General features: G+C 40.4%; 2 protein-coding genes across 7 annotated transcripts; one reads left to right on the top strand and one right to left on the bottom strand.

Annotated features, from left to right (window-relative positions):
* Window positions 1–26,083: 26,083 nt before the first annotated feature.
* LOC126068582 (zinc finger protein 182) lies at window positions 26,084–84,662 on the bottom strand. Of its 6 annotated transcripts, none has more exons than XM_049871284.1 (5): window positions 84,009–84,127; window positions 83,053–83,111; window positions 34,012–34,138; window positions 33,627–33,719; window positions 26,084–30,404 (listed from the first exon to the last, which is right to left on the bottom strand). In XM_049871284.1, exons 2-5 carry the CDS (start codon window positions 83,065–83,067, stop codon window positions 28,777–28,779), a joined length of 1,863 nt encoding a protein of 620 aa, XP_049727241.1. In that variant the 5' UTR covers window positions 83,068–83,111; window positions 84,009–84,127; the 3' UTR covers window positions 26,084–28,776. The 6 variants fall into 6 exon arrangements, with proteins under 6 accessions (XP_049727241.1, XP_049727240.1, XP_049727238.1 ...); XM_049871283.1 differs by lacking the exon at window positions 84,009–84,127 and adding an exon at window positions 84,339–84,662 and having other exon boundaries at window positions 26,085–30,407; XM_049871281.1 differs by having other exon boundaries at window positions 26,085–30,407.
* Window positions 84,663–90,840: 6,178 nt separating this feature from the next.
* On the top strand, window positions 90,841–93,329 carry LOC126068604 (sperm acrosome-associated protein 5-like). Its single transcript, XM_049871326.1, has 4 exons — window positions 90,841–90,985; window positions 91,399–91,557; window positions 93,040–93,118; window positions 93,230–93,329. Exons 1-4 carry the CDS (start codon window positions 90,841–90,843, stop codon window positions 93,327–93,329), a joined length of 483 nt encoding a protein of 160 aa, XP_049727283.1.
* Window positions 93,330–144,179: the final 50,850 nt, after the last annotated feature.

The following is a 144,179-nucleotide window of genomic DNA, read 5'->3' as shown; positions in this document are numbered from 1 at the left end:
TTGGTCCAAGAAAAGTGTAGTCTGTGCTGTAACAAATACCTCTTGTTGCATTTGGATAAATAACACAAGAGAAGTAGAACACAGAATTAGACAAGCTACTTGGTTACACATTGTGACACCCTTACAAACACAAGATTTATTGGGTTGGTTACCATCAAGAATAAGTATGTGAGCTAGATCACTACTGCAAGGCATAGTCCTGATAGTATTAGACATAATAAAATTTATCCTCTATTGTCTTACACACTTAAAAGGCAAAAGAAAAGCCTCAGGTTAAAATGTTGATGTACACTGAGCCTGCAATATATGAGAACTTTGCTCATACTTAAGATCCTGGTGAAGAACCAGATGGTAGCTGTTGGAAAGCCAGCACCATGAGTTTAAAGGGCCTGCAATGGCTGCCATCTAGGAACTCGACTAAGTCCAAGTATTAATCATCAATGTGTTATCTTCAATCTCTGATCAAAAAGAGAGAATGATTAAAAAATTCCCTGCCCTTGAGCATAGAGAATGTGACCCAGCTGGAGCTGGGCTCACAAGGACTCACAAAGACACATCAACTAAGCCCTGAGATACAATAGATGAGACAATCTTGAAAATTATCTTTTAGGGAACTTTCCACATAAAGCCAATCAAACAGAACACAAAAGACTTTCCACTCTTATCTTTTTTCTATTAGCATTTAGTCAGTAGAAAATTCATTGGACCAATGAAGACCCCAAAATCCTGACAAATTGCCAGCCAATAGTAACGCAGTCCCAGGAGTTGATCCAGAGTGGGACTACTATTCAAAGAAGGGCATGAGTAGGCTGAGGCATTATAGAAAGTGCTTACTAGAAGGCCTTAAAATGGGGGTACTAAAACAGAAAAACCTCTCAAAAATTTATGAAGTAATTCAGGGACCTAAGGAAAACCCCTCTGAGTTTCTTGAAAGAATTTTTCAGGCCTTCCAGAGACACACTGACATAGATCCTGAAACTACTGAAAATCAGCGAATGGTTAATATCGTCTTCATAGGACAAAACTCTACAGATATCCACAAAAACTCCAGAAATTGGATGGAAGACTGCAGCTGGTAAGATAGTCACATACCTCCAGTGGTGGGGATGGGGGGTGAATGAGGAAAAACACAGGGACCTAGCTTGTCGGTCAAGTACTTGAGTGTTATCTGGTCAGGTAAGACACAAGTGATGTCTGAAGCAGTGATAAGGTCCAAGCCTACCCCCGTCCAGAAACTTAAGCAACCACAGGCATTTGTCATCTCCTAAAAAAAAAAAAAATTTTTTTTAAGATATTGGTGGCCCCTCATACCCTATGTAGCCCACACCCTATGGCCCCTATGTGGGTTAGTGAAGAAAAAGTGAGACTAAAGGAAAGAGAAACAAAAAGATTGGGTGAGAAAGTGATACGGGGGATAGAGGAGAAGAGAATGAGAAAGACAGACAAAAAGAGATTGGAGAGAGAGAGAAGGTGAGACTGGAGAGAGTTCTAGAAAGTGAGGGTGTGAGAAAGAGAGCCCATAAGAGACAGAGGCACAGAGAATGTAAAAAAAGAACAGTGTGAGACTGAGAAACAAAAGAGGGGGAGGCCAAGATATTTGGTGGACAGTGTGGGAGGCACTCCCCTCTATTACTTGGTTTCTACCCTTTTGGGGCCCTCTAGTTGCTATACTTCTGATTTTTGGACCTCGTCTCCTCAAGCTTCTGATACTCTAGGTTACAACAATTCCAAGACAATGCAGGGTTTCCAGCCTATTCCTGAAAGTGAGACTGCCAGTACTTAAAAAAACTTTAGACAGGGAGAGATTTCTATTAGGCAGGACAGCACACATTTGCCAGCATGAAGAATTTACAGAAGAAGAGACCTTCACCCATGTTCCCTTTAAAAATAAAGAATACGAAATCTCTCAGGGGTGGTTGTGATACATAGGGTTAACTGTGCTGGTGAAACAAAAGAGCTGTTAAAAGATTACCATCTAGAAGTTGGGTAAACAGGAACCACACCCTGTCAACATGAGATAAGGCTGAAACAACCCTTGAATTACTATCTCCTTCTTAATGTTTTTCTAGTCCCTTCCCCCTTCACAGGCTCCGCATGCACAGAAGAACAAAGTGTGACTGCTGTTTAGCCTTCCTTAGCCCTCTGGAGATGGCCATGTAGTGCCAAAGATCAGTGCAAGATCAGTGCGCTTGTGTTATATCCCATAATAACTGATGCCAGGGGCTGCCGAGAGGACTCCATCTTGAACATCAGCGGGTTCCATCTTGGATTCCAGATGCACATGCAACCTAATTAGCATGCACCACCATTCTGAGAAGTACTCGCCCCTTGAAAGAAGCCCACTAAATATTCATTACTCTATTGTCTCCACCAAACCCATAAAAACTCTGGCCCTGCTTCCCTTTTTGAGTCAGTTTTTTGGAGAGGCTTAATCCCCTGCTGGCTCCTTTTACTTGACTCAAGCAAAATAAAGCTTGCTGAAGATAAAGTTTGTCTTTCACATGTATCCTTACTTGGGAAAAGACAAGGACCCTTTGTGTCAGATTGGCGATTGGTAACAATACCACAAGTGAATGGCTTTAACAAAGAGAAATTTATTCTCTCACTGTCTAGTAGGCTACAAGTCCAAATTCAGGGCTTCAGCTCCAGGAGAAGGCTTTCTCTCTCTGTGGGCTCTGGAAGAAGTTCCTTGTCATCAATCTTCCCTTGGTCTGGGAGCATCTCAGTGCTCCACTCCTGGCAATGCTTTCTTGGTGGTATGAGGTCCCCCCTGTCTCTCTGCTCACTTCTTTCTTTTATATCCCAAGAGATTGCCTCAAGATACAATCCAATCTTATAGATTGAGTGCTGCCTCACTAACACAACTGCTGCCCATCCTCCCTCATTAACATCATAGAGGCAGGATTTACAACATATAGGAAAACCACACAATACCAGGAATCATGGCCCAGCCAAACTGATACACACATTTTTGGGGGGACATAATTGAATCCATGACACACATCATTTGGGACTACCTGAGAATCCCAGAGACCCTCCACCCTTGTCTTAAGGCTCTCCAAATCAGCTCCATGACCCTCCCTGGCCAGTTAGGAGATCCCCCCCATATGTATGCCAATTATTTTGTTATCTTGCCTTAATATCTTAGCTATGGATCCCTCTGTGGCACAAAGGGTTTGCACTTGACTACTAACCTAAAAGTTGGCAATTCGAACCCGCCCAGCAGCTCTGCAGAAGAAAGGCCTGGTGATCTGCTTCCATAAAGATTATAGCCAAGAACCCTATGGAGCAGTTCTACTCTGTAATACATGGAGTCTCCATGAGTTGGAATTGACTTGATGGCAACAGGTTTGGTCTGGTTTTGATACCTTAACTAAAACCAGCAAAACAACATTAATAAGATCCCTCTTCACGCCATTCCCTAGGGCCTCAAGATTGCCTTGGGACCCCCAGATTTGCCTTATAATTTCCTAGAGCAGTGATGGACTTCCAACATCTTTACCAATTTTTTCACATTCTTATCTTCTAAAACATCTCCTGGCAAGCCCACTTTGTAACAGGGAGAAGAGCATGCATAAAATTCGATAATTGAAGGGGGGGGTGGGAGGAGGTGAGTCTGCCAGTTGAAGCAGGGGGTGGGGAGGTTAGGGGGTGGGAGAACTACACCAGAGCAAATACACGAGTTGGAAGTGGGGAAGCCTGGTGGAGGAAAGCCCCGTCAAAACATAGCAGTGCCCCCTTCAGGACTGAGTCCCAGCCTGGGTACCCTGATGGCAGAGAATGCTAGCCAGCCCCTGTAGGTGAGAAAGGGGACTATAACCATCAAGTAAGAAGAGGAGGGGCTGAAGAGAGTGATCACAGAAGTCCTGTGGGAAGAAGGGGATGGGAGGTGTCTTAGTTATCTAAACCCACAAAACACCAAACCCACTGCCATCAAGTCAATTCTGACTCATAGTGAACCCATAGGGTTTCCAAGGCTGTAAATCTTTACGGAAGCAGACTGCCACATCTTTCTCCCTCGGTGCTGCTGGTGGTTTCAAACTGCTGACCTTTTGGTTAGCAGTCAAAGGTTTTAACCACTGCACCACCATAGTTCCTCCTTGGTTATCTAGTGCTGCTACAACAGAAATACCACAAGTGGATGACTTACACAAATTTATTTTCTCAGTTTAGGAAGCTAGAAGTCTGAATTCAGAGCACCAGCTCTAGGGGAAGTCTTTCTCTGTCACAAGGTCCTTGTTGCTTCAGCTTCTGCTTCCTGGTTCCCTGGAGAGCTACATGTCTCTTGGCATCTATCTTACCCCATCTCTGCTTCTAGCTTGCATTTAATCTCTTTTATATCTCAAAAGAGATTGACTCAAGATACACCCCACACTAATCCTGCCTCATTAACATAAAGACAACCTATTCCCAAATGGGATTATAACCACGTATGTGTTAGGATTTACAACACATATTTCTTGGGGGGACACAATTTAATCCATAACATTCCACTCTTTGGCCCCGAAAATTCATTTCCTTGCCACACGTAAAACACATTCACCCCATCACATTATCTCGAAAGTCTTAAATCAACTCCACGTCCAAAATCTCATCTTCTGAATCATCTAGATCAAATATGGGTGAGACTTTAGACATATTTCATCATGTGGCAAAATTCGCCTTTGTGAACTTGTGCAATCTAGAATACAAGTTATTTGTTTTCAAAGTACAGTGGCTGAACAGGCACAAGGTACACATTTCCATTACAAATGGGAGAATTTGGAGGAAAAAAACAGATAACCAGCACCAAGTAAGTCCAAAACCCAGCAGAACAAATTACATTAGCTCTCAAGGCCTGAAAATAATCCTTTCTTCTCTGAGACCATCTGGGCTCTGGCCCTGCGCTCCAGACTCTTGGTGTTGGCTGTGCCCTCTGGATTCTGGGTGGAGGCCCCTGGGTCCTGGGCTTCAGCTTCACCTTCCAGGCCCTCTGGGACAGTAACTCTGCTCCCTTGGCTTTAGACAGCCCCATTCTATTCCATCTGAGAGGCGACCCCATCCCTTTGGCCCCTCGGGACCCCCCCCATTCTTCTGCCCCTTGGGCATGGCAGCCCAATTCCCCTCTGTTTTGGGCTGTGGCCCCATCCCCCTGGCACACCTTAACAGCAGTGGCAGCCCCACACTCTGGAACCAAGTTGACAAACATAGAAGATTGACTTTTTGAAACCTAGGAGGCTGTGGCCTCACTCTTTGAAACCAAAAAGACCTGGCTTCTCGTGCTCCTTCCACGGATGGTCCTTTTCTGGGAGGACAACAGATGTCCGGTTTCCTGCCTGTAGAATTCCAAGAAGCAGACAGCGTTCCTTCCTTTTGTTCCTTTTCTGTTCCCTTCAGTCTAAGCTGGTGGGTTTTCAGCTGTAGTAGTTGGTTAAATTCATCAGTCACAGGCTTAATCTCTTTAACAAAAGATTATGTAGCCACATCCTTGGTGAACATTCTAGAACTCATGTCCTTAATTTGTACAACAGAATTTTCCAAATCTTTAACTTCTGTTTTCATTTTGCACAGCTCACTTTTAAGTCCATTTCTTTCACATTTTACTATAGGCAGCAAGGAGAAACCACGTGGTCCCTTTAAGATTATGCTTAGAAATCTCATCAGCCAGATTTCCAAGTTCAACACTTAGAAGTTCTACCTTCCACCAAACGTTTGAGCATAATTCAGACAAGTTCTTTGCCACTGCATAAAAAAATCACCTCTATTGTCCAAAACATCACCTTCATTGTCCAACCACAAGTTTATCGTTTTCTTTTAAAGCGTCACCAGAAGCACATTTAACATACACATTTCTACCAACATTATGTTGCTGGCGCACCATATGTATTCTCTACGACGATAGAGACTTTCTCTATACCTCTCCTCACTTCCTTCTGAGCCCTCACCAGAATTGTCTTTGATGTCCATAATCCTACCAACAGTCTCTTCAAAGCAACCTAGGCTTTTACTATTAGACACCTTAAAACTCTGCCAGCCTCTACCTATTACCCAATTCCAAAACCACTTCCACATTTTAGGTATCTGTTAGAGCAGCATCCCCACTCTTCCGGTACCAAATTCTGTCTTAGTTATCTAGTGCTGCTATAATAGAAATACCACAAGTGGATGGTTTTAACAAACAGAAATTAATTTTCTCACAGTTTAGGAGGCTGTAAGTCCAAATTCAGGGTGCCAGCTCTATGGGAAGGCTTTCTTTCTCTGTCAGCTCTGGAGGAAGGTCCTTGTCTCTTCTGAGCTTCTGCTCCTGGGCAGTCTTCATGTGGTTTCACATTTCTCTTCCTCCATCTCTTCTTCTAGCTTTCATTCAATTTCTTTTGTATCTCAAAAGAGATTGACTCAAGATACACCCTATACTAATCCTGCCTCATTAACATAAGACAACCCATTCCCAAATGGGATTATAACCAGGAGCATAGAGTTTAGGATTTACAACACATACTTTGAGGGAACACAATCCAATCCATAATAGGAGGAACAGGAGGGAAAGGAGGGCGTGTGGGTGAATACAGAGGACAGTCTGGTCTGTCTCCCTCCTGTGAAAGGAAGAGGAGGAAATCGGACATAGAAGTCCTGTGAGAGGAGCAGGTGGGAAAGGAGGATGGGTGAATGGGAGTAAGGATATAGTCCTAGGTAAAGTGGTGATAAAAGGAATGTTATGAAGGAGGGACACAGAAGTCCTGTACGAGGGGGTGGTGGAAGGAGAGACATGTAAGTCTTACAGAAATCCTATATGGGAGAAGGGGGAAGAGGAACAGAATCAAGTATGAGAAGGGGGGGGTGGGAGGAGTGTGCCTTAGTTTCTTAGTGTTGCTGAAAAAGAAATACACAAGTGTGTGGCTTTAATGAACAGAAATTAATTTTCTCACTGTTTAGGAGGCTAGAAATTTGAATTTAAGGCACCAACTCTAGGGAAAGGCTTTCTCTCTTTACTCTGGGGGAAGGTCCTTGTCTCTTTTCAGCTTCTCTTCCTCGGTTCCTTGACGATCTTCATGTGGCTTGGCATCTATCTTCCCCCATCTGTGCTTGCTTGCTTCTGTGTCTAATCTACTCTTTTTATATTTCAGAAGTGACTGGCTTAAGACACACCCTACACCGATATGTCCTCATTAACAGACAAAACCCTATTCCCAAATGGGATTACATCCATAGTATATGGGTTAGGATTTACAACACATATCAGGGGAAGGGGAGGGACTTACAAATTCTGCATGAGAAAGAGGTAAGATGAAGGAAATAAAAATCCTAAAGAAGAAGGGGCAGAGGAGGGAGATAAAGTGTGCAACCCATAGCAGGTACCCAAGTCATTCATTGTAGGTGCTCAACACATTGCTTTCCATTTTAGTTTCTTATTGAAGTATAACTTACATGCAATAAAGTGCACAGTCATAAGCTTGCAGCTCAATATACACTTACATGACTACCACTTTGGGCACGTCATTAAGAAAGAGCAATTGCTAGAAAAGGACATCATGTTTGGTAAAGTCGAGGGTCAGCGAAAACAAGGGAAACCCTCAATGAGATAGATTGACACACCAGCCACTGTTATACATAAGGTCGCCATGAGTCCGAGCCAACTCGATGACGAGTAACAAATATTTATTATTCATTATTTATTTATCTTGGGATATAGAACATTTCCAGCAACCTTGTGCTCCCTGCCCGTCAGCACCACCCACAGAAACCACTATTATGTCCTCTGCCACTGTAGTTTTGTCTTGCTTGATTTTGAACTTCCTCCACACTTGCCTGCACTCTTAGGGAAGGATCTGGGTTTAAGTCTTTAAATCTTTAAATCAGTCCTCCACTGCTCCCTGTTTTGCCTCAGCCTCAGTCTGTGGCCAATTTTCTTACTTACACACTCCACATGCCAGTAGGACTTCAAAAACAGGTTTATTATATGAATAATAAGTGGTATGGTATTTTTTTCAATGATTTTTTTCATTAGGGAAGCTTTTATTTAATGCAGTGGTAATTTGCCATGAGCATACCTGTTGTATTGTTGATCTTGTTATTTCTGTTAAATAAAGTTTTTGTGTAAGTATAGCATTTATCCACCACTTGTCTGTCAGTTTGTTGCACTGTGATGGCTTATGTGTTGCTGTGATGCTGGAAGCTATGCCACTGCTATTTCAAATATCAGCAGGGTCACCCATGGAGGTTTCAGTGGAGCTTCCAGACTAAGACAGACTAGGAAGAAGGACCTGGTGATCTAATTTTGGAAAAAAAAATTGGCCAGTAAAAACCTTACAGGATAGCAATGAGACACTGATATACTGCTGGAAGATGAGCCCCTCAGGTTGGAAGGCACTGAAAATATGATTGGGGAAGACCTACCTCCAGAAAGCAGAGTCAACCTTAATGACATGAATAAAGCTTTCAGGACCTTCATTTGCTGATATGGCATGACTCAAAATGAGGAGAAAGAGCTGCAAACATCCATCAGTAATCAGAATATGGAATGTACAAAGTACAAATCAAGGAAAATTGGAAGTTGCCAAAAATGAAATGGAATGCTTTAAGATCAATATGCTAGGCATTAGTGAGCTGAAATAGACTCGCATATGCCATTTTGATTTGGACAACCATATGGTCTACTTTGTCTGGAATGACAAATTGAAGAATGGTGTTGCATTCTGTCTTGGTCATCTAGTGCTGCTGTAACAGAAATATTACATGGATGGCTTTAACAAAGAGAAACTTATTTCCTCACAGTAAAGAAGGCTAAAAGTCTAAATTCAGGGCGTCAGCTCCAGGGGAAGGCTTTCTCTGTCAGCTCTGGAGGAAGGTCCTTGTCCTCAATCTTCCCCTGGTTGAGGGGCTTCTCAGGCGTAGGGACCACCGGGCCAAAGGACATGCTCTGCTCCAGGTACTTTCTTGGTGGTATGAGGTCCTCCTGTCTCTCTGCTCGCTTCTTTCTTTTATATCTCAAGAGATTGCCTGAAGACACAATCCAATTTTATAGATTGAATCCTGCCTCACCAACACAACTGCTACCCATCCTCCCTCATTAACATTACAGAGGCAGGATTTACAACATATAGGAAAATTACACAATACTGGGAATCATGGCCCAGCCATATTGATACACACGTTTTTGGGGGGACATAATTCAATCCATGAGACATTATCAAAAAGAACATTTCAAAATCTATCCTGAAGTACTGCACTGTCAGTGATAGGATAATATCTTCCTATAAGGAAGACCAGTTACTATAACTATTATTCAAATTTACACACCAACCGCTAATGCCAAAGGTGGAGATACTGAAGTTTTACCAATATCTGCAGTCTGAAATTAATTAAACATGCAATCAAGATGCATTGATAATTACTGGTGATTAGAATGTGAAAGTTGGGAACGAAGACTGAGCAGTAGCTTGAAAATGTGGCCTTGGTGATAGAAACAACACTGGAGATCGTATGACAGAATTTTACAAGATCAACAACTTATTCATTGGAAACACCTTTTTCAACAACATAAATGATGACTATATACATGAACTTCACCAGATGGAATACATAGGAATCAAATCGACTACATGTGTGGAAAGAGATGATGGAGAAACTCAGTATCATCAGTTAAAAAGGCCGGGGGCCAACTGCAGGACAGACCATCATTTGCTCATATGACCATCAAGTTGAAGCTGAAGAAAATTAAAACAAGTCCACAAAAGCTAAAGTATAACCTTGAGTATATTACACCTAAATTTAGAGACCATCTCAAGACTAGATCTGACGCACTAAACACTAATGACTGAAGACCAGAAGAGTTGTGGGATGACATGAAGGACATCACACATGAGAAAAGCAAAAGGTCATTAAAAAAACAGGAAAGAAAGAAAAGATCAAAATGGATGTCGTAAGAAACTCTGAAACTTGCTCATGAATATAGGGCAAACAAAAAAACCAAACCCAGTGCCATCGAGTTGATTCTGACTCATAGCGACCCTATAGGACAGAGTAGAACTGCCCCATAGAGTTTCCAAGGAGCACCTGGCAGATTCAAACTACTGACCCTTTGGTTAGCAGCCGTAGCACTTAACCACTACGCCACCAGGGTTTCCATAGGGTAGCTAAAGCAAATTGAAGACGTGATGAAGTAAAAGACCTGAACATATTTCAAAGTGGGACCCGAGAAGACAAACCAAAACCAAACTCATTGCTGTCAAGTCAATTCCGACTCATAGTGACCCTACAGGACAGAGCAGAACTGCCCCGTACGGTTCCCAAGGAGCAGCTGGTGGATTCGAACTGCCGATATTTTGGTTAGCAGCCAAGATCTTAACCATTGTGCCACCAGGACTCCAAGAAGACAAAGTATTATAATGAAATGTGCAAAGACCTAGAGTTAGAATACCAAAGGGGAAATATATACTCAGCATTTCCCAAGTTGAAAGAACTGAAGAAAAAATTCAACCCGCGATTTGCAATATTGAAGGATTCTATGGGGAAAATATTGAACAACGCGAGAAGCATGAAAAGGAGATGGAAGGAATACACAGAGTCACTGTACCAAAAAGAATTGGTCGACATTCAACCATTTCAGGAGGCAGCATATGATCAAGAACTGAAGGAAGAAGTCCAAGCTGCACTGAAGACACGGGCATAAAACAAGTCTCCAGGAATCAACATAATACCAATTGTTTCAACAAACGGATGCAACGCTAGAAGCACTCACTTGTTGATGCCAAGAAATCCAGAAGAAAGCTACCTGGCCAACCGACTGGAAGAGATCCATATATGTGCCCATTCCAAAGAAAGGTGATCCAACAGAACGCGGAAACTATCAAACAATATCACATGCAAGTAAAATTTTGCTGAAGATAATTCAAAAACAGTTGCAGCAGTATATTGACAGGGAACTGCCCAATAATGAAGCTGGATTCAGAAGAGGATGTGGAATGAGAGATATGATTGCTGATGTCAGATGGATCTTGGTTGAAAGCAGAAAATACCAGAAAGATGTTTACTTGTGTTTTATTGACTATGCAAAGGCATTCGACTGTGTGGATTATAACAAATTATAGATAACACTGTGAAGAAATGGAATTCCAGAGCACTTGTGTTCACGGAGAACCTGCTCATACACCAAGAGGCAGTCCTTCAAACAGAAGGGGATACTGTGTTCTTAAAAATTGGGAAAGGCGTGCACCAGTGTTCTATCCTTTCAGCATACTTACTCAATCTGTATGCTGAGCAAGTAATCGGAGAAGCTGGGCTATATGAAGAAGAACGCAGCATTGGGATTGGAGGAAGACTCATTAACAACCTGTGATATGCAGGTTGCTGAAACTGAAGAGGACTTGAAGCACCTACTGATGAAAGTCAAAGACTACAACCTTCAGTATGGATTACACCTCAACATAAAGAAAACCAAAATCCTCACAACTGGACCAATAAGCAACATCATGATAAATGGAGAAAAGATCGAAGTTGTCAAGGATTTCATTTTACTTGGATTCACAATCAACAGCCATGGAAGCAGCAGTCAAAAAGTCAAATGACATATTGCATCTGGCAAATCTGCTGCAAAAGACCTTTTTCAAGTGTTGGAAAGCAAAAATGTCACTTTGAGGACTAAGATGCACCTGAGCCAAGCCATGGTATTTTCAATCACCTCACATGCAAAAGCTGGACAAAGAATAAGGAAGACCGAAGGATTGATACATTTGAATTATGGTGTTGGTAAAGAATATTGAATATACCATGGATTGCCAGAAGGACTGTCTTAGAAGTACAGCCAGACTGCTCCTTAGAAGCAAGGATGGCAAGACTTCATCTCATGTACTTTGGACATGTTATCAGGAGCGATCAGTCCCTGGAGAAAGACATCATGCTTGGTAAGGTGGAGGGTCAGCAAAGGAGAGGAAGACCCTCAATGAGATGGACTGACACAGTGGCTGCAACAACGAGCTCAAACACAGCAATAATTTTAAGGATGGCGCAGGACTGGGCAGTGTTTCATTGTTGTACCTAGGGTCGCTATGAGTCAGAACTTGACAACACCTAACAAGAACAATAGCATTCAAGTATAAAAGGGCACAAGTCATAAGTGCATAGGTGAAAACATCCATTCATTTCAAGAACAGAACACTACCATTGACGATGGCCTCCAGCCAAACACCACCAGGAACAACCTGTGGTTAAAGAATCTGGATTTATTACCCATTGCAGTGAGGGAGAATGGGCACTGCGGGGTGTCTTAGTAAGAGGGTGTTAGAAAAGACTTTTAGGATTTGCACCTGTGCTAGGTGATTTGAGGGAGGGTTTAAGGAAGCAGGGCTTTTCTCTGGATTGGATGCTGTCAAGAAGCAGGTCATTTTATAGTTGGGTATCTTATCTATAAAGTGGGAGGAATGAAGCAAGATTAAAACCATAATTGGTAAAGCAGCAGCACTCACTCATTTTAACCAGGAAAAGGAGGTGTTTGGCCATTTTTGTGGTTTGAACAATGTTCCTGTTTTTGGTGTGTTCAGACATGATTACAGGCTGGTCTTTTGTCTTCATCCATCATGGTCACAGCCTTGTCTGATACCGCTGTTCTGTGGAATTGTTTATGTTCAAAAGGAGAACATCAAGGCTTCACTGTGAGTACCAGACCAGCTCCGAGATGTCGGGGGCTGCTTTTCTTCTCATCAACATCTCCGATTTCCCTTCATACCCTTTCCCAGTCACTCTCCCCACAAAGGTAGCCACCATCCTGACTTCCATCAACCTACATTAGTTTTGTCTGTGTTTGAACTGTATATAAATGGGATCCTACAGTATGTGCTCTTTGGAGTTTGCCTTCTTTCAGTTATTATCTTTTTGAAATTCATCCACATTGTTGCATATACTTATACTTCAATCCTTTTCATTGCTTTCTAGTATTCTATTCTATGGAGATACCAAAAATCCTTTATCCATTCTAGAGCTGATGGACCTTCCCCCATACCCCCTTGAGTTTGGCTATTATTAGTAAAGGTGCTATGAACATTCTAGTACATAACATTTAGTGCATATATGTGCACATTTGTTTCATATATACATAGCAGTAAAATGACTGGGTCATACCATAGGTGTATGCTTACCTTTTGAAGAAACTGCCAAACCATTTCCCAAAGTGGCTGTACCATTTTATATTCTCTCTAGCAGTACTGGAGAGTTTGTCTTCCCCCATTCTCACCGACACTTGACAACTAACTTTTGTATTTTTTTGACTCCAGTTAACCATATGTTAGACCTTTGCATCATGTCCCTTACGATTTTCCCAGTCCCTTATTGTCTCTTCTTTTTGTTCTCTATAATTCATTCATAAGTTCTATTGTCTGATCTTCCCGCTCACTAATCTGCTCTTCACTGGTTTCCAGTCTGCTACAAAACCATTTATTGATTTCTTAATTTCAGTTACTGTATTTTCTAGTCACAGACTTTTTATGTGGCTCTTTTTTATACATTCCAACTGTCTGGTAATATTTTCTATTTTATCACCTCTTAGACATATTTACTACTTAAAAAAAATTTTATTGTGCTTTAAGTGAAAGTTCACCAGTCTCTCATACAAAAATTTAAACACACCTTCCTATACACTAATTGCTCTCTCCAATGAGACAGCACACTCCCTCCCTTGACTCTCTATTTTCATGTCCATTTGGCCAGCTTCAGACCCACTCTCCAGACAGGACATGGAAAAATAGTCTCATGTGTCTACTTGATCCAAGAAGCTCACTCCTCACCAGTATCATTTTCCATCCCATAGTCCAGTCCAATCCCTGTCTGAAGGGCTAGCTCTTGGGAATGGCTCCTGTCTTGGGCTAACAGAAGGTCTGGGGACCATAACCTCTGGAGTCCCTCATAGTCTCAGTCAGACCATTAAGTCCGGTCTCTTTACGAGAATTTGGGGTCTGCATCCCACTGCTCCCCCGCTCCCTCAGGGGTTCTCAGTTGCATACCCTGTCAGGGCAGTCCTTGGTTGTAGCCGGGTACCATCTAGTTCTTCTGGTCTCATGCTGATGTAGTCTCTGGTTTACGTGGTCCTTTCTGTCTCTTGGGCTTGTGTCCTTGGTGTTCTTCATTCTCCTTTGATCCAGGTGGGTTGAGACCAATTGATGCATTTTAGATGGCCGCGTGCTAGCATTTAAGACCCCAGACGCCACTCTCCAAAATGGGATGCAGAATGTTTTCTTAATAGCTTTTATCATGCCAATTGACTTAGATATCCCCTGAAATGATGGTCCCCAAACCCCTGCCCCTGCTAAGCTGGCCTTTGAAGCACTCTTTATTCAGGGAACTTCTCTTTTAGTTGAGTACTATTGTGCTGACCTCGCCTGTATTGTGTGTTGTCCTTCCCTTCATCCAAAATAATTCCTATCCACTACCTAACCAGTGAAAACCCCTCTCCCTCCCTCCCCCTCTCGTAACCATCAAAGAATATTTTCTTCTCTGTTTAAATGATTTTTCCAGTTATTATAATAGTGGTCTTATACAATATTTGTCCTTTTAGAACCAACTAATTTCACTCAGCATAATGCCTTCCAGATTCCTCCATACTATGAAATGTTTCATGGATTCATCATTGTTCTTTATGGATGCGTAGTATTCCATTTTTGAATATACCATGATTTATTTATCCATTCATCCATTAAGAAGCACCTTGGTTGCTTCCATCTTTTTGCTATTGTAAACACTACTGCAACGAACATGGGTGTGCATATACTGGTTAGTGAAAAGGCTGTTAATTGTCTAGGATATATTCCAAGGACTGGGATTGCTAAATTGTATGGTAGTTTAATTTCTAGTTTAAGGAAACACCAAATTGATTTCCAAAGTGGTTGTACCAGTTTACATTCCCACCAGAAGTGCATAAGTGTCCCAGTCTCTCAACAACCTCTCCCGCATTATTTTGTTTTTTGGATTAATGTCAGCCTTGATGGAGATGGAATCTCATTGTAGTTTTGATTTGCATTTTTCTAATGGCTAATGATTGTGAGGATTTCCTCATGTATCTATTAGCTACCTGAATATCTTCTTTAGTGAAGTGCCTGTTCATATCCTTTGCCCATTCTTTAATTGGGTTGTCTTTTCGTAGTTGAGTTTTTGAAGCATAATGTAGATTTTGGAGATCAGACGCTGATTGCAAATGTCATAGCTAAAAACTTTTTCCCAGTCTGTAGGTAATCTTTTTACTCTTTTGGTGAAGTCTTTGGATGAGCATAGGTGTTTGATTTTTAGGAGTTCCCAGTTACCTAGTTTCTCTTCTGCACTGTTATGAACATTTTGTATACCATTTATGTCATGTATTAGGGCACATAGCATTCTCCTTATTTTTTCTTCTGTGATCTTGTTTTAGATCTTATATTTAGGTCTTTGATCCATTTTGAGTTAGTTTTTATACATGGTGTGAGGTACGGGTCCTGTTTCATTTTCTTGCAGATGGATGTCCAGTTATGTCAGCACCATTTGTTAAACAGAACATATTTTCCCCATTTAACTGACTTTGGGCCTTTGTCAACTATCAGCTGCTCATATGTGGATGGATTTATGTCTGGATTCTCAATTCTGTTCTATTGGTCTATGCATCTGTTGTTATACCAGTAACACGCTGTTTTGACTACTGTGGTAGTATAATAGCTTCTAAAATCAGGTAGTGTGAGACCTCCCACTTTGTTCTTCTTTTTCAGTAATGCTTTACTTAACCGGGGCCTCTTTCCCTTCCATATGAAGTTGGTGATTTGTTTCTCCATCTAATTAAAAAATGCCATTTGAATTTTAATTGGAATTGCATTGTATCTACAGATCACTTTTGGTAGAATAGACATTTTTACAATGTTACATCTTCCTACCCATTAGAGCAAGGTATGTTTTTCCACTTATGTAGGTCTCTTCTGGTTTATTGCAGTAGTGTCCTGTAGTTTTCTTTGTCTAAGTCTTTTACATCTCTGGTAAGATTTTTTTCTATGTATTTTATGTTCTTGGGGGCTACTGTAAATGGTATTGATTTAGTGATTTCCTCCTTGATGTTCCTGTTGGTGTAGAGGAATACAACTGATTTTTGTATGTTTATCTTGTATCCTGATGCTCTGCTGAACTCTTCTATTAGTTTCAGTAGTTTCTAGAGGATTCCTTAGGGTATTCTATGTATAAGATCATGTCATCTGCAAATAGAGATAGATACTTTTACTCCTTCTTTACCAATCTGGATGTCCTTTATTTCTTTATCTAGCCTAATTGCTCTGGCTAGGACCTCCAGCACAATGTTGAATAAGAGTGGTGATAAAGGACATCCTTGTCTGGTTCCTGATCTCAAGAGGAATGCTTTCAGACTCTCTCCATCTGGGAAGATGTTGGCTGTTCGCTTTGTACAAGTGCCGTTTAGTATGTTGAGTTTTCCTTCTATTCCAATTTTGCTGAGTTTTTTTTTTTATCATGAATGGGTGTTGAACTTTGTCAAATGCCTTTTCTGCATCAATTGATAAAATCATATGATTCTTGTCTTTTGTTTTATTTATATTAATTGTGTTTCTAATGTTGAATTGTCCCTGCATATCTGGTATGAATCCCACTTGGTTAGGGTAAATTATTGTTTTGATATTTTGTTGAATTCTATCGGCTGGAGTATCATTGAGGATTTTTGCATTTAAGTTCATGAGGGGTATAAGTCTGTAATTTTCTTTCTTTTGTGGTGTCAGTACATGGTTTTGGTATCAGGGAAACGCTGGCTTCATAGAATGAGTTTGGGAGTATGCCGTCGTTTTGTATGCTGTGAAATAGTGGTGTTAACCGTTCTCTGACAGTTTGGTAGAACTCTGCAATGATGCCTTCCAGACCAGGGCTTTTTTTTTGTTGTTGTTAGGAGTTTTTTGATTACCTTTTCAATCACTTCTTTTGTTATGGGTCTATTTAGTTGTTCTACCTCTGTTTGGGTTAGTTCAGGCAGGTAGTGTTTCTCTAGGAATTCATCCATTTCTTCTAGGTTTTCAAATTTGTTGGAGTACAGTTTCTCATACTAATCTGTTTCTTTTAATTTCAGTTGGTGTGTCGTAATAAAGCCTATCTCATTTCTTATTCAGGTTATTTGCTTTCTCTCCTGTTTTTCTTTTGTCAGTTTGGCCAGTGGTTTATCAATTTTGTTAATTTTTTAAAAGAACCAGCTTTTTGGAAGCAACCAAGGTGTCCATCAACGGATGAATGGGTAAATAAATTGTGGTATATTCACACAATGGAATACTACGCATCGATAAAGAACAGTGACGAATCTCTGAAACATTTCATAACATGGAGGAACCTGGAAGGCATTATGCTGAGCGAAACCAGTCAGAGGCAAAAGGACAAATATTGTATAAGACCACTATTATAAGATCTTGAGAAACAGTATAAACTGAGAACACATACTTCTGTGGTTACGAGGGGGGGAGGGAGGGAGAGGGTTTTTTAGTGATTAATTAGTAGATAAGAACTGCTTTAGGTGAAGGGAAGGACAACACTCAATACATGGAAGGTCAGCTCAATTGGACTGGACCAAAAGCAAAGAAGTTTCCGGGATAAGATGAATGCTTCAAAGGTCAGTGGACCAAGGGCGGGGGTTTGGGAACCATGGTTTAAGGAGACTTCTAAGTCAATTGGCAAAATAATTCTATTATGAAAACATTCTGCATTCCACTTTGAAATGTGGCGTCTGGGGTCTTAAATGCTAACAAGCGGCCATCTAAGATGCATCAATTGGTCTCAACCCACCTGGAGCAAAGCAGAATGAAGAACACCAAGGTCACATGATAACTAAGAGCCCAAGAGACAGAAAGGGCCACATGAACCAGAGCCCTACATCATCCTGAGACCAGAAGAACTAGTTGGTGCCCGGCCACAATCGATGACTGCCCTGACAGGGAGCACAATAGAGAACCCCTGAGGGAGCAGGAGATCAGTGGGATGCAGACCCCAAATTCTCATAAAAAGACCATACTTAATGGTCTGACTGTGACTAGAGGGATCCTGGCGGTCATGGTCCCCAAACCTTCTGTTGGCACAGGACAGGAACCATCCCCGAAGACAACTCATCAGACATGAAAGGGACTGGACAGTGGGTAGGAGAGAGATGCTGATGAAGAGTGAGCTAATTATATCAGGTGGACACTTGAGACTGTGTTGGCATCTCCTGTCTGGAGGGGGGATGGGAGGATAGAGAGAGTTGGAAGCTGGTAAAATTGTCATGAGAGACTGGAAGGGCTGACTCATTAGGGGGAGAGCAAGTGGGAGTAAGGAGTAAGATGTATATAAAATTATATGTGACAGACTGACTTGATTTGTAAACGTTCACTTGAAGCTCAACAAAAGTTAATAAAAAAAAAAAGGAAAAAAAGAACCAGCTTTTACTCTTGTTAATTCTTTCAATTGTTTTTCCGTTTTCTATTTCATTCAGTTCTGCTCTACTTTTTATTATTTGCTTTCTTCTGGTGCCGGAGGGTTTATTTTGTTGCTTTCTATTTGTTCATGTTGCAGGGGTAATTCTTTGATTTTGGCCCTTTCTTCTTTTTGTATGTGTGCATTTATTGAAATACATTGAACTCTGAACACTGCTTTTGCTGTGTCCCAAAGGTTCTGATAAGAAGTGTTTTCACTCTCATTGGATTCTATGAATTTCTTTATTCCATCCTTAATGTCTTCTATAACCCAGTCGTTTTTGAGCAGGGTATTCTTCAGTTTCCAAGTGTTTGATTTCTTTTCCCTACTTTTCCTGTTGCTGATTTCTACTTTTATGGCCTTATGGTCAGAGAGGACGTTTTGTAATATTTCAGTGTATTGGATTCTGTTAAGGCTCGCTTTATAACCTAATATGTGGTCTCTTCTACAGAATGTTCCTTGTCCACTAGAAAAGAAAGTATACTTGGCTGCTGTTGGGTGAAGTGTTCTGTATATGAGGTCAAGTTGGTTGATTGTTGCATTTAGATCTCCGGTGTCTTCATTGAGCTTCTTTCTGGATGTCCTGTTTTTCACCAAAAGTGGTGTGAAGTCTCCTAGTATTCTGTGGAGCTATCTCACTTTTCAGTGGTGGTAAGAGTTTGTTTTGTGTATCTTGAAGCTCTGCCATTGGGTGCATAAATACTTAATATGGTTATATCCTCCTGGTATACTGTCCCTTTAATCATTTTATAGTGTCCCTCCTTGTCCTTTTTGGTGGATTTAACTTTGAAATCTATTTTGTTGGAAATTAATCCTGCTACTTCTGCTCTTTTTTGGGTGTTGTTTGCTTGGTATTTTTCCATCCTTTTAGTTTGTTTGTGTCTCTAAGGTGTGTCTCTTGTAGGCAGCATATAGACAGATTGTGCTTTTTTATCCATTCTGCCACTCTCTGTCTCTTTATTGGTGCATTTAGTCCATTTACATTCAGTGTAATTATAGATGAGTTTATTGCTGTCATTTTGATATCTGTTTTTGTGTTGTTGACAGTTTTTTCCCACTTAATTTTTTTGTGCTGAATGATTTATCTTTATATATTGTCTTTTATTCATTGTTGATTTCCTATCTGCTGAGTCTCTACTTTTTTTCTTGTATTTTATTTTGATGAGTAGGACAGTTAGTCTCTTTTGTGGTTACCTTAGTATTACCCCTCTTTTTCTTAGATTAAACCTGACTTTTTCATTATATTGCTTTGTCTTCTCCATATGAAAGATCTATGACTCATTTCTTAGTCCCTCTGTATTGTTTTAATATTGTCTTCTTTCACATAATAATATTGCTGTTTCCCTGTTTTGAGTGGTTTTTTAAATCTTGATTTATTTTTGTGATTTCCCTGTCTGGGTTAACCTCTGATTGCTCTGCCCAGTGTTCTAGTCTTGGGTTGATACCTGATATTTATTTTCTAACCAAAAAACTCCCTGTAGTATTTCTTGTAGTTATGGTTTGGTTTTTACAAATTCCCTAACCTTCTGTTTATCTGGAAATGTCCTAATTTCACCTTCATATTTGAGAGACAGTGTTGCTGGAAACATGATTCCTGGTTGGCAATTTTTTTCCTTCAATGCTTCGTATAAGTCTTTCCATTGCCTTCTTGCCTGCATGGTTTCTGCCGAGTAGTCCGAGCTTATTCCTATTGACTCTCCTTTGTTAGTGACTTTTGTTTTATTCCTAGCTGCTCTTTAAATCCTCTATCTTTGGTTTCGTCAAGTTTGGTTATGTCTTGGTGAATTTCTTTTAAAATCTACCTCATGTGGAGTTCAATGAGCATCTTGGATAGATAGCTTCTCATCTTTCACAGTATCAGGGAAGTTTTCTGCCAACAAATCTTCAACAATTCCCTCTGTATTTTGTTATCCCTTCCTGTTCTGGTACTCCAATCACTCGCAGGTTATTTCTCTTGATAGAGTCCCACATGATTCTTAAGGTTGCTTCACTTTTTAAAATTCTTTTATCTGATTTTTCTTCAAATATATTGGTGCCAAGTACTTTATCTTCAAGCTCACCAATTTTGCCTTCCACTTGCTCAATTGTACTCCTCTTTCTATTGAGTTGTCTAAATCTGTAATTTTATTGTTCATCTTCTGAATTTCTGATTGCTGTCTATGGATCCTTGCAGCTTATTAAATTTTTCATTATGTTCTTGAATAACCTTTTTAATTTCTTCAACCACTTTATCTGTGTGTTCCTTGGTTTGTTCTGCGTATTGCTTGATCTTTTTAATCTCATTCCAGATGTCTTGAAGAGTTCTGTATATTAATCTTTTGAATTCTGCATCCAGTAATTCCAGGAAGTCACCTTCATCCAGAAGATCCATTGGTTCTTTGTTATCAGAGCTTGTTGAGGCAGTCATTGTTTCTTTACGCGACTTGATATTGACTGGTGTCTCTGAGCCATCCATAAGTTATTAATTTTTTGTTTGGTTACTGTATCCTAGCTTATTGCTTTGTTTTGTTTTGATATGCCCAAACAGGGTTGCTTGAGTGAGCTAGCTTATTTTCGCCTTTGGAGTTCTGACGTCCTGTCCCCAGATGGCTAAAGCTGTCATCAGGCATATCAGTCTGAGTCTATATTCACTTTTCTTGTATGAATTCAGCTCAGGTGTCCAGGTAGCTGATCATCAAGTGTGTGGTAAAGGCTCTGTCCTACAGTCTTAGAGGGACAGGGGTTATTGGTGTAGGTACCGGTATCTGGTTGCAGCAGGTGGTCATGCTCTGAACAAGGCAGAGGGCTGACAACCGTCCCCCAAGTCTGTGAGGGAAGTGTGTCCCTGTTCTCTAGAGTGCACAGGTGGGTGGGTTCTGCAGACAGACCATGGGCACCCTAAGCTTTTTGCTTTAAGGACTGGGAGGTACCAGTTGTCCTTTGACCACTGTCACGGGTAGCTGGGTGACCTGAGTGGAGCCACCAGTCCTTAGGCCCCTGATGTGGGTAGGTGAGGGCCCTGTTTAATAGGCAAAGTGACGTCAAATATCAAACACCCACCTCTTCACCACGCAGCTATAACAGTTGCAGTCTGCCAATAATGGCCTATGCTCTTGAAATAGGCCCACACAGGTCCATGCAGGGGGGAAAAGTATTCGAAGTTTATGCCTGGACAGGAGCTGCTTCTGTCCTTAGCTCCCCCAGTTACTGGAGGTGGCAAGTTATCTCTTCCCCTAGTTGTGAATTTATTCCTACTCCAAGGCCAGGAGGATGGCTCCGGGTGCTCAACAGGCCGTATCTCAGGCCAGGGAAATCAACAGCCTCTGAAGCCAGTCTGGGGGGAGGGGGTGCAGTAAAATGTAAGCAAATACTTAGCATTTGCTGAGCGTGCTATTATTCTCTGGTTCCAGAGGTTTGAGTAGGCTGTGCAGCTGGCTGCTTCTTCCTGAGGAAACTGTGGCCGAATGCTACTAACAGCCTGCTGCAGCTGCTCCCAGGAGCAGTGCCTGAGGGATCCCGGCAATTCAGGTCCGGCAACTCCTCTCTGCTTCTGAACCATCTCTACCTCCCCCTGCCACTCAGTCCGTTTTCTAATTTTGCCTTTGATGTTCAGGACTCCTAGTTTGTCATAAATATAATCATTTCGCTTTTTTTTTTTTTGGTCTTTGATGTAAGAGGGATCACAGGAAGCATCTCGCTATTCCACCATCTTGGCCTCGCCTCCTAATTTACTATTACTTTAAAGTCAGTGTCTAGTAAGTAAAAAATTATGGTCAATTGAGGGCTGACATCTATTGCACTTCTTTTGTTTGACCTAGGTTCTTGATGTGCATAGTCATTTTTAATTGAGTGTTGGGAATTACATATGGAAGTTGATGTCTCTCTATGGAGAGGGTCACTCTATCCTCTGGCAAGCAAGCAAAAATAAAGGCAGATTATCTCATCCAATTAGTGGTTGAGCTGATCCAAGGCTGAGTTGCAGTGTTTGTGAGGCATGGTCAACCTCTGGATTGGCTTCAGTTTTCAGGATTAAGCCCCCTAGGTGTCCCATCTATAAATCTGGGGTGTTTAATTTCATGGGTCTGTTTTTCTTGGTGCATACTTCTTTTAATTACTGTATTTAGCTCAGTGCCCTTATGTCACAGTGTCAGTACACAACATGTAGGCTAGTACCCAACAGCATCAGAAAGTGCGATTTTCCAGTTAGTGGGATATTCTAGTTAATAGGGTGTGGTTGTGGCATAGAGTATTGTAAAATGCACCTCACACTGGTGACTGTCTCACATATGTAGCTGTGTAATGAAATTATAGAACCGTAGATGACTGTGAAGATCAAGTACGTTCTTCCAAACCAGGTGCACTTTGGAATCTGTCACTGCCTGATGGTCTTTGTTTTGAACAATGCTAATTGTGATCATGTAGATATACAGAAATGTTAGTTGATAGCCTTGTTTTATAGGAGCTTTTACTATAACAGCTTCCTCTTTGCGTTCCCCTTTTCCATCTACAGACACAAAAATGCTAAAGTTTATGTTGAAATAAACCTCATAGCTACCTAGTTCATTGCTGGGAACATAGTGAGGGCTCAGGAGATACCGGTTCCCTCTCCTTTTGATTACTACTGCAAGTGTTAATCCAGACCAACGTCATAAACGTCAACAGAGCACTCTGAGGGAGTGGGACTGTCTCTCGATTACTAGGCTGAATTTGGATTGAGTTCTGTTCAGCAGGCTTTGTGGAACTATTAAAGGTTTCTGAGAAGTTGAGGGATGGGACCAAAGTTTACCTTTAAAGGCCTGAAATAGTTTGTGGGAAATAAGAGAGACTGGAGCCTGAAGCAGCACTGTAAAGTAGGGTATATAAGGTGAGAGAGGCAGAAGTAGTAAGTGTAAGGATGGAGTGGAGGGCAGATATGCAGGACAAAGTTAATAGGACCCAGCAACTGACTGATGGCTGGGGTGGAGAAAGGTAAGGTGCAGTTCAAGGTTGGGCATGGGGGCTTGAGAAAGTGATGGTACTATGGACAGGAACAGGAAACTAAAACTATAAACTCAAGCTTCAGTCATACTGTTTTTCAAGTTCACTTTAGACATCTGAGCTGGGGAACTTGATTCAAAGTCATACGCAGAGAAGAGATATGAACACAGAGAACAAAGACAAACCAACACCTAGGTAAACCAAAACCAAACCAAACTCAGTGCGTCGAGTTGATTCCGACTTATAGCGACCCTATAGGACAGAGTAGAACTGCCCCAAAGAGTTTCCAAGGAGTGCCTGGCAGATTTGAACTGCCGACCCTTTGGTTAGCAGCCATAGCACTTAACCACTATGCCACCAGGGTTTCTCAGAGAAAAGAGAGGCAATCTCACCATTTCTCCCCTCACTTCTCTGCCTTTCAGGAAATAGCCAAAAGCTTAACCACTACGCCACCAGGGCTCCTTAAAAGGCTCCTTAGACACAGTATATTAAAAAAAAAAGTTGCTGTCAAGTTGATTCCAACTTAGAGACTTTATAAGACAGGGTAGAACTGCCTCACAGAGTTTCCAAGGAGCAGCTGGTGGATTCAAACTGCCCACCTTTTGTTTAGCAGCCGTAGCTCACCATAGCTCTTAACCACTGTGCCACTAGGACTCCAAATAGTATATTAAAACACATTGCTGTCAAACTGACTCATAGCTACCCTATAGGACAGAGTGGCTATTTTACAAATTTAAAAGACAAACTTTCTAAAATTCTTCCTTGCAGACTTCAACTCTTTTGCCCTAAATAATAAAGCAGGTAGAAAAGAAATGAACAACATATTGGTACACTAAAGGCCCACTTTATAGGTGAGAAAACTAGTATTCTCCTGAGTTCTTGGCCCCAAATCGGCCATCTTGCAGTCAGAAATACTACCCACCTTTAAAACTTAAATCTGATGCTTTCATTCATTTTTAAGCACTTATGTAACACAAATTCATTTCCCCCTTTTCCAAATTGTACCATAATTTTTTAATTTTTATAATTTTTATTGTGCTTTAAGTTTCCAAATCAAGTCAGTCTCTCACACACAAACCCATATACACCTTGCTACACACTCCCAATTATTCTCCCCCTAATGAGAGCCCACTCTCTCTTTTCGTGTCCATTTCGCCAGCTTCTAACCCCCTCAACCCTCTCATGTCCCCTCCAGGCAGGAGATACCAACATAGTCTCAAGTGTCCACCTGATCCAAGAAGCTCACTCCTCACCAGCTTCCCTCTCCAACCCCTTGTCCAGTCCAATCCATGTCTGAAGAGTTGGCTTCGGGAATGGTTCCTGTCCTGGGCCAACAGAAGGTCTGGGGGCCATGGCCACCGGGGTCCTTCCAGTCTGAGTCAGACCATTAAGTCTGGTCTTATGAGAATTTGAGGTCTGCATCCCACTGCTCTCCTGCTCCCTCAGGGGTTCTCTGTTGTGTTCCGTCAGGGCAGTCATCGGTTGTAGCTGGGCACCATCTAGTTCTTCTGGTCTCAGGATGATGTACTCTCTGGTTCATGTGGCCCTTTCTGTCTCTTGGGCTCATAATCGCCTTGTGTCCTTGGTGTTCTTCATTCTCCTTTGATCCAGGTGGGTTGGGACCAATTGATGCATCTTAGATGGCTGCTTGCTAGCGTTTAAGACCCCAGACACCACTCTTCAAAGTGGGATGCAGAATGTTTTAATAGATTATGCCAATTGACTTAGATGTCCCCTGAAACCATGGTCCCCAGGCCCCTGCCACTGCTACGCTGGCCTTCAAAGCATTCAGTTTATTCAGGAAACTTCTTTGTTTTTGGTTTAGTCCAATTGTGCTGACCTCCCCTGTATTGTGTGCTGTCTTTCCCTTCACCTAAAGTAGTTCCTATCTACTAATTAGTGAATGCCCCTCTCCCACCATCCCTCCCTCCCTCCTCTCGTAACCACAAAAGAATGTTTTCTTCTCAGTTTAAACTATTTCTCAAGTTCTTATAATAGTTGTCTTATACAATATTTGTCCTTTCGCAACTAATTTCATTCAGCAATAATGCCTTCCAGGTTCCTCCATGTTATGAAATGTTTCACAGATTCCTCACTGTTCTTTATTGATGGGTAGTATTCCATTGTGTGACTATACCATAATTTATTTATCCATTCATCCGTTGATGGGCACCTTGGTTGCTTCCAATTCTTAACGGACTGCACTGTTTTGTGGGAAACATGACTCATGTAATAAATTCAAATACTGGAAACTGAGAATAGGTAAAATTAACAATTCCTGCTGCCCTCAAATTCTCGAGTGTACATAAATAATGACAATGAGAACGTAGAGAATTGGTTTGCTGAGCACTGCGTCCCAAAAGCAGGCTGTCTCTATCCCATATACCTGTGGTCACCATGGGGTCCTCAGCACAGCTTCTCTTTCCACAGAAGCCCCAGTGACCACTTCCCATTTCCTCCATTCAGTCCCCAAATACCCACTGCCAAGACCACAAGATCCCGCATCACTGAAGCCTCCAGACCCTATGGCCTCTGACACCCCAGACCCCATCACTCACCCCACAGACCTCCTATCATTCCCGGATTATAGCAGTCGGCTCCACATTGACTGTCCATAACTCTTCATGTTTTCACTAACACTGTGCCACATTTTACCACTCACCTGCACTGCTCTTCACTCACCCCCATTTACTCCCACTCTGCCCCCATTCACCACTACGACCTCCAATTTACTTACACCCTGTCCTCATTTCCAACTCTCACTCTCTGTCCCTCATTATCCCCACTCACTCCCACTCTCCCCATTACTCATATTTAAGTACACTGTTTCTTCTCCAGTAATTCACTCCACCTGGTATTCTCTCCATTTATCTCAACTTTTCCCCTTATCCACCCCTACTCTGCCCCTCATTACTCCATTCACCCACACTTGACCCTTCACTACCTTCCTCTCTCTCCCTAATTCCAGTCCATTTATTCATATCCTACTGTTCATGCCCATTCCTTCCCCTCCAGGTCTGTTCCTCACTCACCGTCATTCATCTACACGCTGCCCATCAGGTTGCCATCTCTTTCGCAGGAAGAAGGAGTCCAAGATACACCTGAAATGGAAAGACTTAACCTCCCAACCCCACCCCACTGCAGGATGACCTTTGATGAGTCAGTTAGATTCCTTCTCAACAGGAAGACAAAACAGCTTCATTTCCAATCTTTTTAGGCATCCTCCCAGCAGACTGCACCAGGAGCTGGCCAGTCGCACCCAATTTCTTCTCCAAGCATCCTTCTCCCTGGAAAGGGACTGAATGTGACATGTCTGAATTACATAGCCTATTAAAAAGTGAGCCAATGCTTCATTTTCTTGCAGGATAATTCAGAAAAAAAGGCCCAGAGGACCCAGACAGGATCTCAGATCTAGCTTACCCATTTTGTTTTATCTAAACACTGACCATCCCCAGGTTTTGCATAGCTTGGCCTGTCCAGCTCCACCAGATAGCCTCAGTGAAAAACTGCAGAGGCATGAGTGCCACAAATATGGTAATTCACACAGGAGTACCTCTCATTCTGGAGCAAATGTGCTGAGGCTACATGGTCCTCAGCAGTGTCCATTCAGACCATCGCTCTCAATCTGTCGCTCACCATGGAAAATGTTATGTGTTACCATCAGTAATGTGACCTTGAGCAAGTAGATTCATGCTTTACATTTCTTGTAAAAAAAATGTATATATATAATTTAAATCACTGTGTTAAGATATGGAAAGACATTGTGGGCTTTAGTACAGATATTTTCACAGATGGCACTGTGCATAGTAAGTTAGAAGTGTATTCCACTCTTAATTATTCTAGGTTTACAGAATGTGCTCCCAGCTGACCTGGCAATCACTTCATTTGGCACCCTCAGGAAAGTAATGCCTATGTCCCTTTGGAACTGACTGGATATCTGTTGTTCTGACTGCACAGCTATTCCATTCATTCTTTTTAAAAAATTAAATTCCAAATTGAGCATATCTATATTAAGTTATTAAATCCTGTATCTAAAATCTGACTTCATTATAACATTAATAGTATAAAACACGCTTTTTAAAAAGTTTTATTTGTTTTTTTGAAAAGATAGTACATCCTCATAGAATAATTTTCAAGCTATGAATGGATATACAGTTATCTCCATCCCTGTCCCATCCCCCCAGCCACCCACTTCCCTTCTTCCCAGAGGTAATCAAAGTTACCAGCTTCTTGCGTATCTTTTGAAAGAGTTTATGCATATACAATCAATTTCGTACTTATCAATTTTTTTCCTTTTTATATACAAACAGTAGCATATTATACTCATTATCCTGCATCTTGATTTTCTGACTCGGTAACATATCTTTTTTTTTTTTTTTTTAACATATCTTGGAGATTATCCCGTATCAATACATAAAGAGTGTCCGTCCAAGTTCTCTTTGGTTGGTTGGTTACATATGTATGTATGTCTCTGCTAGTAGTCTGCTGTATGAATATACCATGATTTTTGGAAAATAGACCCCTGAAGTTATCATTTGGACAGCTTCCAATCTTTTGTTTTTGCAAACAGTGTATCAATGAATACCTCTGTGTGTTCATCATTTTGTACATGTTTGAGTATATACATTCCTAGAAGTAGAAATGCTGGCTCAAAAGCCATGTGCATTTCTGGTTTCACTTTTTAATCCTTCATCTTTGAATGAGAAGAATTTTTCCTGAACTTACTATTTGCTAGAGGTTACAGATCAGAGTTTTTCTTACAACTGGGAGTTTTATTTGTTTTTTGCATATGTGTGTTCTTTCAGACTTTACTTCTCCCAAGCTAGCAACTTTAGGGTTCTTCACAAGAAAAAGTACCCACTCCTCTTCCAGCCCCCACCCCCTCAACTGCTCCTGCTGCCAGTACAGACAACTTTCTGCAAATATGGCTTGTCTGAGTGATTCCTTGTCAAGGCCCCCACGTGTTTCTCCTCAGATCCGAAATGGGTTTAGGAAACACCATACCTTCTATCTGCCCATGCAATCTGTTACTGTTGTTGAAAAAGATACACGGTTTTGTACCTCAGGATGTATGAAACTCAGATAAGAGTCCTTACCAGTGCTGTTTTACATCTGGAGCCTTGAGCATTCTCTCTCTGAAATCTCCTGTACTGGCACTTGATTCCTGCTGACTCTAGCAGCCCTCTTATTAGAGTTTCAGCTTTCTCTCAATTTTGTCAGATACTGAGATTACACTTCTGCTTCTTTTTCTCCCTGTAGATTTTGGGTGAAGATTGAGATGAAAAGAGGAAAGACTGGCTTTACTCCCTCATATTTAAATCAGAAGTCAGAACATAGTTTCAAAATATTAATTAAATTGACAAAACTTTCCTTCAGTGTACATAACAGACACTGTTGATTTACTCTCTAACGTGTGATGTGCTTTGACTTCCAGGTGTGGCCTTTCCCATGGGCTTTCTTTCCTGTATGGGTTCTCTGATGTACAATAAGGTTTGATTTTTGGGTAAAGGCTTTTCCACATTCTGTACACTTATAGGGTTTCTCTCCAGTATGAGTCCTCTGATGCACAGTGAATGTTGATTTTTCTCTGAAGGCTTTGCCACACTCATTGCATGCATAGGGTTTCTCTCCTGTGTGTGTTCTCTGATGTATTATGAGCTGTGACTTTTGGCTGAAAGCTTTCCAACATACAGGACATTCATAGGGTTTCTCTCCTGTATGAATTCTCTGGTGTATAATGAGCTTTGACTTTTCTCTGAAGGCTTTGCCGCATTCATTACATTTATAGGGTTTTTCTTCTGTATGAGTTCTTTGATGTATAATGAGGTACGATTTTTGGGAGAATGCTTTTTCACACTCATTACACTCATAGGGCTTCTCTCCTGTATGACCTCTCTGATGTAGCATGAGATAGGATTTCTGAGAGAATGCTTTCTCACATTCATTACATTCAAAGGGTTTCTCTCCTGAGTGAGTTCTCTGATGTACACCAAGGTTTGACTTTTGGGTGAAGGTTTTTCCACACACATCACATTCATAGGGTTTCTCTCCTGTATGAGTTCTCTGATGCACAATGAGAGTTGACTTCTCATTGAAGGACTTCCCACATTCAATACATTTATGTGGTTTCTCTCCTGTGTGAGTTCTCTGATGTATAATGAGGGTTGACTTATCGCTGAAAGTTTTTTTACACTCATTACATTCATGGGGTTTCTTTCCTGTATGAGTACTATGATGTATAATTAGATCGAGCTTCTGTATGAAAGATTTCCCACATTTAGTACATTCATAGGTTTTCTCTCCTGTGTGAGTTTTCTGATGGACAATGAGGTTTGACTTCTGAGTGAAGGCTTTTCCACACTCATTACATTCATAAGGTTTCTCTCCTGTATGAGTCCTGTAGTGTATGATGACAGTTGACTTCTCTCTGAAGGCTTTCCCACATTCAGGGCACTCAAAGGGTCTCTCTCCTGTATGTGTCCTCAGGTGTATTATGAGCTGAGATTTCTGGCTAAATGCTTTTCCACATTCAGTACATCCAAAGGGTTTCTCTCCTGTATGAGTTCTCCAGTGCACAATGAGGTGTGACTTCTTGCTGAAGGTTTTCCTACATGCAGTACATTCAAAAGGCTTCTCTCCATTTTTAATTCTCTGATGTAGACTAAGACCTTTCTTTCGCCTGAGGGCTTTCCCACATTCTTTATATCCATATGGTTTCACCCCAGGATTTGTTTTTTCATATTCAGTATGGAAAAATAATTTTGTACACCCATTATCATGCTTCTTTCCTGAAAAACTACTAAATGAGTCTATATTATCTGCCATATTACTTCCAAATGGGTCATGTTTATGGGGTCTCTGTAATGAAGAAATAAGGTTTGTACTCAGATGAAGCGTGTTTCCAAATTCACTACATTCATGGCCATTCTTGGTGGTAATTATTTTCTGGTTAGGAACTCCATCTTGCATCAACAAACATTTATCTTGGTTATCCTGGTGCTGCCTCTCAATCTGTTCATCAACTTGGCAGTCTTCTTCTAGAAAGAAGTACAATAAACCATCTTTACACTTTGACATTGTAGAATCAACCTCCTTTAGAAATGTCCTGCCATGTGAAAGCTGGTACTATCATCTTATTTTATCAGAGCTCCTGAAGAAAGAATCATGATCAACAAATACTGTTCTTTCACTAACCTCCCAACTGCTAATCTTTTTGTTACCAAGAACAATCACCCTGACACCTCAGTCTTTCTTACTTCTACTTTGATGCCGTCTCTGATTTCCATCAATTCTGGGGGCTTGAAGTATCAGATTCTTTATCACCCTTTACCTTCACTTATCATATGAACTCTGAACTACATCAGAGTTATACTGTTTCTATCTAGGGAGAAATGCAACAATGTAATTCATGGACTCAAATCTTAAAACAACCCTGAGTCTACATTCCCAATGAACAGGAGAAATATCTATAATAATCAGCCTTAAGGAAAAAAAAAAACGAAAACTAAAATTCTTTGCCCCATCTGAAGTCACCTGTGTATTCAGCTATATATTAGCAATGAGAAATACAAAAATTAAGAAAATAATTCCACTTACAACAGCATCAACAAGAGTAAAACACGTAGGAATAAATTTAACAGAAGTGAAAAATTTGTACACCCAAAACCACAAAACATTGTGAAAGAAATTAAAGATGATCTTAATAAATGGAAAGAATCCCATGTTCATGGATCAGAAGACTTAATATTGTTACAATAATATTCTTAATATTCTCCAAGTTGATCTACAGATTCAATGCAATTCCTACCAAAATCCCAGCTGACTTGTTTGCAGAAATTGACAAGCTGATGCTAAAATTCAAAAGGAAATACAAGAGACCCTGAATAGCCAAAAAATCTTGAAAGAGGAGAACAAAGTTGGAGGAGTCACACTTACCAATTTCAAAACTTACTACAAAGCAACAGAACTCAAGACAGTGTGGTACTGGCACAAGGACAGACATATAGGTTAATGAAATAGAATTTAGAGTCCACAAATAAACCCTCACATCTACAGTCAACTGATTTTCAAAAAGGGTGTCAACACAATTCAATGGAGAATAAAACAGTCTTTTCAACACACAGTGCTGGGAAATTCACATACAAAAAAATGAAGTTGGATCCCTACCTCACACCTTACACAAAATTTAACTAAAAGTGGATCACAGACCTAAATGTAAGAGGTAAAACTATAGCACTCTTAGAAGAAAACATAGGAGTAAATCATGACCTTGAGTTACGCAATGGTTTCTTAGATATGACACCAAAAGCTCAGGCAACCAAAGAAAAAAAGATAAATTGGACCATCTCAAAATTTAAAATGTTTGTGCTTCAAAGGACACAACAAGAAAGTGAAACACAACAGAGGGTCCCAGACAGAGCTGAGAAATGTAGAACAAAACTGCAATTCAAAAAAAAAAAAGAGCAGACTTACTGGCCTGACAGAGACTGGAGAAACCCCAAAAGTACAGACCCTGGATACCCTTTTAGTTCAGTAATGAAGTCACTCCTGAGGTTCACCCTTCAGCCAAAGATTAGACAGGCCCATAAAACAAAATTAGACTAAAGGGGCACAGCAGCCCAGGGGCAAGACTAGAAGGCAGGAGGGGACAGGTAAGCTGTGATAGGGAACCCAAGGTCAAGAAGGGAGAGTGCTGACATGTTGTGGGGTTGTTAACCAATGTTATAAAACAATATGTGTACTAACTGTTTAATGAGAAGCTAGTTTGTTTTGTAAACCTTCATCTAAAATACAATAAAAAAAGAGAGTTAAACAAAAACCCACAAAACGGAAGAAGATATTTTCAAATCATATATCTGACAAGGGAACTTTTAATCAAGAATATATAAAGAACTCCTACAACTCAACAATAAAAAGACAACCAAATTAATTGTCAAAGGATTTAAACAGATATTTCTTCAAAGAAGATACACAAATAGCCAATAAGCACATGAAAAGATACTCAACATCACTAGTCATTAAGGAAATGTAAATCAAAAACACAATGAGATACCACTTCACATCCACTAGGATGGCTATAATAAAAAAAAACAGAAAATAACAAGTGTTGGCAAGGATATAGAGAAATTAAAACCTGCATATATTTCTGATGGGACAGTAAAATGATGCAGCCCCTGTGAAAAACAGCTTGGCAGTTCCTCAAAATGTTAAACATAGAGTTACCATAAGACCAAGCAATTCCTCTCCTAGGTATATACCTAAGAGAACTGAAAACATATATTCATATAAAAATTTGTATATAGAATGCTCACAGCAACATTATTCATAATAGCCAAACAGTAGAAACAACCTGAATGTCCATCAACAGATGAATGAATAAACAAAACGTGGTATATCTGTACAATGGAATATTAAAAAAAAAAACACATGAATGAATAAACAAAACGTGGTATATCTGTACAATGGAATATTACTCTCCCATAAAAAGGAATAAAGTACTGATACATGCTACAATATGGATGAACCTTGAAAACACTATGTTAAGTGCAAGAAGCCAGACTATAGAAAGCCACATAGTGTACAATTCGATTTATATGAAATGTCCAGAAAATGGATTAGTGTTGCCAGGGATGGGGGAGAGGGGAATAAGGAGTAACTGCTAGGGCATGTTTTAAATTAGGTAGTGATGATGGCTGCACAACTCTGATTATGTTAAAAATCACTGAAATGTATACTTTAAAAGGATGAATTTTATGGTATACAAATTATATCTCAATAAAACTATTTTAAAGAAGAGATAATCAAGGTGTTTTAGGAGAGCAAATTTGACAGGAATATTTAAGCTAAACAAGAACAGAGTCTGATAATCCAATCTGTAATTACAACATACAAGTCTAAGCCTGTGACTCATGTGGGCCTAGCTTTAGATATGACAGTGAGAAATGAGAATGATGGAAATGGTGAGGGTGGGGAAGTGTGGCATTTAAAAGATACTCATCTATGGGATAAAAGGAACAGCACAGAAGCTTCTGAATGAGCACCAATTTAAGGAGAATAGCCCAGTGTGTGTGTGGCATGGGACGGGGGGTGGGGGGAATGTTAGTCTTATGTTTAAGGTGTTCACGTTCCTGTATTCAAACAGCAACAAAAGCCAAAAACCTTTCCCAAGATATACTGAAAACCCTTTCAGAGGTCCTCACCCATGACTGACAAGCTGGGACCTCATGTACTCCATATCCTGGGGCAATCCTACTTACCTGGAAAACTCCAAATTGGGATTTTTCCTTCTGCTGCTGGTTGCTCTTCTAACTCTAATTTGAGAATGAGGTCTGGTTTGGTAATCTGATGCTCTGTTAATGAGAAATGACAGAGATACCTCCTTGGTCTTCAGAGCCTCTGAGAAAAAGGAAGTTGCAGTTTTGGGCAGCACAAGGGACCTATCCCTTGTCACAATGATTTTGAGTTCACAAATACCTTGTCAGGGGAACAACAGGGAAAAAGGACCTTTTGCCCTTGGAATTCAATGTCAAATACTTCAAGCAATTCAGAGACCTTGCAAATTTCAGAAATTGGCAAAGGGAAGGCCCTATATTGGACACGATAATCACAAAGAGCAAAATTACCTGGGGAAGCCATTCTTACCCACAGAGACCAGGTTGCTGTAGGTCTCCAGCATCACATCTCTGTACAGAGTCTTCTGTGGAGGGTTCAGGTACTGCCATTCCTCCTGGGTGAAATCCACAGCCACATCTTCAAATGTCACTTGTCCCTGTAATTGCACATTCTTTTTATTCTAAAATGCTGACCAATGAGTGACGCAGATGGAATGTAGAGGAACTTCTGACTGTGTTCACTGTTCATTCTGATAAGTTAATATAGGATGTCTACCTTATATGAAGCACATTGACCTACTTTGTGGGAAAAACACAAATCAATAATTAAGACACTACGGTACTAGCATAAGAATAGACAAATAGTCCAGTGGAACAAAATAGAAAATCCAAACATGTATGGACACATTATTTATAATAAAGTTGACACTGCAAAGCAGTAGAAAAAAGGATGATCTTTTCAATAAATGTGTATGGGTTACTGGATATATGGGAAAAAAATTAAATTTAATCCCTAACTCTCACCATCCACAAAAAATCAGCTGCAGGTGAACTGTAAATCTGATGAAAGTTAACACAATAAAGTGTCTAGAAAATAAGACAGAAAAATGTTTTACAAGTTGGGATATGGAACGAATTCTAAAACAAGACACAGAATGCACTAATCATAAAAGGCAAATATTTATAAACATTATAAAATTAAAATTAAGACAGAGAAAAGGAAACTGTAGGTGGGGAGGAGATTATCTGCAACATTCATAAATGACAAAAGGATCATATACAATACATAAAAGGATCTTATATAATATATACAATAACTCCTACACATAAATAAGAAACACATAAATGACAATAGAAAAATGGAAAAGATATGGGAACAGATACTTCACTAAAAAGGAAAACCAAATGAACTATGAACATAAGAAAACATGCTCAACCTCATTAGCAATCAATATAAATGAAAATTTAAGCCATATTGAGATACCACTATGCACTCACCAGAAAGGTTATAATTAAGCAGGCTAAAGTATCATAAGATTATGGAGAAACAGGAACACTCACACATTGTTAGGAGGAGTGTAAACTGGTAAGATACCTTTGACAAACAGTTTCGCATTATTTATTAAAGTTAATGATTTGCATACACTAAAAAAAAGCAATTCCCTTGGTATACACTTTAAGAGAAAATTACACACATATGCACTAGAAAACAAGTACAGAGATGTTCATAGCGGCACAATTTCTAATAGCTAAATCATGGAATCATTTAATAGAATATTATTCAGTAATGAAAATGAATAAACTACAACTGCACACCCAACATGGATGAATCTCATAGATGTAATGATGAGCAAAAGAAGCTAGATACAAAAGAGTACATACTGCGTGATTCTATTTATACATAGCTCAAGAACAGGCAAGGTTAATCCATGATATTAAAGTCATGATAGTGATCACCTTTGGGAGGTGGCACTAACTGGGAGAGGACATAGGGAGAGACTCTAAGGTCCTTATTATATTCTATACCTTGACCTGAATGCTGGCTTTGTGATAATTCATTAAACTGAACACTAATGACCTGTAAACTTTTCTTTATGAATGTTATACTTAAATATACTTTCTATCTTTATACTTAAATAAAAATTGTCAAAAGCAAAGACTGCAGGGGGTAGACCCAAAATGGTGGAGCAGTCAGATGCACTAAGCCATCCCACTGCAACTAAGACCTGAAAAACCAAGTAAAACAGACACAAACGTCAATCCCAGAACCATGAACTTTAAATGAAAGGATAAAGTATTAGAAGGCACTGAGGAGAAGAAACTGACAGAAAACAGGGAAGGAACAGAGATATGAAGCAGCATGACTCAGCATGCCATCCTGAAATAGGGCCAACAACTCCACATGCAGAAAGACACCTTCATGGAATTCCCAACAGAAGACAGAGGGACAGTGTGGACACACCCGGGACTAAGTCTGATCATGTTTGCTGGCTGCAACTCAGCAGAAACCCGGACTCTCTCACCCATTAACCACAGGGGCACACTCCTACAATCCCCTGCCCCTCTGGTGAACAGCAGCCATAACTACCCCATTACGGCAACCCAGGTTGCTGGAACCAGAGCATCAACCCACCCTATGGCCCTCCTTCATCTAGCCCCCTCTGCCCCTGCCTTTGTGCCCCTCCTACGTCTCTCCTCTGCCCCACTGCCCGCAGCCCTGAGTGAACCTGGCCCAGACCCAGGCCCCTTCCCACCAGGTCTGGGCCCCTCCCACCACTGCCCACTGCCTCAGTGGGACCTGGGCCAGAACACAGGCCCTTTCCCGCTGGCTCCACACCACTCCCGCCACCCACTGCAGCCCCAAGCGGACCTGGCCTGGACCCCAGGCCCCTCCCTGCCAGCTCTGGGCCCCTCCCGCCACCTGCTGTGGTCCCAAGGGGACCTGGCTGAGACCCTAGGCCCATTCCCACCAGTTCCAGACTCCTCCTTCTGCCAGCCATGACCTGAGGGGACCTGGCCTGGACCCCAGGCCCTTCTCCACCAGCTCAGGAATCCCTGCAGACCGCAGCAGCCCCACTCCAGCCCACAGCCCAGTTCACATTGCAGACATATGACCCATCTCTGCCCCCTTCCTTCCTGCTGGACCTATCCTGCTGCACCATAGTTGAGCGACCAGACCTACACACCAGGACAAAGTGGTGAGAACTACCAGGCCCACAGATGAGCAAACAACAAAGCACACCTGGCCCACCCACCCAGACATAACCAAACAACACCAGGACAAAACAAACAAACCTAAAATCAATAAATAAAGAAAATAAGACCTGAATGTCTCAGAGACAGCTGACAATACCAAAACATATAAAACACAGGATAAGATGGCTCCAGTGAGAGACCAGAATAAAGCACCAGCTGATCATCCAGCAGAAGAAATGGCACTGGAACTACCTGATAGGGAATTCAAAAGTCTAATAGTCAGGGCTTTCCAGCGATTAGGAAAGAGATCAAGGAAAACACAGATAAAATCATGGAAAACACAGACAAAACCAACTAAAACCTAGCCCAAATCAAGGAAAACACAGAAAAAGCAGTAGAAGGATTCAGAAAAATAATACAAAAACAAAATGTCAAAATGAACAATTACAAATCACACAAAAACAGCAATTAGAAATTGCTGTAGTACACCAGTACTACTCAAACTATTTCAGAACACAGAAAAGGAAGGGAAACTTCCGAATTCATTCTATGAAGCCAGCATAACCCTGATACCAAAACTGAGCAAAGACACAACAAAAAAAGAAAATTACAGACCCAATATCTCTCATGAATACAGATGCAAAAATTCTCAACAACACTGTAGCCAATAGAATTCAGCAACATATTAAAAAAAATTATAATAAACCACGGCCAAGGGGGGTTCATGCCAGGTATGCAAGGATGGTTCAACATTAGGAAATCAATCAACATAATCCACCACATAAGTAAAAAAGAATCACATGACCATTTCAATCGCCACAGAAAAGGCATTCGATAAAGTCCAACACCCAAACCTGATAAAAACCCTTGATAAGATAGGAATAGAAGGAAAATTCCTCAACATAAGAAAAGGCAGCCAAAATCATTCTCAATGGAGAGAGGCTGAAAACATTCCCTCTTAGAACAGGAACAAGACAAGGATGCCCTTTGTCACCACTCCTATTTAACATTCTGTTGGAAGTTCTAGCTAGAGCAATAAGGAAAGAAGAAGAAATAAAGGGCATTCAAATTGGTGGGAAAAAAAAACTATCCCTATTCTCAGATGATGCAACACTGTACACAGAGAACCGTAAGACTCCACAAGAAAATTACCGGAACTAATAGAAAGATTCAGCAGAGTATCAGTATATAAGACAAACATACAAAAATCAATTGGACTCCTACACACCAATAAAGAGAACCATGAAAAGGAAATCAAGAAATCAACATTTGTAACAGCCCCTAAAAAAATAAAATACTTAGGAATAAATCTAACCAGGTACATAAAAGACCTATTCAAAGAAAACTACAAAACATTACTGCAAGAAACCAAGAGACCTACATAAATGGAAAAACATATCATTGCTCATGGATAGGTACTCAACCTTGTGAAAATGTCAATTCTACCCAAAGCAATCTACAAATACAATGCAATTCCGATCCAAACACCAACAGCATTCTTTAACGAGATGGAAAAACTAATCATCAACTTTATATGGAAAAGAAAGAGGCCCCAGATAAGTAAAGCATTACTAAAGAAAAAGAACAAAGTAGGAGGCCTTGCACTACCTGACCTCAGAACCTACTATACAGCTATGGCAGTCAAAACAGCCTAGTGCTGGTACAACGACAGATACATTGATCAATGGAACAGAATAAAAAAGCCAGATGTAAATCCATCTACCTATGGCCACCTGATATTTAACAAAGGCCCAAAGTCCATTAAATGGGGAAAAGACAGTCTTTTTAACAAATGGTGCTGGCAAAACTGGATGTCCATCTGCAAAAACATGAAACAGGACCCACCCATACCTTACACCATACACAAAAACTAATTCAAAATGGATCAAAGACCTAAACATAAAACCAAAAATTATAAAGATCATGGAGGAAAATACAGGGTCAACACTAAAAACCAAAACCAAACCCACTGCCGTTAAGTTGATTCCGACTCATAGCGACCCTATAGGGCAGAGTACAACTGCCCCATAGAGTTTACAAGGAGCACCTGGTGGATTCAAACTGCTGACCTTTTGGTTAGCAGCCGTAGCACTTAACCAGTATGCCACCAGGGTTTCCATGTCAAAACTAGGGGCCCTAATATATGGCATAAACAGCATACAAGCCATAATTAACAACACACAAACACCAGAAGATAAGCAAGATGGGATCTCTTAAAAATTAAACACTTAGGCTCATCAAAAGACTTCACTAAGAGTAAAAGAGAACCTACAAACTGGGAAAAAAAATTTGGATATGATACATTTGACAAAGGTCTAATCTCTAAAATATATAGGAAAATCCAACACCTCTATGATAAAAAGACAAATAATTCAATTAAAAATAGGCAAAGGATATGAACAGACATTTCGCCAAAGAAGACATTCAGGCGGCTAAAAAACACGAGGAAATGCTCATGATCACTAGCCATTAGAGAAATGCAAACCAAAACTACAATGAGATACCATCTAACCCAACATTGCTGCCTATCATTAATTGAGTTGTGTCTCTGGGTTGGTCCCCCAAAAATGTGTCCACTTGGTTAGGCCATGATTCCCGGTATTGTGTGGTTGTCCTCCATTTTGTGATTGTAATTTATGTTAAAGAGGATTAGGGTGGGATTGTAACACCACCCTTACCCAGGTCACACCCCTGATCCAATGTAAAGGGAGTTCCCTTGGGGTGTGGCCTGCACCACCTTTTCTCTCTCAAGAGATAAAAAGGAAAGGGAAGCAAGCACAGAGAGGGGGACCTCATACCACCAAGAAAGAAGCACCGGGAGCAGAGTGCGTCCCTTAGACCCGGGGTTCCTGGGCAGAGAAGCTCTAGTCCAGGGGAAGATTGGCAAGAAGGACCTTCATCCAGAGCCAACAGAGAGAGAAAGTCTTCCCTTGGAGTTGACCCTCTGAATTTGGACTTCTAGCCTACTAGACTTCGAGAAAATAAATTTCTCTTTGTTGAAGCCATCTACTCGTGGCATTTCTGTTACGGCAGCACTAGATGACTAAGATACTGGCACAAATCAAAGAAAACAGAAAATAACAAATGTTGGAGAGGTTGTGGGGGAGATTTGAACTCTTATGCATTGCTGGTCCCATCCCAGTGCCATCGAGTTGATTCCGACTCATAGCGACTCTATAGGACATTGCTGGCAGGAATGCCAAATGGTACAATCATTTTGGAAAACAATATGGCACTTTCTTAAAAAGCTAGAAACAAATACCATATGATCCAGCAATCCCACTTCTAGGAATATACCCTAGGGAAATAAGTGCCATCACACGAATAGACATATGCACACCCACGTTCACTGCAGCATTATTCACAATAGAAAAAAGATGGAAACAACCTAGGTGCTCATCAACAGAGGAATAAACAAACTATGATACATACACACAAAGGAACTCTGCACAATGATAAAAAACAACGATGAATCTGCAAAACATCGCACAACATGGATGAATCTGGAGGGCATTATCCTGAGTGAAATAAGTCAATCAAAAAGGACAAATATTGTATGAGACCACTAGTATAAAAACACATGAAAATGTGTCCCACAGAAAGAAACAATCTTTGGTGGTTACGAAGGAAGGGATGGGTGGGAAGGGAAAAACACTTAACTAGGGAAGTCAGTAAAACTCTTCCAGGGCAAGGTCCTAGAAGCTTCACAGACATATCCAAACGCCATGAGAGACTGAGATACTAGGCAGAGGGATTGGGACCGTGGTCTCGGGGTATATCTAACTCAACTGGCATAACATAGTCTATAAAGAAAATCTTCTACATCTGACTGTGGTGAGTAGCTCCTGGGGTCTTAAAAGCCTGTGAGTGGCCATTTAAGATACATCTACTGGTCCCATCCCAGCTGGAGCAAAGGAGAATGAAGAAGACCAAAGACACAAGAGAAAGATTAGTCCAAAGGACTAATGGACCTCACCTACCACAACCCCCACCAGACGGTGCCCAGAACAACTAGATGATGCCCGGTTACCACCATCAACTGCTCTGGCAGGGGTCAAAATAAAGGGTCCCAGACAGGGCGGGAGAAAAATGTAGAACAAAATTCAAATTCACACACACACAAAAAAAGACCAAGCTTGCTGGTCTGACAGACTGGAGAAACCCCAAGAATAAGATCCCTGGACACCCTTTTAACTCAGTACTGAAGTCACTCCTGAGGTTCATCCTTCAGCCAATGATTAGACAGGTCTCTAGGGCCAACAATAACACACATGAGGGTCATGCTTCATAGTTCAATCATGTATAAGAGATTAATGGGCACACTGAGCCAAAAGCAAAGACGAGAAGGCAAGAGGAGACAGGAAAACTCAATGAATGGAAACAAGGAAACTAGGGTGGAGAAGGGGAGAGTGTTGACACATCATGGGGTTGGCAACAAATGTCACAGAACAATTTGTGTATTAGCTATTTAGTGAGACACTAATTTGCTCTGTAAACTTTCACCTAAATCACAATTTAAAAAAGGTACAAAAGCAATTCAATGGAGAAAGGATAGCTTCGTCAACAAATGGTGCTGAACAATTGGACATTCATATGCAAAAAAATCAACCTAGATCCATACCTCAAGCATATATAAAAATTAACTCAAAATGGATCAGAGATGTAAATATAAAACCTAAACCTATAAAAATTTCTAGAAGAAAGTCCGGGAGAAATTCTTTTTAATCCTGCATTAGCCACAGAGTTCTTAAATATGACACCAAAATTCAAAAGACACCATCAAAAGAATGAAAAGATAAGCCACAGACCGGGAGGAAATATTTGCAAATCACATACCTGGTAAAGGACTTGTACTGAGTATATATAAAGAACTACCAGAACTCGATATGTAAAAAAACTCAATAAAATACTTCACCAAAGAAGATATACAAATGGTAAATAAACACAAGAAAAGCTGCTCAACATTATTAGTCATGAAAACCACCCACCACCACTGCCGTCGAGTCGATTCCGACTCATAGCAACCCCATAGGACAGAGTAGACCTGCCCCATAGAGTTTCCAAGGAGTGCCTGGCGGATTCGAACTGCCGACCTTTCGGTTAGCAGCCGTAGCACTTAAACATTATGCTAGGGAACTGCAAATGAAAACAACTATTAGATACTGTGATGCACTTATTAGGAGCCCTGGTGGCGAAGTGGTTAAGCATTCAGCTGCTATCCCGAAGGTCAGCAGTTCGAACCCACCAGCTGCTCCGCAGGACAAAGATGTGGCAGTCAGTCTGTTTCTGTAAAGATTATGGGGAAGTTCTACTCTGTCATATAGGGTCACTAGGAGTCAGAATTGACTCAACGGCAACAGTTTTATGCACCTATTAGAATGAGAAAAAAACTGACAATACCAAGTGCTGATGAGGATGAAGAGCAACTGGAACTCAAAGGTTTTTTTTTTTTTTTTATATCATACATATATCATATATTATAGGAATATCAAATTGGCACAGCCATCTTAAAAAACTACTTTCCAGTTTCTTATAAAATTAAACATACACTTGCCATATGATCTTACAATCCCACTCCCAGGTATTTACCCAAGTGAAATGAAGGCTTATGTAAACTCCCAAACCTGTAAATGAACATTTTTATTTGTAATAACCAAAAAACTGGAAACAACCCAAATGTCCTTCAACTAGTGAATGGATAAACACAAGCTGGAATCCATACAATCTAATACTATTCAGCAATAAAAATAAACTACTGATACATACAATAACATGGATGAACCTCAAAGGTATTATGCTAAGTGAAAGAACCCAGACTCAAAAGGCTACATACGGTATGATTCCATTTACATAACATTATGAGAAAGGCAAAATGACTACATTATGAGAAAGGCAAAATGACAGGGACCAAAAAGAGATCAGTCATTGCCAGGGTCTGGGATGCAGGGAGGGGTTAACTACAAAGGAGAAATATAAGGAAGGGATGGACCTGTTGTATATCTTCATTGTGATGGTGGTTACATACATAACTGGATGGGTTTATGAAAACATGCAGAACTATATACCAAAAGGTGTCAATTTTACTGTACATAAATTATACCTTAATTTTTTTAAGTGAAAAAAATTAAGGGGCTTCCAGGCAATCTAGGATAATTGCATCGGTACAAATCTGAATCTCTCCATATGTCCTCAAAAACACAATACAGATCAACAGGAAGAGCAAATGAATCTACACATAACCTACACTTTCAGTTTAACTTATAATAGAAAATAGAGGATACTACGAATTTTAAATTACCTGTAAGTAAAAAAACAAATACCAAATTGCAGCTCAACTGTTTCAAACTTTTATCATAAACCTTTTTGGAGTGTGAGGAGGTCTGAAAAAACAGTCAAGAGAACATAAATGGGGAGTGGAGGGCCTAAGAGTGAGCTGAAATCATGGTTAGAAAGTGAAAATCTACCATAAGTATGAAAATGCTTTAAAAAAAAACAAAACAAAAAAACAGCTGTCTGGATATATCAGCGCACCAGCTGTAGGAAGGACCTTGAATGTGTGCAGGATCCAAGGTGGCAGTGACAAAAAAGCATCATTTCTGGGGGAGAAGAGAGTAGAAAGGAAGAAGTACCCCCTTGGAAACTAGGTAGTGAAGGGAAAAAGACAAAAGGTGGAAATTTAGGGTCATGTAAAACAAACAATGACAAAAAAAAAAAAGAAAATCAGAGCATACATAATTCCTCTCCCAAAGAAACAGTCATTCTTTAAGGAAACTGCACTTTGCCTCACTAACAAAAAGGGTATAACTGATATAGGAATCGGCAAGCCACACCAATTCCCAACCCTGTCCTCAAAACTAATATACAAAAACAGTTTTCATCTATTCACAGCTTCATTAAGAACAGTAGAAAATGAGATGACATTTCAGGTGACAAAAAACAAAACCAAACACAAAGTAGGAGAAAACAGTAACTCAACACTACAAAATGAGTTAAATATCCTTGAACAATCACTTGGAAATATGAATAAAACACCTTGAATCACAAATTCAAAAGCTAGGTATAAAAACGGACAAAAATCGGTAAAAAATGTAATGATAGTTGACTGAATTCAGTAAAGAAATTGAAGAAAAAGACAAAATAATCTTAGAAATGAATATTAAAATGCAAGGTATCCAAAGAACAATAGATTTGAATGAAAATTTAGTAACGGACACTAAAGAACGGCAGGAAAGCAACTAAATAAATTAAAAAATGAAATAAAGAAAAAAAGAGTGAAGAGAAAGTGGTTAAAATGGAAGACAAGCAAAAAAATCCAATGTACTGACATCTGGAGTATCTGAAGAAGAAAAACAAATAAGGGGACATAACTAAAACTACAATCCATGAAAACTTTCCAGAAATAAAAGACCTAAATATATACATTGAAAGGGCCACTAAATACCTGCCATTTATTCAAATGGTTCACAAAAAATTATGTGTGTGTGTATGTACACGTTCTTTTCCCGAACCATTTGAATAAGTTACAAAAGACACCATGCTCCTTTACCACTGAATAAAAAAAATACATATCCTAAAAATAAGGTCATTCACTTACATAAAAGCAGTGTAATTATCAAAATGAGTAAATTTAATAATGATATAATATGATATCTAATGTAGAAACCTTATTCAAACTGTCTCAGTAATGATCTTTAATGGAATTTATTTTTTCTGGTCTAGGATCCAATCCAAGATTACACACTGCATTTAGTTTTCACGTCTAAATTTTCAATCTTCTTTAATCTGGAAGGATTTCTCAGCATTTCTTTGTCTTTCATGTCCTTGACATTTTTAAAGCAAATAGGCTTGAATAAGCTGCAGATGTAAATGCATGTTTTTTATAAGCACTTATATATTATATAAAAATATATATGCAACAATAAATAGAACAATAAAGTAGAATGGGTAAAATGTAAATAATAGGTGAATTTGGGTAAGATATATAGGAATTCCTTGAACCATTCTTGGAACTTTTCATGAAGTGTTACACCCAAAATAAACGATAAGACTGAATTATAGCTCATTGAATTAAAAAAAAAAAAGCCTCAAGTGCATACTGATAATAAATATATACATAAATGAAGGAAGGAAATCTTTTCTTTACAGAAGCCAATATAGCTGGAATGATGGGGTTAAAAAATCCCCATTTTACAATCATCAGAATAATAATTGATTCAAACAACATTCAGCAATGGATGCTAAAACAATTTAGTAAATTTATTTTGTAAAACTTAGAAAATAGGTTATGCAGTCTGAAAGTATTATGTCACAGGTTACTTTCAAATGAGAAGTGGTAATTTTACAGTGGAGAGACCTGACACCACTTTAATCAAGTGATCAGGGTTAACATCACAAATGAGACAAAATGACATCATGTGCCTCCTAATTTGATTCACAGAGAAGGACACAGCATTATCTATGTAGAATTCCCATCAAAATCTTTAACCTGAATTTAACCATGAGAAAACAATTTGATAAATACAAATTGAGAGACACTGCAAAACAACCAGCCTGAATTTTTAAAAAATATCAATGATATAAAAAAGAAAAATGGCTGGGAAACTACCCTACATTAAAGGAGACTAAAGAGGCTTGACAAGTAAATGCAGTGTGTGATCTCTGACCAAATCCTGGATAAGGGAATGTACTGTCAAAGGCATTATTGGGACCATTAGGATCATAGGAATATAGACTACATATTACATAATAGTATTATATCATTGTTAATTTCCTGAGTGTAGCAATTGTAATGTAATGAAACAGGAGAATGTTCTTGCCCTAAGGAGATGTATGGTGAAGTATTTAGGTGTAAAGTGTCATTATGTCTGCCATTAAGTCTCAAAATGTATGTGTGTATGTATGTGTGTATATATACACATATATATATAACTGTATGTATACACACAAATATATATTTCTAGAGAGACAGATAAAGTAAACATAAATGTGGCAAAAGTCAACAATTGGTGAAGGGTATATGATTATTCATTTTATTGTTCTTGCAACTTCTCTGTAGAAAATGGTCAACACATATGGAAAGTTGGTTAACTTCACTAATAATTAAATAGATAAATAAAGGAGGTGGAGCCAACATGGCAGAATAGAAAGACGCTTCCCTCGAGCCCTCTTTACAACAAAGACCTGGAAAAAAAAGTGAAACGAGTATATTTCTGACAAGCTGGGAGCCCTGAGCATCAAAGGCAAGCTCAGACAATGAACTGAGGGGCAGGGGAAGGAAGAGACCGTTCAGAAGTGGAGAGGAGTTACCGGACCTGAATCGTGGGGAGCCCTTAGGCACCATTCCCGGAGCAGCGGCAGCAGCGGGCTGGTCCTAGCGTTTGGCCGCAGTTTCCTCAGGGACAAGCAGCCAGCCACACAGCCCACTCACACCTCCGGAACCTGAGGAGAAGGGTGCTCTCGGCAAAAGCTAAGTACTTGCGGATATTTTACCGAGCCACTGCCCCCCCCCGCCCCCCGCCAAGCTGGCTTCAGTAGCTGAATCCCTGGGCCTGAGATAGGCCCTGCTGAGCACATAGAGCCCTCCTTCCAGCCTTGGGGAAGGAAAAAATTTGCAACTGGGGGGAAAAGATAAAGGGGCGCCCAGAACGGAAGCGGCCCCTGTCCTGGGCATAAACCTTCCGAGGACTTTGAGCACACTTTCCCTTCTGCATTGACCTGTGTGGGCCTATTTCGGGAGAATAGACCCTTGTTGGCAAACTCCAACCATTTCAGCTGTGCGGTGGAGGGGTGGGTGTTTGACGTTTGACATTACTCTGCCTATTAAACAAGCTCCTCACCTACCCATAACGTGGACCTAAGGACTGGTGGCTCTGCTTGGGTCGCCCAGCCACCTGCAACAGGGGTCCAGGGATAACTGGTACCACCCAGTCATTACAACAAAAACACTGGGTGCCTGTGGTCCCTCTGCAGAGCCCACCCACCAACACACTCTAGGGAACAGAGACGCATTTTCCTCAGAGACACTTGGGGGTCGGTTCTCAGCCCCCTGCCTTGTTCAGAGCGTGACCCCCTGCTGCAATCAGATATGGGTATATATGCCAAGCAGCCCTGCCCCTCTAAGACTGTAGGACAGAGCCTGTACCACATACTTGATATCAGCTACCTGGAAACCTGAGATGAATTCATACAAGAGAACTGAATGGACTCCTAGACTGATATACCTGATGACAGCTCTAGCCAGCTGGGGTCAAGACACCAGAGCTCTAAAGGCAAAAATAATCAAGCTAGCTCACTCAAGCAACCCACAGGGGCATACCAAAACAAAACAATGCAAGCAGCTACGACACAGTAAGCAAGCATAAACTAATACTATAACTTATAGATGGCTCAGAGACAACAGTCAATATCAAGTCACATAAAGAAACAAGCCATGATCACCTCAACAGGCTCTCAAAACAAAGAATCCAGGGATCTTTTAGATGAAAGTGCATTCCTGGAATTCCCAGATGCAGAATACCAAGTTTAATATACAGAACCCTTCAAGACATCAGGAAGGAAATGAAGCAACACGCAGAACAAGCCAAGGAACACACAGATAAAGCAACTGAAGAAATCAGAAAGATTATTCAGGAACATAATGAAAAGATTAATTTAATAAGCTGGAAAATCCATAGACAGCAATCAGAAATTCAGAAGATTAACAATAAAATTACAGAATTAGATAACTAAATAGAAACTCAGAGGAGCAGAATTGAGCAAGTAGAACCTAGAATTTCTGAACTCGAAGATAAATCACTTGACACTAATATATTTAAGAAAAATCAGATAAAAGAATTTAAAAAAATGAAGAAACCTTAAGAATCATGTGAGACTGAGACTCTATCAAGAGAAATAACCTAAGAGTGATTGGAGTACCAGAACAGGGAGGGCAAACAGAAAATACAGAGAAAATTGTTGAGGATTTGTTGGCAGAACACTTTCCTGATATTATAAAAGATGAGAAGATATCTATCCAAGATGCTCATCAAACTCCACATAAGGTACATCTTAAAAGAAAGTCACCAAGACATTATAATTAAGCTTGGAAAACCAAAGATAAAGAGACAATTATAAGAGCAGCGAGGGATAAAAGAAAAGTCATCTACAAGGGAGAGCCAATAAGAATAAGATCAGACTACTCGGCAGAAACCATGCAGGCAAGAAGGCAATGAGATGACATATTTTAAAAAACTGAAGGAAAAAAACTGCCTGCCAAAAATCATATACCCATCAAAACTGTCTCTTAAATATGAAGGTGAAATTAAGACATTTCCAGATAAACACACGTTGAGGGGATTCATAAAAACCAAACCAAAACTAAAACTACAAGGAATACTAAAGGGAGTTCTTTGGTTAGAAAATCAATAATATCAGGTATCGACCCAAGACTACAACACTGGGCAGAGCAACCAGAAGTCAACCCAGACAGGGAAATCCAAAAAAAAAAAAGCCCAACACAGTGTAACTGCGATGTTATTACATAAAAGAAGACAACATTAAAATAATAAAGAGGGACTAGGAAATGTAATCATACGCCTTCCATATGGAGAGGAAGATAGGGTGATACAAAGAAATAAAAGATAGTTATAAATTTAGAAAATTACGGCTAAATAATAAGGTAACCACAAAGGAGACAAACTATCCTACTCACCAAAATAAAATACAAGGGAAAAATACAGACTCAGAGAAACAAAATCAACAACAACAAATATGAGGAAAGGACAACATATAAAGAAAATCTACTCAGCACATAAAATCAAGTGGGAAAAAGAAGCTGTCAACACACAAAACAAGACATCAAAATGATAGCTCTAAATTCCTACCTCTCCATAAGTACCTTGAATGTAAATGGGCTAAATGCACCAATAAAGAGACAAAGAGTGGCAGAATGGATTAAAAACAAGATCCATCTATATGCTGCCTACAACAGACACACCTTAGACTTAGAGACACAAACAAACTAAAACTCAAAGGATGGAAAAAATATATCAAGCAAACAATAATCAAAAAAGAGCGGGAGTGGCAATATTAATTTCTGACAAAATAGACTTTAAAGTGAAATCCATCAGAAAGGATAAGGAAGGACATTATATACTGATTAAAGGGACAATACACCAAGAAGATATAACCATATTAAATATTTATGCACCCAATGACAGGGCTGCAAGATACATAAAACAAACTCTATCAGCATTGGAAAGTGAAATAGACAGCTCCACAATAACAGCAGGTGACTTCAACACACCACTTTCAGTGGACAAGACATCCAGAAAGAAGCTCAATAAAGACACGGAAGATCTAAATGCCACAATCAACCAACTTGACCTCATAGACATATACAGAACACTCCACCCAACAGCAACCAACTATACTTTTTTTTCTAGTGCACATGGAACATTCTCTAGAATAGACCACATATTAGGTCATAAAGCAAGCCTTAGCAGAATCCAAAACATTGAAGTATTACAAAGCATCTTCTTTGACCATAAGGCCATAAAAGTGGAAATCAATACCAGGAAAAGCAGGGAAAAGAAATCATACACTTGAAAACTGAACAATACTCTGCTCAAAAAAGACTGAATTATAGAAGACATTAAGGATGGAATAAAGGAATTCATAGAATCCAATGAGAATGAAAACCCTTCCTATCAGAACCTTTGGGACACAGCAAAAGCAGTCCTCAGACGCCAATTTATATCACTAAATACACACATCCAAAAAGAAGAAAGGTCTAAAATCAGAGAACTATCCCTACAACTTGAACAAATAGAGAGCCAACTAAAGAAACCCACAGGCACCAGAAGAAAACAAATAATAAAAATTAGAGCTGAACTAAATGAAATAGAAAACACAAAAACAATTGAAAGAATTAACAAGACCAAAACCTGGGTTTTTGAAAAACTCAACAAAATTGATAAACCACTGGCCAAACTGCTAAAAGAAAAACAGGAGAGGAAGCAATTAACCTGAATAAGAAATGAGATGGGCAATATTACAACAGACCCAACTGAAATTAAAAGAATCGTATCAGATTACTATGAAAAACTATACTCAAACAAATTTGAAAACCTAGAAGAAATGGATGAATTCCTAGAAACACACTACCTACCTAAACTAACACAAACAGAGGTAGAACAACTAAATAGACCCATAATAAAAGAGATTGAAAAGGTAATGAAAAAACTCCCAACAAAAAAAGGCCCCAGCCCGGATGGCTTGACTGCACAGTTCTACCAAACTTTCAGAGGAGAGTTAACAACAGTACTACTACAAATATTTCAGAGCATAGAAAAGGACGGAATACTACCAAACTCATTCTATGAAGCCACCATATCCCTGACACCAAAACCAGGTAAAAGACACCACAAGAAAAGAAAATTATAGACCTATATCTCTCATGAATGTAGATGCAAAAATCCTCAACAAAATTCTAGCCAATAGAATTCAACAACATATCAAAAAAATAATTTACCATGACCAAGAGGGATTCATACCAGGTATGCAGGAATGGTTCAACATTAGAAAAACCATTAACGTACTCCACCACATAAATAAAACAAAAGACAAGAATCACATGATTTTATCAATTGCTGCAGAAAAGGCATTTGACAAAGTTCAACACTCATTCATGATAAAAACTCTCAGCAAAATAGGAATAGAAGGAAAATTTCTCAACATAATAGGGTGTTTATACAAAGCCCACAGCCTCCCCCTAAATGGAGAGAGCCTGAAAACATTCCCATTGAGATCGGGAATCAGACAAGGATGCCCTTTATCACTGCTCTTATTCAACATTGTGCTGGAAGTCCTAGCCAGAGCAATTAGGCTAAAGAAATAAAGGGCATCCAGATGGCAAGGAAGATGTCAAAGTATATTTGCAGATGACATGATCTTATATGCAGAAAACCCTAAGGAATCCTCCAGAAAACTATTGAAACTAATAGACGAGTTCAGCAGCGTATTGGGATACAAGATAAACATACAAAAATCAGTTGCATTCCTCTACACCAACAAAAAGAACATCGAAGGGGAAATCACTAAATCAATGCCATTTACAGTAGCCCCCAAGAAGATAAAATACGTAGGAATAAATCTTACCAGAGATGTACAAGACTTATGCAAAAAAAACTACAGGACACTTCTGCAAGAAACCAAAAGAGACTTACGTAAGTGGAAGAACATACCTTGCTCATGGATAGGAAGACTTAACATTATAAAAATGTCTATTCTACCAAAAGCGAGCTATACATTTAATGGAATTCCAATCCAATTCCCAAGGACATTCTTTAATGAGATGGAGAAACAAATCACCAATTTCATATGGAAGGGAAAAAGGCCCCCGATAAATAAGGCATTACTGAAAAAGAAGAACAAAGTGGGAGGCTTTACTTTACCTGATTTTAGAACCTATTATACTGCCACAGTAGTCAGAACAGCCTGGTACTGATACAACAACAGATACATGGACCAATGGAACAGAATTGAGAATCCGGTAATAAGCCCATTCACATATGAGCAGTTGATATTTGACAAAGGCCCCAAAACAGTTAAATGGGGGAAAAGACAGTCTTTTTAACAAATGGTGCTGGCATAACTGAATATCCATCTGTAAAAAAATGAAACAAGACCCATACCTCACTCCATGCAGAAAAATTAACTCAAAATGGATCAAAGACCTAAATATAAAATCTAAAACGATAAAGATCATGGAAGAAAAAATAGGGACAACGTTAGGTGCCCTAATAGATGGCATAAACAGTATAGAAAACATTATAAAGAACGTAGAAGAAAAACTAGGTAACTGGGAGCTCCTAAAAATCAAACACTTATGCTCATCCAAAGACTTCACCAAAAGAGTTAAAAGACTACCTACTGGGAAAAAGTTTTTAGCTATGACATTTCTGATCAGCGCCTGATCTCTAAAATCTACATGATACTGCAAAAACTCAACTGCAAAAAGACAAATAACCCAATTAAAAAATGGGCAAAAGATATGAATAGACACTTCACTAAAGAAGACATTCAGGTAGCTAACAGATACATGAGGAAATGCTCACGATCATTAGCCATTAGAGAAATGAAGATCAAAACTACAATGAGATTTCATGTCACTCCAACAAGGCTGGCATTAATCCAAAAAACACAAAATAATAAATGCTGGAGAGGCTGTGGAGAGATTGGAATACTTATACACTGCTGGTGGGAATGTCAAATGGTACAATCACTTTGGAAATCGATTTGCCACTTCCTTAAAAAGTTTAAAGTTAGAGATAGAACTACCATACAATCCAGGGATCCCACTCCTTGGAATATATCCTAGAGAAATAAGAGCCTTTGCATGAACAGATATATGCACACCCATGTTTATTGCAGCTCTGTTTACAACAGCAAAAGCATGGAAGCAACCAAGGTGCCCATCAACGGATGAATGGATAAATAAATTATGGTATATTCACACAATGGAATACTATGCATCCATTAAGAACAGTGAGGAATCTGTGAAACATTTCATAACATAGAGGAACCTGGAAGGCATTATGCTGAGTGAAATTAGTCAGTTGCAAAAGGACAAATGTTGTATAAGACCACTATTATAAGAACTTGAGAAATAGTTTAAACTGAGGAGAAAACATTCTTTTGTGGTTACAAGAGGGGGAAGGGAGGGAGGGTGGGAGAGGGGCATTCACTAATTAGATAGTAAATAAGAACTACTTTAGGTGAAGGGAAAGACAGCACACAATACAGGGGAGGTCAGCACAATGGACTAAACCAAAAACAAAGAAGTTTCCTGAATAAACTGAACGCTTCGAAGGCCAGCGTAGCAGGGAGGGGTCTGGGGACCATGGTTTCAGGGGACATCTAAGTCAATTGGCATAATAAAATCTATTAACAAAACATTCTGCATCCCACTTTAAAGAGTGGTGTCTGGGGTCTTAAACGCTAGCAAGCAGCCATTTAAGATGCATCAGTTGGTCTCAGCCCACCTGGATCAAAGGAGAATGAAGAACACCAAGGACACAAGGCGATTATGAGCCCAAGAGACAGAAAGGACCATATGAACCAGAGACTATATCATCCTGTGACCAGAAGAACTAGATGGTGCCTGGCTACAACCGATGACTACCCTGACAGAGAACACAACAGAGAACCCCTGAGGAGCAGGAGAGCAGTGGGATGCAGACCCCAAATTCTCATAAGACCAGACTTAATTGTCTGAGACTGGAAGGACCCTGGTGGTCATGGCCTCCAGACCTTCTTTTGGCCCAGGACAGGAACCATTCCCAAAGCCAACTCTTCAGACATGGATTGGACTGGAGAATGGGTTGCAGAGGGATGCTGGTGAGGAGTGAGCTTCTTAGATCAGGTGGACACTTGAGACTATGTTGGCATCTCCCGCCTGGAGGGGATATGAGAGGGTTGAGGGGGTTAGAAGCTGGCGAAATGGACACGAAAAGAGAGAGTGGAGGGAGAGAGCAGGCTGTCTCATTAGGGGGAGAGTAATTGGGAGCATGTAGCAAGGTGTATATGGGTTTTTGTGTGAGACTGACTTGATTTGTAAACTTTCACTTAAAGCACAATAAAAATTATTAAAAAAAAAAAAAACCTAACTGGAAAACTAGAGGAATTAAAAATAGAAGAGTAAACCAAACCCAAACCAATAGAGGGAAGAAGTTAACAAAGATTAGAGCAGAGACAAATGAAATAGAGAATCGAAAATCTATAGAAAAAAAAAAATCAATGAAAGCGTATGTTGGTTTTTTGAAAGAATAAAATTGGCAAGCCTTTATCTAGACTAACAAAAAAAAAAAAAAGGAGACATACATATCCAAAATTAGAAACAAAAATGGGGGAGCATTATACCAGAGCCGAATGGAAAAGAAAAAAAAAGATCATTAGATAATATTACAAACAATCGTATGCCAATAAAATTAATAACTTCAATGAAGTGGACAAATTCCTAGAAACATACAAACTTCCTACACTAACGCAAGATGAAATAGATGATCTCAACAGACCCATGACAAGTGAAGAGATAGGAGAAGTAATCAAAAACCTCCCAACAAAGAAAAGTCCAAGATTGGACAATTTCACTGGGAAATTCTACCAAACATTTTCAGAACTTGACACCAATTCTTCTTAAACACTTCCAAAATATAAAAGAGGAGGGAATTCTCCCTTACTCATTGTATGAGGCTAGCATCACCTTGATACCAAAAGCAGACAAAGGCTTCACACACACAAAAAAAAACTACAGACCAATGACTCTGATGAAGATAGATGCGAAACTCAACAAAATATTAGCAAACTAAATACAGAAGCATATGAAAAGGATTATACATCAAGACAAAGTGTGATTTATCCCAGGAATGCATTAGAAAGTCAATAAATGCAATATACCACATCAATAGAATAAAGGAAACGAACCACATCATTATTTCAATTGATTCAGAGAAGGCTCTTGACAAAATTCAACACCCTTCATGATACAAGCACTTAACAAAATAGGAATAGAAGGGAAATTCCTTAATATAATCAAGGGCATTTGTGAAAACCTTACAGTCAACGTCATACTCAATGAAGAAAGACTGAAAGCGTTTCCCTTAAGATCACAAACAAGACAAGGGTTCCGTTCTCACCACTGTTCTGCAATATTGTATTGGAAGCTCTAGCCAAAACAATTAGGCAAGAAAAAGAAATAAAAGGCATACAAATTGGGAAGGAAGAAGTAAAATTACCCCTCTTTGCAGATCATGTAATATCCTTCTGTATATAGGATCACGTTAATCTGCAAAGAGGGGTAGTTTTACTTCTTCCTTCCCAATTTGTATGCCTTTCATGTCTTTTTCTTGCCTAATTGCTTAAAGGGTCGGCAGTTCAAATCCACCAGGCGCTCCTTAGAAACTCTATGGGGCAGTTCTACTCTGTCCTATAGGGTCACTATGAGTCGGAATCGACTCGACAGCACTGGGTATATACAGAAGGAAACCCTGGTGGCGTAGTGGTTAAGTGCTACAGCTGCTAACCAAAGGGTCGGCAGTTCAAATCCACCAGGCACTCCTTGGAAACTCTATGGGGCAGTTCTACTCTGTCTGAGAGGGTCGTTATGAGTCGGAATCGACTTGATGGCAATGGGTTTGGGTTTTTTTTGGTTTATATACAGAAAGACCCAAAGAATCCACAAGAAAGCAAGTAGAATAATAAATGAATCTGGCAAAGTGGCAGGATATAAGGTCAATATGCCAAAATCAGTCGGGTTTCTATACATCAACAATGAACAAGCCGAAAAGGAAATTAAGAAAACAATCCCATTTACAATAGCATCTAAAAAAGATTAAAATACCTAGGAAAAAATTAAACCAAGGAAGTGAAAGACCTGTACACACAAAAAAAAATATAAAACATTACTGAAGGAAATTAAAATGAAACAAACAAAAAAAATCCCCACTGCCATGCAGTTGATTCCAACTCATAGGACCCAACAGGACAGAGTAGAACTGCCCCATAGGGTTTCCAAAGAGCAGCTGGTGGATTCGAACTGCTGACCTTTTGGTTCACAGCCAAGCTCTTAACCACTGTGCCATTAGGGCTCTGAAGGAAACTAAAGATAACCTAAATATATGGAGAGACATTCCATGCTCATGGATTGGAAGACTCCATATTGTCAAGATGTCAATGGTACCTAAAGAATCTATAAATTCAACACAATCCCCCTCAAAATCCTAAGAGCCTTCTTTGCAGAAGTGGAAAAATCAATCATGAAACTTATATGGAACTGCAAAGGGCCCCAACTTGGAAAAAGAACAGAGTAGGAGGACTCTCTCTTCCTGATCTCAAAACATATTATAAAGTTACAGTGATCAAAACAATCTAGTACTAGTATAATGATAGATGTATAGAACAATGGAATAGAACTGAGAGCCCCAAGGGCACATATCTATGATCAACTAATCTTCAACAAGAGTGCTAAAGCCATCAAAAGGGCAAAAAAAAAAAAAAAAAAAAACCCAGCCTCTTTAATAAATGGTGCTGGGACAACTGGATTTCCATTTGTAAAAAAAAAAAAAATGAAGTAGACCCATACCTCACACCATATAGAAAAACGAACATAAAATGGATCAAAGACCTAAATGTACAACCTAAAACCATGAAACTCTTTAAAAGAAAACACCGGGGAACTGCTTCAGGACCTAGTCATTAACAACACATTCTTAGAAATGACACCAAAAGCACAGGCAATAAAAGACAACAACTTAAGATTTCCGTACATCAAAGGACTTTGTCAACAAAGTGAAAAGGCAACCTACAGAGTGGGAGAAAACTTTTGGGAGCTATTTAACAGATAAGGGTCTAATATCCAGAATATATAAATTCTCCTACAACTTAACAAGAAAAAGACACATAACTCAACTGAAAAATGGGCAAAGGACTTGCTTGCCTAGACATTTCACCAGTGAGGATATTCAAATGGCCAACAGACTCATGAGAAGATGCTCAATGTCATTAGCCATCAGAGAAGTGCAAATCAAAACAACAATGAGATATCAATTCTCGTCCACTAGGATGGCTAAGATTTAAAGAAAAAAAAAAGGAAAGTAACAAATGTTGGTGAGTATGTGGGGAAATTGGAACCCCTATCCATTGCTGGTGGGATTGCAGAATGCTACAGCCACTGTAGAAAAGAGTGTAGCAATTCCTCAAAACACTGAAACTAGAACTACCACATGACCCAGCAATCCCACTCATGTATACCCAGGGGACTTAAGGGCAGAAACACAAATGTTGCCAATGTTCATTGCAGCACTATTCACAATAACCAAAAAGTAGAAACAACCATCAATGGATGAATGGACAAAATGTGGTACACACATGCAATTGGATACTACACAGCCAGACAGAGAAATGAAGTCCTGATACATGCTACAACATGGATGAACCCTGAAGAGATTATGCTGAGTGAAATAAGTCAATCACAAAGGACAAATATTGTATGATCTCACTTATATAAAACTACAAGAATAGGTAATATAAAGACCAAAGTTGATTAGATGGAAGGGAGGGAGGGAGGGAGGGAGAGAAGGGGAGACATCATTTGGAAAGCAGGGAGTTTGTGGTAAGTGGAAACTTGGTACAGATTAAGAGGTATACAAGCTATTAATGCAATTGATACCACTAAGCTGTACATCTGAAAAGGCTGAATTGGCAAACATTGTATAATACACATTCAAAAAAAAAAGTAGCTGCTAATGCTCCTTATGTACAACCAAATACCTCACAGGATTTCTTTTCTTGGTTTGGAGGTTTAAGGTCATGACCTCATGGGACATCTCAGTCAACTGGCCTAATACTGTTTTCTGCAGGGCTTCAAACTGGTTCAGTCATGGCCGACGAAGCGAAACCAGAACAGACCCAAATTTTTATAATTTGGGTGATCCAGAGTGATAACCAGAGTGGGAAAAATTATGGGTTGAAGCCTTGGAGTAGGAGACTCAGAAGAGGTATAGTGAGCCCTTTCAGGAGCCTGATGGATGCATTGAGACTGGATTAGTGGCAGGACTATGGAGAGTGACACAGTCAAAGTGGCACAGTTGGCCACCAATCTTTGAGTGGGACACTTCTGTTTCCAACTCTGCTCCAAATCTAAAGGGCAAGGGATTTGGTTGCCAGGAAACCCACCCTTATTTTCTAAAAGGGAGATTAGGTTCCTAGCAGGGCTTCAACCCGTACTTTTTCCCATTCTGGTTATAGTCCCAGTTCACCCAAATTTTAAAAATTTGGGTCTGTTCCAGTTTTGCTTCCTGGGCTATGACTGAACCAGGAAGAACGAGTTCAAAGCCCTGGTTTTTTTGGTGTTTCTGTTCTACCTCATAGTCTGTTATGTAGTGCCTGGGTCCTAAAAGCTTGCAAACAGTCATTCAAGGTATAACTAATAGGTTTCCATTCACCTGGAGTAAGACAGGAAGAACAAGAGTCAGGAATAGGAGGAGGAAATGTTGCCAACATGAACATCTACATCCTTTGTCATGAAACCAGAAGAACTGGATGGTACCCAGCTACCATTACTGAATGACTTGATCTAAGATTCTGTAGAAGAGTCCTGATCAAAAAGGGGGAAAAATGAAACAGAATTCCAAATTCTCAACGGAATCCAGAGCTTCTGGAGCCACTGAGGCCAGACAAATACCCAAAACAATTATCCTGAGATAATCTTCAAACCTTAACCCTCAAACCAAAACTTTCCCTCAAAGTTTGTTTAGAACCAAACTACAGTTCAGCTTAATTAGTAAAGTTGTCTGCCTTGAGCACTGACCCCTCTCAAAGATTTATCTATGTAGGATCAAATCGACAATAGCATCTTAAAAGCTTAGATGAGGGAGATGGCAGAGTAGTCACACACTTCCGGTGGTCCCTCTTACAACAAGGACCCAAAAAAACAAGCAAATGGATTATATATATGATAAGCTAGGAGCCCTGAAAATCAAGGGCAAAGTTAAGAAATCAGACTGAGCGGCACGCAGTGAGGAGTTGCCGGACCTGACTGGACAGGAACTGGTGCCCCTCAGCCCTGATCCACTGGTGCAACTGCAGTGGGGCTGGAGGTGGCATTCATGATGCAGCGCCTTCAGTGAAAGAAGGCAAGTGAGTGGCACAGCCCTGGTCCCCTGGAGTGGCTGTGGTGGGGCTGGCGATAGCCTTTAGGACGCGGTAACTTCAGTGAAAGAAGGTAAGCAAGTGGCGCATCCCTGTTCTCCTGCAGCGACTGTGGCAGGGCTGGCCTTAGCGTTTGGGATGTGGTTTCCTTAGCCACAGAGAGCCAGTGGCACAGCCTACTCATGCCTCAGAAATCAGTGAAAAACAGCACTCTCGGCACAAGATAAGTGATTATGCCTAATCTACCATGCAGACCTAATAGCTCCCCTTTCAAAAGAACTCTCCCATTTACCTGATCCCTCCTCCCTCTGCTCCAAGCCAGCTTCAGTGACAATCGATCTCCCTGGGCCTGAGATAGGTCCTGTTGCACGCCCTGAGCCATTCACCCGGCCTTGGAGAAGGAACAAATTAACAAATGGGGGAAAAATAATCTGCCGGCTCCCCTAAACTAGAAACGTAGGGCAGAAGAGGCTCCTGTCCAGGCACAAGAGGTCCACAGACTTTGAATGTCTTTCACCCCTGCATGGACCCATGTGGCCTCATTTCAGCAGCCAGGCTCTTGTTACATTGCAAGGGTGTAGTCCCCAAGGTCTGACTTTAACTGTATCAGCTGTGCCATGTAAAGGCAGGTATTTGATGTTTGACTCTGCTCTGCCTATTAAGCAGGGTCCTCCCCTACACACATCAGAGACCTGAGGACTGGTGGATCCACCCACACCACCTAGCCGTCCACGACAGAATTCCAAAGATAAGTAGTGACTCCCAGTCCTTATGGTTAAAAGCACTAGGTGCCTATGGTATGGCTGCAAAGCCCACCTGCCTGTGCTCTCTAGAGAACAGGGACATGCCTTCCTCACAGACATGCAGGGGAAGGTAATCAGATCCCTGCCCCGCTCAGAGTGTGACCCCCCTGCTGCAACAAGAAACCTGTGCATACACCAATCATTAATGCTCCTCTAAGACCATAGGTGAGAGCCTGCACCACATACCAGGTGACCAGCTACGTGGACACCTGAGCTGAATCCATACAAGAAAAGTGAATGGACTCCTAGGCTCATATACCTGGTAACAGCTCTAGCCATGGGGGAACAGAACACTGGAGCTTTAAAGACCCCAATAATCAAGTCAGCTCACTCGAGCAGCCTATTTTGGTATATCAAAACAAAACAAGGCAAGAAGCTATGACATAGTAAGCAAACATAAAATAAATTAATACAATAACTTATAGATGGCTGTGAGACAACAGTCGATATAAAATCACATAAAGAAGCAGACCACGATTGCTTCAACAAACTCCCAAATCGAAGAATCAAGGAATCTTCTGGATAAAGATATTTTCCTGGAATTACCGAGGCAGAATACAAAAGATTAATATATAGAATTATTCAAGAGATCAGGAAGGAGATCAAGCAAAACGCAGAACAAGCCAAGGAACACACAACAAAGCAGTCGAGGAAATTAAGGTTATTCAAGAGCATAATGAAAAATTTCATAGGATGCAAGAATCCACAGAAAGATACCAATCAGAAATCTTGAAGATAATAAAATTTCAGAATTAGACAACTCAATAGAATGTCAGAGAAGCAGAATTGAGGAAATGAAAGTCAGAATTAGAGAGAATGAACATAAAACACTTGGCAAGAATATATTCAGAGAAAAATCAGATAAGAGAATTAAAAAAAAATGAAGAAACCCTAAGAATCATGTGGGGCTCTATTGAGAAAAATTACCTACAAGTGATTGGAGTACCAGTATAGAGAGGGAAAACTGAGAATACAGACAGGCTCAATGAAGGTCTATTGGCAGAAAACTTCCCTGATACCATGAAAGAGGAGAAGCTATCTATCCAAGAAGCTCACTGAACCCCATACAAGGCAGATCCCAAAAGAAAGTCACCAAGATATATTATAATTAAACTTGCTAAAACCAAAGATAAAGAATTTTAAGAGCAGCTAGGGATAAACGAAAAGTCACCTACAAACGTGAGCCAATAAAAATAAGCTTGGACTACTCAGCTGAAACAACGCAGGCAAGAAGATAATGGGATGACATATATACAGCCTTGAAGGAAAAGAACTGTCAGCCAAGAATCGTATATACAGCAAAACCGTCTCTCAAATATGAAGGCGAAATTAGGAGATTTCCAGATAAACAGAAGTTTAGGGAATTCGTAAAAACCAAACCAAAACTACAAGAAACACTAAAGGGAGTCCTCTGGCTAAAAAATCAGTAACATCAAGACTAGAACAGAGGACAGAGAAACCAGATATCAACTCAGATAGGCAAATCACAAAAATAAAACAAGATAAAAAACACTCAAAACAGGGAAACAGAGCCATCATTATGTAAAAGATGACAACATTAAATCAATAAAGAAGGACTAAAAAATGTAGTCATAGACCTTTCATATGCAGAGGAAGACAAGGCAATATAAATAAGCGTTTGGTTTAAACATGGAAAAACAGGGATAGATAATAAGGTAAACACAAAAAAAAATTTTTTTTGTTGGACTACAAATCCTACACATCAAAATAAAATACAAGCAAAACTTAGCAAAAACAAAATCAACAACAATGAAAAAGAGGAAAACACAGCTTATAAAGAAAACTACTCAGCACCAAAAATTAAGTGGAAAAAAGAAGCTGTCAAAAACACACTAAAAAAGACACCAAAAATACAAAAATAAACTCATACATATCAAGAATTACACTGAATGTAAATAGACTAAATGCACCAATAAAGAGACAGTGGCAGAATGGATTAAAAAAACCACGATCCATCTATATAGTGCCTAAAATAGACACACCTTAAACTTAAAGACATAAACTAAAACTCAAAGGATGGAAAAAAATATATCAAGCAAACAACAATCAAAAGAGCGTAAGTAGTGATACTAATTTCTGACAAAACAGACTTTAAAGTTAAATTCACCACAAAGGATAGGGAAGGATACTACATAATGATTAAAGAGACAATATACCAGGAGGCTACGACCATATTAAATGTACACACACCCAACAACAGGGCTTCAAGATACATAAAACAAACTCTAACAGCATTGAAAAGTGAAATAGACAGCTCCACAATAACGGTAGGAGACTTCAACACACCACTTTCAGTGAAGGACAGAACATCCAGAAAGCTCAATAAAGACACAGAAGATCTAAATGCCACAATCAATCAACTTGACCTCACAGACATATACAGAACACTCCACCCAAGAGCAGCCAAGTATACTTTCTTTTCCAACACACATGGAACATTCTCTAGAACAGACCATATATTAGGTCATAAAGCAAGGCTTAACAGAATCCAAAACATAGAAATGTTACAAAGCATCTTCTGTGACCATAAAGCCAGAAATCAATTAACAGAAAAAGCAAGGAAAAATAAATCAAACACATGGAAACCGAACAACACCTTGCTTAAAAACGACTGGATTATACAAGAAATGAAGGACGCAATAAAGAAATTCGGAAACTCAAATGAGAATGAAAACACTTCCTATCAGAACTTTTGGGAACAGCTAGAGCGGTACTCAGAAGTCACTTTATAGCAATAAATGAACACATCCAAAAAGAAGGGCCAAAATAAAAAAATTATCCCTACAACTTGAATAAATAGAAAGAGAGCAACAAAAGAAACCCTCAGGAACAAGTAGAAAGCAAATAATAAAAATTAGAGAAGAATTAAATAAAACAGAGGACAGAAAATCCAATGAGAGTTAACACGACCAAAATCTGGTTCTTTGAAAAGATTAACAAAATCAATGAACCACTGGCCAGACTGACAAAAGAACAACAGGAGAGGAAGCAAATAACCTGAATAAGAAATGAGATGGGTGCTATCACAACAAACCCAACTGAAATTAAAAAAAGCGTATCGAATTACTATGAAAAATAATACTCTGACAAATTTGAAAACCTAGAAGAAATGGACAAATTTCTTAGAAACACACTATCTACCTAAACTAACACAAACAGAGATATAACAACCAAGTAAACCCATAACAAAAGAAGAGATTGAAAAGTAATTTAAAAACTCCCAACAGGGGGAGGGGGACAAGATGGCTGACTAGGCAGACGCTACCTTGGATCCCTCTTGCAACAAAGACTCGGAAAAACAAGTGAATGGATCACATACATGACAATCTATGAACCCTGACCATCAAACGCAGATCTAAAGAGTTGACCTGAGTGACAGGTGAGAGAAAAGCTGCATCCTGAACCAGCGACCCCTTCTGGAACCCGCGACCCACCCCACCTTGGCCCTGGCGGTTCCCTGGTGCCGAGTGGCAAGGCTAATTGCAGCTTGCTGAGGTGGGGCAGGCACAGGACACAGCCCTAACCCCTAGCCCCCTGGGGTAACCTCCATAGAGACTCAGCCAGCACAAGCAGGCTGCACACTGGCAGGGCTAACGAGAGAACGAACAACCATGGGGAAGCAGCGACTGTTTTCAGAGCCTGAAGCCAGCGTGCCAGTCAGGAAACCTTGACACCGGGCTTTTGATTGGGCGCAGGGGAGCTGAGCACGGCATCCTGAGACAGCGCAAACATGGGACACAGCCCTAGCCCCCAGAAGTGACCTCGGGGGAAGCACAGCCAGTGAACGCAGGCAGCGCAGCAACGCGGCTGACAAAAGGAGAAGTCACCGGGAGGCAACTACTGGTTTTGGAGCCGGGAGTGCAGCATCCCAGCCGGGGAACCTTGGCGCTGGGCTTTGGACTGGCAGCGGAGGAACTAACCACGGCTTCTGAGACAGCACAAGCACAGGACACGGGCCTGACCCTTGGGGGCAATCTCTACGCAACCAGCGCACACAGTCAACGGGCCCCTCGGGAATCTCAGATAAAACAGTCATCCCAAGCAAGATAAGTAACTTTGTCTACATTCCGGGGTGCTACTCTCTCCTATCTATCTGATCCCTCCCCTCCCTTCCCAGGCAGCTTAATTAACATTGGAATTTCCTGGGCCAGGGAGCGAAGTGCTCTGCGGATTTTTTTTTCTTTGTTTGTTTGTTTTGTCTTTTCCTAATCCATTCTCCTGGCTTGAGAGAAGCAGCTACAAAAAACCCAGGGACCAAGAATCCTTCCCTGACTTCCCAAAATTGGACTAAAAATACAGAACCAGCGCCAGCCAAGCATTTGAGATCCACAGTCTTGGGCTTTCATCCCTACAGGGAACAAGGTGGCTATTATAATGCAAAGGCAATTCTGATAGGGATCTGACTGTAATTGTTTTAGCGGATTACTGGAAAGACAAGTTTCCCAGGTCTGATATCTCTACCTATTAAACAGAGCCCTCACTGACCGACAACAGGGAACTGAGGGCTGAGGCTCCACTCAAACCACCTAACCTCCTGCCATAGGGGTCTGAGGATAGTGACACCTACCAATCTGTAGAGGTACATGCATTCAGTGCCTAAGGTACAGCTGCAGAGCCCACCCACCAAAGTGCTTTAGGAATAGAGACACACCCACCTCACTGGCACTTGGGGGAAGCCTGTCAGCATCCTGCCCCCCTGGCGTGTGACCCCCTGCTGCTACTGGAATCTGGTGCACACAACTATCACCACTACTCCTCTAAGCGAATGGGTGACAGTCTACACCACACACTTGGTGACCCAAAATCAGATTCTACTCAAGAATAGTGAATGGACTCTTAGGCTTATATTTCTGGTAACAGCCCAAACTAGATGGTAAGAGAACATAAGTGATTCAAAGCCTACAACAATCAAGGCAGCGCAATCTAGTAGCCTATCTACGTACATTGAAAGAAAACAAAACAAGGTAAGTCTCAGTGAGCAAAAATAAACTAAACCATTACAATATCTTATAGATGGCTCAGAGACAACAGTCGATATCAAACCACATAAAGAAGCAGAGCTTGATTGCTTCTACAACTCCCCAAACTAAAGAATCAAAACCTTTCCCAAATGCAGATACAATCCTGGAATTGCCAGATGCACAATATAAAAAACTAATTTACAGAATGCTTCAAGACATCAGGGATGACCTCAGAAATGAAATAAGGCAATCTACAGAAAAAGCCAAGGAACACACTGATAAAGCAGTTGAAGAACTCAAAAAGATTATTCAAGAACATAGTGGAAAAATTAATAAGCTCCAAGAATCCATAGAGAGACAGCATTCAGAAATCCAAAAGATTAACAGTAAAATTACAGAATACATAACTCAATAGGAGGTCAGAGGAGCAGAATCGAGGAATTGGAATGCAGAGTGGGGGAGTTGGAGGATAAGGCAATTGACACCAAAACAGTTGAAGAAAAATCAGATAAAAGAATAAAAAAAAATGAAGAAACCCTAAGAATCATGTGGGACTCTATCAAGAAGAATAACTTGTGTGTGATTGGTGTTCCAGAACAAGGAGGGATAACAGAAAATACAGAGAGAATAGTTGAAGATCTGTTGGCAGAAAACTTCCCTGACATCATGAAAGACAAAAGGATAGCTATCCAAGATGCTCATCGAACCCCATTTAAGATTGATCCAAAAAGAAAATCGCCAAGACATATTATCATCAAACTTGCCAAAACCAAAGAAAAAGAGAAAATTTTAAAAGCAGCCAGGGAGAAAAGAAAGGTCTCCTACAAAGGAGAATCAATAAGAATAAGTTCAGACTACTCAGCAGAAACCATGCAGTCAAGAAGGCAATGGGATGACATATACAGAGCACTGAAGGAGAAAAACTGCCAGCCAAGGATCATATATCCAGCAAAACTCTCTCTCAAATATGAAGGTGAAATTAAAACATTTACAGATAAACACAAGCTTAGAGAATTTGCAAAAACCAAACCAAAGCTACAAGAAATACTAAAGGAAATTGGTCAGAAAATCAGTAACATCAGATAACAACACAATACAAGGTCACAGAACAGAACATCCTGATATCAACTCAAATAAGGAAATCACAAAAACAAATTAAGATTAATTTTAAAACGAAAAAAATGCTCAAAACAGGGAATCATTGAAGTCATTATGTAAAAAATCACAATAATCAAAAAGAGGGACTAAATACAGGAGGCATAGAACTGCCATATGGAGAGGAAAACAAGGGGATACACGACGATACAAGATAGGTTTTTACATAGAAAAATAGGGGCAAATATTAAGGTAATCACAAAGAGGTCTAACAATTCCATAACTCAAAATAAAAACCAAGAAAAACATAACGACTCAGCAAACATAAATTCGACTACTATGAAAATCAGAAACACACAATTTACAAAGAAAAACATCTCAGCACAAAAAAGTAAGTAGAAAAATGAAATTGCGAACAACACACACAAAAAGGCATCAAAATGACAGCACTAAACACATTCTTATCTATAATTACACTGACTCTAAATGGGCCAAATGCACCAATAAAGAGACAGAGTCTCAGACTGGATAAGGAAACACAATCCGTCTATATGCTGCCTACAAGAGACACACCTTAGACTTAGAGACACAAACAAACTAAAACTCAAAGGATGGAAAAAAATATATCAAGCAAACAACAATCAAAAAAGAGCAGGAGTAGCAATATTAATTTCTGACAAAATGGACTTTAAAGTTAAATCCACCACAAAGGATAAAGAAGGACACTACATAATGGTTAAAGGGACAACTGACCAGGAAGATATAACCATATTAAATATTTATGCACCCAATGACAGGGCTGCAAGATACATAAAACAAACGTTAACAGAACTGAAAAGTGAGATAGACACCTCCACAATTATAGTAGGAGACTTCAACACACCACTTTCGGAGAAGGACAGGACTTCCAGTAAGAAGCTCAATAGAGACATGGAAGACCTAATTGCTACAATCAACCAACTTGACCTCATAGACCTATAGAGAACACTCCACCCAACAGCTGCAAAATATACTTTCTTTTCTAGTGCACATGGAACATTCTCTAGAATTGATCACATATTAGGTCATAAAACAAACCTTTGCAGAATCCAAAACATCGAAATATTACAAAGCATCTTCTGGAAATCAATAACAGAAAAACTAGGGAAAAGAAATCAAATACTTGGAAAATGAACAATACCCTGCTCAAAAAAGACTGGGTTATAGAAGGCATAAAGGAGGGAATAAAGAAATTCATAGAATGCAACAAGAATGAAAATACTTCCTATCAAAACCTCTGGGACACAGCAAAAGCAGTGCTCAGAGGTCAATTTATATCGATAAATGCACACATACATAAAGAAGAAAGAGCCAAAATCAGAGAACTGTCCCTACAACTTGAACACATAGAAAGTGAGCAACAAAAGAATCCATCAGGCACCAGAAGAAAACAAATAATAAAAATTAGAGCTGAACTAAATGAAATAGAGAATAGAAAAACAATTGAAAGAATTAACAAAGCCAAAAGCTGGTTTTTTGAAAAACTCAGTAAGATTGATAAACCATTGGCCAGACTGACTAAAGAAATACAGAAAAAGAAACAAATAACCCAAATAAGAGAGGAGATGGGCCACATCACAACAGACCCAACTGAAATTAAAAGAATCATATCAGATTATTACTAAAAATTGTACTCTAACAAATTTGCAAACCTAGAAGAAATGGATGAATTCATGGAAAAACACTACCTACCTAAACTAACACAATCAGAAGTAGAACAACTAAATATACCCATAACAAAAAAAGAGATTGATAAGGTAATCAAAAAAACCCCAACAAAAAACAGCCCTGGCCCGGACAGCTTCACTGCAGAGTTCTACCAAACTTTCAGAGAAGAGTTAACACCACTATTACTAAAGTATTTCAAAGCATAGAAAATGATGGAGTACTACCCAACTCATTCCATGAAGCCACCATCTCCCTGATACCAAAACCAGGTAAAGACATCACAAAAAAAGAAAATTACAGACCTATATCCCTCAGGAACATAGATGCAAAAATCCTCAACGAAATTCTAGCCAATAGAATTCAACAACATATCAAAAAAAAAATAATCCACCATGACCAAGTGGGATTTATACCAGGTATGCAAGGTTGGTTTAATATTAGAAAAGCCATTAATGCAATCCACCATATTAATAAAAGACAAAAACCACATGATCTTATCAATTGATGCAGAAAAGGCATTTGACAAAGTCCAACACCCATTCATGATAAAAACTCTGAGCAAAACAGGAATTGAAGGAAAATTCCTCAACATAATAAAGGGCATCTATACAAAGCCAACAGCCAGCATCACTCTAAATGGAGAGAGCCTGAAAGCATTTCCCTTGAGAACGGGAACCAGACAAGGATGCCCTTTATCACCGCTCTTATTCAACATTGTGCTAGAAGTCCTAGCCAGAGCAATTAGGCTAGACAAAGAAATAAAGGGCATCCGGATTGGCAAAGAGGAAGTAAAATTATCTCTATTTGCAGATGGACATGATCTTATACACAGAAAACCCTAAGGAATTCTCCAGAAAACTACTGAAACGAATAGAAGAGTTTGGCAGAGTCTCAGGTTATAAGATAAACATACAAAAATCACTTGGATTCCTCTACATCAACAAAAAGAACATCGAAGAGGAAATAACGAAATCAATACCATTCACAGTAGCCCCCAAGAAGATAAAATACTTAGGAATAAGTCTTACCAAGGATGTAAAAGACCTATACAAAGAAAACTACAAAGTTCTACTACAAGAAATTCAAAAGGACATACTTAAGTGGAAAAACATACCTTGCTCATGGATAGGAAGACTTAACAGTAAAAATGTCTATTCCACCAAAAGCCAACTATACATACAATGCACTTCTGATCCAAATTCCAATGTCATTTTTTAATGTGATGGAGAAACAAATCACCAACTTCATATGGAAGGGAAAGAAGCCTCGGATAAGCAAAGCATTCCTGAAAAAGAAGAAGAAAGTGGGAGGTCTCACTCTACCTGATTTCAGAACCTATTATACAGCCACAGTAGTCAAAACAGCCTGGTATTGGTACAACAGGCACATAGACCAACGGAACAGAATTGAGAACCCAGATATAAATCCATCCACATATAAGCAGCTGATATTTGACAAAGGCCCAGTGTCAGTTAATTGGGGAGAAGATAGTCTTTTTAACAAATGGTGCTGGCATAACTGGATATCCATTTGCAAAAAAATGAAACAGGACCCATACCTCACACCATGCACAAAAGCTAACTCCAAGTGGATCAAAGACCTAAACATAAAGACTAAAATGATAAAGATCATGGAAGAAAAAATAGGGACAACCTTAGGAGCCCTAATACAAGGCATAAACAGAATACAAAACATTACCAAAAATGATGAAGAGAAACCCGATAACTGGGAGCTCCTGAAAATCAAACACCTATGCTCATCTAAAGACCTCACCAAAAGAGTAAAAAGACCACCTACAGATTGGGAAAAAATTTTCAGCTATGATATCTCTGACCAGCGCCTGATCTCTAAAATCTATATGATTCTGTTAAAACTCAACCACAAAAAGACAAACAACCCAATCAAGAAGTGGGCAAAGGATATGAACACACACTTCACTAAAGAAGATACTCAGGCGGCTAACAGACACATGAGAAAATGCTCTCGATCATTAGCCCTTAGAAAAATACGAATTAAAACTACGATGAGATTCCATCTCACTCCAACAAGGCTGGCATGAATCCAAAAAACACAAAATAATAAATGTTGGAGGGGCTGTGGAGAGACTGGAACTCTTATACACTGCTGGTGGGAATGTCAAATGGTACAACCACTTTGGAAATTGATTTGATTATTCCTTAAAAAGCTAGAAATAGAACTACCATACGAACCAGCAATTCCACTCCTTGGACTATATCTTAGAGAAATAAGAGCCTTCACACAAATAGATAAATGCACACCCATGTTCACTGCAGCCCTGTTTACAACAGCAAAAAGATGGAAGCAACCAAGGTGCCCATCAACAGATGAATGGGTAAATAAATTATGGTATGTTCACATAATGGAATCCTACACAATGATTAAGAACAACAATGAATCCATGAAATACCTTGTAACATGGAGGAACCTGGGAGGCACTATGCTGAGTTAAATTAGTCAGCTGCAAAAGAACAAATACCGTACAAGACCACTATTATAAGAACTCAAGAAACAGTTTAAACACAGAAGAAAATATTCTTTGATGGTTATGAGGGCGGGGAGGGAGGGAGAGGGGTATTCGCTAATTAGATAGCAGACAAGAACTATTTTATGTGAACGGAAAGACAACACACAATACAGGAGAGGTCAGCACAACTGGACTAAACCAAAAGCAAAAGCAGTTTCCTGAATACAACCAACCTTTGAATGCCAGAGTAGCAGGGACGGGGGTTTGGGGACTATGGTTTCAGGGGGCATCTAGGTCAACTGGTGTAACAAAATGTATTAAGAAAACGTTCTGCATCCCACTTTGGTGAGAGGCGTCCAGGGTCTTAAATTCTCCCAAGAGGCCACCTAAGATGCATCATTTGGTCTCAACCCACCTGGAGCAAAGGAGAATGAAGAACACCAAAGATATATAGTAAAGATGATCCCGAAGGACAGAAAGGGCCACATAAACCAGAGACTACATCAGCCTGAGACCAGAACTAGATGGTACCCAGCTACCACAGATCACTCCCCTGACAGGGAATACAACAGAGAATCCCTGAAGGAGGAGAACAGTGGGATGCTGATCTCAAATTCTTGTAAAAAGACCAGATTTAATAATGGTCACTGAGACTAGAGGGACCCTGGAGGTCATGGTCCCTGGACCCTTTGTTAGCCCAGGACTGGAACCATTCCCAAGGCCAACTCTTCAGACAGGGATTGGACTGGACTATAAGATAGAAAATGATACTGGTGAGGAGTGAGCTTCTTGGCTCAAGTAGACACAGGAGACTATGTCGGCAGCTTCTGTCTGGAGGCAAGATGAGAAGGCAGAGAGTACAGGAGTTGGTTGGATGGACACGGGGAATACAAGGTGGAGAGGAGGCACGTGCTGTCTCATCAGGGGGAGAGCAGCTAGGAGTACATAGCAAGGTGTGTATTACTTTTTATATGGGAGACTGGCTTGATTTGTAAACTTTCACTTAAAGCACAATAAATAAATTTGAAAAACCATAAAAAAAAAAAGGTTAGATGAGGCGCTTAGGGGGCAGAGAATTTACATTAATGGTGGTGGAATAAGCTGGAAAAGGATAACAAGAACACAGAAGAGAAGCAGAGAGTGCTGTGAAAGGGATGGCTGATGTCAGAATTGGTAAAAAGGTTGGAGAGTAGAAGTGTATCTGACCTCCACCTCATGGGGACCCACCTTGGGCTGATCGTGATTCACATTATCCCCCCTGAAGTTAGACAGGTACTATCACTGCTACCACTACCATTTTACACAAGGTTATGAAGATTTTCTCCTATTCTGTAAGTTTTATAGTTGAGGCTTTACATTTAGATCTGTGACCCATTTTGTACTGACTTGTATAGGTGGGAAGATTAGTTCAAGGTTCATTACTTTGCATGTGGATTTCCAGTTTTTCAAACACCATTTGTTGAAAAGACTATCTCCATTAAATTCCTTTTATGGTTTTGTCAAAAACTAACTTGCCATATTTGTGAGATTTATTTCTGGACTCTATTCTGTTCTGTTGGTCTTAGTATCTATTCCTTTGCCAATACCACACTGTCTTCATTACTACAGCTATATCATAAGTCTTAAAGTTGGGTATTGTGATTCTTCCAATTTTATCCTGATTTTTCAAAATTGTGTTGGCTATTCTTGTTCCACTTTAGAATAAATTTGTCTACACCAAAAACACCCTCTGCTGCTGAGTCGATTCCAACTCATAGCAACCCTACAGGACAGAGTAAAACCGCTCCCATAGGATTTCCAAGGCTGTAAATCTTTATGGAGGCAGACTGCCACATCTTTCTACTGCAGAGCAGCAGGTGGGTTTGAGCTGCTGACCTTTTGGTTAGCAGCTGAGCACTTTAGTCACTGTTCCACTAGAGCTCCTTAATCTTGGCTATATCTAAAAAAAATCCTGCTGGGATTTTGATGGGAACTGTGTTAAACCTATACATCATTTTAGGGAGAAATGACAGCCTTACTATGTTGCTTCTTCTAAACCTTGAACATGGTATGTTTTTCCATTTATTTAGGTCGTCTTTATTTCATCAACATTTTGTAATTTCCAGCATACAGGTCCTGTAAATGTTTTCTTAGGGTTATGTGTTTCATTTTTTTAAGCTATTATAAATGTTATTCTTTTTAAAAGTTTGGTTTCCAGCATTCTACTATATAGAAATTTGATTGATTTTTGTTTGTTGACTTTGTATCCTGTGACCTTGTGAAACTCATTAGTATAATTATAGGCATTAAAATACAGTAAGGGATTTTCTATATAGATAAATCATGTCTTCCATGGGAAAAAAAAAATTTTTTTTTTTTCCATGAAGAGAGACAGATTTATTTTTCCTTTCCTGTCAGTATGCCTTTTATTTCTCTCTTTTTTTTTTTTCTTGTATTATTGTACTGGCTAAAATTTCCAGTATAATGTTGACTAGGATTGGTGAGAATATACATCCCTCACCTTGTTTTTAATCTCTGGGGAAAAGCATCCAGACTTTCACCATTCAGTTTGATGTTACCTATTGGTGTTTTCTAGATGCCTTTTATAAATTTCAGGAAGTTCTCTTCTATGCCTAGTTTTCTGAGAATTTTTATCATGAATTGGTATTGAATTTTTCAAATGCCTTTTCTGCATCAACTGTTATGATCATGTGGTTATTCTTTTCTAGATTGTTGATATGGTAGATTACATTGTTCGAGTTTCAAATATAGGATTAGCCTTGCATTCCTGAAATTTACTTGGTCATGGTGTACTATTCTTTATATATATTTCTAGGTTTGATTTGCTAATATTTTGTCAAAAATTTTTGCATTTGTTTCCATGAGGGTTCAGGGTTGTATCCTTTCACCATACTTATTCAATCCGTATGCTGAGCAAATAATCCGAAAAGCTGGACTATACAAAGAAGAACGTGGCATCAGGATTGGAGGAAGACTCATTAACAACCTGTGATATACAGTTGAAAGTGAAGAGGACTTGAAGCACTTACTGATAAAGACAAAAACTGTAGCTTTCAGTACGGATTATACCAGAACATAAAGGAAACAGAAATCTTCAAAACTGGACCAATAAGCAACATCATGATAAACAGAGAAAAGACTGAAGTTGTCAAGAATTTCATTTTTACTTGGATCCACAATCAACGCCCATGGAAGCAGCAGTCAAAAAATTCAAACGGCATATTGCATTGGACAAATCTACTGCAAAAGACCTCTTTAAAGTGTTAAAAAGCAAAAATGTCACCTTGAGGACTAAAGTGTGCCCATGATATTTTCAGTTGTCTCATATGCATGCAAAATCTGGACAGTGAGCAAGGAAGACTGAAGAATTGATGTCTTTGAATTATGGTGTTGGCAAAGAATATTGAATATACCACGGACTGCCAGAAGAATGAACAAATCTGTCTTGGAAGAAGTACAGCCAGAATGCTCCTTAGAAGCAAGGATGGCAAGACTTCATCTCATGTACTTTGGACATGTTATCAGGAAGGACCAGTCCCTAGATAAGGACATCATGCTTGGTAAAGTAGAGGGTCAGCAAAAAAAAGGAGGGCCCTCAGTGAGATGGACTGACACAGTGGCTCCAACAGTGGGCTCAAACATAGCAATGATTGTGAGGATGGTGCAGGACCAGGCAGTGTTTTGTTCTTTTGTACATCGGGTCACTATGAGTTGGAACTGACTCGATGACAGCTAACAACAGGTTTTCTTTCCTTGTACTGTCTTTGTCTGGTTTTGGCATTGGGGTAATGCTGGTATCATAAAATGAATGGGGAAGTATTTCCTTCTATTTTATTCTCTGTGAGATGATGTGTAAAATTGGTGTCATTTCTTCTTTAAATGTTGGTAGACTATGGCAGTGAAACCATATGGGCCTACAGGTGTCTTTTTCAGGAGGTTTCTGTCTTATTAGTTCTAGGACTATTCATGTTATCTTTTTAATCTTGGGTGAGTTTTGGTAGTTCGTGGTTTTTTTTAGGAATTGGTCCATTTCATCTAAGTTGCCAAGTTTATGTGTATATATTATAGTTGTTTGTAACATTCCTTATTGTCTTTTAGTGTCTGATTTCTTTAGTGATATCCTCTCTTTCATTTCTGATATCAGTAATTTGTGTCTTTTCTCTTTTTTCCTTTGCCAGTCTTGCTAGAGGTATTTCAATTTTATTGACCTTTTTAAAGGACCAATTTTTTTTAATTTTTAAAATTTCTATTTTAATTGTGGTTTATTGAACAAAATGTTTTAACAGATTTGAATTTTGAAATCATTTTTTAAATCAAAACTATTGCTAAAGTTAGTGCTCAGTATGCAAACCTTACTCTCATAACTAATCTTCAGTTGATTAAACTCTTCCTAACAAAAAAAAATTAAACATTGCTAAACGGCTAAACACATACATATCATCTCAAAATTTAACACAAATGTTAATAAAAGCATTTTTAAAAGTGTAAATCCATAAGGTCAAATCATAGGAGAGTGAACAAAAGCAAACAAGAATTTGAACAAGTGTGGAGTGTGGAAAGAGATAATTATCTCTCTGCCTTGAGACAGAAATAGTATGAAAGGAAATTATCTGCCCTACAGAATTGAAGAAAGGCTTGGGATTTGAAGCAGCCTGGTAGCGTAAAACTCATTGCTCAAGTGTGGGCTAAAAACAAGGAACGAAGGACCAATTTTTTGTTTCATAATTTTTTCTCTATTGTTTTTCTGTTTTAAACTTCACTGATTTCTCCTCTTTATTATTTTCTTTCTTTGGGGTTCATTTTGCTCTCCTTTTTCTAGTTTCTTAGAAAGACGCTTAAATTATTTATTTGAAACTTTTCTAATATAAGCACTTAATGCTGTAAGATTTCCTCTAAGCACTGCTTTGGCTGCAGCGCACAGATTTTTTATGTTGTATTCTCATTTTTGTTCAGTAGTAGCACTCGGTCACAGTTTCCTCAGGGAGAAGCAGCAAGCAGCACAGCGTACTCATACCTCCGGAACCAGAAAAGAATGGTGCTCTTGGCAAAAGCTAAGTACTTGCGTATATTTTACCACGCCCCCCCACCCCCAAGCCGACTTCAGTGGCTGTTGATTTCCCTGGGCCTGAGATAGGCCCTGTTGAGCACCCTGAGCCACGCTCCTGGCCTTAGAGAAGGAATAAATTCACATCAGGGGAAAGGATAATTTGCCAGTTCCACTAATCAGGGGAGCTCAGGACAGAAGTGGCTCCTGTCCAGGCATAAACGGTCCATGGACTTTGAATACCTTTCCCCCCTGCATGGGCATGTGTAGGCCTATTTCAGGAAAATAGGCCTTTGTTCGCATACTGCAGCTGTTTCACCTGTGTGGTGAAGAGGTGAATGTTTCATGTTTGACACTGCTTTGCCTATTAAACAGGGTCCTCACCTACCCACATCAGTTTAAGGGCTGGTGGCTCCACTCACGTTTCACCCAGACACCCGCGACAGGGGTCCAAGGGTAACTGGTACCTCCCAGGCCTTACAACCAAAAGGATTGGGTGCACATGGTCCATCTGAAGAACTGACCCACCTGTGTGCTCTAGGGAACAGGGACACACTTTCCTCAGAGACACTCAGGAGAGTTCTCAGCCCCCTGCCTTATTCAGAGCGTGACCCCCTACTGCAATCAGATACCAGTACCCACACAAAACACCCCTGAACCTCTAAAACTGTACGACAGAGACTGCATCACACACTTGATGACCAGCTACCTGGACACCTGAGCTGAATCCACACAAGAAAAGTGAATGAACTCATAAGCTCATATACCTGATAACAGCTCTAGCCACCTGGTGACAGGACATCAGAGCTTCAAAGGTGAAAATCAAGCTAGCTCACCCAAGTAACCCATTTGGGCAAATCAAAACAAAACAAAGCAAGAAACCAGGATACATTAAGCAAACACAAACTAATAACTTTTAGATGGCTCAGAGACAACAGTCCATAGCAAACCACATAAAGAAACAGACCATGATCGCTTCAACAAGCCCTCAACACAGAGAATCAAAGGATCTTCTGGATGAAGGTGACTTCCTGGAACTACCAGATGCAGAGTACAGGAGATTAATATACAGAACTCTTCAAGACATCAGAAAGGAAATCAGGCATTATGCAGAACAAGCCAAGGAACACACAGATAAAACAGCTGAAGAAATTAAAAAGCTTATTCAAGAACATAAGGAAAATCTAATAAGCTGCAAGAATCCATAGAGAGACAGCAATCAAAAATTCGTAAGATTAACAACAAAATTACAGAATTAGACAACTCAACAGAAAGTCAGAGGAGCAGAATCGAGCAAAAGGAAGGCAGAATTAGTGACCTTGAAGATAAACCACTTGACACTAATACATTTGAAGAAAAATCAGATAAAATAATTAAAAAAATGAAGAAACCTTAAGAATCATGTGGGATTCTATCAAGAGAAATAACCTACCAGCGACTGGAGTATCAGAGCACGGAGGGATAGCAGAAAATACAGAAAGAATTGCTAAAGATTTATTGGCACAAAACTTCCTTGAAATCATGAAAGATGAGAAGATATCTATCCAAGATGCTCGTGGAACTCCACATAAGGCAGATCTTAGAAGAGTGTCACCAAGACATATCATAATCAAACTTGCCAAAACCAAACATAAAGAGAGAATTTTAAGAGCAGCTAGGGATAAACGAAAAGTCACCTACAAAAGAGAGTCAATAAGAATGAACTCGGACTACTTGGCAGAAACCATCCAGGCAAGAAGGCAATGTGATGACTTAAATAAAGTGCTGAAGGAAAAAAAATTGCCAGCCAAGAATCATACATCCAGCAAAAATGTCTTTCAGATATGAAAGTAAAATTAGAACATTTCCACATAAACAGAAGTTTACGGAATTCATAAAAACCAAACCAAAACTACAAGAAATACTACAGGGAGTTCTTTGGTTAGAAAATCAATAATATCAGGTATCAACCCAAGACTAGAACAATGGACAGAGCAATCAGAGGTTAACCCAGACAGGGAATCCACATAAATAAATCAAGATTAAAAAACACACAAAGGAGACTAACAATCCTACTCATCATAATAAAATACAAGAAAAAAATACAGACTCAGAAGAAAAAAAATCTACAACAATAAGAGGAAAAAACATTATAAAAAGATAAAGTACTCACCACAAAAAATTAAGTGGGAAAAAGAAACTGTCAACAACACAGAAAAAAAGACATCAAAATGACAACATTAACTCATACCTATCCATAATTATGCTGAATGTAAATGGACTAAATGCACCAATAAAGAGACAGAAAATGGCAGAATGGACAAAAAAAAACATGATTCGTCTATATGCTGCCTACAAGAGACACACCTTAGACTTAGAGACACAAACAAACCAAAACTCAAAGGATGGAAAAAAACATATCAAGCAAACAACAATCAAAAAAGAGCAGGAGTGGCAATATTAATTTCTGACAAAATAGACTTTAAAGTGAAATCCACCACAAAGGATAGGGAGAAGAAAAGAGAGCCAGTGCCATTGAGTCGATAAAGGATAGGGAAGGACACTATATAATGATTAAGGGACAATATACCAGGAGGATATAACCATATTAAATATTTATGCACCCAATGACAGGACTGCAAGACACATGAAACAAACTCTAGTAGCATTGAAAAGTGAGACAGATAGCTCCACAATTATAGGAGACTTCGATACACCACTTTCGGTGAAGGGCAGGACATCCAGAAAGAAGCTCAATAAAGACACGGAAGATCTAAATGTCACAATCAACCAACTTGACCTCATAGACATATACAGAACACTCCACCCAACAGCAACCAAGTATACTTTCTTTTCTAGTGCACATGGAACATTCTCTAGAATAGACCACATATTAGGGCATAAAGCAAGCTTTAGCAGAATCCAAAACACTGAAATATTACAAAGCATCTTCTCTGACCATAAGGCCATAAAAGTGGAAATCAATAACAGGAAAAGCAGGGAAAAGAAATAAAACACTTGGAAACTGAACAATACCCTGCTCAAAAACGACTGGGTTATATAAGACATTAAGGATGGAATAAAGAAATCCATAGACTCCAATGAGAATGAAAACATTTCCTATGAGAACCTTTGGGACACAGTGAAAGCAGCACTCAGAGGTCAATATATTTCAATAAATGCACATGTAAAAAAAGTAGAAAGGGCCAAAATCAAAGAATTATCCCTACAACTTGAACAAATAGAGAGCAACAAAAGAAACCCTCAGGCACTAGAAGAAAGGAAATAATAAAAATTAGAGAACTAAATGAAATAGAAAACAGAAAAACAACTGAAAAAGTTAACAAGACCAAAAGCTGGTTCTTTGAAAAAATTAACAAAATTGATAAACCATTGGCTAAACTGACAAAAGAAAAACAGTAGAGGAAGCAAATAACCCAAATAAGAAATGAGATGGGCGATATTACAACACTCCCAACTGAAATTAAAAGAATCATTTCAGATTACTAAGAAAAATTGTACTCTAATAGATTTGAAAACCTAGAAGAGATGGATGAATTCCTAGAAACACGCTACCTACCTAAATTAACACAAACACAGGTAGAACAACTAAAAAGACCCATAAAAAGAGAAGAGATTGAAAAGGTAATCAAAAAACTCCCAACAAAAAAAGGCCCCGGCCCGGACAGCTTCACTGCAGAGTTCTACCAAACTTTCAGAGAAGAGTTAACGCCACTACTACTAAAGGTATTTCAGAACATAAAAAAGGACGGAATACTCCCAAATTCATTCTATGAAGCCAGCATACAACCCTGATACCAAAACCAGGTAAAGACACCACAAGAAAATTACAGACCTATATCCCTCATGAACTTAAATGTAAAAATTCTCAACAAAATTCTAGCCAATAGAATTCAACAATATATCAAAAAAATAATTCCCCATGACCAAGTGGGATTCATACCAGGTATGCAGGGATGGTTCAACATTAGAAAAACAATTAATGTAATTCATCATATAAATAAAACAAAAGAACCACATGATTTTATCAATAGATGAAGAAAAGACATTTGACAAAGTTCAACACCCATTCATAATAAAAACTCTCAGCAAAATAGGAATAGAAGGAAAATTCCTCAACATAATAAAGGACATTTTAACAAAGCCAACAGCCAACAGTATTCTAAATGAAGAGAGTCTGAAAGCATTCTCCTTGAGATCCGGAAACAGACAAGGATACCCTTTATCACCACTCTTATTCAACATTGTGCTGGAGGTCCTAGCCAGAGCAATTAGGCTAGATGAAGAAATAAAGGGCATCCAGATTGGTAAGGGGAAACCCTGGTGGCGTAGTGGTTAAGTGCTACTATGGCTGCTAACCAAAGGGTCAGCAGTTCGAATCCGCCAGGTGCTTCTTGGAAACTCTACGGGGCAGTTCTACTCTGTCCTATAGGGTCACTATGAGTCAGAATCGACTCGATGGCACTGGGATTGGGTTTTTTGGTTAGATAGGTAAGGAAGAAGCAAAAGTATCTCTATTTGCAGATGACATGATCTTATACACAGAAAACCCTAGAGAATCTTCAAGAAAACTACTGAAACTAATAGAAGAGTTCAGCAGAGTATTGAAATACAAGATAAACATACAAAAATCAGGTGCATTCCTCTACACCAACAAAAAGAACATCAAAAAGGAAATCACCAAATCAATGCCATTTACAATAGACCCCCAAAAGATAAAATACTTAGGAATAAATCTTACCACAGATGTAAAAGACCTGTACATAGAAAACTACAGGACACTACTGCAAGAAATCAAAAGAGACCTAAATAAGTGGAAAAACATACCTTGCTCACGGATAGGAAGACATACCATTGTAAAAATGTCTATTCTACGAAAAGCAATCTATAGATACAATGCAATTCTGATCCAAATTCCAAAGACATTTTTTAATGAGATGGAGAAACAAATGACCAACTTTATGTGGAAGGGAAAGAGGCCCCAGATAAGTAAAGCATTACTGAAAAAGAACAAAATGGGGGCATCACACTACCTGATTTTAGAATCTATTAGTTCGAATCCACCAGGCACTCCTTGGAAACCACATGGGGCAGTTCTACTCTGTCCTATAGGGTCGATATCAGTTGGAATCGACTCGATGGCAACGGGTTTGGTTTTTGGTTTTACACCGCCACAGTAGTTAAAAACAGCCTGGTATTGGTACAACAACAGATACATAGACCAATGGAACAGGATTGAGAATCCAGACATAAATCCATCCACATATGAGCAGCTGATATTTGACAAAGGCCCAAAGTCAGTTAAATGGGGGAAAAGACAGTCTGTTTAACAAATGGCACTGGCATAACTGAATATCCATCTGCAAAAAAATGAAACAAGACCCATACCTCACACCATGCACAAAAACGAACTCAAAATGGATCAAAGACCTAAGTATAAAACGACAAAGATCATGGAAGAAAAAATAGGGACAATGCTGGGAGCCCTAATACATGGCATAAACAGTATACAAAACATTACTAACAATGTAGAAGAGAAACCAGATAACTGGGAGCTCCTAAAACCAAACACCTATGCTCATCCAAAGACTTCACCAAAAGAGTAAAAAGATTACCTACAGACTGGGAAAAAGTTTTTAGCTATGACATTTCCGATCAGCGCCTGATTTCTAAAATCTACATGATACTACAAAAACTCAACTACAAAAAGAAAATAACTCATTTAAAAAATGGGCAAAGATATGAACAGAGACTTCACTAAAAAGAAGACATTCACGTAGCTAATAGATACATGAGGAAATGCTCACGATCATTAGCCATTAGAGAAATGTAAATCAAAACTACAATGAGATACCATCTCACTCCAACAAGGCTGGCATTAATCCAAAAAACACAAAATAATAAATGTTGGAGAGGTTGTGGAGAGACTGGAACACTTATACACTGCTGGTGGGAATGTCAAATGGTACAACCACTTTGGAAATCGATTTGGCACTTCCTTAAAAAGCTAGAAATAGAACTATCATACAATCCAGCAATCCCACTCCTTGGAATATATCCTAGAGAAATAAGAGCCTTTTCACGAACAGATATATGCACACACATGTTCACTGCAGCCCTGTTTACAATGGCAAAAAGATGGAAGCAATCAGGGTGCCCATCAACGGATAAATGGATAAAGAAATTATGGTATATTCACACAATGGAATACTATGCATCAATAAAGAACAGTGAGGAATCTGTGAAACATTTCATAACATGGAGGAATCTGGAAGGCATTATGCTGAGTGAAATTAGTAAATTGCAAAAGGACAAATATTGTATAAGACCACTATTATAAGAACTTGAGAAATAGTCTAAACAGAGAAGAATATATTCTTTGATGGTTACTAGAGGGGTTTTAGAGGGGTGAGGGAAGGAGGGAGGGAGAGGGGTATTCACTAATTAGATAGTAGATAAGAACTACTTTAGGTGAAGGAATAGACAACACGCAATACAGGAGAGGTCAGCACAACTGGACTAAACCAAACGCAAGGAAGTTTCCTGGATAAACTGAATGCTTCGAAGGCCAGCATAGCAGGGGCGGGGGTTTGGGAACCATGGTCTCAGGGGACATGTAAGTCAATTGGCATAATAAAATCTATTAAGAAAACATTCTGCATCCCACTTTGGAGAGTGGCATCTGGGGTCTTAAATGCTAGCAAGTGGCCATCTAAGATGCATCAATTGGTCTCAGCCCACCTGGAGCAAAGGGGAATGAAGAACACCAAGGACACAAGGTAATTAGGAGCCCAAGAGACAGAAAGGGCCACATAAACCAGAGACTACATCATCCTGAGACCAGAAGAACTAGATGGCGCCCAGCTACAACCAATGACTGCCCTGACAGGGAACACAACAGAGAACCCGAAGGAGCAGGAGAGCAATGGGATGCAGACCCCAAATTCTCGTAAAAAGACCAGACTTAATGGTCAGACTGAGACTACAAGGACCCCGGTGGTCATGGCCCCCTGACCTTCTGTTAGCCCAAGACAGGAACCATTTCCAAAGTCAACTCTTCAGACAGGGATTGGAGTGGACAATGTGCTAGAAAAAGATGACAGTGAAGAATGAGCTTCTTGGATCAAGTAGACACTTGAGACTATGTTGGCGTCTTCTATCTGGAGGGGAGATGAGAGGGCAGAGGGGGTTAGAGCTGGCCGAGTGGAGAGAAGGAGTGTGCTGTCTCATCAGGTGGAGAGCAACTAGGAGTACGTAGCAAGGTGTATATAAATTTTTGTATGAGAGACTTGATTTGTAAATTTTCACTTAAAGCACAATAAAAATTAAAGGAAAAAAAAAAAAGAATGAACTACTGATACAACAACTTGGATGACTCTCCAGAGAATTATGCTGAGTGAAAAAATCAATCCCAAAAGGGATTCTTCAAGATTCTTGAAATGACCAAATTAAAGAAATGGAGAAGAGATTAGTGATTGCCAGGAGTCTAGGAACAGGGATGAGGGGGGAATAGTGGTGAGTGTGGCTGTAAAAGGACAACATGACGGACCCCTGCAGTGATGCAACTGTTCTGTATCTTGACATATCAATGTCAGTATCTCGATTGTGATATTATACTATAATTTTGGAACATATTACCATTGAAGGAAACTGAGTAAAGGGTACACAGGATCTCTGTGTTATTCTTACAACTGCATGCAAATCTACAATTATCTAAAAACAATAAGTTTAATTTAAAAAAAGGTTACATACCACAGGATTCCATTTATATGACACTCTTGAAAAGAGAAAACTATAGTGACACAGAACAGATCTGTAGTTGCCAGGGGTTACTGGTGGGGTTGCGGGGAGAGGTATGACTACAAAGGGGTAACATGAGACAGTTTTTGGGGGGAATGAAACTATTCTCTATCCTATAGACTAGCTAAATCAATCTATACATGCATTAACATTTATCAAAGTGTACAGCAACAACAACAAAATCAGTATTACTGTATGTTAATTTAAAAAATAAAATGTAAAAAAAATATGATAGGCTGTGGGTGTCTACAGAACTTTGTGTCTTAGCCAAACAAGAATCAGAAGTCCAACTGAGAAAATACTTCAGGAAAATCATTTGAAAGAAGGTATGTCATTCCTAAATTACATTTTGACATTATGTCTTCAGTTCACAGAGGAATGCTGTAGGATGGCAGTGACTGCATTTATCACCACGCTGTGGTTGAAGACAATTCCATCAACCACATTAAGACCCAACAAAGAAACGCTTTGAAACTTAATTTCAGGAAATCTTAAACTTCCCCCAAGGATTGGCGTGCTCTCTCCGTATGGGTAAGGTGAGCCATGTTACTGGTGCCATTTCCCTTTTTGCTATGACTGCCAGACAGCTCAAAGAGAAACTTGCAGCTCAACATTAGTATCTGTTATACCCTAAGTCCTGCACATATCCACACTCTAACTTGGCCTTGATCTGCTTTCTCTCATATTTTCCCTGATGCTAATGTTTATTTATAAACACCAGACTCCTAAAGATCTCAACACATCCACGGTAAAACAAAGGAAACATACTTACCTGGGATTTGGCCATCTCTTGCTCTTGTTGGGAAAGGGCAGAGATGTGTGAAGGTTGAGCTGGAACCAGGGGAGAAAAGGAGAGCGTATGAGAGACCCCACCAGGCTTTCAGTGGCCAGAACTTCCTGACTAGAAATCCCCTCACGAAGCTGGTTATGAGGCTGCTCTTTGGAAGAACTTGGGCAACCACGTGCCTTTAACAACTTGTGTATTCTTGACCCTTTTTCTCATGTGAACAATGAATATGAAGTTTTTTTTTAATTTTATGCATGTGTAACTGACCCAGAAATTGTATTTCTAGGTATTTTCCTTAATGTATAATTTATTAGAATGTATCATAAATTATTTTTCTGTAAGTACTTTCATCTCGGCATTGATTTCAACAATATCAAACTTAAAAGATCCTATATAACCCAAAATAAGGGATTACCATAATAAGGAAATACAAAGGATGAGATGCTATTTAAATGCTGCTAAAAAATAATGTTGTATGGAACTGTACACTTATTACCTTTGTACTTTTCTGTCCATACATCTCAATTAGAAGCTGAAAAAAAGTTATCGAAAACTGTTTAAGCTAAGTAACATTAAACTTCTAAATGGGGGGAAAAAAGTAAAACTGCAGGAACCCATCTAAACACTATATTGTAAATATTTAAAAGCACATACCCCTATACGCACTAAAAATTTCTAAGAACAGATATCTAAATGTGTGTATGGGGTGAGATTAGTATTTCCTTTCCTCTATTTCCAACGTATCTATAATTAAAATATGTTTCTTACTTGTTAAACACCAAAATACTGATTTTAAAACTATTACCCTAATGACATTTTAACCAAGATCTCCCTGAGACCCTGGGGCTCTAGGCCCCACTCATCCCTCCTACCCCCAACTTTGGACGAAGCCCCTAGACAAGTGAGTCCTCTCAGCTGCCTCTTCTTCCCTCTCTCCTCACCTCACAGAGGCTGTCTTGGCCTGGAGTAGGAAGGCGCACTTCGGGTGCAGATTCACTTCAGCTGCAGCATTCACAAAAGGCCCCTACCTTGGGCTTGGGCAGGGTAGAGAGGCACGGGGCGGGGGGGGGGGGGGGGCGGGGGAGGTGCTAAGGAGGGGCCTACGCCCTGGGGAGTGCAGCTGAACCCTTAGCGCAGGTCACTGTGCTGGAAATGTGTTAAATTCAAAGTTCAATAAGCCCATTCGATCCTGACTAATCCTCCTAACTTTGTCCACCATTGAGCCCACAGACCCTCTCCAATCACTGACGTCTCAGTTGCCCATCACTCACCCAACAAACCTCCACATCAATGATCCACACAGACCTCCCTTCGCTCATTACCCAGAACTCTCCCATCACTCAGCCCACACCCCCTAGTACTCGCCCCCTCAACCTCACTCTCAACAACAGATTTTCGGCTCACTGCAGAGGCCAGCGTACAAAAACTGTCCCCGAGAAGCACTTCCGCTTCAGGACCGACCCTCTAGCACCTAAAGGGTTGCGCGGCGAGTCCTGCGCACGCTCTGTAGTTGCTCTGAGTAGGCAACAAGGGCCCAAACCCCTCAGCTTTGCCAGACGCTGAGGTTACGGAGGCAGCAGCGCAGGCGTGGAAGGAAGATGGCCGCATCTGTGATGTCGCTGGGGGAGGCAAGATGGCCGCGCCCAGTGTGTTTCGTCCCCTCAAGGGCGGCCATTTTGAGGGGGTGTTAGTTCTGCGGAGGCTGCCATTTCTAAGACTTGCAGAGTCCGGTTTTTTTACAGCTGGGAGAGGAAGTGTGGAATTAAGGAAAATATTCTAGCAGGCAGGCATTTGGTGTCTTGAATTTGGAAGGTAATACTGGGTTTGGAGAAGATGAAATTGAATAGAAAGACGGCATGCGTGGCAGGAGAGCTCTGTATGAGCAGACTGGGAGGTAGGGAAAGGTCACTGGCTTCATCCGGTGGCTGGGGCTGGGAGTTGACATTCTAACGTTTTCAGGACGGTATGTAGACAGACAGAAAGCTGAAGAATAAATAAACAGCGACATGGAACACACACACACACAACGGGGTGGTGGGAGGAGCTGTGTTCAGTAGTGGCTAGCAGGTTGCTTTCTCCGAATGTTAAGGAACGGTCTTTCTTCGTCCAAGGAGACAGGCTGACCAAAAAGAACCGACCATACAAAGATCTGGGGCAAAGAGCTTTCTGGTGGATGGCGCAGCTGTTGCAAAGGCCTTGAAGTAGGACCTTACTTGGCACATTGGAGGGACAGAAATAACTGTAGTGTGTTGGGAGTGTAGGAGGTACGGGGGAGGGAGAGATGGGGGGCAGGTACCATAGGGCTCCTCCTCGGCCAGCGATGGAGCTCATATTTCGTTCTGGAAGCCGTGAGAGGGATCAGATTTTTAAAAGACCAGACCGAAGAAATTTAGTATTATATATTAACATTAAAAAATACTCATACTGTATATTTGACTCTTTTGATTATTGCCTTTTTTTTCCTCCTACTAGAATATGAGCTCCACAGGGATTTCCTTAAAGCACTACTGTATGCCAGGTACTGTTCTACACGCTGGGATATAAACCAAAAAAGAAAACCAAATCCCCTGGAATATAGCAGGGAAAAAAAACAAAAACCAACAAAACAAAAACATAACACAGGCAGTGGGGGTTCAAACCTTGGCTCTGCCACCTACCAGCTGTGCTACCCAGGACATGGCACTTAACTTCTCTGTGCTAAGTTTCCTCATTTCTAAAAGGGAGATAATAATAATGACTCCCTCCTGGGACTGTGCTGACAATTAAGTGATTGATAATTGTAAAAGGTTTAGAACAATGCCTGGCACGTCGCAAGTCCTATGTAAGTGTTTATTATTATTACTTAAAAAAAAAAAGAAAAGAAAAGAAAACTAGATGTGCATATGTATAGAACTTTTTTTTAATAAGAAAGAAAACAAAAACATCACCTACAGGCTATTTTGAGGAGAACACACTACAGAGGGTAAGAGCAGAAACAGGCAGACCAGGAGGAGGCTCCTGCATCAGGCTCAGCAAGTGGTAATGGGGGCTCAGGTGCAACTCGGTATGTACTTTGTGTCAGGGACCATGTGAAGGAAATGACATGACTTGCCTCAGACAGTCACTACATCAGTCTTATGGCCCTTTTCAGATGAGGAAACTGAGTCCCAGAGAAGTTAAGTAACTTGCCCAAGGTCACATAGGTTCCCAAGGTCAGATCCTTAACTTCCACCCAATAATACTCTTCTTTATTTTTTTTAATTCAAAACCCCACAATACTTCCAGAAGATGTCTGAGAGGCTTCATTTCAGAACCATTAAAACCAGCCAAGGAATATTTATACTAGAAATATGGATGGGGCTTCCTAGTAGACAAGGCAAAGAGAGAAAGCAGGGATATAACTCATATCTCTTACTCCCTGAAGGATCAGCACCTCCTGGGTACAAAGTCCGTCAGAATTAAGAGGTGGGAAATAGGTGGGGCTGGATTTTTATGGCACATCCCAGTCTGGTCCCTTCCAGCCCCCAAACATCCCCCAACACTTTCTACACAGACACTCCTACATGGAGGGGGAAATCATTTAGGGTTGGAGGGCATTGGGGGCACAGTGATCACCAGCTCCAGAAATGTTTCTGAGCCACCAATGCAGCCCCTCAGAAACCACCCCAGGTCCTGCAGTGCACATCCACAAGCTATGGCAGGTCAGTTTTTCTGCTGCTGAGTCAGGAGCCCCACTTTCTGCCCTGGGCATCCTCTACTGTCAGTCCCTAGAGGAGCAACCTCCTTGTGTTAGACATCTGGTGCTGCCATAACAGAAATACCACAAGTGGATGGCTTTAACAAAGAGAAATTTATTTTCTCACAGTCTAGTAGGTTATAAGTCCAAATTCAGGGCATCGGCTCCAGGGAAAGGCTTTCTCTCTCTGTCGGCCCTGGAGAAAGGTCCTTGTCCTCAATCTTCCCTGGTCGAGGAGCTTCTCAGGTGCAGGGACTCCGTGTCCAAAGGACGTGCTCTGCTTCTGATGCTGCTTTCTTGGTGGTAGGAGGTCCCTAACTCTCTGCTTGCTTCCGTTTTATCTTGAGAGATAAAAGGTGGTGCAGGCCCCACCCCAAGGAAACTCCCTTTACATTGGGATCAGGGAGGTGACCTGAGTAAGGGTGGTGGTACAATCCCACCTTAATCCTCTTTAGCATAAAATTACAGTCACAAAATGGACGACAACCACACAATACTGGGAATCATGACCTAACCAAGTTGACACATATTTTTGGGGGGACACAATTCAATCCATGACAGAAGGTGGCTAGGTGAAGGGATGTGAAAAGCTGAAAGGTACCTGGTCCCACCACAGAGTCTGCACAATGTGACACTCCTACCCAAAGACTGAGAAAGGCCCCCACCTGGCTGGTGAGTCATCGTGATAATTGCTCTTAAGACACATTTTATCAAAACTATGAAAGTGTTCCCAATTGTGAGCAGTCATTTTGGACCATGAAGCAGCAAGTGAGGTTGGCAGAGCAACTACATAGAAGGAGCCAAATTTCTGGTGACCTTGGAACTGCCACGCCAGCCCTGACCTACCTGCCTCCAAGAGAGGAATTCCCTTTCATCCTTTTGAAGCTACTATTATTTGTGGTGGTGTTGGCTTGTGCAGCCAAACTGAATACTAAACGATGTATCAGACTTCTCTGTCCTGGCCAGTGTGTCAGTAAATAAAGGTCATCCAGGCCCCTGCAGAGGTAATAATGGTGAATGGAGGACAAATTGGAAGGGAATGGAAGCAAGGAGAGGCAAAGAACGATGGAATGGAGGTGAATAAGCAGGTAGAATGGGGTGAATGTGGGTAATGTGGTGCAGAGTGGCGGAATGACTATGCATTCAATTTTGAATTTGAGATTATGGAGGAGACTAGTAAATGGGAAAATGAGGCATAGTCTAAGAAAAAAAAGTGAAAGTGGGAACAGATTGTGAGTGAATGGAGTTGGTAAAGCATTAGCGTGTGAGATGATAATGAGTACTAGGATTAGAGTGAAGGAATAGTGGTTATGAGGTACAGTATGAATGAAGATCAGTGAATTTAGGGAGAAAATAAAAGTGATGGGGGGGTAATGTGGGGCACAGAAGAAGACTGGGATGCACAAAGGGGCAGAATAAGAGGGAATGGAGATGAATTAGTGGTGAAATGTGAATAAATATGTGACTTCAAATCAAGTTTGTTTGAGTAGGGGTACTATAAAGAAAGAGAATAAACAGGTGAATGAGGGGCAGACTGTGATTGGACAAGGGTAATGCAGGCAGTGTTCCAGGAATGTGAGGTTATATGAATCCCAGTGTGAATCGGCAGAGGTGACTAAGCTGAAGAGTGTGCATAAATGGAGGTAATGTTGAGCAGAATGAGGGGGAATGGACATAAAGATCAAAATAAATATGGGTTTTGTGGTACAAAGGGAGAATGAGTGGAGGTCACATGGTCCAGGGTGAGTAAAGTGGAAAAACATGGGACTCAATGTGAGAGAAAAGGTGTATTTGAGGCAAAATGTGACTGAACAGGTGTAAAAATGGTGTGGGGGCAGTGTCTGACCTCCTGTACCTTCACAAGGAGGAGGGAGACTCAAGATCAACAGCTGATTCCTATGAGGTGATGGTCAGACATGCCTCCTCTTTCTGCCATCTTTACCAATTTTGACACCAACCATGCCTCCCACAGCACTCTCTACTTCTCTGCTAGGTTCAATAATTCATTGCAATGGCCACACAGAACTCACAGACAATACTAATGGTTATCGGGTTTATTGGGGAAGTAACAGATTACATTTCAGGTTCAGGAATGCTCAGGATACAGTCCTTCCATCAGGACAGGCTCTTTTCAGCCATGCCCACGGGCACACCTCTCTCTGGCTCTTCTGCCTCTGCCCTGCTTAGGCAACTGTTACAAAGCTCTTTTAGCTCGGCTGGTAAGTGCCCAGAGGCACCCCACTCTGCCAGTAAGCCTCAGCCCAAGGTGCTCAGCTCCAGCTTTGTGAGTTGGCAAACCCTGGCCCCATCAAGTGCCCAGAGGCACCCTACTCTGGCCAGCAAGCCTTCTGCGCAGGTACTCAGCTTTCTCACTCTATGGGCTGGGAAGCCCAGAAGGCCATCTCCTGCTGGTCTTTCCTGCTGCCGTTACTCTGCCACCGCTTCTTGATGCCTTCAGTGTTACAGCTCTCTCTCTCTCTCTCTCAATATCTCCTGGTCCCAGGAGCTCCTCAGTGCAGGGATCCCAGGATCAAAGGATGTACTCTGCTCTTGGCTCTTCCTTGGTGGTAGTAAGATCATCTCCTCCCACCCCTGGGATGGCTCATTTTAAGCCTAGCATGATGGCAAAACTGACCAATCCCTTTGGTGGGCCACAATTACCTTATTTGCACAGTCCTGCCCAATCACTTGGGTGGGAGTTACAAGACCATGGCTAGAAGGCCATATTAACTAAGCCATGGCACTGCAATGGGGATGCTGTAGGGCAGAGTGGGAGTGACTAGACATGAATGTAGAGTGGAATGTGAGTGACATGAAGGTAATAGGGGTTACATTGGGAATGAATTTAAATGAATTAGGTAATGAGAGGCAGAGTAAGAGTAAATGGGGCCAATGAAGAGAAAATTCAGAAAGAATGGAGGTGGCCAAGGATACACTCTGAGTATATGTGGGTAAGTTGAGGTAGTGTTTGATTGGGAGTAATGTGGGGCAGCTTTATAGGAAATGGGGGTAACATAGGGGCAGAATGTGAGAGAATAGAGGTGAAGGAGGGGCAGTGATTAGGGAAAATGAGGCCGAGAGTCAATAAACAAAGCTAAATGATAGACCAAGGCAAAGTGAACAGGAGTCATTTGATGCAGTGTTAGGAACTATAAGTGAATGTAGGAAGTAAGAGTCTGAGTGAGAGTGAATGAAAGTAAATAAGGAATAGGATGTGAGAGAATTTTGGTAATGGTAAGTAGAGAGTAACAGTAATATGAGGTGTTGTGTAAGTGAATATAAGTGAATGAGAGGCAGAATAAATGAATGGAGGAAAAGAGGTAGAATGAAAATGGAGATGAAAAAGCAGTAGCGTATGAGTAAATATACGTAACGTGGAGCAGAGTGTGACCAAATGGGGATAACACAGGGCAGATTCCAGTAAATTAGGATGGAATGGGATACAATAAGAGAGATAAATGAGGTGTCAAGAATGAGTAAATGGGGGTAATGAGGGGCAGAGGACAAGAAGGTAGTGATCGTATTTTGCAGAACATAAGGAATTGGAGGAGGTAGTAGGTCCAGTGCGAGTGAACAGAGCTGACTACTCAGCAGAGTGGGAGGAATGCAGGCAATGAGGGGCAGACTAAGTGGAAATGGAGGTGACCAAGTGGTAGAGTATGACTAATGGGGATAGAGTGGGACAGTGTTCAGAAATGGAGGGGAATGCGGGCCAAGCGTGAGGCTCAATACCTGAGTCCTGTCTGCCATTTGCATGTTACCGGCCCCCATCTCCCTGAGTCTCTTTATGACATCTCTGGGATTCTCCCTGTCTTTGTCTCCTATCTCTGTATGTATCTCAGCATCTTTCTTTCTCCTTGTGTCTCTATTTCTTGGTCTCTGACAGAACTGTCACTGGAGAAGGTGGTGAGGTGCCCAGCTCTCCAGCTTCTGTGTTCCAGAATCCATCATTTAGATCTTCATTCATACAGCCCAGAGTTCCAGAATGCACCTAATTCTGAACACTGCAGGGTGAATCTGGAGCAAGGAGTCAGCTAGGAGGGCTTATGGGTGTCGCAATGGAGGCTTGGGGCACTGTAGTGGCAATCCTGGCCACACTGATGGTTGCCACTGTGGATGCCAAAATCTATGGACGCTGTGAGCTGGCAATGAAGCTGGACAAGGCGGGCCTCAATGGCTTCAAGGGCTACACCATTGGAGACTGTGAGACTCCAGCTGCCCCGGGTCCTGTACCCCCCCAGGCCAACTACTACACTCAGACCCAGGCCCCCTTTGTCATTTGTCACCTCCCCAGGGTAGGGTATGACCCCCTTGGTCACCTCCTGACCAACTGTGATGAGTGGTTTAACCAAGTTTAATGTCATCACCATCATTGCCTTCACAACCATCACCTCCGTCTCCACCATTAACACCACAAATTTATCATTATTATCACCATTTATGCCATCACCACTGATATCTCACCAGAGTCACCAATGTTAATACCATCACCAGGCCAAGGTCATCACCCCCAAAACTGAGATGCCAACCGTCCCTATCCTCACCCCCTCATCCTAGCCTCCCCTATTCCCAGGTCCCATGCCTACCTGCTACCTCCCCTCCTTCCCCGGCCTCAGGGATGTGCATGGCACACTATGAGAGTGGCTTTGACACCTCCTTCGTGGACCACAATCCCGACGGTAGCAGTGAATATGGCATTTTCCAGCTGAACTCTGCTTGGTGGTGTGACAATGGCATTACACCTACCTGGAACCTCTGCCACATGGATTGCCGTGGTAAGGAACCACTTGGGATACCCTAAAGCCCTGCCTGGCCCCACTCTCTCACGCACAGAGGGCAAGGTTGTCTAGGTCATAATCTTCAGCAGCAAGCATGGTTAGAAAAATGATGGGGGAAAGGAGCAAAGTTGCATGGACTGTTAGAGACACCACCCTGTATCATTACCTGGACTGCACTGAGAGGTTGTCTAGGTCAGAAGAACTCAGAGCTCCAAAACCTCACCCAGAATGGAAACGTCCATTTTCTGGGACTCAGGAAACAGGAAACTTAGCTCCATGTGAAATGTAGAGATTATCCTGATTTAAGGTTGAGGTTGTTCAGGATAAGTCAAGACAATGGTTGAGGTTGTCCAGGCTCTGAGGGAAGAAGCAATTGTCTGACTGTAGGAACGGAAACAAGCTACCTCCAAGTAGAAAGGACAGAACTTGGTTCCAGAGAAGAGTATGGTGTTGTTGAGGACAAAATAATTGAATTTATTCAGGGTTGGCCAAAATAGTGGTTAAAGTTTTCCAAGGCAGGCCAAAATGAAAGCTGAGGTTATTTGATACCAGCCCAAATGGAGGTTGTCCTGCCAACATGGCAGTTTTCATCCAGGTCACCCAGGATTGGTCAATTCGAAGGTTGAGGTTTCCAGGACTGACCACCACAGAAGTTGAGGTTGTCTAGGACAGGCTAACACGGAAGTTAAGGTAGTCCAGGACTAGCTAAAATAGAGGTTGAGGTCCTGGATCAGTCAACATGGAGGTTGAAGTTATTTATAACCAGTCAAAATGGCAGTTGAGGTCATCCAGGACTGACCAACATGGCAACTGAGATGGCCCAGGACTGGTCAAGATGGTAGTTGAAGTTATTCATAACTAGTCAGAATGTCAGCTGAGGTCATCCTAGTCCAGCCAGTATGGCAGATAAGATCATCTAGAACCAAGCAACATAGTGGTTGAGGTTGAACAGGATTAGTCAACGTGGAGATTGAGGTCATTCATAACCAGTCAAAATGGGAGTTGAGGTTATCCAGGACCTGAGAGCATAGTGTTTGAAGTCCCTAGGGCTGACCAACATTGCTGTTGAGTAGTTTGCCAACCAGTCAATGTGATAGTTGTAGTGTTGGATCAGCCAGCATTATAACAGTTAAGATCTTTCATAACCAGACAAAATGACAGTTAAAGTCATCCAGAACTGACCAACATGGAGTTTGAGGTTATCCAGGACCAGCCAATATGGTATATTAGTTACTCGTAATGAGCCAACATAAGTCAAGGTCATCCAGGGTCAGTCAACATGTGTTAAGGTTGTATAGAATCAGCCAGTTGAGGTAATTCATAATCAGCTGACAAGTGAGTCAAGATCATCCAGAATCAGCCAATGCAGTGGTTGAGGTTATTTAGGCCCCAAGGAACCCAGAATCTCTGACTTCCCTCCACGCACTGTCATTGTGTCCCCAGTGCACCGGATCACCATGTCCCTCTCTTCCCCCCTAGACCTGCTCAACCGCCACCTTCTAGATGACATCCTGTGTGCCAAGCAGGTCGTGTCCTCAAAAAAGGGTATGACTGCCTGGTGAGTTCATGGGGTTGGCCTGAATCCTGGGCAGCCGGGATAATGCCACCATTGCCCCATCAGCCTATCCACTTCATCCTCCCTCCCTCCCTCCCTCCCTTCATTTCCCAGGGATTCTTGGACCAAGCACTGTTATGGCCACGATTTATCTGAATGGCTCAAGGGGTGTAATATGCGCGTGAAAATTGACTCAAAGAAAATGAATTCATGACTCAGATACCCAGAGACAGAGATTTTCTTTTCTTTTTCTTTCTTCTTTTTTTTTGGATTTAATAAAGGATGGTATCCATAAACAATGCAAGAGAACTTCTAATGCCTGACTTCCTTCAATTTTCCAACGCCTGGAGGTACCCCCATTCAATCATTTCCCTCTTATATTTAAATGCCTAAACAGGGGACACCAGATCACTCAGGAGGGCAGGTTAGTGTTCTCCTGTTTTCAAATCCCAGCCCTATCACTTATTAGCTGTGTTGCCTTGGGAAAGGCACTTAATTTTTCTGTGCCTCAGTTTCCTCATCTTAAAATGATGATAATGATAGTAACTATCTCATGTGGTTGTTGGATTAAATAAATTAATGTTTATAAAGCATATAAAGTACTTGGTACACAAGATAGGTCTGGAGATAGAGAGGCAGGGATGGTGGGACATGAAAACTGACTTCCCTTAAAAATAATCACTCAGTTGAGGTCACCACAGGGTCTCTAATCAAGGCAGATACAGTCTCTTGGGGGATGGGGATGGAATTGGTTTCAGCTTACATCGGAAGCTCAGTGAGAATTAGCAGTTTACCGTACTCACACTCTCCCACATCCTCCCACATATCACCATTCTAATTCTCAGTACCCTCCCATCTCCTCTTTCAAGATGAATTTCCTAAATTTCAAATGACATACTGGAAATTTAGGCCAGGAAATCAACGGATGCATACGATAATAATTCCTTTCTACAGAGTGCTTGGGTTTCAGTCTGTATCTTGAGTACAGAATTTAAGAATTTGAAATTGCCATTATTTCTCTTTGTGCTGGCCAACCCGCTGGAAGCCACACCCATTGTCCTTGAGTCCCCCCGTGTCTTTCATAGTCTTTATTTGGAAGTGGATACTCAATTACCAAAAGCCTTGCTTTCAATGTTCACTTCATCCAAGATAAGCGTAAAAAAAAAAACAAAACCCAGTGCCGTCAAGTCGATTCCAACTCATAGCAACCCTATCAGAGTAGAACTGCCCCATATGGTTTCCAAGGAGCGCCTGCCGGATTCGAACTCCCGACCCTTTGGTTAGCAGCCATAGCACTTAACTACTACACCACCAGAGTTTCCAAGAAGAGCATAGATGATCATTAAAACAGCTATTTGCCACTGCATGCCGAGGAATGCCCCAGCCCCCTCCTTAATGCCAACTGGATCTCTCCTGCCTTCAGCCCCACTTAGACTGGATAACCAAATCTCACATCTCCCTGAAGGGTGCTCTCTGAATGCAATAGAGTCATTCAACCAAAGCAGCAGAAACCGACTCTGGTGGATTTAAATTAAAAATGGACCTTCTAAAAGCCTATCAGGTAGCTTGTAGAATTTATTTCATGATCAAGCTCAGAATGGGGCCAAGGAACACACACAGAAACACAGCCAAAATCACCCCCACAGAATGGGCCGGGGTAGAAATTCTGGCAGTATTAGCTGTTGCTACTTCTGAAAACTGGATTTGATGCCCTAGTGTTGTTTTGTTGCTTTACATTGTTCTGAGTTTCCATTCTAATAATTTCTAACATTCACAGTATTTTTCATTGTTGTTCTTTTAGTGGTTATCTTTAAATCTATAACTTTATATCATTTGGTAAGACCACATTTCTTATTGTTTTTGTTCTTAGGTGCCTTCGAGTCAGTTCCAACTCATAGTGACCCTATGCACAACAGAACAAAACACTGCCCGGTCCTGCGCCATCCTTACAATCGTTGGTATGCTTGAGCCACTGCGTCAATCCACCTCGTTGAGGGTCTTTCTCTTTTCCACTGACCCTCTGCATTACCAGGCATGATGTCCTTCTCCTGTGACTGATCCTTCCTGACCACATGTCCAAAGTATGTAAGACTCAGTTTCACCATCCTTGCTTCTAAGGAACATTCTGGTTGTATTTCTTCCAAGACAAATTTGTTCATTCTTTTGGCAGTCCATGGTATAGTCAATATTCTTCGCCAACACCACAATTCAAAGGCGTCAATTCTTCAGTAGTCTTTGTTCATTGTCCAGCTTTCACATGCATACGATGTGATTGAAAATACCATGGCTTGGGTCAGGCGCACCTTAGTCTTCAAGGTGAGATCTTTGCTTTGCAACACTTTAAAGAGGTCCTTTGCAGCAGATTTGCCCAATGCAATGTATCTTTTGATTTCTTGACTGCTGCTTCCCTGGGTGTTGATTGTGGATCCAAGTAAAATGAAGTCGACAGCTTCAATCTTTTCGCCATTTATCATGGTGTGGCTTATTGGTCCAGTTGTGAGGATTTTCGTTTTCTTTATTTTAGGTGTAATCCATACCGAAAGCTGTGGTCTTTGATCTTCATCACTAAGTGCTTCAAGTCCTCTTCACTTTCAGCAAGCAAGGTTGTGTCATCTGCATAATGCAGGTTGTTAATGAGTCTTCCTCCAATCCTGACGCCCCGTTCTTCTTCATATAGTCCAGTTTCTTGGATTATTTGCTCAGCATACAGATTGAATAGGTATGGTGAAAGAATACAACCCTGACGCACACTTTTCCTGACTTTAAACCAATCAGTATCCCCTTGTTCTATCCGAACAACTGCCTCTTGATCTATGTTAAGGTTCCTCATGAGCACAATTAAGTGTTCTGGAATTCCCATTCTTCGCAACGTTATCCATAATTTGTTATGGTCCACACAGACAAATGCCTTTGCATAGTCAATAAAACACAGGTAAACATCCTTCTGGTATTCTCTGCTTTCAGCCAGGATCCATCTGACATAAGCAATGATATCCCTGGTTCCACGTCCTCTTCTGAAACCGGCCTGAATTTCTGGCAGTTATTTGTCGATATACTGCTCCAGCTGCTTTTGAATGATCTTCAGCAAAATTTTACTTGTGTGTGATATTAATGATATTGTTTGATAATTTCTGCATTCGGTTGGATCACCTTTCTTGAGAGTTGGCATAAATATGGACCTCTTCCAGTCAGTTGGCCAGGAAGCTGTCTTCCATATTTCTTGGCATAGACGAGTGAGCACTTCCAGTGCTGCATCCATTTGTTGAAACATCTCAATTGATATTCTGTCAATTCCTGGAGCCTTGTTTTTCGCCAATACCTTCAGTGCACCTTAGACTTCTTCCTTCAGTGCCATCAGTTCCTGATCATATGCCACCTTTTGAAATGGTTGAACGTCGACTGATTCTTTTTGGTATAATGACTCTGTGTACTCTTTCCATCTTCTTTTGATGCTTCCTGTGTCGTTTCATATTTTCCCCATAGAATCCTTCACTATTGCAACTCGAGGCTTGAATTTTTTCTTCAGTTCTTTCAGCTTGAGAAACGCCGAGCATGTTCTTCAGTTGTGGCTTTCTATCTCCAGCTCTTTGCACATGTCATTATAATACTTTACTTTGTCTTCTCGAGCCACCCTTTGAAATATTCAGTTCTGTACTTCATCATTTATTCCTTTTGCTTTACCTGCTTGACATTTGATAGCAAGTTTCGGAGTCTCTGAAATCCATCTTGGTCTTTTCTTTCTTTCCTGTATTTTGAATGACCTCTTGCTTTCTTCATGTATGATTTCCTTGATGTCATTCCACAACTCATCTGATCTTCGGTTATTAGTGCTCAAGGTGTCAAATCTATTCGAGATGGTCTTTAAATTCAGGGGGGATATACTCAAGGTCGTATTTTGGCTCTCGTGGACTTCCTCTGATTTTCTTCAGTTTCAGCTTGAACTTGCATATGAGCAATCGATGGTCTGTTCCACAGATGGCCCCTGGCCTTGTTCTGACTGATGATATTGAGCTTTTCCATCATCTCTTTCCACGGATGTAGTTGATTTGATTCCTGTGTGTTCCATTTGGCTAAGTCCATGTTGTAGATGCCGTTTATGTTGGTCAAAAAAGGTGTTTGCATTGAAGAAGTCGTTGGTCTTGCCAAATTCTGTCATTCGATCTCCGGCATTGTTTCTATCACCAAGGCCATATTTTCTAACTACTGATCCTTCTTCTTTGTTTCCAACTTTTGCATTCCAATCACCAGTAATTATCAATGCATCCTGCTTGCATGTTCAATCTGTTTCAGACTGCAGAAGCTGATAGACATCTTCAATTTCTTCATCTCTGGCCTTAGTGGTTGGTGCATAAATTTGAATAAGAGTTTTATTAAATGGTCTTCCTTGTAGGCGTATGGATATTATCCTATCACTGACAGCACTGTATGTACTTCAGGATAGATCTTGAAATGTTCTTTTTGACTATGAATGCGATGCCATTCCTCTTCAAGTTGTCATTCCTGGCATGGTAGACTATATGACTGTCCAATTCAAAATGTCCAATACCAGTCCATTTCGGCTCACTATTTTACTGCCTAGGAATGAATTCTATTTCATTTTTGACGATTTCCAATTTTTCTAGATTCATACTTCCAATTTTTCTAGATTCATACTTCGTATGTTCCAGGTTCCAATTGCTAATGGATGTTTGCAGTGGTTCTCATTTTGAGTTATGCTACATCAGCAAATGAAGTTCCCGAAAGCTTTACTCCATCCACCTCATTATGGTCGACCCTACTTTGAGGAGGCAGCTCTTCCCCAGTCATGTTTTGAGTAACTTCCAACCTGGGGGGCTCATCTTCTGGCACTATATCAAACAATGTTCCACTGCTATTCATAAGGTTTTCACTGGCTAATGCTTTTCAGAAGTAGACTGCCGGGTCCTTCTTCCTAGTCTGTCTTAGTCTGGAAGCTCAGCTGAAACCTGTTCTCCACGGGTGATCCTGCCGGTATCTGAATACCGGTGGCATAGCTTCCAGCATCACAGCAACATTCAAGCCCCCACAGTACAACAAACTGACAGACACGTGGGGGTACATTAGATGACATTTATTCCCCATTATAAGAGATAACAAAACAGCTTAATAATAGTGGATTTTATTTTTTTTTTCTATGAGAATTTGGTATTCAGTCTAAAAACTTATTTCCCTTATGTTGTTCCTATGGGACTATGTTTATTAAAATTAATTAAATTGGGTTTCCCTTGATATGTGTGCCCATATTTACAGTGAAGTTTGTCCTCCAACTGAAGGCTCACCTATATTCAAGCTTTCAAAAGATCTCATTCTTAACCTCGCCAACGTAAAATAGTCATGCAATATTAAAAAAAAAGTACAAAGGCCAGATTTTTTGCTTCAGGACCTTGACTTTCACTACTCTTTCTTCCTAGAATACTCTTCCCACCAGTATGACTGTCACCTCCTTTTTTCAGTTATCAGCTTAAATATCTCAGAGATGTCTGTCTTCCCTGATCACCCCAGTTAAAGCATGAGCTCCCATCCCACCTTTTCTTGTCTTACTCTGTGTGGTATTCTGGCTCCTAGAAGATACTGAAGTATTTCTGAATGAATCAATTAACGAAATTATTAAATTTTCAAAGTTTACATCATGAGTTTTCTACTGTACTATAAACACAGAGTTTTCCATGAAAGATTTTCTATTTTCAGTTCTTTCATAAGGCTTTTCTTCTCTCTGAGTTCTTTAGTCCGTAATGAGTTTTGACTTCTGAAACAGTTTTCTCATATTCAGGACAATCATAGGGTTTCTCTCCTATGTAAGTTCTTTGACGTATAGTGAGTTTTGACTTCTCTCTGAAGGATCTACTACACTTATTTTATAGGTTTTCTCTCCTGTATAAGTTCTTTGATGTATAATGAGATATGATTTCTGGGAGAAAACTTTCCACATACATTATACTCATAGGGCTGTGTGAATTCTCTGTTGAATAATGAGATATGACTTCTGGAAGAAAGCTTTATTACATTCATTGCATTCATAGGAATTCTCAAATCTTTCTCTTGTATGAGCCCTCTGATGTAACATGAGATATGAATTCCAGGAGAAGACTTTCCCACATACAGTTTTTTCTCCTGTGTAAATTCTCTGATGAGCACTAAGACTCAATTTAAGGGTGAAGGCTCTCCCAAAGTCTGAACACACATAGGATTTCTCTCCTGTATGAGTTCATCGATGTCTATCAAGTGCTGATTTCTCTCTCAAGGATTTGCCACATTCATTACATTCGAAGGGTTTCTCTCTGGTGTGCGTTCTCTGACGTACACTGAGGTGTGCTTTTTGGTTGAAGATTTTCCTGCATTCAGACATTCAAATGGTTTTTCTCCTGTGTGAGTTTTCTGATGTATTATAAGTTTTGTCTTTTCTCGGAAGGGTTTGCCACACTCATTGCATATATAAGGTTTCTCTCCTGTATGAGTTTGTTGATGTATACACAGCGATGATTTCTCTTTGAAGGATTTGCCACATTCATTACATTCAAAGTGTTTCTCTCCTATGTGCATTTTCTGATGCACACTGAGGTATGCCTTCTTGTTGAAGACTTTTCCACATTCTGCACATTCCTAAGGTTTCTTTCCTGTATGAGTTATTTGATGAACAACAAGGAGTGAATTCTTGCTCAGGGTTATTCTACACTCAGGAAATTCATAGGGTTTCTCTCCAGTTTGAGCTGTATCATGCTGAACAAATGATGGGTTATGATTAAGGCCTTTCTCATATTCATTATGGTCGTGGGGTTTCATTCTATTATTTTTCTCATGCCTGCTATGAATTAATAATTTACCACATTCATTACATTCATAACATTTCTGAGCTTCAACGCTTCTATTATGACTGAATAAGACTAAATTATCTTCAAAAGTTTTCCTATATGAGTCATATAGAGAGGGTGTTTGTACTGAAGAAACCACTCATGTGTTCTAAGGAGATGGGTTTATAAATCCATTACATTCATGACCTCTCTTTTTAGTGATAGTTTTCTCATTGCTGGATATAGTTTGCATCAGATGTCTATTTTGTTTTTTTCTGGCACATCTCCAAGTGGTCAGGCTTCTAGAAAGAATAATAAACCATATCATGTGAATACACCTTTGTCAGAAGCAGGCCTTTCATGGGATTGACTTTTATTTTATTTTAGGTCTAAATGCCAGTCAGAAAGAAATTTCCAAGTGTATGTCTTGCTTACACTCTGAGCTTGAGGAAAAAAAAAATTATCGAATACAAGTTGGAACAGGAAAGTAACAATAAATATAATTGACTTCGATTGTTTAAGAAAAAGATCTTAATATTTGGGAGAGAAGATGGAAATAGGTTTAGGGAACCATGAGTAGGAAAAAGGATGCTGGAAGGGTAGCAGATCCAGGACTGAGGGAAGAGAACTCAAATAGAATGGAAAGAGCCTTCCAGGAACGATGAAAACAACTAAAGTGACCAACAGAATAAGCAGAAAGATTATTCCAGGTTGTAGTCTAGTTCCTCACATCTCATTCCAGTATCACTATGAGACAATAACTCACAAAAATAACAGCGTGGAGTTCACACCAAAGGTCCATATCCTTAAGGAAGATATTTCTGAGCTTTCAAAGATGTCCAGCCCTCACTGATCCACTGGAGTCCTACTCATCATCTCCCACCCGTTTTCATCTTGCCCACTTACCTATATAACTCAAACTTGGGGTTTCTACCTCTATTTTCCCAAGTCCTTCTTTCTCCAAAGACACAATCATACCTGGTTTGGTAACAGGATACCCTGTAATGAAAAGTAATACAACACTTAGGCACATTTGTGTGGGCTTCAGGATCTCAAAATAATTAGGAAGGTACATTTTAATGTGGGTAAATTTCACATGGGAGACGAAAACACAGACACCTTGTTCAGCCTAAGTGATATTAAGAATCTTCAGTCCCTGGAATTTGAGGCCAAAGTGTTGAAGCACTCAGACATAGAAAGTTATTCTACTGGGTATACTGTGAATAACTTGGGGAAACCACCCTCACGTACAGAGATTAGATACCTATAGCTCTCTAGCATCGCATCTCTATACAGTGTCCCCTGAGTAGGGTCTGGTCAGTACCATTCCTCCTGGATGAAGTAACTGTAAAAATGGCATCTGACCTCCTCTAACTTTACAAGGAAGAAGGAGACTCAAGAGTAACAGCTCCTCCCATTTTAGATAGCCAATGTTTAAATTGCCTGCCCCATCAAACCAGTGGAAACCCTGGTGGCATAGTGGTTAAGACCTACGGCTGCTAACTAAAAGGTCGGCAGTTCGACTCCACCAGGCGTTCCTTGGAAACTCTATGTGGCAGTTAAACTCTGTTCTATGGGGTCGCTATGAGTTGAAATTGACTCGATGGCAACAGGTTTGGTTTTTTTTTTTTTTTAATCAAACCGGTACCCTGAGGAGACAAGCATCTTCCTTGGTCTTCCTTCTCCTTTGCTCCGGATAGGATGGGATCAATAGATGTATGTTAGATGGCTGCTTGTAAGCTTTTTTTTTTAATTACTTTTTTTTAGTGTACTTTACATGAAGGTTCACAGAGCAAATTAGTTTCTCATTAAATAATTAATACACATATTGTTTTGTGAAAAGACATGCAGACCTATCCAGAACTGCTGACAGAACAGAAGATTTGCATTTGAAGGAATGACCTATAGAAAAAAATGACTCTTTTGCTTTTTTAATTTAGAGCAGGCAAGCAGGTTGCCTTTGGGTGCATTGAGGCGGGAAATGTCAGTGCCCATCAGAACCCCCTTCTAGGACTGGAAGTCAAAGAAAGGCAGCTAGTAGACAGCTTGGTATGCCCATTTGTGGTGACAGCCTGGTCTACTCATGAGTGGAAGTAGGGGAAGTGCAGCAATGAAGAAAAACAGGCTGAGTTTGGACATGTTCCATTGGCATCTGTTGACCTAGCCCTCGGAGACTAGGGGTGACAGAGAGAGAAAAGGCTGGCTGGTCAGAAGTGCAGGGAGTTGTGTGGACTCCTAAGCTTACAGGCATGTGGTCCCAGTTGATCTAGCCCATTGGTCTAGAGATGAGAGAGAGAGAAGGGGCTGGCTCGTCTGAAGTGCCGGGAGGGGTAACCTACAGGGCTGTTACCCATTGTGACCTAGCTTGGATGGCTAGAGATAAGCCAACCAGAACCCAACCAAATGAAGATAAAGATGTTTGACACTGTGAGCCAGTATAGATGGCTGCAATTTGATGGCTTGCTCTGGACTGGACTTTGCTGATGGATGCAGGTGCTCAACATTCCAACTGGAGCAGAAGATTCTTCAAGACCAAGGAAGATGCTTGTCTCCTCAGAGTACCAGTTTGATAAAAGAAAAGAAAAAACCAAACCTGTTGCCGTCGAGTCAATTCCGACTCATAGCGACCCCATAGAACAGAGTACAACTGCCCCGTAGAGTTTCCAAGGAGCGCCTGGTGGAGTTGAACTGCCGAACTTTTAGTTAGCAGCCCCACCAGTAAGCCTTGGCCCAGAGGCCTCAGCTCTAGCTCTGTGAGTTGGCAAACCTAGCTCCACCAAGTGCCTGGAGGCTCCTGCCTGAAGGCACTCAGCTTTTTCACTCCACTGTGCTGTCTCCTGCCAGTGTCTCCTGCTGGTCTCTCCTGCCACTGTTTCTCTGCTGCTGCTCTTTGCTGTCTTCAGTGCTACGGCTCTCTCTCTCTCTCAATCTCCTGGTTCCAGGAGCTTCTCATTGCAGTGATCCTGGGTCCAAAGGACCGCTTCACTCTTGGCTCTTCTTCCTTGGTGGTAGTGAGATCCTCTCCTCTAGCCTCTAAAAAAAAAAAAAAAAATTTTTTTTCTAGGATGGCTCATTTTAAGCCTAATGGGATGACAAAACTGACCAATCCCCTCATTAGGGTTTCATAGACCTTGTTTGCATGGTTCCACCCAATCACTTGGGTGGGAGTTACAAGATCATGGCAAGAAGGCCACACAAAAGTGATCCATCGCACTGCAGTAACAAACCATCAAGTTGTTTAGAGCTTACCCAGGAAATGTCAATCAACTCAAGAAATCCCCTCCCAAGTTGGCCCCCCCAACCCCAGGGCAAAAGAGCCACATAAGAGAACCCATTGCACCACACTGCCACACTGTAACAGAAACTACACAGAAATCCTTCAATATGGGGCTGATTAAATAAATCATGGCACATGAATTTTTGTTGTTACGTTAGTTGCAATTGAGTTGATTCTGACTCATGGCAACCCAGTGTGTGCAGAGTAGAGCTGCTCCACAGGGTTTTTAAGGCTGTGACCTTTTGGAAGTAGATCACTAGGCCTGTCTTCCAAGGCACGTCTGGGTAGTTTCAAACCACCAACCATTCAGCTAATAGTTGAGCGCTTAACCATTTGTGCCACCCAGGTAACCCTGGCACATGTATACAATAGAAAAATATGCAGCTGTTAAAAATATCTCTATGTCCCGACATTGAAATATCTTCTATCAACAAGCACTCATTGAAGAAGAACTATCCCAGCCTTGCCAGTGACCAGCTGTGCAACCCCATGCCACTTGCTTATCCACTCTGGGACTCAATTTCCTTACCAGTAAAATGTTGATAATAATGGTATTTACTTCATAGAATTGTTGTGAGGATTAAAAGTGGTCACATATGTAAAGTTACAATGCCAGGCAAAGTATAAACACATTACAGTTTCCTATTACTGCCACTTCTGCTTTCATTATCATTACTACTACTACCATTATCCAAATTACTATGTAAACAGTGAGTTACAAAAGTTTGTATATTATGAGCAAATTCTAGCAAAAGGAAGACTTATGCTAACTATTTGTGTATGTATATATAAATATAAAGAAAGAGAGAAATGTTACTTTTAATAAAATTCATCATAAATTGATTATCTGAAATGAATAGTGCTATGAAATCATGGGATATTTTTCCTTTTTAGATCGTATATTTCTCTAAAATTTGAATTTTTGTTTCACTTCTGTATCATTTTTGTAGTGAGAAAAAATGACAAAATAATATAGACTTTTTTAAAAAGGGCAGAAGGGGAAGAACTGAAAATGATCAGGGCCATCATAAACTCTGAACCTGAAAAATAAAAGGGCAGAGGATGTTTGACAAAGAATATAAGCTGAACCCATGGGTTGCTCAGACTGTACTGAAATCCCAAATGAGGAAAAAAAAATTATTGAAAAATAATTTGAAGGGTGTGGGGTTTGCTGATTCTTCCTGCCAGTCAAGATTTTGTCCTTGTATTGAGCCAGAATATGAGAGCTGTTAGTGCAGACATGCTCTTGGCTTCCTGAAGAGGCACATCCCCTTAGTTATGCTCTAGCAGGATACTTTGGCTGATATGAAAAAATATTTTAAGCCACAAGAAGCACAATCCTATCCCTGTATTTATCACAAGACTGGATAAGAACATGGCTGACCCATCAGAGACAATGTCTTCAAACCTCAACATCAGGGAACCTTTGCTTCTGTGGAATTGGCTTACTTTCTCTGTATGGGTGAGATAAATCAACTGAGTGTGTTTCCTTCACTTTATGTTGTGGCTTCCAGAAAGCTCAGAAAAATAACTGCAGCTCAACATAATTATGTAGAAGCCTAAGGATCTACATATATACATTTCAACCTTGCCCTACTTCCCTAATCCTAACTTTTTATGTGTTTATACATTTTCATTTTATGGTATAAATATTAATGTAACCATAGAAGCTTCCTAGACACATTGAAACACCTTGAGGGACTGAGTTAGTGGGGCTGGGGGCTGGAGACCATGGTATCAGGGGACATCTAGGTCAATTGGCATAACATAGTTCATAAAGAAAACGTTCTACATTCTACTTTGGTGAGTATCGTCTGGGGTCTTAAAAGCTTGTGAGCAGCCATCTAAGATACTCCACTGGTCCCATCCCATCTGGAGCAAGAAGGAATGAAGAAAACCAAAGGCACAAGGGAAAGATTAGTACAAATGACTAATGGCTGCAAGTACCACAGCCTCCACCAGACTGAGTCCAGCACAACTAGATGGTGCCTGGCTACCACCACTGACTACTCTGACAGGGATCACAATAGAGAGTCCCAGACAGAGCTAGAGAAAAAGGTAGAACAAAATTCTAACTCACAAAAAAATACCAGACTTACTGGTCTGACTGGAGAAACCCTGAGAGTATGGCCCCCAGACATCCTGTTAACTCAGTACTGAAGCCACTCCTGAGGCTCACCATTCAGCCAAAGATTAGACAGGCCCATAAAACAAGACTAAATGGGCACACCAACCTAGGGGCAAGGACAAGAAGGCAGGAGGGGACAGGAAAGCTGGTAAAAGGGAACACAAGGTAAAGAAGAGAAAAGGGTTAACAGGTCATGGGGTTGGCAACCAAAGTCACAAAACAATATGTGTATTAATTGTTTAATGAGAAACTAATTTGCTCTGTGAACCTTCATGTAAAGTACACTAAAAAAAGAAGTAATTAAAAAAAAAAGCTTACAAGCAGCCATCTAACATACATCTATTGATCCCATCCTATCCGGAGCAAAGGAGAAGGAAGAAAACCAAGACTCAAGGAAAATACTAGTCCATAGGACTAATGGGCCACATGAACCACAGCATCCACTAGCCTGAGCCCAAAAGAATTAGGTGGTGCCTGGCTACCACTGCTGACTGCTCTGACAGGGATCACAATAGAGGGTCTCTGACAGAGCTGGAGAAAAATGTAGAAGAAAATTCAAATTCACATTAAAAGACCACACTTATTTGGTCTTACAATGATTGGAGGAACCCCCGAGACTATGGCCCCTGGACACCCTGCTAACTCAGAACTGAAGCTACTCCTGAAGTCCACCTTTCAGTCAAAGATTAGACAGGCCTACAAAACATATAACACATGTGAGGAACGTGCTTCTTAGTTTGATCAAGTATATGAGACCAAATGGGCAACACCTGCCCAAAAGCAAAGACAAAAAGGAAGGGACAGGAAAACTAGATGAGTGGACATGGGGAACCCAGGGTGTAAATGGAAAGGGGGAGAGTGCTGACACATTGTGGAGATTGCAATCGATGTCACAAAGCAATTTGTATATAAATTTTAAATGAGAAACTAATTTGCCCTGTAAAATTTTACCTAGAGCACAATAAAACGTAAAAACTATTAATATAATAATATATACTATGATAATAATATCAAACTCTTATATAGTGCTTATTGTGTATGTACCAGGCATTGTTCTAAACACTTATATTAATTCAACTGATGCTCACAACAACCATAATAAGGTAGGTATTATCATCATCATCATAATGGTCCCTATTTTATAGATGGGGAAACCAAAGCACAGAGAGGTTAGGCAATCATCACCATAATCATCCCTATTTTACAGATGGCAAAACTAAAGCTCCCACAGGTTAGGTGACTTGCCTAAGCTCACAAAGCGGTTAAGGGCAGTTTGACTCCAGAATCTGTGCTTCCTTGCTTCTGTGATTCCTAAAATTGTTGTTAGGTGCCAACAAGTCAGTTCCAATGCACAGTGACCCTATGTACAACAAAACAAAATGCTGCCCGGTCCTGCGCCATCCTTAAATACCAAAAAACTCATTGCTGTCAAGACAATTCCGACTCATAGCGACCCTATAGGACAGAGTAGAACTGCCCCATAGGGTTTCCAAGGAGCAGCTGGTGGATTCGTTCTGCCAACCTTTTGGTTAGCAGCAGAGCTCTTAACTATTGTGCCACTTAGGTGGGGGGAAAAGACAAGTAAGAACTTACCTGGAACTTAGTCATCTCTGACAGTTGTGAAGAGGCAACTTTTTAGGCAGAGGCCTAAAAAGGCAGAGCTGTTGATAGGGAAGAGAAGAAGAGAAAAAAGAAGAGCTGGGGAGGGCAAGGAAAACCCAGGTCAAAAGTTCATCAACTCAGCAGGCCAGAGATACATATATGCCAGTTGGTAAAATGCCCACGCTTTAGCCAAGAAAAATGGGAAAAGGCATGTTTTCCCCACAGATTTCTATCACTCAACACAGACTATCATTGACTCCATAGACTTCCAAACTGACTCATCCCCATAGACCCACCATTACCAACTCCACAGATGCCCCCGTCACACATCCCACAGATCCCCATCACTCACCCCACAGATTCCCATCACATACCTAACAGATCCACCATCACACACCCCACAGACCCACATCATACACCCAACAGACTTCATCAATCACCCAACAGACCCCATTACTCAGCTCACAGACCCACTCAACCCACAGACCACCATCACTCAGCTTAAAGGTCCTCCCACCCCCGTCACATAGCCCAGAAACTAGCGGTAGGTAAACAAAGGAATCATCTGTGAGTCTTACACGAGTCATGAGGAAGGATAGGAAAAAAAAAAGAGGCAGGTGTTATCCCATTATCAGAGCTTCCAGTACTCACCCAGTAAATTCACGTCTTAACAGAGTCCACTCCCACGTGTCTGTCGGTTTGTCATACTGTGGGGGCTTGCGTGTTCCTGTGATGCTGGAAGCTATGCCACCGGTATTCAGATACCGGCAGGATCACCCGTGGAGAACAGGTTTCAGCTGAGCTTCCAGACTAAGACAGACTAGGAAGAAGGACCCAGCAGTCTACTTCTGAAAAGAATTAGCCAGTGAAAACCTTATGAATAGCAGTGGAACATTGTCTGATATAGTGCCAGATGAGCCCCCCAGGCTGGAAGTTACTCAAAACACGACTGGGGAACAGCTGCCTCCTCAAAGTAGGGTCGACCTTAATGACGTGGTTGGAGTAAAGCATTTGGAACCTTTATCTGCTGATGTGGCACAACTCAAACAGAAAAAACAGCTGCAAACATCCGTTAACAATCAGAACCTGGAACATATGAAGTACGAATCTAGGAAAATTGGAAATGGTCAAAAATGAAAGGGAACGCATAAACATCGATATCCTAGGCATTAGTGAGCTGGAATGGACTGGTATTGGCCATTTTGAATCAGACAATCATATGGTCTACCATGCCAGGAATGACAACTTGAAGAGGAATGGTGTTGCATTCACCGTCAAAAAGAACATTTCAAGATCTATCCTGAAGTACATACAACGCTGTCAGTGATAGGATAATATGCATGCACCTACAGGGAAGACCAGTTAATACAACTATTATTCAAATTTACGCACCAGCCACTAAGGCCAAAGATGAAGAAACTGAAGATGTCTATCAGCTTCTGCAGTCTGAAACTGATCGAACATGCAAGCAGGATGCATTGATAATTGTTGGTGATTGGAATGCAAAAGTTGGAAACAAAGAAGAAGGATCAGTAGTTGGAAAATATAGCCTTGGTGATAGAAACAATGCCGGAGATCAAATGACAGAATTTGGCAAGACCAACGACTTCTTCAATGCAAATACCTTTTTGACCAACGTAAACAGCGACTACAAACATGGTCTTCGCCAGATGGAACACGCAGGAATCAATTCGACTACTTCTGTTGAAAGAGACGATGGAAAAAGCTCAATATTATCAGTCAGTACAAGGCCAGGGGCCGACTGTGGAACAGATCATCAATTGCTCATATGCAAGTTCAAGTTGAAACTGAAGAAAATCAGAGCAAGTCCACAAGAGCCAAAATACGACCTTGAGTATATCCCACCTGAATTTAGAGACCATCTCAAGAATAGATTTGACGCCTTGAATACTAATGACCAAAGACTAGACGAGTTGGTCATCAAGGACATCATACACGAAGAAAGCAAGAGGTCATTCAAAAGACAGGAAAGAAAGAAAAGACCAAGATGGATTTCAGAGGAAACTCTGAAACTTGCTCTCAGATGTCAAGCAGCTAAAGCAAAAGGAATAAATGATGAAGTACAGAACTGAATAGAAGAGTTCAAAGGGTGGCTCAAGAAGACAAAGTAAGTATTATAATGACATGTGCAAAGAACTGGAGATAGAAAGCCACAAGGGAAGAATACGCTCAGCGTTTCTCAAGCTGAAAGAACTGAACAAAAAAATTCAAGCCTAGAGTTGCAATAGTGAAGGATTCTATGGCAAAAACATGAAACGACACAGGAAGCATCAAAAGAAGATGGAAGGAATACACAGAGTCATTATACCAAAAAGAATTAGTCGACATTCAACCATTTCAAGAGGTATCATATGATCAGGAACCAATGGTAATGAAGGAGGAAGTCCAAGCTTCACTGAAGGCTTTGGCGAAAAACAAGGCTCCAGGAATTGACGGAACATCAGTTGAGATGTTTCAACGAATGGATGAAGCGCTGGAAGTGCTCACTCGTCTATGCCAAGAAATATGGAAGAGAGCTTCCTGGCCAACTGACTGGAAGAGATCCATATTTATGCCTATTCCCAAGAAAGGTGATCCAGTCGAATGCAGAAATTATTGAACAATATCATTAATATCACAAGCAAGCAAAATTTTGCTGAAGATCATTCAAAAGCGGCTACAGCGGAGAGCAGTAGGATGCAAACCCCAAATTCTCATTAAAGGACCAGACTTAATGGTCTGACTGAGACTGGAAGGACCCCAGTGGTCATGGCCCCCAGACCTTCTGTTGGCCCAGGACAGGAACCATTCCCGAAGCCAACTCTTCAGAAATGGATTGGACTGGACAATGGGTTGGAGAGGGAGGCTGGTGAGGAGTGAGCTTCTGGGATCAGGTGGACACTTGAGACTATGTTGGCATCTCCTGCCTGGAGGGGAGATGAGAGGGTGGAGGGGGTTAGAAGCTGGCGAAATGGACACAAAAAGAGAGAGTGGAGGGAGAGAGCGGGCAGAGTAATTGGGAGTATGCAGCAAGGTGTACATAAGTTTTTGTGTGAGAGACTGACTTGATTTGTAAACTGTCACTTAAAGCACAATAAAAATTATAAAAACAAAAAACAGAAGTGGCTGCAGCAGTATGTGGACAGGGAACTGCCAGAAATTTAGGCCAGATTCAGAAGAAAATGTGGAACCAGGGATATCATTGCTGATGTCAGATGGATCCTGGCTGAAAGCAGAAAATACCAGAAGGATGTTTACCTGTGATTTCTTGACTATGTAAAGGCATCCGACCATATGGATCATAACAAATTATGGATAACATTGTGAAGGATGGGAATTCCAGAACACTTAATTGTGCTCATGTGGAACCTGTACATACATCAAGAGGCGGTTGTTTGGACAGAACAAGGGGATACTGAGTGGCTTAAAGTCAAGAAATGTGTGCTTCAGGGTTGTATCTTTTCACCATACCTATTCAATCTGTATGCTGAACAAATAATCCAAGAAGCTGGACTATATGAAGAAGAACGGGGCGTCAGGATTGGTGGAAGACTCATTAACAACCTGTGTTATGCAGATGACACAACCTTGCTTGCTGCAAGTGAAGAGGACTTGAAGCACTTACTAATGAAGATCAAAGACCACAGCCTTCACTATGGATTACACCTCGACATAAAGAAAACAAAAATCTTCACAACTGGACCAATAAGCCACAACATGATAAATGGAAAAAAGGCTGAAGTTGTCAAGGATTTCATTTTACTTGGACCCACAATCAACACCCATGGAAGCAGCAGTCAAGAAATCAAAAGATACATTGCATTGGGCAAACCTGCTGCAAAGGACCTCTTTAAAGTGTTGCAAAACAAAGATGTCACCTTGAAGACTAAGGTGCACCTGAGCTAAACCATGGTATTTTCAATCATATCATATCATATGCATGTGAAAGCTGGATAAGCTGAATAAGGAAGACTGAAGAATTGACGCCTTTGAATCGTGGTGTTGGTGAAGAATATTGAATATTCCCATGGACTGTCAAAAGAACAAACAAATCTGTCTTGGAATAAGTACAACCAGAATGCTTCTTAGAAGCAAGAATGGTGAAACTGTGTCTTACATACTTAGGACATGTTGTCAGGAGGGACCAGTCCCCGGAGCTTGGTAAAGTAGAGGGTCAGTGGAAAAGAGGATGACCCTCAACGAGGTGGATTGACACAGTGGCTGCAACAATGGGCTCAAGCATAACAACGATTGTACAGATTGTACCGGACTGGGCAGTGTTTCATTCTGTGGTACATAGAGTCACTATGAGTCGGAACCGATTCAATGGCACCTAACAACAACAGAGTCCACACTTGCCTGTATCACTTCATTCTGAGTGACCCCTTTACCCTCCTTTGCCAACTGGTCTGCTGTTACGACCCGAATTCTTCTTATTCTCTCAAGGTCCAACTGGTGTTCCCAAAATCAGTCACAACTTCCTCCTCCAACCACTTTCTTCGTTCTTTACCCCACCGTAGGTACGCTCTGTCACTATGCCTTTCCTGAAGCCAGTCGTGCTAGTAGCCAAAACTGTGTTCTTCCGTAACTGCAATGATTGTGTTAAATTCATTGCTGTGGAGTGGATTTCCACTAATAGCGACCCTATAGGACAGAGTAGAACTGCCCCATAGGTTTTCCAAGGAGTGTCTGGTGGATTCGAACTGCTGACCTTTTGGTTAGCAGCTGTAGCTCTTAACCACTATGCCACCAGGGTTTCCAATGATTGTATCAGGCTGGCAAGAAAAAGAGAAAGAGAAAAGAAAAAACTGGCAGCGCCAATTAACCGGGTTGTCAAAGGAGCAGACATCTTCGTAGTGGTTACCATTCCGTACAGCGAAGAAATGTGCCTCTTAGGGTTTGGAAAAGATGGGGTTTCACAGGGAATTTGGTATACTTGGCGATAAAAGTGGGGCTGTTTGTGCAAAGGCTGGTGATGGAAGTCTTGTACATTTGAGTGATTTGATGGAAACTGGTATGCGAAAAATTAGAGCTGGAGACCACCGTGTAACACCCCTTGCTGGGATATACCACTGAGGAGATGTTGGGCGGAGGAGGGGGAAGAAACCAGGAATGGTACAGTTCTCCCTGGGAAGTATTACCGGAGAGAAGGGAAACAAAGCGGGGAATGATGTATTCTTGTACAAATCGGTACCACTGGGGAGGTGGGGTGAAAGTACAGAGGTGGTAGTACTCTTAGGAAGATAACAGCAGGGAGATACAGAGAAAGTCAGGGGTAGTATAGTCCTTTTGATAGATACTATCGGGCTATCTGTGAAGTTCCAAGGTGGTACAGTCCCCTGGGGGAGACACACTGGTGCAGATGGGGTCTGGAGTGGTATAATTTTGCTCTCAGAGAAAGAGACATGTGAAGATAGTGACACCAATAAACCTGGGATAGTGGAGCAGAAGCCAAGAGAGAAAGGAGCCTGGGCAAGGTAGGGGTCCAAGTTGGAGATCAGGTGAGAACCCAGGCCTGACAGTAACCTCACCAGGCCTATATTCCATCCTCTTCCTGGGACCCTGCCACAGAGAGATCTTGAGGGCTGAGATTCCTGGGTCAGAGTCCTATGGGGCAGGATTCAGGGCCTTGGTGAGGGCTGGGGGGACATAGAGTGGATAGTCAGTGCTCAAATTTGGACCTCAAACACTCTACCCTATTAACTGCATTCTACTACTTGATGGTGTGAAAGACAAGATGCACCATACAACTAAGGAGGTGATTTTTTTCAGTCTATTGCAGTAGGGAGAGCATTCACTGATGAGGAAAATCTCAAAGAAAAGAAAGGGGGCCTGGGGTTTTATAGCGGCAGGTAAACAAAGGAATCATCCGTGAACGTCTTATGAGAGTCATGAGGGAGGATGGAGGCAGGTCTTATCTCAGGATACGTGAAAGCATTGGGGCCCTTCGCTAAGCCCTTTCCTGAAACACGAAAGGATGAGGGCATTTCTTAATCTTCGCTGCTTTTCAGGAGCAAAGGGCTCAGAAATAAAGTTCAACACTGTCAGTCACCTTCATTCCAGCTCACTCTGCACCTCATGGCTCCCACATCCTCCCACTCTACCTATCATTCAAATATTTTCCCTCCCACAATGCCCCAAATTACCCCCATGCAATCCCAGTTTATTCACTTGCATTTGCTCTGCTTCATGGCCAGCATTCACACATCATATTAATACCTTTTGTGTGTGTGTGTGTGTGTGTAAACATAAAATTTACCGTTTTGAAATGTTGTAAACTTTCACCACGATCTAGTTCTAGAACATTTTCATCACTCCAAAGGAAAACCACGTACCTATTAAGCAGACACTCCCCATTTCCCCCTGCCACCAGGACCTGGCAACCACTAATCTTTCTGTCTCTGTGGATTTGCCTAGTCTGGATATTTCATATATATGGGATCATACAATACATGATCTTTTGTATCTGACTTCTTTCATGTCGTATAATGTTTTCAAGGTTCATCCATATTGTAAAATGTATTAGTACTTTACTACTTTTTATGGCTAAACTATATTTGATTGCATGGATATACCACATGTTTATCCATTCATCTCTTAATAGGCATTTGTGTTGTTTCCATCTTTCAGCTATTGTGACTAGTGTTGTTATGAACATTTGTGTACCAGTTTTTGTTTGAAAACCTGTTTTCAATTTTTTGGGGTGGAATTGCTGGATAAGATAGTAATTGTATATGTAATTTTTTCAGGAACCACCGAGCTCTTTTCCTCAGCGACTGCACAATTTTACATTCCCATCAGCAATGTACAAGGGTTCCAATTTCTTCACATCCTTGCCAACAGTTGTTATTTTCTGTTTTCATTGTTATTATTATTGCCACCCATTGCGACTAACAGCAACAACGAGTGTGAAGTGGTATCTCATTTCGATTTTTACTTGCATTTCCCTAATGAATGACTAAAGGCTTTCTGGAACCTGTGCTCCCTGATGTCAGATGGATCTTGGCTGAAAGCAGAAAATACGGGAAAGATGTTTACCTATGTTTTCTTGACTATGCAAAGGCATTCAACTGTGTGAATCATAACAGATTACAGATAACATTGCAAAGAATGGGAATTCCAGAACACTTACTTGTGCTAATGCAGAACCTGTACATAGACCAAGACGCAGTTGTTCAAACAGAACAAGGGGATACTGGTGGTTTAAATTCAGGAAAGGTGTGTGTCAGGGTTGTATCCTTTCACCATACTTATTCAATCTGTGTGCTGAGCAAGTAATCCAAGAAGCTGGACTATATGAAGAACGCAGCATCAAGATTGGAGGAAGACTCATTGACACAGCCTTGCTTGCTGAAGGTGAAGAGGACTTGAAGCACTCACTGAAGACTGCAAGAGGTAGGTCTTTTCTATTGTTTTTGTTTCTTCCTTTCTTCTTTTCTTTTTTCTTTCTTTTTAACTCCTGACATTCAAGGGAATCGCTGTCAAACATGAGCTGAACGCAAGCTGAAAGGACATAGACTTCAGTGAAGATATAACAAGGAATCCAATCTTTGAAAAAATAGTTTGGAAAAGGCACTAAACCCACAAACTACTACATCCTTCAACAACCAAAAGAGAAAAAAATCAAACCCTAAGGAAGGGGGAGACTCTGATTTCCAGAGTTACCACATTATATAGTTAAAATATCCCATTTTCTATAACAACACATAAATAAATAACAAGACATACAGAGAAAGAGGAAAGGATGCCTCCATCAAAGGAACATAATGAAGTGACAGAAACCATCCCTGAGGAAGCCTAGATATTAGACATACTAGATAAAGACTTTAAAACAACTGCTAAAAGAACTAAAGGAAAACACAGATAAAGAAGTAAAGCAGACCAGGAAACCAATGAATGAACAAAATGAGAATATCATTGAAAAGATAGAAATTACAAAAAAAGAAAGCAAATGAAATTCTGGAGCTGAAAAATATAATAACTGAAACAAAAAAATTCACTAGAGGTGTTCAACAGTAGATTTGAGCTGGCAAAAAAAAAAAAGAATCAGTGAATTTGAAGATAGAAAAGACTTGGCACACTTGTTGAAAATCAATTTTCCGTAGATGTGTGAGTTTATTTCTGGACTCTCGATTCTATTTCATTGGTTTATATGTCTATCTTTATACCAGTATCACAGTTTTGACTACTCTAGCTTTATATTACATTTTGAAATCAGGAAGTGTGAGTCCTCCTACTTTGTTCTTCTTTTTCAAGATTGTTTTGACTATTAAGAGTCCCTTGCAAGTCCATATGAATTTGAGGATTGGCTTTTCCATTTCTGAAAAAAAAAAGAAAAAAGACTGTTGGAATTTTGTTAGAGATTGAGTCAAATATATAAATCACTTTGGGTAGTATTGACATCTTAACAATATTAAGTCCATGAACATGGGAAGTCTTTCCATTTATTTAGATTTCCTTTAATTTCTTTCAGCAACATTTTAGATTTTTCAGTATACAGGTCTTTCACATCCCTGGTTAAATTTACTCCTAGGTGTTTAATCTTTTAAATGCTATTATAAATGGAATTATTTTCTTAATTTCCGTTTCAGATTGTTCATTGCTGGTGTATAGGAATGCAACAGATTTTTGTGTGTTGATCTTGTACCCTAACATTGTTGAATTCATTAATTCACTCTAGTAGCTTTCTTGTGGATTCTTTGGGATTTTCTATATATAGGACCATATCTTCTGAAAATAGAAATAGCTTTACTTCTTCCATTTCAATTTGGATGCCTTTTATTTCTTTTTCTTGCCTTGCCCTGGCTAGAACTTCCTATACAATGTTGAATGGCAATGGTAAAAGTGGGCATTCTTGTCTTGTTCCTGATCTTAGGAGGAAAGTTTTCAGTCTTTCACAGTTGAGTATGTTGTCAGTTGTGGGTTTTTTGGGAAACTTTTTTAGAATGCAAAGTTGAGACTTTTTCCACAGGGTGAAACCAGAGCACAGGGTCTGATGCAGGTTACAGTGTCAGAGACTTTTGAATTACAGGAGCTGAAAGGTTGTAAGTGACAAAGACCAGCCTTGCAGAGCTCAAAGGAGACAATGGGAATCTGGGAGAACATTAACACTGAGTGCTGTGAGTGACAGGCTGGGGTGGGTTGTGCCCATTTGAAGGGCCAATAGGAGATCTGGATGATGATGCTTACTCCATAAATGCCCCTATGTTCTGAATTTGAACCTGAGCCTCTATTAACTGTTCTATCATTAATACCTCTCTGGTTAGACCCAATATCCAGGTCCCTCTCTGGTGTGACCTCAACCTGGTCCTCTATTAATTCTTCTACCACCAATGTCCCTCTGCTCTGACCTCAATATCATGCTTCTTCAACTATTCTGCCATCATTGCTGCTCTGGTCCAGGCCTCCGTTACTCATTCCACCAAAATTTTTTTCTTTGTGAACTCATACACTTGTCTCTGTTATCTCTTCCACCATCAATGACCCTCTGGTGTTAACTTGAACCGAGACCTATTTTTACTCTTCCACCATCATTATCCCTCTGCTCTGACTCCCTATCCTGGTTTTTATTAATTCTTTTATCACTAATGCCCCTCTGGTCTGCATTTTTAACCTTTCTGCTAATAAGTCCACCATCAATGATTCTCTAATGTAAATATCAAAACCTAGGCCTCTGTTAATTCTCTGCTCTGATTGTAAACCTAGGCCTCTGTTAACTCTTCCATCATCAATGTCTAAGTCTTTCTGTTCTAAATCTCAAAGCCTGAGCCTCTGAGATCTCTTCCACCATGAATGTCCTACTGCATTTACAAATAAAAAAATTTTTTGTTATTTTTTAAGGACTTGTTCATGGTTCCAACATTAATGCCCTCCAGCATAGCCAAAAACTTGGATATCTGTTAACTTTTTAACCATTTATGCTGCTACTGTTTAACCTCAGTTCTGGGCCTCTGTATTTAATCTGCCATCAATGCTGTGCAACTCATACCTTGAATCAGCTGGGCAGTTCCCTTGCTGGTCTGGCCTGGGGTCTCTCATATGACTGCAATCAGATGATGCCTCAACTGGGGCTGAATGATCTAAGATGGCTGTCGGTGATGGCTGTCATTTGGCTCACCTGTCTCCAGCAGGCTAGCCTGGAATTACTCACATAATAGTCTCAGGATTCCAAAAGGAGCAAAAGAGAGGACAAGCCCCAGTGCACAAGTGCTTTTCAATCTCTTCTTGCATCACATTTGCTGATGCCCCATTGGCCAAAGCAAATCATACGGCCAAGCTCAGACTCAATGTTGTAGGGGACTACACAAGACCAGGGATATCAGCAGGAGTGACTCATTGGAGGCATGACTCATTGGAAGGCATTAATGTAACAATTTGCCACAATTGTTAAAAATTCCCACATCATTGACCTTCTGACCTAGGCCTCTGTTAACTCTTCCAAGGTCAAATGGAAGCCTGAAAACCTGAGTGGCATAACTCTGGGAGACATTTTGTTATATGATATGATGATGAACTGGACCAATTGTTGATGATTAAGCAGAACTCTAGTAATGTGCTAGTATCTTTTGACTCTTATTTTTCAGGTTACATGTACTACAAAGGATATCATTTGGGAAGGAATTTCCAGGAACTACTCCCTGGCCATCACATTATGCAGTGTACAGCTGCTAATATATTGATTACTTAATGATCGAATGATTAGAAAGGTCCTTGGCTATAAAGGACAAAATACAGCACTGGCATGTCCGACATGCCACAGTGAGCTATGCACAAACAATACACATCACCCTCATGTTTGTGGATGGAAAACTATCAAACAGAATAGAAAAAGAAAATAGGTTTCTGATGGGATTAAAGCAGTAACCATCACATGATGGGTCTGAATTCCTCTGGGGAACAGCCCCGCCCTGAGAAAAAGAAGTCTATGGGAGGTCTCATGGTATACTCAGACTACATTACCTCTAGGTGTACACCACCATTCATCTAACTGAAGTATGGTGGACTCAATGTTTTGGGGTACAAAATATGTATGATAACTGCACTCAAGCCATTAGTACACAATGGCAACACCATGTGTGGTAGATTAACAACACTGGCCCACAAGACAGAAAGGGGATTTAGGAAAGACAAAGGCCAGTCTAAGCATTATGGGACAAGCTAAATTCACTTTTTAAAAAAATTTTTATTGAGCTTCAAGTGAATGTTTACAAATCAAGTCAGTCTGTCACATATAAGTTTATATACACCTTACTCCATACTCCCACTTGCTTTCCCCCTAATGAGTCAGCCCTTCCAGACTCTCCTTTCGTGAAAATATTGCCAGCTTCCAACACTCTCTACCCTCCCATCCCCCCTCCAGACAGGAGATGCCAACACAGCCTGAAGTGTTCACCTGATACAAGTAGCTCACTCTTCATCAGAATCTCTCTCCTACCCATTGTCTAGTCCCTTCCATGTCTGATGAGTTGTCTTCGGGAATGGTTCCTGTCCTGGGCCAACAGAAGGTTTGGGGACCATGACCGCCGGGATTCCTCTAGTCTCAGTCAGACCATTAAGTATGGTCTTTTTGTGAGAATTTGGGGTCTGCATCCCACTGATCTCCTGCTCCCTCAGGGGTTCTCTGTTGTGCTCCCTGTCAGGGCAGTCATTGGTTGTGGCCGGGCACCAACTAGATCTTCAGGTCTCAGGGATGATGTAAGTCTCTGGTTCATGTGGCCGTTTCTGTCTCTTGGGCTCATAGTTACCGTGTGACCTTGGTGTTCTTCATTCTCCTTTGCTCCAGGTGGGTTGAGACCAATTGATGCATCTTAGATGGCTGCTTGTTAGCATTTAAGACCCCAGACGCCACATTTCAAAGTGGAATGCAGAATATTTTCATAATAGAATTATTTTGCCAATTGACTTAGAAGTCCCCTTGAACCATAGTCCCCTAACCCCCACCCTTGCTCCGCTGACCTTTGAAGCATTCAGTTTATCCCGGAAACTTCTTTGCTTTTCGTCCAGACCAGTTGAGCTGACCTTCCATGTATTGAGTATTGTCCTTCCCTTCACCTAAAGTAGTTCTTATCTACTAAATAATCAGTAAAAAGCCCTCTCCCACCCTCCCTCCCCCCGCTTGTAACCACAAAAGTATGTGTTCTTCTCAGTTTATACTATTTCTCAAGATCTTATGATAGTGGTCTTATACAATATTTGTCCTTTTGCCTCTGACTAATTTCGCTCAGCATAATGCCTTCCAGGTTCCTCCATGTTATGAAATGTTTCACAGATTCGTCACTCTTCTTTATCGATGCGTAGTATTCCATTGTGTGAATATACCACAATTTATTTAACCATTCATCCGTTGATGGACACCTTGGTTGCTTCCAGCTTTTTGCTATTGTAAACAGAGCTGCAATAAACATGGGTGTGCATATATCTGTTCGTGTAAAGGCTCTTATTTCTCTACGTTATGTTCCGAGGAGTGGGATTTCTGGGTTGTATGGTAGTTCTATTTCTAAATGTTTAAGATAACGCCAGATAGATTTCCAAAGTGGTTGTACCATTTTACATTCCCACCAGCAGTGTATAAGAGTTCCAATCTCTCCACAGCCTCTCCAACATTTATTACTCATGCCAGCCTTGTTGGAGTGAGATGGAATCTCATCGTAGTTTTAATTTGCATTTCTCTAATGGCTAATGATCGAGAGCATTTTCTCATGTATCTGTTAGCCGCCTGAGTATCTTCTTTAGTGAAGTGCGTGTTCATATCCTTTGCCCACTTCTTGATTGGGTTGTTTGTCTTTTTGTGGTTGAGTTTTGACAGACTCATGTAGATTTTAGAGATCAGGCACTGGTCGGAGATGTCATAGCTGAAAATTCTGTCCCAGTCTGTAGGTGGTCTTTTTACTCTTTTGGTGAAGTCTTTAGATGAGCATAGGTGTTTGATTTTTAGGAGCTCCCAGTTATCGGGTTTCTCTTCATCATTTTTGGTAATGTTTTGTATTCTGTCTATGCCTTGTATTAGGGCTCCTAACATTGTCCCTATTTTTTCTTCCATGATCTTTATCGTTTTAATCTTTATGTTTAGGTCTTTGATCCACTTGGAGTTAGTTTTTGTGCATGGTGTGAGGTATGGGTCCTGTTTCATTTTTTTTGCAAATGGATATCCAGTTATGCCAGCTCTTTTCCCCAATTAACTGACACTGAGCCATTGTCAAGTATCAGCTGCTCATATATGGATGGATTTATATTTGGGTTCTCAAATCTGTTCCATTGGTCTATGTGCCTGTTGTTGTACCAGTACCAGGCTGTTTTGACTACTGTGGCTATATAATAAAAACCATCGTAATATGTTCTAAAATCAGGTAGAGTGAGGCCTTCCACTTTCTTCTTCTTTTTCGGTAATGATTTACCTATCCCAGGCTTCTTTCCCTTCCATATGAAGTTGGTGATTTGTTTCTCCATCACATTAAAAATGACATTGGAATTTGGATCGGAAGTGCATTGTATGTATAGATGGCTTTTGGTAGAATAGACATTGTTACTATGTTAAGTCTTCCTATCCATGAGCAAGGTATGTTTTTCAAATTAAGTATGTCCTTTTTAATTTCTTGTAGTAGAGCTTTGTAGTTTTCTTTGTATAGGTCTTTTACATCCTTGGTAAGATTTATTCCTAAGTATTTTATCTTCTTGGGGGCTACTGTGAATGGTATGGATTTGGTGATTTCCTCTTCGATGTTCTTTTTATTGATGTAGAGGAATCCAAGTGATTTTTGTACGTTTATCTTATAACCTGAGACTCTGCCAAACTCTTCTATTAGTTTCAGTAGTTTTCTGGTGGATTTGTTGGGGTTTTCTGTGTATAAGATCATGTCGTCTGCAAATAGAGATCATTTTACTTCCTCCTTGCCAATCCAGATGCCCTTTATTTCTTTGTCTAGCCTAATTGCTCTGGCTAGGACCTCTAGCACAATGTTGAATAAGAGCGGTGATAAAGGGCATCCTTGTCTGGTTCCCCTTCTCAAGCGAAATGCTTTCAGGCTCTCTCCATTTAGAATGATGCTGGCAGTTGGCTTTGTATAAATGCCCTTTATTATGTTGAGAAATTTTTCTTCAATTGCTATTTTGGTGAGAGTTTTTATCATAAATGGGTGTTGGACTTTGTCAAATGCCTTTTCTGCATCAATTGATAAGATCATGTGGTTTTTGTCTTTTGTTTTATTTATATGGTGGATTACATTAATGGTTTTTCTAATATTAAACCAACCCTGCCTTCCTGGTATAAATCCCACTTGGTTATGGTGGATTAATTTTTTGATATGTTGTTGAATTCTGTTGGCTAGAATTTTGTTGAGGATTTTTGCATCTATGTTCATGAGGGATATAGGTCTGTAATTTTCTTTGTTTGTAATGTCTTTACCTGGTTTTGGTATCAGGGATATGGTGGCTTCATAGAATGAGTTAGGTAGTATTCCGTCATTTTCTATGCTTTGAAATACCTTTAGTAATAGTGGTGTTAACTCTTCTCTGTAAGTTTGGTAGAACTCTGCAGTGAAGCCGTCCGGGCCAGGGCTTTTTTTTGTTGGGAGTTTTTTGATTACCTTTTCAATCTCTTTTTTTGTTATGGGTCTATTTAGTTGTTCTACTTCTGATTGTGTTAGTTTAGGTAGGTAGTGTTTTTCCATGAATTCATCCATTTCTTCTAGGTTTGCAAATTTGTTAGAGTACAATTTTTTGTAATAACCTGATATGATTCTTTTAATTTCAGTTGGGTCTGTTGTGATGTGGCCCATCTCGTTTCTTATTCAGGTTATTTGTTTCCTTTCCTGTATTTGTTTAGTCAGTCTAGCCAATGGTTTATCAATTTTGTTAATTTTTTCGAAGAACCAGCTTTTGGCTTTGTTAATTCTTTCAATTGTTTTTCTGTTCTCTTTTTGTTTTCTTCTGCTGCCTGATGGATTCTTTTGTTGCTCACTTTCTATTTGTTCAAGTCATAGGGACAGTTCTCTGATTTTGGCTCTTTCTTCTTTATGTATGTGTACATTTATTGATACAAATTAACCTCTGAGCACTGCTTTTGCTGTGTCCCAGAGGTTTTGATAGGAAGTATTTTCATTCTCGTTGCATTCTATGAATTTCTTTATTCCCTCCTTAAAGTCTTCTATAACCCAGTCTTTTTTGAGCAGGGTATTGTTCGGTTTCCAAGAATTTGATTTCTTTTCCCTATTTTTTCTGTTATTGATTTCCACTTTTATGGCCTTATGGTCTGAGAAGATGCTTTGTAATATTTCGATGTTTTGGATTCTGCAAAGGTTTGTTTTATGACCTAATATGAGGCCTATTCTAGAGAATGTTCCATGTGCACTAGAAAAAAAAGTATACTTTGCAGCAGTTGGGTGGAGAGTTCCGTATAAGTCAATAAGGTCAATTTGGTTCATTGTAGTAATTAGGTCTTCCATGTCTCTATTGAGCTTCTTACTGGATGTCCTGTCCTTCTCCGAAAGTGGTGTGTTGAAGTCTCCTACTGTAATTGTGGAGGTGTCTATCTCACTTTTCAGTTCTGTTAAAATTTGTTTTATGTATCTTGCAGCCCTGTCATTGGGTGCATAAATATTTATTATGATTATATCTTCCTGGTCAATTGTCCCTTTAATCATTATGTAGTGTCCTTTTTTATCCTTTGTGGTGGATTTAACTTTGAAGTCTATTTTGTCAGAAATTAATATTGCTACTCCTGCTCTTTTTTGCTTATTGTTTGCTTGATATATTTTTTTCCATCCTTTGAGTTTTAGTTTGTTTGTGTCTCTAAGTTTAAGGTGTGTCTCTTGTAGGCAGCATATAGACGGATCGTGTTTTTTTATCCAGTCTGAGACTCTCTGTCTCTTTATTGGTGCGTTTAGTCCATTTACATTCAGTGTAATCATAGATAAGTATGTGTTTAGTGTTGTCATTTTGATGCCTTTTTATGTGTGTTGTGGGCAATTTCATTTTTCCACTTTTTTGTGCTGAGACGTTTTTCTTTGTAAATTGTGTGTTCTTCATTTTCATAGTATTTGACTTCATGTTTGCTGAGTTGTTATGTTTTTCTTGGTTTTTATTTTGAGTTATGGAGTTGTTATACCTCTTTGTGGTTACCTTAATATTTACCCCTATTTTTCTAAGTAAAAACCTAACTTGTATTGTCCTATATCGCCTTGTTTCCGTCTCCATATGGCAGTTCTATGCCTCCTGTATTTAGTCCCTCTTTTTGATTATTGTGATCTTTTACATATTGACTTCAATGATTCCCTGTTTTGAGCATTTTTTTTTAATTAAGCTTAATTTGTTTTTGTTATTTCCGTATTTGAGTTGACGTCAGGATGCTCTGTTCTGTGACCTTGTGTTATGCTGGTATCTGATATTATTGGTTTTCTGACCAAACAATTTCCTTTAGTATTTGTTGTAGCTTTGGTTTGGTTTTTGCAAATTCTCTAAGCTTGTGTTTATCTGTAAATATCTTAATTTTTCCTTTATATTTGAGAGAGAGTTTTGCTGGATATATGATCCTTGGCTGGCAGTTTTTCTCCTTCAGTGCTCTCTATATGTCATCCCATTGCCTTCTTGCCTGCATGGTTTCTGCTGAGTAGTCTGAACTTATTCTTATTGATTCTCCCTTGAAAGAGACCTTTCTTTTCTCCCTGGCTGCTTTTAAAATTTTCTGTTTATCTTTGGTTTTGGCAAGTTTGATGATAATATGTCTTGGTATTTTTCTTTTTGGATCTATCTTAAATGGGGTTCGATGAGCATCTTGGATAGATATCCTTTTGTCTTTCATGATGTCAGGGAAGTTTTCTGCCAGCAGACCTTCAACTACTCTCTGTGTTTACTGTCCTCCCTCCCTGTTCTGGGACTCCAATCACTCGCAAGTTGTCCTTCTTGATAGAGTCCCACATGATTCTTAGGGTTTCTTCATTTTTTTTAAATCCTTTTATCTGATTTTTTTCCAGCTATGTTGGTGTTAATTCCCTGGTCCTCCAGATTTCCCAATCTGCTTTCTAATTGCTCGAGTCTGCACCTCTGACTTCCTATTGCGTTGTCTAATTCTGTAATTTTATTGTTAATCTTTTGGATTTCTGAATGCTGTCTCTCTATGGATTCTTGCAACTTATTAATTTTTCCACTATGTTCTTGAATAATCTTTTTGAGTTCTTCAACTGCTTTATCAGTGTGTTCCTTGGCTTTTTCTGTAGCTTACCTTATTTCATCTCTGAGGTCATCCCTGATGTCTAGAAGCATTCTGTAAATTAGTTCTTTATGTTCTGTATCTGACAATTCCAGGATTGTATCTTCTTTTGGGAAAGATTTTGATTCTTTAGTTTAGGGGGTTGTAGAAGCAATCATGGTCTGCTTCTTTATGTGGTTTGATACCGACTGCTGTCTCCGAGCCATCACTAAGATATTGTAGTGATTTATTCTATATTTGCTCGCTGAGTCTTATCTTGTTTTGTTTTCTTTCAATATACGTAGATGGGCTGCTAGATTGCGCTGTCTTGATTGTTGTAGCCCTTGACTCACTTATGACCCATTACCAGCTGGTTTGGGCTGTTACCAGATATATATGCCTGAGTCCATTCACTATTCTTGAGTAGAATCTGATTTTGGGTCATCAAGTGTGTGATGCAGACTGTCACCTATCCACCTAGAGAAGTAGTGGTGATAGTTGTGTGCACCAGATTCTAGTAGCAGTTGGGGTTCGCACTCCAGTTGGGGCAGGATGCTGACAGGCTTCCCCCAAGTGTCAGTGAGGTAGGTGTGTCTCTATTCCTAAAGCACCTTGGTGGGAGGGCTCTGCAGCTGTACCTTAGGCCCCCAATGCAAGTACCTCTACAGATTGATAGGTGTCACCCTCCTTAGACCCTTAAGGCAGGAGGCTAGGTGGTCTGGGGGGAGCTTCAGCCCTCAGTTCCCTGTTGTGGGTCAGTGAGGGCTCTGTTGAATATGCAGAAGTATCAGACCTGGGAAACTTTTCTTTCCAGCAATCCGCTAAATCAATTACAGTCAGATCGGTATCAGAAATGCCTTTGCATTATAATAGCCACCTTGTTCCCTGTAGGGATGAAAGCCCAGGACTGTGGATCACATATGCTTGGCTGGAGCTGGTTCTGTTTTTAGTCCAATTAGCGAAGGATTTTTTGTCCCTGGGTTTTTTGTAGCTGCTTCTCTCAGGCCAGGAGAATGGGTTAGGAAAAGACAAAAAAAAAAAGAAGGAAAGAAAAACCGCAGAGCAGTTCACTCTCTGGCTCAGGAAATTCCAATGTTAATGAAGTCGCCTGGGAAGGGGAGGGGAGGGTTCAGATAAATAGGAGAGAGTAGCACTCTGGAATATAGACAAAGTTACTTATCTTGCTTGGGATGACTGTTTTATCTGAGATTCCCGAGGGGTGCGTTGCCTGTGTGTGCTGGCTGGGTAGAGATTGCCCCCGAGGGTCAGGCCCACTTCCCGTGCTTGCGCTGTCTCAGAAGCCGTGGTCAGTTCCTCCACTGCCAATCCAAAGCCCCGCGCCAAGGTTCCCTGGCTGGGATGCTGCACTCCTGGCTCCAAAACCAGTCACTGCCTCCCGTTGACTTCTCCTCCCCTCAGCCCCATCGCTGCACTGCTTGTGTGCCCTGGCTGGGATTCCCCTGAGGTCAGTTCAGTGGGTTGGGGCTGCGCCCCGTGTTTGCATCATCACAGGATGCCATGCTCAGCTCCCCTGTGCCCAGTCCAAAGCCCCGTGCCAAGGTTCCCCGGCTGGAACACCGCACTCCCGGCTCCAAAACCAGTCGCTGCCTCCCGGCGACTTCTCCTCCTGCCAGCCGCGTTGCCGCGCCACCTACGCGGACTGGATGGGCCCCCTCCCGAGGTCAGTTCAAGGGGGTAGGGCTGCGCCCAGTGTTTGCGCCGTCACAGGGTGCCATGCTCAGCTCCCCTGCACCCAGTCCAAAGCCTGGCGCCAAGGTTTCCTGACTGGGATGCTGGCTCCATGCTCTGAAAACAGTCTCTGCTTCCCCGTGGTTGTTCGTTCTCAGTCTCTGTCACTCAGATCAACTCTTTAAATCTGTGTTTGTTGGTCAGGGTTCGTAGATTGTCATGTATGTGATCGATTCACTTGTTTTTCCGAGTCTTTGTTGCAAGAGGGATCCGAGGTAGCGTCTACCTAGTCAGCCATCTTGGCCCCCTAAATTCACTTTTAATGGGGACTAACATTCAGAAGATGAACGTTTTTTAACTACAATAAGCATATTAGAGGGAATTCTTTTCCAGAAAGAATGCAAGGGATAGGAGTCAGCCTGGAAAGATGATGAGGATTTAGTGAAATTAGTCAGGCGGACTCAACAAATAATGATGGATAATGCTAGGACCCAGTATTGGAAAAGTGCTTGTACCCTGACCCAACTGGGCTTCTTGACTATTTTAATACAGATGGAGGCTGAAGTAGCCATGGGTAACTGCCCTTCATCTTAGCTGCTGAGTTTCAAGGGACACACCTACAGGAATCTTATATACCCCTATCTTAGTTTCCTAGCGCTTCTGTAACATACATACCACAAGTGGGTGGCTTTAAAGAACATAAATTTATTTTCTCACCGTTTAAGAGGCTAGACTTCTGAATTCAGGGTGTGGATTAGGGGAAGGTCCTTCTTTGCCTATTTTGGCTTCTAGTAGCCAGCAATCCTTGGAGTTCCTGGGCTTGTGGATTCATCTGCCTCTGTGGTCAGAAAGCATCTGTCTTCTCCCTTGTTTGTGTGGACCTCTGTCTTAATCATCCAGCACTGCTATAACAAAAATACCACAAGTGGATGGCTTTAAGAAAGAGAAATTTATTCTCTCACAGTCTAGGAGGCTAGAAGACCCAATTCAGGGAGCTAGCTCCTGGGGGACGCTTTCTCTGTCAGTTCTGGGGTAAAGTCCTTATCATCAGCCTTCCCCCGGGTCTAGGAATTTCTTAATGCAGGGACCCCAGGTACAAAGGATGTGCTCCACTCCTGGCTCTGCTTCCTTGATGGTAGGAGGTCCCTCTCTGCTCTGATCAATTCTCTCTTTTGTATCTTAAAAGAGATTAACTCAAGGTACAACCTAATCCTGTAGATTGAGTCCTGCCTCATCAATATAACTGCCTCAATCTTGCCTCATTAAAGTCATAGAGGTAGGATTTACAACACATAAGAAAATCATATCAGATCACAAAATGGTAGACAACCACACAATGCTGGAAATCATGGCCTAGCCAAGTTGACACACATTTTTGGAGGACACAATTCAACCCATAACAACCTCTGTGTCTGTCTACTCTGCTCTTTTTTAACTCAGATGTGATTAGATTTAAAACTCACTCTATGTGGGTATGACCTAATTAACGTAACACCAAACCAGATTACATACACAGGTATGGGGTCAGGATTCCAACATATATTTTGGGTGGACACAATTTAATTCATACAACCTCCAAACTTACAAAAGGTCTCAGAGCCCTTGTAATTTGCATCAATGCACTATGACTGCCCTTGCTCCACGAAGAGGTCAGAATAAGACATATCCTAAAGTACAGTAAGTAGGGATAGGAACTATTCTGAATACCACCCGTGTTCTCCCTGTAGGAGAGAGATGCGCGCTGCTATATAACAATGGAAATCAGTCTCAGTACAAGCGTGTGAGCCAAGAAAAGATGACTGACTTTGTTCCCAACTAAATTGAAACCCAGAAGTAACCTAATGGTGGCTGATTGTAATGACCTCTGCTCATAATAACATCTGGTATATAGATAAGGGCCAATTCTGTTGGGAAGGCGTAGCTAATATCTCTGTAATTTTTACTGATTTAAAATGAATTTTATCATGACCATACTGCAGTATCATCTAACACTGGCAATGTTGGTAAAATTCAACTGCCATAGGTAAATAAGTCAGGTGATAATACTGATATTGATGGTCAAATGTTATGAGAGATTGAGTTAAAGTTTCCTTGGGATGTAAAACTGATGAAAAATGACTGGTCTGAGGAAGAATTGGATGTAGCTAACCATCAGCTAATTTCTACTCTAAACAGTTCTGTACAAGTTTATCATAAGGTAGCAGTAAAAGGTAGCAGTAGATCAAGGAAATATGAGTAATCAAATTAGTACAAAAATATGAAACGTATGTAATGGCTCTAAAGGATGGGTTCATTGTTTATTTAAATACATCCTTATCCCACACTGGCTCCTCCAAATACTGTATTAGCAATATTTATGCAGATACTATTGCTATATCTGTTAAATAAATGCTATACTAAATCTAGTTGGTCAGATAAAAATGATTGTTTTTGATGTAAGGGAGCCTAGGCCAAGGGCCAGGGAGGTACACTGTACAATAAAGGGTTAACTCATCAGGCCTGGGCTACCCAAACCCTGCACATTCTAAACATCTTCAGGATTTGCCCTTGACCAACTCCTGGGAGATAACCTATGAGCCCTTGGAGTATCTTGCCCAATAAAAGTATCTTTTGTATACCTGACATCGTGGGCCATGCTAACAATGTGATTTATGCTAACAATGTTATTTACAGTGAATGCCTATTTTTGTATGCCTGAGGCTTTGGGCCACGCTGTATCAGTTTGATCTCTGAGGGCTAAAGACTAAACAGCTAAGGTCAGTCACACAGATGTTCCATGCCTACCAGATTGATCCCCAGTAAAATTCTGGACAAGGCTCGGGTGAGCTTCCCTGGTTGACAACACTTCATATATGTTGTCACACATTGTTGCTGAGAGAAATTAAGAAAAGCTGGAAGCTTGCACCTGGTTTCTCCTGAACTCTTCCCTATACACCTTTTTTCTTTGCTAATTTTAATCTGCCTCCTTTCACTGTAATAAACTGTAACTGAGTATAACAGCTTTTATGAGTTCTGTGAGTCCTTCTAGCAAATCATCAAATCTAAGGGTGGTCTTGGGGATTGCCAACATAGTATCTCCCACGTGTTTTTCCACGTAACAAAATGGAAAAGGGCAAATAATTGGAAAACAAAATCAGACATTTAGAGAGAATAAAAGCTGTATAGCTGATCTAGCCTTACTTCTATATGAACTGAGCTGCATGTTTCTCTGTGAGCTTCCCGGAAACCACAGTGAGGAGGGTGAACATGATCAGCTACATGATTTGCATTATCCATAAAAAGAAAACGGATCGGTTCTTTAGATACTAAAAATTTCCAGGCATTTAGGTCTAAAAAATTTCATTGTTGGTTCTTTCTAAAGGTCAGTAATTTTCAGCTCAGGACTCTCCCAGTGAGGCCATTTTTAGTTAAAATTCTCTGGCAGATGCTTGCAGGGTTGGTGTTTGAGTGGGCTTTCCTGGTTTTCCATAGCTTCTTTGCCATCATCTCTTTTTGTGGATTCATGCTCCAACTCAAGGCAAGTTCCCTCTCCTATTCTCTTCCACTTCAAAAATCTTCGTTACTTTTTTCTCCTCACAAATATAATCTATACATGGGGCAAAAATATGTAAAGAATATAAATAAGTAAACATTGGGAAAGGAAAAGCCTCTGTAAAATTCCTCCATAATGTAACATCTGCCCCCTGACCCAAGATAACCATGATTATCTGGTTTGAAGAAATTCTGCCAGACTTTGTTTAATACATATATAATCCCATCTATATGGGTTTTTTTTTTATATGGGTGTAGCTTTGTGTGTAAATGAGTATGAGTGTCTCATTATATTCTGCATTTTGCTTGACAAAAAATTTACTATATGTTCTGTCCCACAGTTTGCTTTGTTTATGGTAGATTTTTCCATAATTTGAAAAAGTGTTTATGTAGTTAAACTTACCAGTCTTCTCTTTCACAGTATCTAGGTTTTATGTTGAAGAAGAAATCGTTTCATTCTACTTGGATCAACAATCAACATCCATGGAAGTAGCAGTCAAGAAATCAAATGACAAAACTGCTGCAAGAGAACTCTTTAGAGTTTTAAAAAGCAGAGATGTTACTTTTTTTTTTAATAATTTTTATTGTGCTTTAAGTGAAAGTTTACAAATCAAGTCAGTGTGTCACATATAAGCTTATATACACCTTACTTCATACTCCCACTTACTCTCCCCCTAATGAGTCAGCCCGCTCTCTCCTTCCAGTCTCTCCCTTCATGACGATTTTGCCAGTTTCTAGCCCTCTCTACCCTCCTATCTCCCCTCCAGACAGGAGATGCCAACACAGTCTCAAGTGTCCACCTGATACAAGTAGCTCACTCCTCATCAACATCTCTCTCCAACCCATTGTCCAGTCTCTTCCATGTCTGATGAGTTGGCTTCACGAATGGTTCCTGTCCTGGGCCAACAGAAGGTATGGGCACCATGACTGCTGGGATTCTTCTAGTTTCAGTCAGACCAATAAGTCTGGTCATTTTATGAGAATTTGGGGTCTGCATCCCACTGTTCTCCTGCTCCCTCAGGGGTTCTCCGTTGTGCTCCCTGTCAGGGCAGTCATCGGTTGTGGCCAGGTACCATCTATTTCTTCTGGTCTCAGGATGATGTAAGTCTCTGGTTCATGTGGCCCTTAATGTCTCTTGGGCTCATAGTTGTCGTGTGACCTTGGTGTTCTTCATTCTCCTTTGCTCCAGGTGGGTTGAGACCAATTGATGCATCTTAGATGGCCGCTTGTTAGCATTTAAGACCCCAGACGCCACATTTCAAAGTGGGATGCAGAATGTTTTCATAATAGAATTATTTTGCCAATTGACTTAGAAATCAACTTAAGCCATAGTCCCCAAACCCCCGCCCTTGCTCTGCGGACCTTCAAAGCATTCAGTTTATCCTGGAAACTTCTTTGCTTTTGGTCCAGTCCACTTGAGCTGACCTTCCCTGTATTGAGTATTGTCCTCCCCTTCACCTAAAGTATTTCTTATCTACTAACTGAGCAGTAATACCCCTCTCCCACCCTCCCTCCCTCCCTCCCCCCTCTCATAACCACAAAAGTATGTGTTCTTCTCAGTTTACACTATTTCTCAAGATCTTATAATAGTGGCCTTATACAATATTTGTCCTTTTGCCTCTGGCTAATCTAATTTCACTCAGCATAATGCCTTCCAGGTTCCTCAATGTCATGAAATGTTTCACAGATTCTTCACTCTTCTTTATCGATGCGTAGTATTCCATTGTGTGAATATACCATAATTTATTTAACCATTCATCTGTTGATGGACACCTTGGTTGCTTCCAGCTTTTTGCTATTGTAAACAGAGCTGCAATAAACATGGGTGTGCATATATCTGTTTGTGTGAAGGCTCTTATTTCTCTAGGGTATATTCCGAGGAGTGGGATTTCTGGGTTGTATGGTAGTTCTATTTCTAACTGTTTAAGAAAATGCCAGATAGATTTCCAAAGCCGTTGTACCATTTTACACTCCCACCAGCAGTGTATAAGAGTTCCAATCCTCCACAGCCTCTCCAACATTTATTATTTTGTGTTTTTTGGATTAATGCCAGCCTTGTTGGAGTGAGATGGAATCTCATTGTAGTTTTAATTTGCATTTCTCTAATGGCTAATGATCGAGAGCATTTTCTCATGTATCTGTTAGCTGCCTGAATACCTTCTTTAGTGAAGTGCGTGTTCATATCCTTTGCCCACTTCTTGATTGGGTTGTTTGTCTTTTTGTTGTTGAGTTTTAACAGAATCATATAGATTTCAGAGATCAGCGCTGGTTGGAGATATCATAGCTGAAAATTTTTTCCCAATCTGTAGGTGGTCTTTTTACTCTTTTGGTGAAGTCTTTAGATGAGCATAGGTGTTTGATTTTTAGGAGCTCCCAGTTATCGGGTTTCTCTTCATCATTTCTGGTAATGTTTTGCATTCTGTTTATGCCTTGTTTTAGGGCTCCTAACATTGTCCCTATTTTTTCTTCCATGATCTTTATCGTTTTAATCTTTATGTTTAGGTCTTTGATCCACTTGGAGTTAGTTTTTGTGCATGGTGTGAAGTATGGGTCTTGTTTTATTTTTTTGCAAATGGGTATCCAGTTATGCCAGCACCATTCGTTAAAAAGACTGTCATCTCCCCAAGTAACTGAAACTGGGCCTTTGTCAAAAATCAGCTGCTCATATGTGGATGGATTTATATCTGGGTTCTCAATTCTGTTCCATTGGTCTATGTGCCTGTTGTTGTACCAGTACCAGGCTGTTTTGACTACTGTGGCTATATAATATGTTCTAAAATCAGGTAGCGTGAGGCCTCCCACTTTCTTCTTCTTTTTCAGTAATCCTTTACTTATCCGAGGCTTCTTTCCCTTCCATATGAAGTTGGTGATTTGTTTCTCCATCACATTAAAAAATGTCATGGGAATTTGGATCAGAAGTGCATTGTATGTATAGTTGGCTTTTGGTAGAATAGACATTTTTACTATGTTAAGTCTTTCTATCCATGAGCAAGGTATGTTTTTCCACTGATGTACGTCCCTTTTAGTTTCTTGCAGCAGTACTTTGTAGTTTTCTTTGTATAGATCTTTTACATCTTCGGTAAGATTTATTCCTAAGTATTTTATCTTCTTGGGGGCTACTGTGAATGGTATGGATTTGGTGATTTCCTCTTCGATGTTCTTTTTGTTGATGTAGAGGAAGCCAAGTGATTTTTGTATGTTTATCTTATAACCTGAGACTCTGCCAAACTTTTCTATTAGTTTTAGTAGTTTTCTGGAGGATTCCTTAGGGCTTTCTGTGTATCAGATCATGTCATCTGCAAAGAGAGATCATTTTACTTCCTCCTTGCCAATCCGGATACCCTTTATTTCTTTGTCTAGCCTAATTGCTCTGGCTAGGACCTCTAGCACAATGTTGAATAAGAGTGGTGATAAAGGGCATCCTTGTCTGGTTCCCATTCTCAAGGGAAATGCTTTCAGGCTCTCTCCATTTAGGGTGATGCTGGCTGTTGGCTTGGTATAGATGCCCTTTAATTTGTTGAGGAATTTTCCTTCAATTCCTATTTTGCTGAGAGTTTTTACCATGAATGGGTGTTGGACTTTGTCAAATGCCTTTTGTGCATCAGTTGATAAGATCATGTGGTTTTTGTCTTTTGTTTTATTTATATGGTGGTTTACATTAATGGTTTTTCTAATATTAAACCTACCTTGCACACCTGGTATAAATCCCACTTGGTCGTGGTGGATAATTTTTTTGATATGTTGTTGAATTCTATTGGCTAGAATTTTGTTGATCCTTTTTGCATCTATGTTCATGAGGGATATGGATCTGTAATTTTCTTTTTTTGTGATGTCTTTACCTGGTTTTGGTATCAGGGATATGGTGGCTTCATAGAATGAGGTGGGTAGTATTCCATCATTTTCTATGCTTTGAAATACCTTTAGTAGTAGTGGTGTTAACTCTTCTCTGAAATTTCGTAGAACTCTGCAGTGAAGCCGTCCGGGCCAGGGCTTTTTTTTGTTGGGAGTTTTTTGATTACCTTTTCAATCTCTTTTTTTGTTATGGGTCTATTTAGTTGTTCTACTTCTGATTGTGTTAGTTTAGGTAGGTAGTGTTTTTCCATGAATTCATCCATTTCTTCTAGGTTTGCAAATTTGTTAGAGTACAATTTTTTGTAATAATCTGATATGATTCTTTTAATTTCGGTTGGGTCTGTTGTGATGTGGCCCATCTCGTTTCTTATTTGGGTTATTTGTTTCCTTTCCTGTATTTCTTTAGTCAGTCTGGCCAATGGTTTATCAATTTTGTTGATTTTTTCGAAGAACCAGCTTTTGGCTTTGTTAATTCTTTCAATTGTTTTTCTGTTCTCTAATTTATTTAGTTCAGCTTTAATTTTTATTATTTGTTTTCTTCTGGTGCCTAATGGATTCTTTTGTTGCTCGCTTTCTATTTGTTCAAGTTGTAGGGACAGTTCTCTGATTTTGGCTCTTTCTTCTTTATGTATGTGTGCATTTATCGATATAAATTAACCTCTGAGCACTGCTTTTGCTGTGACCCAAAGGTTTTGATAGGAAGTCTTTTCATTCTCGTTGCATTCTATGAATTTCTTTATTCCCTCCTTAATGTCTTCTATAACCCAGTCTGTTTTGAGCAGGGTATTGTTCAGTTTCCAAGTATTTGATTCCTTTTCCCTAATTTTTCTGTTATTGATTTCCACTTTTATGGCCTTGTGGTCTCAGAAGATGCTTTGTAATATTCCGATGTTTTGGATTCTGCAAAGGCTTGTTTTATGACCTAATATGTGGTCTATTCTAGAGAATGTTCCATGTGCACTAGAAAAAAAAGTATACTTCGCAGCCGTTGGGTGGAGTGGTCTGTATAAGTCAATGAGGTCAAGTTGGTTCATTGTAGCAATTAGGTCTTCCGTGTCTCTACTGAGCTTCTTACTGGAAGTCTTGTCCTTCTGCAAAAGTGGTGTGTTGAAGTCTCCTACTATAATTGTGGAGGTGTCTATCTCACTTTTCAGTTCTGTTAAAGTTTGTTTTATGTATCTTGCAGACCTGTCATTGGGTGCATAAACACTTAATATGGTTATATGTTCCTGGTCAATTGTCCCTTTAATCATTATGTAGTGTCCTTCTTTATCCTTTGTGGTGGATTTAACTTTAAAGTCTATTTTGTCAGAAATCAATATTGCTACTCCTGCTCTTTTTTGCTTATTGTTTGCTTGATATATTTTTTTCCATCCTTTGAGTTTTAGTTTGTTTGTGTCTCTAAGTCTAAGGTGTGTCTCTTGTAGGCAGCATATAGACGGATCATGTTTCTTTATCCAGTCTGAGACTCTCTGTCTCTTTATTGGTGCATTTAGTCCGTTTACATTCAGCGTAATTATAGATAAGTAAAAAAAAATTTTTTTATGTGTTTAGTGCTGTCATTTTGATGCCTTTTTGTATGTGTTGTTGACAAGTTCATTTTTCCACTTACTTTTTTGTGCTGAGACGTTTTTCTTTGTAAATTGTGTGTTCCTCATTTTCATAGTAGTTGAATTTATGTTTGCTTAGTCGTTATGTTTTTCTTGGTTTTTATTTTGAATTATGGAGTTGTTATACCTGTTTGTGGTTACCTTAATATTTATCCCTATTTTTCTAAGTAGAAACCTAACTTGTATTGTCCTATATCGCCTTGTTTCCCTCTCCATATGGCAGTTCTATGCCTCCTGTATTTAGTCCCTCTTTTTGATTATTGTGATCTTTTACATATTGACTTCAGTGATCCCCTGTTTTGAGCATTTTTTTCTTTTTAAAATTAATCTTAATTTGTTTTTGTGATTTCCATATTTGAGTTGATATCAGGATGTTCTGTTCTGTGACCTTGTATTGTGTTGTTATCTGATGTTATTGATTTTCTGACCAAACAATTTCCTTTAGTATTTCTTGTAGCTTTGGTTTGGTTTTTGCAAATTCTCTAAGCTTGTGTTTATCTGTAAATATCTTAATTTCGCCTTCATATTTGAGAGAGAGTTTTGCTGGATATATGATCCTTGGCTGGCAGTTTTTCTCCTTCAGTGCTCTGTCTATGTCATCCCATTGCCTTCTTGCCTGCATGGTTTCTGCTGAGTAGTCTGAACTTATTGATTTTCCCTTGTAGGAGACCTTTCTTTTCTCCCTGGCTGCTTTTAAAATTTTCTCTTTATCTTTGATTTTGGCAGGTTTGATGATAATATGTCTTGGCGATTTTCTTTTTGGATCAATCTTATATGGGGTTCGATGAGCATCTTGGATAGATATCCTTTTGTCTTTCATGATGTCAGGGAAGTTTTCTGCCAACAGATCTTCAACTATTCTCTCTGTATTTTCTGTTATCCCTCCCTGTTCTGGGACTCCAATCACACGCAAGTTACTCTTCTTGATAGAGTCCCACATGATTCTTAGGGTGTCTTCATTTTCTTAAATTCTTTTATCTGATTTTTTTTCAGCTATATTGGTGTCAACTCCCTTGTCTTCTAGGTCCCCCACTCTGCATTCCAATTGCTCGAGTCTGCACCTCTGACTTCCTATTGAGTTGTCCAATTCTGTAATTTTACTATTAATCTTTTGGATTTCTGAATGCTGTCTCTCTATGGATTCTTGCAACTTATTAATTTTTCCACTATGTTCTTGAATAATCTTTTTGAGTTCTTCAACTGCTTTATCAGTGTGTTCCTTGGCTTTTTCTGTAGATTGCCTTATTTCATTTCTGAGGTCATCCCTGATGTCTTGAAGCATTCTGTAAATTAGTTTTTTATATTCTGCATCTGGCAATTCCAGGATTGTATCTTCATTTGGGAAAGATTTTGATTCTTTAATTTGGGAAGTTGTAGAAGCAATCGTGGTCTGCTTTTTTATGTGGTTTGATATCGACTGCTGTCTTCAAGCCATTACTAAGATATTGTAACGATTTATTTTATATTTGCTCACTGAGTCTTATCTTGTTTTGTTTTCTTTCAATATACGTAGATGGGCTGCTAGATTGTGCTGTCTGGATTGTTGTAGCCCTTGAATCACTTATGTCCTATTACCAGCTGGTTTTGGGCTGTTAGCAGATATATAAGCCTAAGAGTCCGTTCACTATTCTTGAGTAGAATCTGATTTGGGGTCACCAAGTGTGTGGTGCAGACTGTCCCCTATCCACTTAGAGCAGTAGTGGTGATAGTTGTGTGCACCAGATTCTGGTAGCAGCAGGGGTTCACACTCCAGGGGGGACAGGATGCTGACAGGCTTCCCCCAAGTGCCAATGAGGTAGGTGTGTCTCTATTCCTAAAGCGCTTTGGCGGGTAGGCTCTGCAGCTGTACCTTAGGCCACCAATGCAAGTACCTCTACAGATTGGTAGGTGTCACCCTCCTTAGACCCCTAAGGCAATGAGGGCTCTGTTGAATACGCAGAGATATCAGACCTGGGAAACTTGTCTTTCCAGTAATCCGCTAAAACAATTGCAGTCAGATCCCTATCAGAATTGCCTTTGCAATATAATAGCCACCTTGTTCCCTGTAGGGATGAAAGCCCAAGGCTGTGGATCACATATGCTTGGCTGGAGCTGGTTCTGTATTTTTAGTCCAATTAGGGAAGGATTTTTGGTCCCTGGGTTTTTTGTAGCTGCTCCTCTCAGACCAGGAGAATGGGTTAGGAAAAGACCAAAAAAGAAAAAAAAACTGCAGAGCAGTTCACTCTCTGGCTCAGGAAATTCCAATGTTAATGAAGCCGCCTGGGAAGGGGAGGGGAGGGATCAGATAAATAGGAGAGAGTCCACCCCGGAACATAGACAAAGTTACTTATCTTGTTTGGTGATGACGGTTTTATCTGAGATTCCTGAGGGGTGTGTAGCCTGTGTGCTTTGGCTGGGTCGAGATTTCCCCCGAGTGTCAGGTCCTGTGCTTGTGCTGTCTCAGAAGCTGTGGTCTGTTCCTCCACTCCCAGTCCAAAGCCCAGCGCCCAGGTTCCCCAACTGAGATGCCACACTCCAGGCTCCAAAATCAGTTGCTGCATCCCGGTGACTTCTCCCCTTGTCAGCCGCGTCACTGGCTGGGCTTCCCCCAAGGTCACTTCTGGGGTCTAGGGCTGCATCCCATGTTTGCGCTGTCTCAGGATGCCGTGCTCAGCTCCCTTGCGCCCGGTCCAAAGGCCGGCGCCAAGGTTTTCTGACTGGGACGCTGACTCCAGGCTCCAAAAGCAGTCGTTGCTTCCCCGTGGTTGTTCGTTCTCAGTCTCTGCCACTCAGGTCAACTCTTTAGATCTGTGTTTGATGGTCAGGGTTCGTAGATTGTCATGTATGTGATCGATTCACTTGTTTTTCCGAGTCCTTGTTGCAAGAGGGATCCAAGGTAGCTTCTACCTAGTCAGCCATCATGGCCCCCGGATCAGATGTTACTTTAAGGACTAAGGTGAACCTGGCTCAAGCCATGATCTTTGTCAATCACTTCATGGGCATGAAAAAGCTGCACAATGAAAAAGGAAGAAAGAAGATGAATTGATGCATTCGATCTGTGGTGTTGGTGAAGAATATTGAATATACTATGGACTGTGAGAAGAATTAACAAATCCGTCTCAGAAGAAATACAATCAGAATGCTCCTTAAAAGCAAGGATGGAGAGACTTTTACTTGCTTATTTTGACACGTCGTCAGAAAAGACCAATCCTAATAGAGTGTCAGCAAAAAGAGGAAACCCTCGATGAGATGTACTGACACAATAGCAAAAACTATGGACTCAAACACACCAAAGATCATGAAGATGGCGCAGGACTGGGCAACATTTCATTCTGTTGTACATGGGGTTGCTATGGGTTGGAGCCAACTCAACAGCAACTAACACCAAATTTTATGTAATGCTTAAGACGGGCTTCCACACTAAAAAATTCCCCTGATTCTCCTGTTTCTCTTATTACTTTTACCCATTCAATTTCTTTTTATTGTGCTTTAGATGAAGGCTTACAGAGCAAATTAGTTTCTCATTAAACAATTAATACCCGTATTGTTTTGTGATATTGGTTGCCAACCCCACAATATGTCAACACTCTCCCGTTCTTGACCTTGGGTTTCCCATTATCAGCTTTCCTGTGCCCTCCTGTCTTCTCATCTTTGCCCCTGAATTGGTGTGACCATTTAGTCTCATTTTGTTTTATGGGCCTGTCTAATCTTTGACTGAAGGGTGAACCTCAGGAGTGACTTCAGTATTGAGTTAAAATGGTGTCCGGGGGCCATACTCTCGGTGTTTCTCCAGTCTCTGTCAGACCAGTAAGTCTGGTCTTTTTTTGTGAGTTACAATTTTGCTCTACATTTTTCTCCAGCTCTGTCCGGGGCCCTCTATTGTGATCCCTGTCAGAGCAGTTGGCGATGGTAGCTGGTCACAATCTGATTATGCTGGACTCAGTAAGGTTGAAGCTGTGGTAGCTGTGGTCCATTAGTCCTCTGGAGTAATCTTTCCCTTGTGTCTTTGGTTTTCTTCATTCTCCCTCGCTTCAGACGGGGTGGAACCAGTGGAGTATCTTAGATGGCCGCTCATAAGCTTTTAAGAGCCCAGTCAGTACTCACCAAAGTAGAATGTAGAACATCTTCTTTATGTGCCAATTGAGCCAGATGTCCCCTGAGATCATGGTCCCCAGCTTTCAGCCCAGTAATTCTGTCCCTAAGGGAGTTTGGATGTGTCTATGAAGCTTCCATGACCTTGCCTTGGTCAAGATGTGCTGGCTTCTCCAGTATTGTGTACTGTCTTACCCTTCACCAAAAATTACCACTTATCTCTTTTCTATTTAGTGGTTTTCCTTCCCGACCTCTCGCCTCCCTCGTAATCATCAAAGATTGTTTATTTTTGTGTGTAAGTTTTTATAATAATGGTTTCATACACTATTTGTTCTTTTGTGATTGACTTATCTCACTCAGCATAATGCCCTCCAGATTCATCCATGTTGTGACATGCTTTGCAGATTCATCATTGTTCTTTATTGCTGCATAGTATTCCATTGTGTGTGTACCATAGTTTTATTTATCCATTCTACTGTTGACGGGCACATAGGTTGTTTCCATCTTCTTGCTATTGTGAATAATTGTCTTAGTCATCTAGTGCTGCTACAATAGAAATACCACAAGTGGATGGCTTTGACAAAGATAAATTTATTTCTTCACAGTAAAGTAGGCTCAAAGTCCAAATGCAGGGCGTTGGCTCCAGGGGAAGGCTTTCTGTCTCTGTCGGCCTTCTCATCAATCTTCCCCCAGACTAGGAACTTCTCTGCGCAGGGACCCCAGCTCCAGAGGATGCGCTCTGCTCCTGGCACTGCTTTCTTGGTGGTATGAGGTCCCCCTGTCTCTCTGCTCACTTCTTTCTTTTGTATCTCTAGAGATTGCCTCAAGACACAATTCAATCTTGTAGATTGAGTCCTAACACAACTTCCGCCCATCCTCCTTCATTAACACCATAGAGGCAGGATTTACAACATATAGAAAAATCACACAGCACTGGGAATCATGGCCCAGCCAAAATGATACACACATTTTTAGGGGGACATAATTCAATCCATGACAATAATGCTGCAATGAACATGGGTGTGCATATGTCTATTTGTGTGACAGCTCTTATTTCTCTAGAATATATTCCTAGGAGTGGGATTGCTGGATCATACAATATTTCTTTTTTATTTTTTTAATTGTACTTTAGATAAAGTCTTACAGAACAAACTAGCTTCTCATTAAACAGTTAGTACATATATTATTTTATGACATTGGATAACAACCCCATGACATGCCAGTACTCTCCCTTCTCCACCTTGGGTTCCCTACTACCAGCTTTCCTGTCCCCTCCTACCTTCTAGTCCTTGCCCCTGGGCTGTTGTGCCCCTTTAGTGTCATTTTGTCCTGTGGGTCTGTCTAATCTTAGGCTAAAAGATGAACCTCCGGAGTGAATTCATTACGGAGCTAAAAGGGTCTCCATGGGCTATACTCTCAGGATTTCTCCAGTCTCTGTCATACCAGTAAATCTGGGCTTTTTTTTTTTTTTTTAATGCACCTTTTATTTTATTTTTTTCTCTTTTATTTATTTATTTTTTAATTGTACTTTAGATGAACGTTTACAGAACAAACTGGTTTCTCATTAAACAGTTAGTACACATATTATTTTATGACTTTGGTTAACAATCCCACAACATGTCAACACTCTCCCTTCTCAAACTTGGGTCCTCTATTACCAGCTTTCCTGTTCCCTCCTGCCTTCTAGTCCTTGCCCCAGGGCTGGTGTGCCCCTTTAGTCTCATTTTGTTTTATGGGCCTATTCAATCTTTGGCTGAAGGGTGAACTTCAGGAGTGACTTCATTACTGAGCTGAAAGGCTGTCTGGGGGCCATACTCTCAGGGTTTCTCCAGTCAATGTCAGGTCAGCAAGTCTGGTCTTTCTTTTTGAGTTAGAATTCTGTTCTACATTTTTCTCCAGCTCTGTCCAGGACCCCTCTATTGTGATCCCTGTCAGAGTAGTCAGTGGTGGTAGCCGGGCGTCATCTAGTTGTACTGAACTCAGTCTGGTGGTGGCCATGGTACTTGTGGTCTATTAGTCCTTTGGACTAATCTTTCCCTTGTGTCTTTTATTTGTGTGTGTGTGTGTCTTTAGTTTTCTTCATTTCCCTTGTTCCTGAAGGGCTGAGACCAGTAGAGTATCTTAGATGGCCGCTCACAGGCTTTTAGGACCCCAGATGCTATTCACCAAAGTAGAATGTAGAACATTTTCTTTATAAACTATGTTATGCCAATTGAGCTAGATATTCCCTGAGACCATGGTCCCCACAGCCCTCCGCCCAGTAATTCAGTCCCTAAGGGAGTTTGGATTTGTCCACGGAGCTTCCATAATCTTACCCTGAACAAGTTGTGCCGGCTTCCTCAGTATTGTGTACTGTCCTACCCTTCACCAAAGTTATCACTTATCTATTGCCTATTTAGTGTTTTTCCACCCCCACTACTCCCCTCCCTCATAACCATCAAAGATTGTTTCTTTTTGTGTGTAAACCTTTTCATGAGGTTTTACAGTAGTGGTCTTATACAATATTTGTCCTTTTGTGATTGACTTATTTCACACAGCAGAATACCCTCCAGATTCATCCATGTTGTGAGACGCTTTTCAGATTCATCATTGTTCTTTATCGTTGGGTAGTATTCCATTGTGGGTATACACCATAGTTTTATTATCATTATTATTATCTGTTGGTGGGCATCTAGGTTGCTTCCATATTTTTGTTATTGTGAACAATGCTGCAGTGAACATTGGTGTTCATATGTCTATTCCTGTGCCAGCTCTTATTTCTCTAGGATATATTCCTAGGAGTGGGATTGCTGGATGATATGGTATTTCTATTTCTAGCTTTCTAATGAAACACCATATCGTTTTCCAAAACGGCTGTACCCTTTTTCATTCCCACCAGCAATGCATAAGAGACCCAGTCCTCCCACAGCATCTCCAACATTTGTTATTTTGTGTTTTTTAGATTCATGCCAGTAATGCCAGGGTGAGATGGTATCTCATTGTGGTTTTGATTTACATTTCTGTAATGGTTAGTGATTGTGAGCATTTTCTCATGTGTCTGTTAGCCGCTTCAATGTCTTCTTTAGTGAAGTGTTTGTTGTATTTCCTTTGCCCATTTTTAATTGGATTATTTGCCTTTTTGTTGTAGACGTGTTGGATTTTCCTGTAGATTTTAGAGATTAGGCCTTTGTTGGATTTGTCATAGCGAAAAACATTTTCCCAGCCTGTAGGTTCTCTTTTCACTCTTTTGGTGAAGTCTTTTGATGAGCATAAGTGTTTAATTTTTAGAAGATCCCAATTATCTAGTTTATCTTCTGGAGTTTATATGTTGTTACTTACGGTTTGTATCCTGTTAATGCCATGGATTAGGGTCTCTAGCCTTGATCCTATTTTTTCTTCTATGATCCTTATAGTTTTGGGTTTTATATTTAGGTCTTTGATCTATTTTGAATATTTTTGTGTATGGTGTGAGGTAGGGGTCCTGTTTCATTTTTTTGCAGATGAGCATCCAGTTTTGCCAGCACTACTTGTTAAAAACACTGTCTATTCCCCATATGATAGACTTTGGGCTCTTGTCGAAGATCGGGTGTCCATAGGTGGATGAATTTGCATCTGGGTTCTTGATTCTATTCCATTGGTCAATGTAGCTGTCATTGTACCAGTACCAGGCTATTTTGACTACCGTAGCTGTATAATAGGTTCTGAGGTCAGGTAGTACGAGTCCTCCTACTTTATTCTTTTTCTTCAATAATGCTTTACTTCTCCGGGGCTTCTTCCCTTTCCATGTAAAGTTAATGATTGTTTTTTTCCATCTCTTTAAAGAATGTTGTTAATATTTGGATCAGGATTGCATTGTCTTTGCAGATTGCTTTGGGTAGAATTGTCATTTTCATAATGTTGAGTCTACCTATCCATGAGTATGGTATTTTTCCATTTATGTAAATCTTTTTTGTTTTCCTGCAGTAGTGTTTTGCAGTATACTTTGTATAGGTCTTTTACATCCCTGGTTAGATTTGTTCCTAAGTATTTTACATTTTCGGGTGCTGTTATCAATGGTATTGCTTTCCTGATTTCCTTTTCATAGTTCTCTTTATTGGTGTATAAGAATCCAACTGATTTTTGTATGTTTATCTTGTATCCTGCTACTCTGCTGAATCTCTCTATTAGTTCCAGTAGCTTTCTTGTGGAGTCTTTTGGGTTTTCTATGTATAGTATCATATCATCCACAAATAGGGTCAATTTTACTTCTTCCTTATCAGTTTGGATGTCTTTTATTTCTTTTTCTTGCCTTATTGTTCTAGCTAGGACATCCAGCACGATGTTAAATAGGGGTGGTGATAAAGGGCATCCTTTTCTTGTTCCTGTTCTCAAGGGGAATGTTTTCAGCCTCTCTCCATTAATAATGATGTTGACTGCCTTTTATCTCTGAAGAGATAAAAGGAAAGGGAAGTAAGCAGAGAGTTGGGGACCTCGTACAACCAAGAAAGCAGTGCTGGGAGTAGAGGGCGTCCTTTGGACCTGAAGTTCCTGCACTGAGATGCTCCCAGACCAAGGGAAGGCTGATGCATCACAAGGACCTTCCTTCAGAGCCAATAGAGAGAGAAAGCCTCCCCCTGTAGCTGACACCCTGGATTTGGACTCTTAGCATACTAGACTGTGACAGAATAAATTTCTGTTTGTTAAAGCCAAAAAGAAAAGAAAAGAAAAGAATGATGTGGGCTGTTGATTTTGTATAGATGCCCTTTATTATGTTGAGGAATGTCCCTTCTATACCTATTTTATTAAGAGTTTTTATCAGGAATGGGTGTTGGACTTTATCAAATACCTTTTCTGTGTCAATTGAAATGATCGTGTGTTTCTTTTCTTTATGTATGTGGTTGATTACATTGATTGATTTTCTAATGCTGAACCATCCTTGCATACTTGGTATGAATCCTACTTCATTGTGGTGTATTTTTTTTTTTATAAAATGCTGAATTCTATTGGCTAGAATTTTGTTGAGAATTTTTTCAACTATATTCATGAGAGATATTGGTCTGTAATTTTCTTTTTTTGTGGTGTCTTTACCTGGTTTTGGTATCAGGGTTATTTTGGCTTCATAGAACGAATTTGGAAGTATTCCTTCCTTTTCTATGTTTTGAAATAGTTTGAGTAGTACTGGTGCAAATTCTTCTCTGAATGTTTGGTAGGATTCTCCAGTAAAGCCATCTGGGCCAGGGCTTATTTTGTTGAGACTTTTTTGTTGTTGTTGTTACCTTTTCAATTTTTTTCTCTTGGTATGGGTCTGCTCATATTTTCAACTTCAGTTTGTGTTAATTTGCCTAGGTGATGTATTTC

Source organism: Elephas maximus, chromosome X (genome assembly GCF_024166365.1).
Source record: "Elephas maximus indicus isolate mEleMax1 chromosome X, mEleMax1 primary haplotype, whole genome shotgun sequence".
Lineage (NCBI taxonomy): Eukaryota > Metazoa > Chordata > Mammalia > Proboscidea > Elephantidae > Elephas > Elephas maximus.
Note: the sequence above shows the minus strand (reverse complement) of the source record. Positions and strands in the feature narration are given on the sequence as shown.

Excerpts from the sequence above, each read along its gene's own strand:
- LOC126068604 (XM_049871326.1), top strand. The coding sequence starts at position 90,841 with ATGGAGGCTTGGGGCACTGTAGTGGCAATCCTGGCCACACTGATGGTT. Across the intron at positions 90,986-91,398 it reads GGGCTACACCATTGGAGACT|GGATGTGCATGGCACACTAT; the intron begins GTGAGACTCCAG and ends CCCCGGCCTCAG. Across the intron at positions 91,558-93,039 it reads CTGCCACATGGATTGCCGTG|ACCTGCTCAACCGCCACCTT; the intron begins GTAAGGAACCAC and ends CTTCCCCCCTAG.
- LOC126068582 (XM_049871283.1), bottom strand. Across the intron at positions 33,720-34,011 it reads CAGCAACCTGGTCTCTGTGG|AGCATCAGATTACCAAACCA; the intron begins GTAAGAATGGCT and ends TCTCATTAACAG. Across the intron at positions 30,408-33,626 it reads CCCAATTTGGAGTTTTCCAG|AAGAAGACTGCCAAGTTGAT; the intron begins GTAAGTAGGATT and ends ACTTCTTTCTAG.